Below are 110,958 nucleotides of genomic sequence, written 5' to 3' on the forward strand. Positions count from 1 at the left end.
CAGTAAGGGAAGCAATCACATTCTTCCCCTTCAGTCAAGGCATGTAAATGCTGTGGAAAGCATACAGAAGTGCTGCTCAAAAAGATATTTTCTGTCCCCATCTCAGTCCCTAAAGAAACTGGAGGAATAATTCAGTATAGGAAACAGGGCTTGAAAAAAGCAACCATTCTGATCAATCAAAAAAGTTGCAGTGTGCACAGGGCAAGATGGACCAGAGAAGCAAACAGGGTTTTCCATTTGTACAGAAAATAGATGATGTAAAAAAAGTGCTATGGTGCAGATTCTTGCTCTATTTTGAAATTACAGCAGTGAAAGGTTGGACAATTTGATTTAAATATGCCTACTATATGGCTAACAGCCTTTCCTTTTTTTCCTTATTTCCAAACAATCCTTCTTAAGACTGAAGAACATGACCTTTCACTCCTAACACATATTGCTCTAGCCTCTAAAGTATTTCAGACATGTCTAGGAACTCACCCTGTTGAACTGAGTATTCTAGTACACCTTCAAAACAAGGAAGGGCAAATCTTTCAAATCATTTTAATGAAGTCATACCAATGTTTCTCCTTTTACAATAGGCCTTTCCTTGAAATAATTTAAATTAATTCCGACAAATTTGAAAGTAGTAACTTAAACACAGTCTGAAATCATATTTGGAAAACATACAGACAGTAGGAGAGGAAGATAAAAAGCTATTCTACAGGTATTCTATAAGCTCAGAAAACGTGCAGGGAAAGAGAAAAAACAACCAAACAAAACCCCTGCAGGTAACTGCATTACCACATTCTTTTAAGAAAGATGTAAGGCATACATGAAACCCATACAGAAGCTTATAATCTCTTTCTTGCCCCACTTATTCTCCATGTTTAGGGAGACAGTTAAGCATTCTATCTCATGAAGTTCTTACAGAAATCTCCTTTTCCCTCTCACTGATCCTCTCCATCATAAACCCCATCAATGCTAGTCGTCCTCCTGGTCACTGTTACTATGAAAATTAAACAGACTTGCCAAGTTGAGGTTTATTTTGTGGAACTGGCTTTGGCATCAGCATCTCACATCTGACTGTTCTGTTTGACACAATTTGGATTATAGTGTCATCGGGAGATGGGAAATCAACAGATGAATTTCAAAGTTTTCATTAGCTTAGCAAATGGAAGCTTTGTCTATTTCCTTTTAATTTACACCATGTTTAGATGGGCAATTACTAAACCTAGAACTCCTGTCCATACCAAAGTAAACCTTCTCCATGTTACGTTCAAGACAGATGCAGACCTGCACTTACCTCCACACAGTCAAACTTGTCATTTACTTTTGATGTGTACTCAATGCGGAAGAGCGTTGACAGGTTTCCAGCAATGTAATACAAGAGGATCTTGAGTCCCTTGTAGCCAAAAGCAACTTCACTGAGAAAGGAGAAAATAAGCAGGAACTTGATATATAACTGAGCATTCATATCACAGTGGTTTCATTACATGTGACATTCACATAATCGGTCCCAGTAAGGTGAAATAAGCTTCCTAATAGGAAAAGGGAATCAAGCTGGATGTTCTCTAGCCAGACAGAAAATACCTTAACACTGCTTCTGTTATTTCGCTTCTCTAGTGGAAATATTCTGAACTCAGTAAGGCAGTGCCTGTGTCTTTACTGTGACTGCTCAGGAGAGAACACCCAAAACAGCCAATACTGTGTTTATGATTTTTCAACTGTTTTAATTCATTAACAGTCATTACATTAACTGATGGCTAACATTTATTAAAACTAATTCACAGTGTAGTATAATATTTTGGAATAAACTATTTCAATATACAGTGCACAAAGCACAGATAACCAGGTGTAGCAACTTGTGGAGTTTTTAGTTGACTGTTTCTGTTCAGTTATCCAATCTAACCTGAAATCAGTATGGGCAAAAGAACTATAGAATACAAAAGCCTTTTTTACATTTTGAAAATACGAGTTGCCTGAACACAAACTCTATACTTTTATGAAGAATAAAGAATTTCTTTACTGAAAAAAACATGCAGAAAAGAGTAATGTTCACAAAGAAACAGGCCACTGTTTTTTTTGTTAAAGCATAGCTAAAACTTTTTTTGCTGGGATTTTTATTTTATGGTAGCACAATTCATAATTTAAAATTTGAAATGTAAGTGCCAGAACAACTTACTTGTTAGCTGAACTAACAGATTGGAGAGAGTTCTTCAATTACTGAAATTGTAATTATTGTCAATGATAGCTGCAGTAAATGCCTAGTTGTGTAGCTAATTTATTACATTTAATATAGGTAGTTCATCCTAACTGGATTACTTCAAATGCTTTCAAAAGGAAGTTGAATTAAGAAACACAACTACTTAAAGAAGTCCAAAGAAACATGCCACTGGATTTTCCTTAGGGGTTTTTTGTATGTTTTTTTGGTTTGTTTGTTTTGTGGTGGTGTTTTTTTTTTTAATAATCTATGGCCAGATTGTTGAATATCACTCTACTAAAAATAATAAATGACACTTCAGCACTAATTAATTCAGCATATTCAAAATAAAAGAAACAATACTCTTCTACCTACACTTCAGGAAAGACTTTGATAGCAGCATTCTCCTGGAGAAACTGGCTGCTCCTGGCCTGAACAGGTGTACTCTTTACTGTCTGGATGGCCTTCCCCAAAGAGTGGTGGGGAATGGAGTTAATGCACCAGACAGAAATTCCCCTGTGGTATTCTCCAGGGCACTGGGGACAGTCCTATTTAATGTCTTGATTGGTGATCTGAATACTCCTTAGGTCAGACTGCAGTCAACACTAGGCTGGACAGAAGTGTTCATCTGCTGGATTTGGGTGGCAACAAGTGACAGACTTGAGGAAGAACAGATGGGAAAGGAGCTGGGGGTGCTGGCTGACAACTGACTGAACATGGGTGAGTCAGTATGTGCCCAGGTGGCCATGAAGGCCAGTGGCATCCTGGCCTGTACCAGCAAATGCAGCAGCAGCACCAGGGCAGCATTTCTTCCCCTGCACTCAGTATTAGCAAAACTCTTGTTTTTTAATGACTTGGAAACAACTTTGCCCTTTGGGATCTATTAATTTGATTCTGGAAACTTTAACTTACTCATCTCCAAACACTTGATGGCTGTACTCCGGATTAAATGTTGTGTTCTCATCTTCCAAATCCTCAGGAAAGCGAACTGAGAAAAAGAAGAGAGCATGACCAAGTCACCACCTTCCATTTGTTTATCCATAGGTGATCTGCTTGCTGTTCATGCACACTTTCACTAGAGTTAGATGACTTTAGTTAAGAAACTATGTGAGGGTGGCATACAAATGAAATAAAGGCATCCTATACAATTTAATTGCATGTCATTTGATCTGAGAATATCAAATCAGTACTCTGACTAGAACGGAGAAATTCACACAGATGTATACATGTACATGTTTCATAAGAAGGTACTAGAATACTTCAGTATCACTCGTACAGTATTTAAAAAGTGGTATTACCTAGCTTCAGCTGAATTGCTTCATTTGTATTACACTTGTATTCAGCCAGCTTCTTCTCCATAGCAGTAAGTCCTGAAAAAAATGGTTTAAGAGTTAAGAGGTGTCCCATCTGTCACTATTACTCAACAAATATATTAGAGAAAGGGTCATAAACCAAGAAAAAAAATACACAACACAAAACCACCAAACAAGAAAGATTAAAAAAGCTACAGTATGCCACAACACGTCAATACAGAGGCTAAAGAGATCCATCTCACACACTTTTCTGGAACTAGAAAACACACTAATATATCTTTTTAGTTTCTGAAAATTAAAGTCATTACTATAAAAATATTAAGTATTCTAAGTTACTACCAATTAAGTATGTATTTAGTTATGTCAAGAAGAATTCAGTATAACATGTTATTTAAGTAACATGTGTCAGGATATTTCAAGTGTTTACGTCATTTTCATAAACAGCTCTTAATGAACTACAGTGGCACGTACACCACCAGCAATTATTAAGCCAGCGCTACTCTTCCAAAGCGGATGTGGAAGAAAAATGCAAATAAACTATCTGCATTTAATCTGTTTTCCAAAGCCTAATCCAGAACAGATGACACGTTTCACTTCAGGTATATTCCAAATGCTTTACAAACATAGTCCCCCTCCATTTAAGAAGTACCATAAGAAAGTTCTTCCACATCCTACTAAAGGCAAAAAACTTTTAAGTAAAAACATTTTCGGGTTTTTAATTTCCTGCCCACTGCCAGCAAACTCGTGGCCACAGACACGGAGATACACTCTGGTTTAACACTACCAGGCCGTGGGGGCACGAAGCCCGAAGACACGCAGGAGCAGGACCATGGGAGCCGGGCGGCAGAGAGGCAGCCGCACTTCTCCCTCACACCACATTCCCCGTCCGCCCGCGCTCACCGCGGTCCGTCTTCACCCGCATCCACCGGCCCCGAGCTCACGCTCCCCTGCTCCGCAGCCCGGTCACGGCGCAACCCCCGGGGATCCCCTGCCCCTCACGGCGAGGCGCCGACGCGCCCGTCCCCCGAGCGGCCGGGCCGGGACTCACCCGCCATGTCCGAGTGCCCGCGCGCAGCGAATCAACCCGCGCGCCCGCCCGGCGGAAATGAGCGCGCGCTTCCGCTTCCGCCCGCCGAAACCCGGCGGGGAGCCAATGGCAGCTCCGTGCGGCGCGCGCAGCCCGCGCGCACGCCCAGTTCTACCTCGAGCCTCGCGCCGGCTTTGCGTGACCGGCCCCGTCTCCCAGGCCGCGGCCCGGCCGGCGCGCGTGCGCAGTGGCGCTAGCGCCTCTCACGTGCGGCCGCTCCGTGTGGGCTCGCGTCGCGCTCCCGGTGCCGCCGGCCTTGTGCGGCCCCGAGCGCGGGACGGACCGAGAGCGTTCCCCTGGTTCGGCAGCGACCCTCCCAGGGGCCGCCTCCGCTCCTTCACGCACGGACCTCTTTGCTTATTGCTGCAGTTACGTTTTGGCCGAGCAAACAACTGGAGCTTTGTCATTAGTTAAAAAAACAAAACCGGATTGTCTATGCTGAACCGCTTGCTGCCGCCAGTGCGGGAAGGTCCGTGGGGATTTCTGCCTTTTTCTTTCAAAGGCCTGACTTTTGATGCACATTGGTGCTCTCTATGCTGGTTTGGGCTGGGGTAGAATTACTTTTCACAGCGGGTTGTGTGGGGGTGGTGGGTTTGATCTTTCCGTGTCCCTTCCAATTCAGCTTGTTCTGTGATTCTGCGATTTGTGCTGAACACAGCACAGATCATATCCTGGATCATACCCTGTGAAACAGAGATGTTTTAGTTATTGCTGAGCAGGGCTTACATAGGGCCAAGGTATTTGCTGCTTTTTGTACTGCCATCCTGGTAAGGATGTTGGGGCTGGATGAGAAGTTGGGAAGAGACAGCTGGGACAGGTGTCCCCAAGTGACAAAGGTATATTTTTGACCAGATGGCATGACGCTCAGTATATAAAGTGGGGAGGAGAAGGAATAAGGGAGAGGATGTTTGGGGTGCTGATGTTTGTCTTCCCAAGTAACCAAGTGATGCTCCAAGTGATGAAGCCCTGCCCTCCTGCAGATGGCTGAACACCTTCCTATCCCTGGGAAGCAGTGAATTAATTCCTTATTTTTCTTTGCTTGTATGCGTGGCTTTTGCCTTTCCTATTAAACTGTATCTCAGCCCATGAGTTTTCTACTTTTTACCCTTCCAATTCTCTGACCAGTCCTACTGGTGGGGGAAAAACTAAGTGTCTGTGTGCGGCTTGGCTGCTGGCTAGGGTTAAACCATGACACTCTGCAGCTAGCATATATACATATATATACACAAATGTATATATATATGTATATGAATTTGCTGAACAAGATTCTTGGGTGGTGTCAGATGTTTACCAAACAGACAGATTTCTAGCAAAGCTGTTCCTGCTGTCAGCTGGGACACAGGCACGTATGTAGTGTGTGAACTCTTAAGTTATATGCAGAAAGTTTTTGTTGACATGCAAGTAAAAAAAAAGTTGTTTTCCAGGGAAGAGTTTTTTAAAATTTGAGTCATTGTTTTATGACCACAATTATAAACTACCAGTTACTGTATTGTAGTGTAATATCTCACTGTGTTATTTGAGGAGTGCCAGAGTTGCCCTTTTTATGTTTTCAGTGGCATCGAATAAAATACATTTCATTGGGCCCTTGAAATAGCACAGCAAGACAAAACCTGTAGAATTATTTAAGTCAGGTTTTATGAGCACTGTAATTGAACTTTGAAACAAAGTATAAACTTACTTTTTCTTAAGGCTGTGACCTCCATTTTGAAGTAAAAAGCATATGGATGCTCTGCTGATAAAGGATTATAAGACCCTGTCAGATGTTACTGAATTCCAACCAGATTTTGGGCCTCTGGTTCTACGTTTGAAATGCGCAGGTACAACCGATTTGCAGCCAAGCTGCCAGAACATCAGTCTACGAACAATAGGTACACCTCTGCTGACCCTTAGGGGCACGGCTGCATCTGTTACGCCAGAAATGAGATTGAGCAGCATTTTAAAAGGCTCAGTTTTGCACTGTAGAGGTGCCGTCAAGGACCCACACCCGCGCGGCCGCTGTCTAGGTAGGGCAGACGCAGTCCGGGCAGGGCTGGGCCGAGCTGGGCCGGGCCGGGCAGGGCAGGGCAGGGCGGGGCCGGGCCGAGCTGGGCAGGGCAGGGCCGGGCCGGGCCGGGTTGGGCAGGGCAGGGCAGGGCCGGGCCGAGCTGGGCAGGATCGGGTTGGGCAGAGCAGGGCAGGGCCGGGCCGAGCTGGGCCGGGCCGGGTTGGGCAGGGCAGGGCCGGGCTGGGCCGGGCTCTCTCTCCACAGCGCTGCGCTGAGGCGGTGGCTGCTGCGGCGGCGCGGCGGGCGGGCGGCTCCTCCTCCTCCTAGGCGGGCGCAGCATGGCGGTCAAGGTGACTCTCCCGCTTCGCCGCCGGTGGCAGGAGGAGCCGGGCGGATCCCTCGCAGGGCCGGGGAGAGGCGGGCGGCGGGGGGAGGCGGCCGCCGCCGCTGCGGGATTTCCGCGGGGGCCGGGGAACGGCGCCGACGGGGGCGGTGATGGCGGGGCGGCCCCGGGGGAGCGGCGGCGCCCCTCGCGCTGCCCCCGCCCGCCCAAGTGCCGCGGGGGGCGCGGGCCGGGGTCCCCTGGAGGCGGCGGTGGCGGTGGCGGCCGTCCTGTGGGGCCGGGGGGCCGCGCCGCCCGCAGGCAGCCCGGTGCTGACAGCTGTCACCGGCGCGGAGCCCTGTGCCGTCCCGCGGCTGCCCGGGCCGGTCATGGCTGAGGTTGGGCCTGTCGGTCTGGCGAGGGACCCCGCGTTGCCGCCTTCGGCCGGGTTTTACCTGCGCTCTCACGGTAGCCCGGCTAAGCGGAACATTAATTTGCTTGTGTTTACAGGCGCATTCAACCAAAAGAGCGGATCCTGCTGAACTGCGAAGTATTTTTTTGCAGGTAAAAGAGCTAACGTTGTTTGAGTGTCAGACTTGTGTGTTTAGCCCTTCTATCAGTTTGCCTTGGCATCAAACTCGTGTGGTGCTGGTGGGGCGCTTACAAGTTCTCTTTGCAGGCTCAGTGTATTCAAGGGGCTGTCAGGCATTGAGGAGAAACTGCTGCTGGCACAAACTGTGGTCACCATTTCCAGATTATAATATTAAATTAAGTTCCTGAACTATTTTCTAATTTTCTATGGAGCAAGTAATTGCAACAACGTACTGGGTTATTTTTTTAAATACACCTTTGCAGAATTCAAAAAAATTTTTCTTCCATGGTTGTATGTTTTGTCCTTGGGATTTATATGTGTTCTTACAAATGGTTGAACCACTGGTGGTGTTTTTAGAACTCAAAATTGATTTCTCAAGATTTATATATTTCATAATATTGTCCCTTGCAAGGCCTTAGAATTAACATGTATAAATAACAGTATGAAGCTTTCTCTACTCCCTTAGTTTCAGTAAAGCATGATCAGAAAGGAAAATCCAGTCAATCCTAAAACTTTTATGATAAGGTTTGAATCAGGCATATGGAATAAGAAGAGCAAGAAATGTGTTCTAGGTCCATAATAGGGACATTGATATTTCAAAGTGACCAAGATATCTTTTTTCCCCTAATGTTGAATTTTAGACAGTATATTCAAGAAGCTTTATTAAAAAAAACAAGAGTATAAAATTAGAGCTAATATTGTGAATAATAAAACCTACTATTGAAGTATTTATACCTATCTTCTGGTTCTACTATGCCACCTAACAATTTCCATATATGATGGGTAGTGAGAGAGACCTTTTTGCCTGACGGAGAGGAGTTATATCCCAACCATGATTTTGGTGGCCTGTTCTTTTGCATACTGGATTACACTGCAACATTGCTGGAGTGAAAACAGAATGCTGGCATCAAAATGTGGAAGCTCAACATTTATTTTCTAGTATAAAATACTCCTACACAGGTTTATTTTTGATTGACATGGCATTCAGCTTTTGTAGATAAAGATTACAGTAGAGTATGGTAATAAAATTAGCAACATGAAAATATAATTTTAAAAGTATTTATTAATACAGTATAAAAATGTGATTCTGCAACATTTTTTTCCAACTTTTGCACATTTGAATGAAAAAAAGTGAAATGAGGTGTCAAAACACTATTCAGTTGTTAATGTGAACTCTTTATGAATCTTGACATCCAGTAAGTAGAAGTTCTTGCTTCTGGAAATGAGCAATTGAAGTTCTTGATAGTGGTCATACATAGAACAGTGGGGAGGAAGAACATTTTACCACTGGATGTTGCCATTTTCTTTCTGATAGTACATGTTTTATTGACCTAAAAAGCGGACAGTCTTTTTTAAAAATGGATTTTATGTGCAATTGAAGTTGTGGATCGTTAGGTGCTCTGAGGAATGAAAAATACAAAAACTCTCCTTTTCTCCCTTTGAGTACCTGAGATTTTGCAGTAAAAAACAAAAACATAGAAAAAGAGCTTGTATTTCTTCTGTATTCTGTTGAGTTTGAAATTGTGTTTTTGTTTGATGCTTAGAAATCGAACTTAGTTGCAGGCTTTGAAACAAAAGAGAATCATTATTTTCAAGACTAAGTTGTAGAAAGTCTTGTTATGAAATATTGCAAGAGTTTAGGGGTCAGATATGTTATACTCTTTGCTGCAAGTGCTGCTGGCCTCTTGTGAACTTCAGCTAAAGGTCGTGCATTCCTTCCTAAATTTGGCTTCCCTTGGAAATGGTTAGAAGAGAAGATGTGAGCTCTAGGCCTCGTCACCATCCACCTTAATCATAGAGCGTCTACTTAAATTTCCTTCTCTTCATGCTTGTCTTCTAGTGTTATACATGCCCTCTTGCCATGCAGTTTATGTTGTATCTTAAAGGGTATTTAATTTATACCTTTCTCTTCAGAATTTCTGAAGTGTGCTACCTGCTTCTTCTAACCGTTTTAAACTGTTAAAAAGATAAAGTTCGATTTGCATTAAAAATCTGTGCTATTTCTCTTAATCCTGTAACTGTGAAATGCACGCATTGAAGTTTCATTTCTGTGTCTGTAATTATCAAATAAGTTACCTCCTAGGTGTTTGCTCACCACAGACTTCAGTAACAACCATAAAAGAACAAATTTTGTAACAAATTACCACACAAAGATAAAAGAGTTGGGTGGAAAAACAGTTACTGGATTTCTTAATGAACCTTCATTATTTTTCTTAGACAGGACACAGTCAGCCTTTGGAAAATATTGTTGAATTATTCCCTGCCTGTTGAATGCAAGTGTAACCTGTTCAAGTAAGGTGGAGAAGGAAACAAAAAGACATTTCCAAGGCATTGTTTCTGAAATCCTGGTGATACCTAGTGCCATCTTAAACTAGAGTAGGGGGTTTCTCTGCTTGTCTTTTGTGAAGATGTTTTAAAACAACTCTAATGGAAACTCATCAACTGGTTACCTGAGGCAATCTATAAATACGTACTAAGAATGTTGTGTTATAAAATAACAAGTGTTCAAGACTGAGAAAAACACAGATTTAATTGATGTGTTATGTTTTATGTTAAAATTGGGTCATAATGTAAAATTGCCTATTTTGGGCTGAAAGAATATTGACTTAAGTTGTATGGTGAAAACACAGGGCTAATGTATTTGCATGCCTAGCTACTTTGTCGGGTCTTAATTTGGTGACTTGCTGCCAAACTCTTCCAAAATGCCATGACCTTCTCATATGGAGCTCTGTGTATCTGTCAGTTAATTATTTTTGTCTCAAAATTTTGTTAAGAAAACTTACCCCAAACAGTTTTTATTGTGGAAGGTATTATTATAAATTATTATATATTATAAACCCAGAAAAATTGGCATCTGGAGAAACACCAGTGGTATTTATATTTTGACTGTCTTCGATATGCACTCTACTGTCATACAGCTGACATGATTTCAGTGATTCTTGAAGCTGTGCTCCATACTATGCATGTTTGATGGGCCTTCATACATAACATTTTCTTTGGTTTTCATGTCTTGCAGCAGAACTGTGCTTTGCAAGGCATTTTTCAGTCACTTGTGTGTATGGCTGAGAAGAGAACCTTTCAGAGGTGATTCAAGGAAGCCACAGTTTCTTTGTGCTGTGACATTGGCAGCAGTGCTGAATTAAGGGATTCCCGTCCACTGCTTTGTGTTTCTGTATTCATGGAAGTACTCTATTTTTATTCTCCATAAATTCAGTAATCTGGTTTACAGTGCAGTCTTGCAAACAGCTGCCATCACAGCTGTAGGGTGGAAGAGGAAGAGGTGATGAGGTGTTGTGAGGGGCTGTTATTGTGGAAGAGATACACGAGATGCTGAAGCAATCACTGTGTGTGTGAATTTTTTCTTCAAAACATTAGTTTCAGGATAAAAATTAGTGTGAACATTTATTTCTCACAAAACCAGAAAAGAAATAATTTATGTTTTCCAAAATAATTATAGTAAAGCTCAGGAACAATTATTCAGAAGATATCTGTCACTAGAAATTGTAAGAAAATTCATGTGCTAGGTTTGCAGTGTAGCTGCAAATGGAATGCTGTAGCTTGGTTGTAATTTTTATAATTTTTTGTAATTACCTGGCAGTTTCTGAAATACATAGTTGTCTTTTGATTAGAAGATACTGGTCATTATGTGGACACATCTATTGTACAGGGAAATCTGACTGTTGGTAGTGTAAAACTAGTACAGTAATACTGTTATTTTATTCCAGCCCCTTAGTTTCAGAGCAGTTATGTGCTGGCAGTTGTGCACCATTTTAAGTTATATTCAGTAAAGATACTAATTTGGTCATCACCAATAATTAGCATCTAAAGGGTTTAATTTTTGTTTGTGTGGCTTTGGTTTTTTATTTTTACTCTAGTATGCAAGCGTTGAGAAAGATGGTGAGCATTACATGACCCCAGAGGATTTTGTGCAGAAATACCTGGGACTTCATACAGATCCACATCACAATCCTAAAACTGTGCAGCTCTTGGCTGGAGTGGCAGATCAGACTAAGGATGGGTGAGAATTTTGCTTTCCATTTGAAACTTGTAGTGCATTGTTTAATGTGTGAATGCATGAGTTTGATAACTTCATCTTCTAAAATACATTATTGATTTTATAGACTTATGTAAATGAGAAGTTTTTTTTCACAAGTAAAATAGACGATACATTTGTGAAAACTGAGAAAAAATTATGGTGTTTAACATGGATTTTTTTTAAGCTAAGATATTTGATGGTATTTTGTTAAATTGTACAGAAGCTGAGGAAATTGAACAGTGGGTAATTTAAGGATAGTGTGGTTGCCTTGGGAAAGTTCTTTCCTGTATGTCTCTGTCCATCATCAGGTACTGTGTAGAGTCTTCATTACCTGTAATTAAACACAAAAATATGGAAGAGCTTTCTTATTTCTGTAGTGTGCAATTCAAATCCAACCACTGAGGTCTTGTTAAAAGTGCTGACTATTAGAAAAGAGAGACACTAGAGACTTTATGAAGGAAGAAGTTGTTTACCTAAAGAAGGTCAAGTCACACCACATAAAGCTTTTCCAACTCTGCTTACAGATGCTCCTGCTTGCTTTTAGACAGTTCCCTGAAACCAATTTACAAAATGTCTGCTCTGCTGAGGTAGTGCCCTCCAGCTCATTTGTCTTCCAAGGATCCTTTTCTTTTGCTGTATGTAGGCTTCTAGTTTTGGCCTTGGATTGTAGTAGGAGGCCTGAACATGTTTAAAGTAAAGTGAGAAGGTTAAGATGGATCAGAGAAGAGGTCAAGAATGCAGAAGTGAGTGGTTGTTTTGTTGAGAAGATAATTCTGTTAAAATAGTGTACAATACGTTTGTAAATATAACTTATTTTAAATTGAAAGCTCCTTAGCTTCCTAGGTTACTTAAATTTTGGTTTTGTTTTCCTGCATTCTGCTATAGCATGTTTTATTAATTTGCTTAGTATTCTGAGCAGCTTGCATAGTATCTGTGCTATGGAAATGGAATTGTGTGTGCTGTATACTTCTTACTCTAAAAGACAAATTTAGGATTTCCTATTTGATGTAATTCTATATGATTTTTCATAAGGCTGCAGCACTTTGATAATATATTTGATTATACATATATTTGATAAACCTTTGTAACCTGTCTGTTTCCAATACATGGCTGCAGTTTGTTGCTTAATTATGGATTGACAATGTAATTTTGTATGTATCTGTTCAGAATAATGTCATTGATAAATTAAACCAACATGCTTAGCATATTGTTTTTCTGAAAGCTGTTGGTTATCTCTTATGGTGTACATTTCTTTAGAAAATGTCTTATAAAAGGGTTTTAATCTTATAACAGAACTTCTAGGCATTGCTTTTTTCCCCTGTGAATAAGATTTTTGTTGGATTTGTTTATTGCTTTTTTAAAAAAAATCTGGATAATGTTTAAAGTGAGATAATCAAGTGTGGGTAAGTGTGCTTTACCACCTTCATTATGGGAGGAGTGGAACTTTTGTTTTACACTATATAGTGTGCCATATAGTTCAAAGTGTAAAATGTTTATCTGTTTGAATACTTGTCTGAAATTTTTTTCTAAATGTTTTAATCTGTATTTATATTTGATCTATATTTCATCTGAAGAATTTGTTGTAGCCCCATTATCAACATCAGGATTTTTTACGTTCACATTCTTTCATTTGTAGTGAGCTGTAATATATCAAAATCCAGACTGTAATAGCATGAATAACTATTGTAGTCGTTAACTGAATTCCAGGATCCATTGCATCTTTCCAAGGACTTACTATATGAAATCCAAAGAAGTATCACTAGGCCTATTATATACATGTACTTTTACATTAAATGGCAGCCCAGTGTCATGCAGTAAGTCCTTCAGAAGCTTTGGGTTCTGTTACAAAATTTCATTCCTGTATCTGCTATCATATTCTCTTGGCCTTGCTTGCCCTTGAATTAAATACTCAGAATGTTGATGGTTGCTTCCATTGTTAACATTTTTTTATTTCTTTTAGGTGTAAGTTTGGCACTTTACAGAAAAAGCACATTTTGGAACTGGCTCTCTGTAGGCATGTGTTTAAAAAAAAGTGGTTTTACTTTTTTCCTAATGGTAACTTGAACCTTACTTAACTGTTCCAGAGCACTATTGCCTTCTCCCATTACTGCTGTACAAGACTGGTTTGCTTTATTGGAACTCATTAAGGTAGTTCTTAAAACAGATGACTCTTCACTTCCAAAATGTTTATTCCTCATTGTTGTAAGTGCATGTTCTTGGAAATATATGTGATCACCTCTAAATTAGAATTTGGTTTAAACTTGCCTGTTAATTATTTAGTACAATAGGATTTCACTGATGCTGAAAGCACTCCTGTGTCTTCAGTCTGCCAGCACTGGTTTGGAAATCAGGATAAATGCCCTCTCTAAAGAATATACTTACATATATATGTGCCAAAACCAGCTAAAATATTTTTCCCCCTTCAAGCCTTCAGATTTTCACAGTAGTAATTCAAACTTCTTCATTTAACCACTTGTTTCTGGGTACTCTTTTTATCAGCATATCATTCTTAAATCTGGAAATGTGTTCTTAAGTTAAGTCCCCAAGAAAGAATTGATATTTCACCTAATGGAGAGTCACAACAGAGCTGTACATAATCTAAAATAGTCTAAAAAACTATGCTCTGTGGGGAAAAATTAGAAAAGACTTATAGTAGGAAAAAAGGAAAGACTGAGAAGAATTGCAAACACATGGGTTACTTTGTATGCTTTTGCATGGTAGTAGTACAGAAGAAGTCAGGAAAAGAAATTATTTTTAAATGTTACAGATAAAAGGAAAGGTGAGTGATTTGGTGTTGTGAACTCTGTAATGCAGTGGGTTCACTGCATGATACTTGAGTAGTGATTGGGTGGGAAGCTCCATCATTCTGTTTAATCCAGCTCCTGGTATCTCTGCCCTAGTGGCTAATGGAGGATCACAGAGGCTGTGCCTGCTCTTAGGCATTGCAAGTTGAATATGTGGAAAGGAAATTGAATTTGTCCATCTCCTTTTGCTGTAGGCACTCTTACAGTGAGACTGCTGAAGATGTCTTCTTTCAGGTTCAGGCTTCTATGAATACATTCTACAGAGATCAGCACTTGGTTTTGTCATTTGTAAAGCTTCCTGGTTAGGAGTTAATTTGTGTGTCAGCTTTATGCATGTATGTGAGATATATTTTGAAATTATAGTATTTACAATTATTATAAAGGAAATTTGTTTATTTGATACTAACACTTTATTTATCAAGATCATCCTTTGGATGAAATTGACTTTGCATGTGAAGACCCATTCTCATATCTCTGATTTTTCTGGCTAAAATGTGGTAAATATAACACTTTTGTATTTTCATTATCTTAATTATTTTCAAAGTCACTAGGTTTCTTCATGTCTTTCTTGTGCAGTGCATGTATAAAAGAATGCTAATGTATTTAACCTTTTTGAAGTATCTCAATTCTACTTCATGTGTACTTAGACAGAGAAAGACTAGATATAGTAATGAATAGTGTGAATAGTGTGATTTTTCTTCTTTTTTTTTTTTTTCCTGTGAGGAACGGACTTTATAATGGCTCTTTAACAGTAAGCAGTAATGTTTGAAGTAATCACTATGAGCTAATGATCTCATGATGAATAATAAGTTGAGATCAATTATGTGCATTTTCTAGGAAAATTTCTAGGAAAGAGTGATATTCTCTGCTTTAACAGCATTTACTGATATATAGTAAATTTTTTGTTTAATATAAAAGACGTAATTGAAATTCTTATTCCCATTGACCATTTAATGCTAAAATATATATCCCACGATTTATCCCATTATTTTCTTGTGCCAATGTTATCCTTTATCTATGCTTAGCTTCAGGTTTGTCTTCCCGCAGCTGTTCATACATACAGCTGAAGGAGATTTTTGTGTTAGTCAGAATAAGCAGAGTTCCTCTATAAAAGTTACTTATTATTATCCTAATAAGATATCTGTGCATACATTCAAGTCTGAGTTTGTATGTGGTGACCACAAGGACTTAGATTTACCTGTGCATCTTGAGTTGTGCACAGTGACTGACACAGCTCAGAATCTTGTCATCTGCTCTTACACTCAGATCCTTCCCTGCCTTGTCATGCCTGTCCTTGAGTCTAGGTGTTTTCTGTTTGGCCCTGAGTACATGGCTCACGTTATTTTTGGAGTGTAGTATCCTCTCCATATGCTCAGTGAAGTGTAACTTTTTCTGAACCTGTTTGTTTTTTATGAACATTGTGTATTATAAGAAAATGTGTGTTTTATAGTGTATTCCTGTACTTGCATTACAGTATAATTTCTCAATAGAAATACATCTATAATAATACAATGACAGACCTGTAAATTTCATGTTGTTAGAATTTTTATATCTTAATTTTCAGGTGCTGATTGCATTGTAATTAAAAAGTAATTTGTAGGTGTTCAATGAGAATTCAGTCCCTTCATAGAGGAAGAAACTTTGAGTTGCATAAATGTTAACTGCTTAAATGTAGCATATCTTTCAGTCTCCAGACTGTTAATTATTTTAAGTTAGAATTTTATTCAATATTTGCATCGCACTGTTTTCTAGAGTATCAAATGAAAATTATCACTGATATTATGAACAATTTAAAAAAATCTTTGTAACTTTTCTGTTTTCCTTTCTAGGTTAATTTCCTTCCAAGAATTTTTGGCATTTGAATCTGTTTTGTGTACTCCAGATGCAATATTCATTGTTGCTTTTCAGTTATTTGACAGGAATGGCAATGGAGAAGTAACATTTGGTAAGAATACCTAAAGAAAAACAGTTTTAAGAAAGTGATTATAATAGTATCTGTCATAATAATGGTTCATGACCACAGGTGCTTAGATATGCAGTTTGTGCAGTACTGTACTGTTTTCCTAAGACTCTGCATGAGTAGAACTTCTTTTTCTTTCAATTCAAGCTTAAGAAGTACACAGAGACAAAATAAGTTTTTCTCTGTCTTCTTGAATCAAGGTTTTTAATTTTCCTGAAGTAGCAAATACAGTGATGTTCAGTGTCATCCTGACTAAAATTCTATATCCTGGACTTCAAACTCCTTCAACCATAAGGGAGTTTTAAGATATGTTCTGGATCTTCACATATCTTTGAATACTTCTCATTTCATACAATGTAGTAAGAGCTCAATATGGAAATTAAGGATGTCTAATAATTTGACTTCCTGTCATAGTGTTCCTTTTCCTGAGGATCAAATCTTGCTTTGATGTTATGAGTGTAACTTACAACTAGATCATATATTTGCAAAATTAGGAAGAAAATCTGGCCTTTGGCTTTGTTACCTGATCACATAAGTTAGTAATTAAACCAAAGTCTTGAGTCTAACAATACTGCTTTGTGATATTGCTAAATAACTGTTACTAACATTGCAGTTTGAGGAGGACTAGGCTTTATTTTTTAAAGCTTCATGTTTATGAAAATTGGATAAATCAATGGTAAGAATTTTAATAAAATGGAACGAGAATTAAATGTTATTTCTATCCAAAAGAATAAAGCACTCAATAAAGAAAATACAAACTATGTTTGGATTTGTAACCACTTGCTGTTTGTACTATTTCATTATTATGAAAATGGCTGTAACTTGTTGGGAAAAAAAAAAGTGAAGGTCTTTTTATGGAAACAAATTGTTGGACTTATGATGCCTGTTAAATTACATCGTTAGCTGAAGAGTCAGATACCGAGCAGTTTGGAAGCACAACATCTTGAAAAGATAATCTTTTAGAATTTAAATAAAGGTGAAGTCAGTAAATACAGTCATAAGGAATTGGACAAACTGCTGCAATCACTTTGACCATGTTAAAGACGGTTTATTTAATAATCTTACAAAATGGGTGTTTGAACTTGGTAGCTCTCATGAACACGCTTGAAATAGCTGGTTCCATAATTGAACAATAAGCCATTTCAGATTGTATACAAATTCCTCTGTTAGACTGAGGATTATTATTTTTATATCATTAAAGTCTAAAAGAAAACACAAGAGAAATTGTAAACCAGAAAATCTCTGTTTTTTTCTGTATCTTCCTTGCTGAGTTTTTGGTAAGGCTGTTAAGTCTTGTAAAGGAAATTCTTGAGAGAATTTTAAATTTTCTATTGCTTTCTTGTATTTTTTTACAAAATTAATATATTGAGATTATTACTATGTTTAACATCATGTAATTAACATAACATGGTGCATATTTTTTGTGCTACAGTTCCCACATTTACTGCTGCTTTTTTGTCTTTGTTTGTTTGTTTGTAACATGGGCTACTTACTTTTACTTCATACGCATATCATACATATTAATACAAGTGTGAAAAATGTCAGTGATGACCTGTGACATCTTCAGAATATGGTAACCCTGCAGTCAATTTCCAAGTCAGTCTTATGGCTGTGTTATAAATGAGATCTTCACCCTTTGAGTTTCTTACCACATAAACAGAAAGGCACAGAGTTTAGTTTCGTGTAAAAACAGGACAGTATAGAAACGTAAGCGTTAAAGGTTTTAGCAAATTACTGGAAATATACTGAAGTGGAGTAAGTTTAGCCAATTGGTGTGAGAATCACTGTCAGACAAGTTGGGTCTTTTATAGACTGTAATGTATGCAGTCTGCAGGTAAACTGTGTTTGTTGTGAGAGCAAATGCAAGTCAAGATGTTCTAGCTCAGATGAAATGCTATGTGGATGTGATTGCATTGATGCCAAAGCTATCTCAAACCAGTAAGTCTTGCCAGAAGCAACATGGATTTACTGAGGTTTTTTTCTGCACTGTGCATCCGAAGCAAGAGACAGAATCAACTTGAGTCTGTTAGACCAGTAATTAGAACTAACACTGGCCTTGTATGAGATAAAACGTTCACAAAAAATGCTCTCATCTACTCAAATTTTCAGTTATCTGGGGGAAATTGTGTGCTCGTTGATTTTAGAACTATGTCTGTGTAAGCAAGCTGCTCTAGCTGGGTTAACTTCTGTTCAGGATTTATTTACTGACATGATTTTGAACCGTACTCAAGCACTTCGGCATTTTACAGTCCTCTTGAGCCTCAGTCTGCTACTTGTCTCTTAAAATACTTAGCTTCCAACTCTCCAGTGATGAAACTATTAATGGTGTCACAGAAGAACTGCCTTAGAAGAAGACTTTAGAAACTATTTTGTAGAAATTCTTGTGTGCTAAGTTAATCAGTGTCTTTTTCTGCCATATCATGTATTCAAACATGAAGCCTTCTGTGAAGCCTTCTATGACTTAAATGTTATCTACTGTTTTTTTTTACTGCTTTGGACACTTTTCCAGGAGCTTTGGACATCCAGAAATCTTGTATGAATAACTGCCATAAACGTGTAGTTCGTATTCTGCAACATTTGTAACGTAGGTCCATTGCAAGAACGTGAGACTGGACCTACTTTGCCTGAGCAAACTGCACAGCATGCTCAGCACTCTCTGCGTGGTTCAGCTGCACTGGACTTGCTGTCAGCTTGGTGAATAAAAAGCAGTAAAATTACTATTTTAGTAACCCATTGATACAAGTGACAGTGTAGTTTAAACAAGTTTTTAATCATGGAGAAATAGAGGAAAAAGCATGTATTCCTAACCAAGTGCTTCTACATCTTCATCAGTGCTTCCTAGGTGAATATTTTATGTGAAATGTATTGCTGCTGAGCCCTTACAATACTGCATTATCCATAAAATATTTAAATGCTAAGAGGTAAAGCTGATGAAGACAAGTGATTTTTTTTTCAGGTTATTGTCTGTAGCCAGAGAAGACTGACAAGCACTTTGCTCCTTTGATTATGGGATGTATTGACTGTGCTACTTAACATGAGTGAAATATTCAAAAACACTCCATAAAATTAATGGTATTGTACTAAGGAATATTTTTTTTATTTCTATATTCTTTGCAGATCTTCTGACCTGACTTCAGGTTAAAGCAAACCTGAATATTAAATCTGCTCAAACTACTTTTTTTTTTTCTGATATTGAAACAGATAATCTTTACTGTGTTTAAAAGGCAAAGTCCGTTATCTACAAAACCTCTCCATAAAAATAAGTTGTCTAACTGGAAATGAAAGGATTCTTTGTAATTTATCTCTCTGGCACACCATGCAGTGATCTGGACTGCATCACTTTTAATTGGAATATACAATTTCAAGGCATTTTTCAGCTGTTCTTCCTCGTAGTGTCAGAACGAAGAAAGACGTTCTTTGATAAACTGGCGAGTTTGAGAGATGCTTTTCCAGTTAAATACACATGCTAGTATGGATGGAAAGATAGAGCTAAAATATGTCTGTGATTCTTCTGTATTCAGAATTATTTTGGAGATAATTGGAAAATATTTATGGAACTGAATTTAAGGCTTTTAAAAACATCCTGCACTCAAAATCTAATTGCAGATATTTTGCAGAGTATAACAGCATCTTCTTCAAAGGCATTGGGGAGAGGAAGGTGATCAGATTCCTCATAATGTAACTATATGAAAATTGTACAATACTGATGAATTAAAACAATAACCATCAATTTAGTAGTTTCAGAATTTCAGTATGCAGGGATACTGAAGTTTTGGCCAATCTGTTTTCTTAGTCAAGTTTTAATCTGAGAGAGAAAGTTCAGGTTTCCCTTAATCAGGACATAGAGTTTGAGAACACTGGAAGAAGATGAGCAAGAACAAAAGATAGGAGTTGAATGCATGTTTGTGCTTTGCTTATGAGTATTATTTCTCAGGGAACAGGGTTCACTTCTAGTACTCAGTCCTTCACCATTTCTAAAAGGGCAGCTGGGTTGAAAATGCTAGAATTGGGATTTAATCTTAAAAGTTCTGCTTTCAAAACTATTACTGGACATAAATACTGGAAATATATTTTTAAAAATAAACAGAAAAACACTCAAAATCACATGACTACAGACACGAGGATGTGAGGGAAAAATCCATGTTTTCATCAAGAGCTGTAAACCAGAACTGCTATTGGGTTTTTTTTTGCCTCCTGTTAGTTCTGCATTAGTTGCCTGTTTTCAAAGTGTCTTTTGCTTAACACAGGCAGATAATGTAGGAAATGTCACTGTTAGGACTTTTATATTGTGTTGCATGATTTTTTTTTCAGACTTGAACTACAGTTTTTAATGCTTGTAAGCAATGCAGAATGAGAATGCCTCTTACTACTACTACTACTACTACTAATTTTTTTCCAAAATCACAGTTCAGCAGGAGGGAGCAGAAAAGCAGAACTTTGTGTTAAAATTATATGTATTGACAACTTTTTATTATGGCTGTCATTCATCTTTCAATAGACTCAGTAATCCTTTTAAAATAAGAGTAGAAACAAAATGTAACTATTTCTAGTTAAACTTTCTCACATAAAAGTAATTACTGTGTTACATTTGGATTACTTTTAATACATTTCTCCTGCATCACATAATGCAGAAATGTCTTTCTGCCTTTAACTGTGGTTTGTTATTTTATCCTTCAAAGTGAAAATATGCTGTTAGCAGAAATAGAGAACAATAGCAACATATAAATGTTAAAATTCATTGTGTACATTAGGCATGAAATATGCACAAATTGGACATTAGACTACTGAGTAGATAGATTTAAAGAAACCCAAAACAACCCTGTTAAACAACAAATCTTTAACATACTTATGCTGCTCCTTGAAACTTGCCACTTTTATGTTTTTGTGCCCCAAAGAAGTGTGATTGCTTTTTATCACTGGTGCGAGGGAATGACGAACTCTGTTAACAGGTTGATGGCACTAGAATTGTATGAGCTTTCCACTCTGCTGCTTGGGGAGCTGATAAGTCAAAATAAATAATAGGTACTGCTGCAAGGCTTACTTGGAGTATTGAGCTCATGCCCACAATGGGCCACCAACGAGACCTCATAGTGTTTATAATTTAAAGTATTCCTCCTCCTTACATGAAATTGATTATTGCCTAGAATCTTTGGGGGTTTGTGTAGTTTTTCTGAGCCTGATAGGTAACAGTGTTTGATAGAAGTTGAGCCAGCCATGTGTGTGCTGCCTGCAGATATCTGCTCCAAGCATCTATAATTTGTTTAAAATGATTGGGTGGGGAAATTCCGAAGCAATCTTGCGAGAATGCGTGTCGCCTTGGAGGTAATGTACAGTACACTAGAGTAGTAGGTTTATTCTTCCTGGGGCTGATGGTAAGTTGAGTATGTCATCAGACTGCTGACTTTTGTGCCTATCTGAGAAGAAAATGCATTACTATAAACCTGGAAAGAAAGTTATCAGCTCAGTAGGAAAGAATTCCACTACAGAAAGGTGAGCAAAGAGTAGAAGACATTAGTAAATGAGCAACATCTATTGACAGGGACAATGAATGCATTCTGTGAAATGTCCTACTAAAATGAAAGGCTTGAAAAATAATTTGCTGTTTGCCCCCTGCAGAATAGCTCTGTTGGAAATTTGAAACACTTGTAGTTTATCTTAATTTAGAAGCATTACTAGATTTTGACTGAGGAAAACTGGGGGGAAAAAAAAAGCAAAGCCAGCATCTGTACATTAATGTTGCTTTTCTTTGTTGTCAGTGCTTTGCTTCTACTGTGGAAACAAAAAAAAAAAAAAAGAATTGAACATTTGTTGATAATTCAGAGTGGTGAAAGTGTAGGAGATGATCACATGTATAATTTCTGCAATGTGGTTGGCTGTTTGCTGCTTCTCATACAAGTTAGCTGTGGTGGTGGCTGTTTCCATTAATGTAATAGAAGAACCAAGAGCACTGGATTATAAAGGTATTGTTGATATAATGTGAAGAAAGCACACTTGCTCTTGGGTAGATACAGTAAGTTTTAGCACCTGACAGGTGTTTGAGAATCTCAGGTGGGTTTGGTAAATTGTATTTAATGTTCCCGTGGGTTTAACTGGGTCAGTTACTTTGCTGTGGGGGTGCTGAGGCACTGGCATAGGTTTCTCAGAGAAGCTGTGGATGCTCCGTCTGTGGAAGTGCTCATGGTCAGGGTGGATGGAGCTCTGAGCAGCCTGGTTTAGTGGAAGGTGTCCCTGCCCACATCAGGGGGGCTGGAACTAAGGGACCTTTAAGGTTCCTTCCGTCTCAAACCATTCTGTGGCTCAGTGATTTTTCAGAACACATACACAGCTTTGCCTCTGTACCCCAAGTGTTTCATAAACCAAGCCAACCTGGAAGTAATTAAGCATATACAAAGTGTATCTTCAAACCCAAACCTTAAGTTAGACATGCAGAATATATTGGGTGCCTAGAGATTGCCTGGAAAGTAGACATGGGTAAAGCACCTCAGCTTTCAGAGAGGCAACAAGCTAGTTTGGATACTGTTTATTAAAGCTGGTTAGCTATTTCTGGAATTCATCAAGTACCAACACACTCAACTACTGAAAATAAATTAATTACTTAGTTTAACTATTATTTTTGTATGCTGAAGAATCTTGACTTGAGATGTTGATGAGTAATTGTAAATGTTTTTATTAAGAAAAAAATAAGTGTAGGATATTGATTCTTGTTTTTTTTTAAAGTAGTATACAGTTAATTGCTTGGGAGGTATGAAAACACCAGGGGCTTAAGTCTCACTAAAAACAAGTGAAAAATCTGTCTCAGTGAACATGGATGAATAAGAAAATAAAATTTGTAAAGAAAAAAGTGAGGCTTTTTTCACCTTTCTCTAAGGTTAAAGGAAACAGTTATTTGAGACAGTGAAAATAAGATTTAAATTTTCTGTCTGCTTCAATGTATTTTTTTCTAAGTTTTCATTTGGGGAGCTCAGTGTGAGTCAGAAGTCAGTTTTACATACACAAAGTAGTAGCCATTTGGCACCCTGTTTGTACATTAGTGGCCAAGCCAGTAGAGCTAATGAAGCCAGCCTGTACTCTGCTCTGTTCAGGGTTCATTCCCATTTTGCAGGCTCCATAATGAGCTGCACTGACCTGTTTATGTTTTCAGTACATGGAGACTCTAGCTTTGCCAGAAGCTGCAGTGAATTAGTGGTAAGTGGGGAATTTGAATGTGCATACCTTGATTCCTTGATCTGCAACAATGATGAATAAATCTGCTGCAAACTGAACTTCCAGAGGTACTATGGCAAAATAAAATAGCACTATGTATTTAGTGCTTCCTCTCTTTTTCTTAACCCTCACCTTGCACATTGATATTTGTGAGTAGGTATGAGTAGACGGTTACAAATAATCAGAATAGTTTTTTAGGTTTCTTGTTGACCCTAACAAGTCCTTCAGCCTGCTTTGTGGTGGAAACTGGTTTAAAGTGTAGGGTTTTGACTCTTGTGTTTAACCTTTACATAAGGGTTAATAACTAACGATAATCTGCCCTTTGAATATGTAGTCTCAGTCTAACTGTGAAAGAGGTGATCTAGCCAAGGAATCTGACTTTGCATACCCCTGTTTTGAGACATATTCAGGACATTTCCTTTCCTTTTCTCACTGAAAAGATAAAAACGTATACTGGAATTCCTAGATTTTCTCTAGAACTAATAGACTACAGAACTGAAACTTATGAATGAATCAAGTAGTCCTTTAGCATAAAGAAAGCAATATATTCAAGTAAATAGGTCTTGATAGAGTTATCAAATGATAATTAAGGTTCTTCTCATTGCATTTTGTCTTGCAAAACTGTTTAAATGTATAAAAGATCTGTTACCAGATAAAATATTTTTGTATTTTTTTAAATTTTAACTGTATGCCACATCTTATTTTGTTGTTAACAGATTCTAGGTTGATAAGCCATTTCAGGTACTGTGAGGGAAATTTTGAAAAGTGTTCATGTGGTCTTGGGTGGATGTCCTGTTAGACAGTTCATGTGTTTGACAATCTGCACAAAAAAGCAGGCTTGTTTTGCAGCAATGGCAATACTGTGTATGAATAATGCATGCTGTTTTTCAGATGAGGTTTTTGCCTGAAGTCAGATAATATGTTTAGCGTTGAGATTTCAGTTCCACAGTGTACATGTGGAGAATTCCATAATCTAAAATGGCAGGCTTTTTCTTTACTTCATTTAAAGGAGGACATCTCTATCTTCACTTATCTTAAAACATTTTAATAACTGAGACTACCAATTATGTTTTATAGGATTTGATTTTTGTTCTAAGGCCTTATCAAAAGCATCTAATAACGTGCTTTCTGCTGAGTTAATGATATGTTTTAGATGTAATTTCTTATACCTATCTTCAATAGCCATATTCAGACAGTGTGATTGTAATAATCAAGTTTCAATCAAACCATACTTAGTATGACAAATATTGCCTGAGATTGTAGTGCAGGTATTTGTGCTCTTGATAAAGGGCTTAATTTGACTCCTGGCAGAGACAGAGAACCACGATTGATTTTTATATCAGAATGCAAAATAGCTTTTATTTGTCATGTATGAGGGGAAATTGCATCTTAATTAAAACTAAATAAAACATTCACTCCATGGTTTTATGCAATAATACAAAAAGTATCATTTGTGTCTCAAATGTGTTCTTTTACAGGTCTTTAAAGGTTTGGTTGGCAATTATTCTTAATAAGCTAAAACACTCCTTAAACAGCTACTAAAATAATATTTTTTTTGTATTCCTCCTGAAATGTTTGTAGATACACTGTACCCAAGGCTCACCTGTTGTTTTTCCCTCCCCAAAGCAAATGTCAAAGAAATATTTGAACAAACTCTTATTCATCTTCAAATCCCATTCAACTGGGACTGTGAGTTTATTCGACTGCATTTTGGACATAACAGGAAGAAGCATCTTAACTATTCAGAATTCACTCAGTTTCTTCAGGTCAGTTATTAACCTTGTTCCAAAGTTGGAATTGGAATTCATTTAACTCTTAATATTTGAGCTTATTGTGGTGGTGGTAATCCTTATCTCATACTAATCCTGACAGCTAATAATGAACTGTTATTTCTCCATACCCGTTTTGTAAGGAGTGTATACTCATTGTGCTGTAACTTGAATGCCATCCTGTTTAAACATACTGTTTATGAAGTTAACCATTTTGCTGATTGTTGCTAAACTGGGTTGAAGGTCTGCTTTTTCTGTCATAGGAATTCAATAGCAAAGCTAATCTCTACCAGAGAAGGTTAACTTCCTTAGTATAGCCAGTTATATTGACCATAAAAACTCCCCTATTGAGGTTTTAGTTTCTGTAACATTTCTTTAGTTTTATAAACATTGTAATACCTATCACTTTGATTCTATTACTGGCATGCCTGCTACCACACACATACTGGGAGTTTGGTCTTAAATGCAGCCACCTTGCAGGAGGTAAATCTGATTTCCTGTGATGTTGCTGAACGACCCTTTAGGGATTGGGCTTTAAAGAATTTCACTTCTTGAAATGCACTCTGTGCTAAGCCAAAAAGTTATAGTTAAAACCTATGAATTGAACATTATACTAGAAGAATGGAAAGGAAAATGTCATCTTTAAAGGATGGAGAAAGAGTAAAGTAGGAAAAATTTACATTGTAATTCATAGAAAAGAAGTTTACAAAGTTGTTGGTAATTGCACAGAATTCCATAAATTAGCATACAATGACCACCTTGTGATATAATTGCCTGTCTAGTAGATGTGAGGAAAAATAGATTACGCACTTCTAGACCTGCCTTTGATGCAAGAAAAGTTTTGTATGCACTGTCTTAAAAGTCAGGTGTGATAGACGTGCTTTGACATAATCTGTAATTATTGTCCAAGATCAAAATACCTTTTTATCATCTAGTCCAGCCCTCCTACAATCTGCAGGTATGTCTTCAACTAGATCAGATTGCTCTGAGCTCTGTTCAGCTTGACCTTGAGTGTTTCTAGGGATGAAACATCTACCTCCTCTCTGGACAACCTGTTCCAGTGCTTTACCACCCTTATTTAGTTTAAAATCATTGTCCCTTGTCCTATCACAGCAGGCCCTACTAAAAAGTCTCTCACCATCTTTCTGATAAGCCCCCCATAAGTATTGAGAGGCTGCAGTAAGATCTCCCAGGAGCCTGCTGTTTTCTTTTCCTCTCCAGCTGAACATCCCCAACTCTGAGGCTTTTCTCATAGTGGAGGTGCTCCAGTCCTCTATCATTTTTATGACCCTTCTCTGCACCTGCTTCCAAAGTGGTTTGTTGGGAACTCAGAGCAGAGTGATAAATATCTATTCTGGTTTTATGTTTGTTTTTCCAAGATACTGCCATGTAGGATACAGCAACCTCTTAATGTCATCATATTATAAAAACCCTTAGTAGGGGAGGTTAGTATGAGTTGCAGTAATTTCTGTATCAATTTGGATATTTTTATCCCTCCTTTTATAGAAGGTTGTTTTTCTCTTTTGGTCTAACACCATCTTTTGGGGTTTGTGACTTGAATCAGAGCAGGTGTGTTGTACCCTGATCTAGAAAACGTTGTTCATGAGGTTATGAGAGTTGAGAAATTACTGTAAAGGTGATGTAAGATAGATGGTTTGCCCTCTTCTTACTGTCTGTCAGAACGTGGTTATTTTTTTTAGCGGCTTCTAGAGGTCTGAATGACAGCTGAATGGGCTTCATTGTTTGCTTGAATAGAAGGAAACAACTTTTTCTGGGTGTGGGATTTACAGCTATCATTATTATCTTGAGGTTAGGTTACCACAGTGATCTTTGTATGAAGGTTTTTGCAGTTTGTATAGGAGTTTTAAATTGTGTGAAATGAATGACCATTTGTGACATTATGGGAGATAGCTGTTTGGGGCAATCTAAATCCATATTATATAATTTTCACTGTCCTCCTGTTTATTTTCAAGTACTTTCCAATGAGTTAGTATATAATAGCCCAGTCATATTTCATCTTGGATACGTAAGAGATCAGCTCACTTTGTGTCTTTAAGAGCAGTATCAGAAGTTTATCCAGCACTTAAGTATTTGATTAAGGAATAGATAGCAGGCAGGACATGGGTATGTGAAATTAATTTTGTAAATCATTTAGTGAAAGTGCGTATTTCCTTACAGTTGAATTGAGGCTTTTCTTTGACAGTGGAATGAACTGTGGAAAAAATCAGTATGCAGACTTCTTATTTTATTTGAGCTGGCTTTGAAGTTTAAAGTGTAGTTATGCTACTGTCTATATGCACAGACTTTTGTAGCATAAGAATATGAAGTTAGTGAAAGTTTTGTGAACGGTGGGTTACAGAATTTCCTTCTAATCTGCTATTTCTGAATATTCATTCTAGGAGCTGCAGTCAGAACATGCAAGACAAGCCTTTGCACTGAAGGACAAAAATAAAAGTGGTGTGATAACTGGGCTGGACTTCAATGAGATCATGGTTACTATTCGCTCCCACATGCTAACTCCATTTGTGGAAGAAAATTTAGTTTCAGTAAGTGTTAACAAAAAGTGCCTGGAATTGAGTGTTTAATAGCTGTGATGTTTGAAGATGGCACTACTTCTCTCCCACTTTGTCTTCTAAGTGTTTATCACTCACTGCCTTGGTGCTAGAGATTGTCAACTTCAGAATAGAATGGGCAGGGTGAAAGATGGCAACATTCCTTGGCTGCAGCAGTGAAAAGGTTGGCGGTCTGGTTTACATGTTTAAGTTACCAGTGGAAGTAGTTTGAGTTAGTCTACTGTACTTACCACTAGAGCAGGGCAAACTGCTTGGTACAGAAAGAATCATAGAATTGTAGAACCATATAGGAAAAGACCCTTAAAATCATCAAATCCAATGGAAGTTATTTAGGACAAAAGCATCCAGTTTTTATATTTGAATATATGAATATATACATCTCAAGAGCTGGAGACTACTTACAGTTTTGTCCTTTTATACACTCTTGCATTCTTTTCTTTTTCAGATCAGAATTTGGAAAATCAGTATGTAGATTCTAGAGGTAGAATGATTACAGACCTGATAGTTTGGCAAGATCTGTAGGTAAAGTAATAACATACAAGTTATAATCTGAAAGCATGTAGTATGAAAATTACATAAGAATGACATTTATATAAAAGATAAAATAATAACTTTTATCCTAATATCTTACCTATAAATCTTGCCTTGCCTTACTCATAAGACATACTGTCTTTTATAAAAGGTAGAGTATCTACTAACTTTAGACTTCGAAGTAAATGGTGATTGATGTATGTGATGCAAGAAATCAGTTAGTGCCTTTATCTAAAGGCATTTACATGCATTTCTTTACAGAAGATTACTTGGTGGCACTTTTAATGTGTCTATCAGATAACTTGAAAAATAACCTACTTATATGATTATTTCCTAATTGTTTCCTACTGTTCAGTCTTTACCACAAAAATAGTAACTTGTCTAATAATTCTCCCCTCATGTTTCTATTAAAAATATCTTAAAATTACAGGAATAGAAAGAGATCTTTAATTCTTTCATAATTTGCTCAAATGAACGTTTCTGTAATTGTAATAAAATTGCACAAGTGCTTAAGGCACTTAACTGTTTTCATTTAATTTTCAAAGGTAGCTGGTGGAACTGTATCACATCAGGTCAGCTTCTCCTTTTTCAATGCATTTAATGCCCTTTTGAATAACATGGATCTTGTTAGGAAGATATACAGTAATATAGCAGGTACAAGAAGAGATATTGAAGTCACAAAAGGTAAGATATATTTCCTATAGTTTATTAATTTTTAAATTTTGACCGTTTTGTAATTGGTGATGCACGTAGGTTAAGGTGAGTCAGAAGTGAGTTTATGGCCTCTGGGAAAGTGGGAAAGTGGTTTTTTTAGCTGTGGGTGATTTTCAGCTAGCTCATTAAGGAGAAGATTCTGACAGGAGTTGTGTTGGCCTTGTTGCTTGAATGAGTAACTGCAAGTCAGTATAATACTGAGGATTTTACAGCTCTTTAAAAGAGATGCATTGTTGCTTAGACATAGGAAGTTCCTAGGGAATGTGGTGGAATGGGTTAAGTTTGAAAATCCAAGTGGTTTTATATATAGATTATGCCAGTTTAGTACATAACAAATCCCTGTGCATGTGAATGGTTGCTGTATTTCAGTCTTGCCACAGACATAAGCAGATTAATTTTGTAGCCATTTTATCACTAGTTTTACTACCTGTATGGATGGGATCATCTGAACCACTGTGTGGTAAAAAGCATGCCAAGTTCTTTTTATTCTCTTCCTTCTTTGTTTAGCTTATATGCATATGCTCTGCATATTTTTCCCTAGAGGAAAGCATGAAATGCCTGTTCTTATCCTCCAAATTGTCCTAACAAATTGCCTAGCAATGTTTTTTGGTACAGATGCATAAATGCATCTTGCTTGGGTTTGTACTGAGAAAAAAGTATGCTATGTTTCACTGCTCAGACTTGTTAACTGAAACTTGCCAGTTATGTCATAAACATCTTGTGTAATTTGGCCAGATGAATACCTAAGCTTGGAGTCATTCACAGCTATGAGAGGAAGAAGTCTGGACATGATGGGAATAGATGAGTCAGTTGCCCTTAAAGCTGTGAAATGGGCCATTGTTCTGTTCTGTTTTGCAGAACTTAAGAAGCAAGAATCACAAATTGTGATTTATTGTGTTGTTTTATTCAGCTTGCTAATTTGAAGGTTTTTGTTGTCTTAGGTGAATACTTACCGTAAGTCAGAGTTGTGGAATCAGACTTGGTCTGTATTTGGGAAGGCCTTTTTCAGGATAGATGTTCTCCTAAAGATACCTTTTCCCTCTGCATTATGGATTTTGCTTCTTGGTGATAGACTTAATTTTTGTTATATTAAAGTTCTTTGAAAGGATTAAAAGAGAAAATTTGACAAATAACACATATGTTGTATTTCTCTTTCCCTTTTAAATCCAGAGGAATTTACACACTCTGCAATCCACTTTGGCCAAATTACACCACTGGAAATAGATATTCTCTACCAACTTACAGACTTATACAGCGTTACTGGGTAACACAATCATGAATTTTATCATTTTGCAATCTTAATTTTTGTGTTTCCTGTGTGACCTCTTATTTTTGTCCTAATTTTAAGAGGTTTTGTTTTGCTTTCTATTTTGCTACAGTAATTTCTTCAATGTAAATTGATTTTGTTGTGTGCATGGATTTTGTAAGTGAATTGTGTATGCCAAGCACAATTATTAATTGTATTGTAGGTATACATATTAAGTAGCAAAATATAATGCTTCCAAAAGGCTACAATGCACTGGTTGATATTTTGCATAGATCTTTAATGCATGCAAAATCTTATATAGAAATAGCTAGAAATGGTTTCATTTGTGTATTATATTCCTTCCTACTAGTAGGGAAGAACTTGCTTCTGAATAATCTGTGTTCCCTTCATCTCTAAGCATTCTTAAATCCAGTGTAGCAGACTTCTTAGGTCTGCATTCAGATATGACAAGTGTCTTTTTTTAAACTCAGATGTGTTTTGTGGGGTGTGGCCAGGAATACTGTGCTGAATATGTTTGTTGTTTTATCTGACCATAATTTGCTTTTCTCTGCCTTGTGTAAAGGCGCTTGACTTTGGCAGATATTGAGAGAATAGCACCACTGGCTGAGGGTGCATTACCTTACAACCTGGCTGAGCTCCAGAGGCAGGTGGGTAGAAGAAAAAAAAATTGAAATTGAGTGAATGTTAACATGTTCTTGCAAATGAGAAATAAGAATAATGCACTGTAAACAGATTCCTGACAGGTTGAACATGCTGTGTGTATTGCTGTGCAGGATAGAAATGGGGCAGGCTGTTAGATACTGTATGTGTTTAGACAAGGTAGGAGATGTCAGAATGGCCTGTTTAGATATGAGCATATATGGATACTTGGATTCCTTACAATGAATACATTTGTTCACTCCTGGAAAGGCTTTTCACAGGATACAGCCCTCCATGAACTTCTCCAGTGTGAGTCCTTCCATGGAGCCCAGTTGTTACAGCTCCTATGTCCTTGGTTGTCCTTACACATATCTGAGCCAATACTTGTCCAAAACCTACTTAGTGGTGAAGGTCTTCCTGTGGATTCCTGATGACCAGAATGATGGAATGGAATGCCTCAGAAATGTAGATGCACTATTTATCCAGGCTAATAAGTATTTTTGTAAAAGTTTTGTAATGACATTCCAGTGCCAGCTTTAATCAGTGTCTTCATACTCACCTCTCTGTTCAAAATACTGACTTACTTCAGTTTTTCAGAACTACCCTTGTAGCTTGGCACTCTTAAAACAAGCTCACTGGTAGAAGTTTCCCTCATGACTAGAAAAGAATATACTCATTTCACACTCCTGAAGTAGTACATTATATTTTTGTCTTATTCTACATTCTATGTTAAAACCAGACACCAGAAAGCAAAATAATTTAATTGTATTTAGTTTATAGGGGACAGCCTTTTATTCAACTTTATCCTAAGTGAACAGTAAGTGTATTGACAAAATGAAAGATAGCAGTTCATGAAGAGCAAATATCATCTCAGTGTGGTCCAGCTGTCCCTGAGAAGTGAAACCAATTCTGTAATCAGTTTTATATGATTTAAAAGTCTCTTTGTAAAGAAAAATCTAAATTTTTACATAAAATCACTCTATATAGATTTGGTAGAAATGAAAATTAGCCTGCTTTCAACCATGTTTAATTTATTGTCAATTTTTTTCATTGTGTAAGATTTTTTTAAAGCTTAGCAGCTGAATATCCTATGGGGATGACAGCTACAGTAATTTTCTCTTTATAAATATTCATGATTTGAAAGCTATAGCATTAATTACATTCATTTACATATCCATCTGAACACACAAGTAAACTGAAAACTTTGTGAGCACTTATTTAATAATATAAAAGTGACATTTCCTTCAGAAAGAATTTGATTTTTAACATTCAGTGATGCATTCACTAAGATTAATGTCTAAATGCAATGATTGGATTTTGATGAGAACCGTGTAAAGCTTCAGAAAAAAAAAAAATCTTAAACCAGCTGAAAGGCAGCAGGTGTGCTAAACTAGGAGAAAATTTCAGTGGAATGAAGAACTAGTTCTGCTTCTAAGGCTTTTTGGGGTATATCATTGCATATGTCTTTTAATTACATGAATCAAAAGAAATATATCTGAATTTTGTAATTTATTTTCGTGGTTATTTTGGTTTTATTATCCTTTGGGGGATTTTGTGTGTGGATTTTTTTTTCTTTATAAGAGGAAATCATACTGGTTTTACCATAATGAGGATATTCTTTGGATTTATTGTTTCTATTGCTTTTAAAGGCAGAACATTTGATTTAGGCTTTTTTTGTTATGCTGGTCTGCATGTGCAGTGTGTAATTTTGGTGCTACCTAGAATTTCTCTATTCTTCTCTGTTAAGCGTTATTGTGGGAAAGGAGAATGTCTTGTGGAGGGAAGTGCTTTTAGCTGTACCTTTTTATTCTGTGGAAAAATGGTATAAAACATAATCCACGTTTTTTTTTACAGGTAATGATCTCATCTTGACCTCGTGGGCTTTTGTCCTGTATTGTGTATAAACTGTGTAACACCTTATGCAATGCAGGCAGGTTTTTGCACATCCAGTATAACACCAGCCCAAACAGAGGAACTTGTGTTGAGGCAGCTCTGTCTGTCTGTGCTGCCTCGGGGAGCTGAGGGTACCTTGGCTGGGTAGCCTTGGAGAGGGAACTGAGAAGTGTCTGTGTGGTAATCTGGGTGGAAGTTCCTAATCTGCATCAGTCTGGAGTCTGCGGACATTCCAGCTGTGCTAGCAGGAGCACAATATTGCTAACAATACAGGGTACTTTTAGGAAAAACAGATTTGTGTTTGGAAGCTGGACTGTAGTATCTGCTTTACTATGGAATTTAACAGTTCATACCTTGGCCCATTAGATAGCCTGAACAAGTTAAACTGCATAATATCAATTCTTCTCTAATTGTTTTATTTCTGTTTGAACTAACATTTGGCCCATCTTACATACTTTATAATGCAAGTTTGTGAACATGTCTTGTTAATCAGTTGCCTTGTTTCTAATAGCCATTTAATAACAATTACAAGTCTCTGCAGATATTTTCTGTTTAGAGTATTATTTTAAAAACAAATTTATAATACTGTATGTAATTGAAAGGATTGAGGTCAGCATTGCTTTGTAAATTAGAAACTACATTAAAAAGCCTTGTGGAGAATACTTTTAGGAATAATTGACGTTTTGCTTGTTTTGAAGACATGAAATCTCTTATTTGTGCTATGCATTAATGGCTATGCAATCTTAAAATCTGTCCTATGCTGATAGAGACAGTCTATGAGATTCTGTGAATTCCTTTTGAAATACTGAATTTCGTTTGAATCAAAAGGGAGTTCCATGCCTTAGGAATTCAAAGGCAATAGACTAGAAAACAGCAAAGTTGTTTAGAGATTTTGTCTGGTTTTTCTTGAGCATCATTGTTTTGGTTATACTGTGTACTGGTTTGGCACAACCAGGAATATGTAAGGAATATTTTCTAAAAGGACTATTTGGAAAATGTACTTCATCCATCAGGCACAATAGACATTATCTAGTAATTATTTTTTCTTCTTCCTCCTGGACATAAAGCTGCTAATTTTTATCAGATTCTTTCTGTGCTATTGTGAAAGCAATTCACAGATGCCTTTGCTTTCCTGTGCAAATTTTCAAGCTTGTTTTCATCTCTTTTTCCCTCACGCAGCAATCTTTTGGAGAATTAGGCAGACCTATTTGGCTCCAGATAGCTGAGTCAGCTTACAGGTTCACTTTGGGCTCAATTGCTGGAGGTGAGTAATATTTCTGCTGTTTCCAAGCTTGGGTTAATTTAACACTGTTTTGCCAGACTACTTGGATCTCATCTAAGGTGGATGTTTTGGTTACATGTGTGTAAAATCAGACGTTGGAACCATTTTGTTTGTGCTAGTTCCTTTCTTTCCTTACCACTTGGATTCTAGAATCCCTCCACAGTCCTTTGAAACTACACCAGTAACAAATTTCTTTAGTGGTAATGCTGATAGGTGTTCTTCATTCTACACACCTAGTTTTATGTAACAATGTAATCCATTCTCCTTGAGACTTTTCCTAGACCTTCATTATTGTTCTTTCTTTCTTTCTTTCCTCCAACATACCAATACATCAGCTTGTATATTCTTTGTGTTTAAATAAATGCTGTAGAAAACCATCACAATAATTATATACTACACCAACAATGATGCTGTAGAAATAATACCCCAGATGCTTTCTTACAGCTGTTGGTGCTACTGCAGTATATCCCATAGACCTGGTGAAAACTCGTATGCAGAATCAGCGCACCACAGGCTCAGTCGTAGGAGAGTTGATGTATAAAAACAGCTTTGACTGCTTTAAAAAGGTTTTGCGTTTTGAAGGCTTTTTTGGTCTTTACAGAGGTAAGTGAATTTTAAAATATATATATATATATATACAAAGTCAGTAATTTTCTGTCCCCCTTCTTTTTAATTTTAATGCCTCTACAGCTAGTTTCCTGTGGAAAATCAGAATACTTGATATCATATCTAATTTTGCTTTTATTTCTGAGCTCAGTATTTCCCTTCCATTGCCCATGCCTCATCATAGCCAATTGCTGGAAAAACTGGGCATTTTTTAGTTGTTGTTAGTGATTTGCTCCTTGCTGCTTAAGTAATTTAAAGAACTAATTTTTGGAGTGTAAGTGTTGAGGCTATAATTGTTATTTCACAAATTGAGGATTGCACGTTTTGGCTGGGGTCAGGCAACAGGAGTAGATTAGCATCTGAGGAATAAATATGGGGTTTACAGCAAATATTTTGTGTTAAGAGAAAAAGACAGTAACTTGGAAATGTATCTGTAAACTGATGTTACAGATTATTTAAAGATGTAAGATCTTAAGCCTCATACTTTTGGAGGTAGTGGGACCTTTTTTATAATTTTATCTGGTGAACAGAGGTTGCATTCTGCTGTTGAATTATGTTGATCTGTTTTACTTTAAAATATCACCAGCAAAACTTAGAAAATTGTTCTTTTGAAAAAGAATAAAATTGTAAGATACAGGTTAAGAATTCAGATTTTTATAAGTTTTAGGCCAAGTGTTAATCACATTGGTAAAGTGACTTACATAGAGGGTACATGCTGGCCAGCCCTCTGAATAGATACTTAGTTGAATTATCTATTTTAATTGTAATTTCCCATAACTTTATGAAGTTCACAATATTCATAAGGATCAGCAAGGTATTTATTAATTGGCACACTTGTTTCTTTAGCTACAGCAAAATCACATGGTGGCTACAGCATTTTGTTCTGCTTTGTGATGTGTTCTGGCAGTGAAGACATTGGACAGTGTCCTTTATGGACAGTATCTAAGAAGTTTTTGTATGTGAAAGTCTGTGTGTTCTGGCTAAGGAGTGTTTTGTGGTCTTTCAGGATTTTGCTATGCAAGTAAGTAAGGGAAGGAATATGTTGATGCAAAGTCAATGAAATAGCTGAAGTCTGTGTAAGTTATGTCCTGCTGGTAAATTGTTTTCTTTTTTTCATGCTAAATCTTTCATAAAATCAAATACCTGAGCTACATCTGTGAAGCTGATTCTTCAGTGCTGTTCTACAGTACTTTTTTCTTTCTCTTGCCCCCACACCCTATTTTTGCACAGCAGCATCTAAAATAACTTTATTAAATTTTATATTTAAATTTTAAATACTTTATTATTAATAACTTTAATTTTATTTTTGTTTTCTGACCCTACTCAAACACTTTGAAATCAAGGATGATTCCATTGATGAGTTAAAAGCAGTGTTTTACACTTGAAAAAAATGTCCTTGTTTGAAGGAATGTCAGTTTGCTAAACTTATTAATAGCCTGTTTAATAATTGTCTATAAAATTGTTTAAGATAAGAAGTTAATGTAGTTGTTTTGAAACCATTACAGTTAATGGTCAACATGTTGCTAAGATTTGGACCCCAAGATTTAGATGGTCTGTTGGAAGTATGTTAAACTAAACAGCAGAAACACTTAGGGAGTTGACTGTGGGTCTGTTACTGGGTTCTTATATTCCTGAGGTGGATTATCCTAATTGTATTGTAATATAACAGTACATCTATACCATAATATCATGGTACAATGTAGTTGTTTTCTGCAGTTTAAAAAATAGAACTGAACTCAAACGGGAAATGTTACAGTTCTAAATAGAGAATTAGAGTTTTTTGGTCAAGAAAATAAAGACAATTTTGAGTCTTGGCATCTAACTTCAGAACTAATAAAGTTTTTTCTCAGGTCCCTCACTAAACCATGCAGTGTCCCAGGTTCTCTGGCAGACCAAATGTGTGTGCCCAATGAGTTCTGCTCCATTAAAAAAGGGGAGCCAGGGGGGTTGTCTTGTGGTGTTTTGTCTGGTGGTTTTGGTTTTTTGCAGTATAGTCATTGCAGAACTGGATTGTCTTTTCATGGTAGATCAGAAATTCAGGCTGGGAGGGCACCATTTCTTTTTGTTCCTGTCAACCTTTCTTTGTGTTTAATAACTACCTTTCCTCAGCATAGTAAGTCTGTAAATTGCACAGAAAGTACTATGTTGGAAGAAAACACTACACTGCATATATTAACTGCCACACTTTCTACTAAGGCACCTTTGTTCTGAGCTTCCTTTTAAGGAAGTAGTTTAAAAATTCTGCAGAATGAATACTACTGGGAATTTTGAACATTTAATATTTTTAACTATGGTTTCTCTGTACTTAACAAATAGTGGAAAGTGGCATTGATACAGTTTTGTTGCTGTGGGATTTTTTTGTTAGTTAACTGGCAAACACTTCTGACAAAATGATATTCTGTAATCATGGAATAACATTAGGAAGTGACCATATGTAACAAAAACAACTTTATTTTAAGTTTTGTATCTATACCTATGCCAAAACAACCGTGGAGAAAATGGATTTAAAAATAACAGATGCTATTATAATGTGTTATGTTAGGAAGTTAAGACTGCCATCTACTGATTTTTTTCTTAAACCTATTAGTTCTTAGAAAAGTGTATGTGTGTTTTTCAAGTGACAGTTCATTTTGATAGTAGCTACTTTCCAGGACCTAGGGCCTTGCCAAAATCAGTTTCTGTCCACTAATAGCTCTTCTTAGTAAGATAAAATATGCTTATTAGTAATAGGGTTTAAAGAAGTTCATGCTACCATGTTGAACTGAACAAGAGAAAATCCTTTATAGCCTTAGTTGATTCGAGTATTCAGAAAAAGCAGGTTACTGAGTCAAGTAGAAGTGAGTTGATAATTTGTCACAGTCCTGTGTATATCTCACAATTACTGTCCCATTTTAAAAAGTGATTGCAAGCTTTATGGGAGAATGATGCTAAGGGGCTAAAAAAGTCAAACTTTTATGCAGTAGACATATCCAAGGTATATGTTTGGTCCTTAAACTTTTTTCCTTCTGTACAGCAACAGCATCAGGCTCGACTTGGTCGAGGAAGGCAGATCTGGTCACATATTTCATAATCATTTTCAACAGAAATCGTAATATAAAATTATACTGGTATGAATATGCAGTGCTCTAGCAGCATCCCATACTTAAAATGCCATCCACCTCAAAGGATATTCCCTGTGCAGAAAGGCATTTCTGTACAGCACTGATAAAATTCTATTTTCTCTATTAGGAAGATAATGTTGCCTTATGATGTCTTTGTTTCTATAGGCTTGTTACCACAGCTGATAGGTGTTGCTCCAGAAAAGGCTATTAAGCTAACTGTACGTATCTTTTCTTTTTTCCTTTCCTCCCTGGCATCCTTTTATTTGTTAACATGCACAGGATTTATTTTCTAAAATGTGTGAAAGATGACCACTTACAAGCATTCTAATACATATGGCTACAGATGTACTTGATATATATTAATAAGAAAAATAACTTAAAATAGTGTGTAATATATTGTGTCTTTATTAGGTTAATGACTTTGTCAGAGACAAATTTACTAAGAAAGATGGTTCCATTCCATTCCCTGCAGAGGTCCTTGCTGGAGGCTGTGTAAGTATCTGTCCTGTATTCCTGGGAAAAATTGATTCTCAGTCATGTCCAGAATAGCTGGAATGACAGTTAATGGGTGTGCTTTGTCAATTTGAGCAGGAGTGCTCTTCTTTTCTCCCAGTCACAAGAACTAAAAAAAGGACTTTCTCTGTTTGGAAAATATAGCTTAATTCTGAATTAAGTTCTCTTGGAATGATGTGCTTAAACAAATTGTTTTGGCCCAGTTTGTAACTTTCAGATTCAGCAGTGGTTTTGTTCACAAAGTCCAAAGAAGAGGGTGCCCTATTCTCCCTTTCCTTATGTTCTACTGGGTTGCCATTCATCATTAGTTTGGGAAGATACAGGTACTCCTTGAGAATGGATTATAGGCATAATTAAGTTTCCTTTAGGCGAGGGATGGGGATGTCTAGAATGGTTTAAGAAAATCTAATTCTTACTGAAGATTTTAAGAAGTAAAGGAAATACACTCTCCAACTTGCTGTATGTGAAATTTTTTACTGTTGTGAAAATAGGGGGAAAATGAACAATATAGCCTTACCTTTCAGGTAAAGTGTATGAGTGAATTGTCTGTTTAAATGACTTTGTATAAAATGCAGCTGTGTTACTCCAGGTGCTAATTACATCCCTCATCCAAATGCAGTTAAAAAACAAACCATGTTTTTGTTGGAATTTGAGGGCTGTAATTCAGTGGATGTTCTGGCAATCTGTAGGTGGTTTGAATTGATATTGATGATAGATTTCTTTTGGTTTTGCATATTGGCTGATTTCATTTGTGGGATTCCCTGACAGTTGTTAACCCTATAAAACATTTAAGGCTTGAGCTGAGTTTCTTTTGTAGCAGAGAACACTAATGACTTCCAGTTGAGTAGGCTGACAGGCTGGTATAAAACCTCCTTGGCTTACAACAAAACCTGGGGCAGAAAGGTTGTTGACCTCTGCAAACTTTTAATTCAAAGAAACAGCCCTGAAGGGAGGCTGCTTATAGTTCTGCCTGATTGAATTTGGCAGCCTGGTACATGCTTGAGCCTTCACCTGTCAGTGTACAAAGTTTATTTTGTGAGAAATGTGAGAAAGCAGCTCTAATGTGTAGCTAGCAGAAGATTAACCTTTTTCTAGAAAGCTCAGTAACACAGAAAGCAAATACAGGTCATCTCTAATGGCAGAGAATATAATTCATTGTGTTTGTGCTGTGCTTAAATTCATAATTAAAATCAAACATCTGATAATGAATTTTATTATTTTACAATATTTTGTACTGAAATATGTAATACTAAATTCACTCTACGTTAGAACCTTTTTCACTTCCTAGGAACTCCTTTTTCAAAATAACTTCATTGTCTTACTGTAGTGAACATGCAGAAATTGAGTTTCAGATAAGCTTTCATAGACTTGGTTGTTTTTTCAAAGATGAGCGGATTTGTATTCTATCCAAACACAACACCTTCTAGCTGACTGTCTGAGCTGATATTTTCATCTCCTTTTTCAAGATAATATTAATCTTAGTCAATCTGGGAGAATTTTAAACAAAATTTTAGAAGCAGGGTTGGTCACAGTTTAGCAACCTGAGGGATGTTTCTTTGTAGCTTCCTCTGGATCATCTGATACCTTACCAGTGGAAGATTTTTTTGTCTCTGCTGTTGCTTGGTTCAATTTTAGCAATTCCACTTCTTCCTAAGTAGCAGGATATTTGTTAGCAAGCCTGTGAGGTTAAGAGTCTGAAAGTATCAGTTGGCTAAAGCAGGGGCAATCAGATATTAGTCTTTCTTTTTTTTGTCCTCAGACCTTTTTGTTCTCATCTTGACAGCTCTTTTCTGTGTTGACTTGCTTGGAAATAGTGTTGGTCTTCACACTTCTGTTGTTATTGTGTTCTGTTTTTCTACAAACTATTATGGGGTGAAACCAACAGTTACATCCAAGGAAGGGCCACCAGTAAGCTTAGTCCATTTCCTTGCAGGGACACAAAAGGCTTTATGTTTGGGTGATGCTGCCTTTCAGTTTTCCTTTATTCTTTACCTTCTCTCTCTGTACAAAATGATGGGTTCATGTGGGAATGTTTGGATTTTATATATGCCAAAATAATTTTCAGCATTTGAATTTGGGTAACTCGGGTTTTTGTGGCTCTTTGTTACTGTTCAACACTTAAATATTTTGCTAATAGTATACTATAAATATAGGCTAAAATTAAAACATACTTTTTTACCTTATCATAATATCAGAAGAAATAGCATTTTGCCCACATGTAGTTCTGGGAGGTGGACTTCATACTGTCTCTCACCCTCACTTACCTGTGTTTAGTGTTGAACTATCTCCTCTTTAACAGGAATAATGCAGTTTTTGATCATTTCTGGTATGGAGCTACTGGTGGATGAACAAGATGAGCAAGGCATATTTTCAGCCATTTTCCAGAGTTTACACCAGATACCTTTCATACTTTTAAAAGCCTTCTCTCTTGCAAGGTATACGAAAGCACATTGTGCATGCCACAGTCCTCAAACAGCAAACAAAAGAATTCTTGTGAGGAAGTGGAGGCAGCTGGAGAAAGGTTCCAGCAGACATGGCAAATTCTCCTCTCTGGATGGCAGTGCTATATCAACGCTTACCCATGGTGTTACAGTCTTCTAATAGCCACAAATAAGGACAGGTGGAACCTTTGACATCTAGAGAGTGATGTTCAGCAGACCCTGTGTAGGCTGGTTGTTATCCTTGGCTCTGGAATATCTGGAAGCAGTTCTGTACTGTCCAGGAAGAGGCCACTCACAGGCATGTCCCTCCTCCAGAAATGCTGACACTGAGAGACTGAATTGCTTTGGCCAAAATCTTACTTCTCAGGCTCCAATCATTCTCAGCTTCCATAAGCTTATGGAGTAGATTCATGTTCCCAGTAAGAAGAAACATCTTCATTCTCACAGCAGTTACCAAAGACTTTTGTTCAGGCAGTGCCTGTTTGTATGGTCAGCTGTCTGTTGTTTTTCCTTCCTTACTGCAGGGCAGGGACCTCCCGCAGGCAGCCCCTGCCCTGTGCTCCTTTAAACCTACCTGCAGGCTGCTGGGCAGTGTACATGTCACTGGGAAGTGCAGGGTCTGCTCTGTCAGAGCCCAAATATTCCCAGCTGCTCTCAAGCTGTAGCTGTATTTGAAAACTGCAGAGCAGCTACGTGGGGCAGCTCGGTTACAGCAGTCAGGTCATACCTGTCAATGAAAGGGCTCTTGTCCCTAATGGATGAAACTGATATCCCATCTTCCTACCTGCCTGAAGTATGCTGGTTTGTTAATAATTAACAGCACTATCCATATTTACACTGAGCAAACAATTTATTTCCCTACTGTTACTGTAATTAATTGAATTACATTTCATTGTAATTCAGTGATTAACCTGAGTTCCTGCGCCTTTGAAGTTTTCAGCTACCATTAGCTTTGAGTTGCAGGAAGACTTGACTGAGGCTTTGGCAGTGCTTTCCTCTGTCCCAGAAGAGCCCTGGGAAGCAGAGAGCACGTGCCTGATATGGACAGTGCTTCCCAGAGGAGCTTACACACATGACACATGAGTACATCGGGAAGGGCAAGGTGCTGTAGGGAACTGCTCATCCTCAGTTGGGAAACAGTGTTGAAGTAGACATCTAAAGCTGTGTAAATGATTCATGATTACTGTGACAGTAAACAAAGATACTGTGACTTTAGGCTGTAATTCCTGTGAGTTACACAGGAAGAAATGGATTCTTCCCATCCTGTGTGTGGTGCTTAGCATTTTGAATGGATGGATTGTGTTTCATCAGAAAGATGTTTTTGCTTTATGCTGTAGGAAGAAAGATGATGTGGGGTGCCTGGCAGAAAGGGTCTTGAGAACCTTTGGAGATATAGGCAATGCATCTGTTGATCATTAGAGGTTGGGATGTGTGTTATGTGTGCTTGTGTTTGCACATACATACATAGAGAGGTTCAAATTTACCACTGATTTATAAGTTTTCATAAACATTTAATCTAGGAATCAGTCTAAATATTTTTGGTAGACTTGTAAGAAATAATTTTCATACATATTTATGCATATACATACATACACACAAAAATGCATATAGGTTTATCAGATGAATAAGGTTGTGTCAAATATTTAGTTTGGAAAAAATAATGTAAAATGTTGATGGTTTTGTTTAACAAGCACACAAATATAGAATTACAGCTGTTAGATGGCTTTTCCTTCAAAACCCTGAAGATATGTTGCTTCTTTTATTATACTTTTAAAAAATAAAGTTAGAAGCAGAATTAAACTTTACTACTTTACCTTGATTTCTGTTGTGAACATTTAAAATCAGGGAGAAAATGATTGTTTAATAAAAGAGACACTAAGCTCACTCTAGGTTCATGAATAATATCAGCTTTGCCTAGAGAAAGAAATGCAAGTTCATTTGATGTTTTTGAACAAGGCAGTTTTAAGTAACATCTTATTTTAGCTGCTTCTGTGGGACATAGTTGGGGTCCAGGATGTGGTGGTTTCTAAAAGGAAGGAAGGAAGGGCTTGAAGTAGGCCTCTCCCCTTTGGAGCATATGCCTCTCGGGTGGAATTGGAAAGGGCAAGAGGTCTCATGTTGCAGGGTCATTGTGTATTTCCTTCAGCCTTTGGCATGTCATGGGGTGTTTGCTGTGGGATCTCAAACTAAATCTTTTCTCTCATAACCTTTGCTGTCAGATTTAGTTCCTTTATTTGCTCCTTGTAGAGTTATTTTACATGACATTAAGGTTAAGTAGAAGCTTTTATTACTGGTATTTTTGATGTGTATGAATAACCTCCATTCAGAAACAAATTTGTCAACCTTTTTTAAAGTGTCTGTTGCAATTTATGTGTGAAGCGAGGATTTATGAGAGAGCAATCTAGATTTACTGCACCATCTCCAAAAGCAATTCAGGCACTGTAGTGTATACCTCTGTGTGCATATATGGGTGCACAAGTATTTAACATACATAGCTGACAGCTGAAGTAAGAGACTTTGAAAAAGAATGATGCTGATTGCTAATGATTTGCACGGGAGTGTGGAGATTTGTACTGCAAACCTACATACTTCCAGTTCATTTTTATTTGGAGATCCTTTGTGTCATTCTCCTCTGCATCCTTTTCTACAGAGTGCTCTTCTGCTCCCCAAGGCAGCACTCTCCTCTGCCTCACACATTCTTTGTCACATAGATAGCCACCTTTTACTTAAATAGAAAACACAGGCAAACTAAAAAACCACCCTTGCCTTCATTGTTTAAAAAATACACAGTGAAAAAGTGAGTTTTCTTGTGTCACATGTTCTGTATGAGGTTGTCCTGTCTGTACTTGTGATCCATTGAGGGACGTAACTCATTTGTGCCACTCCACTGAATGCAGCGCTCCTCTCCGTGTGAATCAAATCACTGCTGGGCAGAAAAGTTTGCCAAGCTCCAAGTAAAACAGCATAAGTCAAGACTTGGATAGAAGGACATCCTTCTAATAGGGAGTATTTAACTGGGTGTCTAGGTAGTTACAGCTCTTTTTGAGAACGCTGCCTGTTGAGAAGTCTGTCAGCACTGTAAAGACTCAATGTTCAAAGTGTAGATGTAATTAAAGAGCTTTTCAATCGGTTTTCTACTGATAATATAAGCGTAGGGTTTTCCTTGTGTCTTTTTTTGCTTAATAACCTGACCAACAAATCATCTTCTAATACTGTTGGAATGCATAATTCCATATTAACTATATAGAATTTGTAACATTGTATTTCTAATTAGTGTTGCCACCACATTATTAAAATGTGTTGTGTTCAGCATCTTTTGCTTTCTGTATCAGAAGAGGGCTGTGGCTGAGACAGGCAGCTGTGCACCTAGGAGAGGAAAATGTTAATTGCAGGAAGATTGAATTCAAGGTAGAAAATAGAAATGTTTACAAATTGGCCTATTTGTGTTTCTTTGATGGGTGTTAGGCAAATAGGAAGAGTTATTTTGGCTGCTCTGCAGGGTGTGCTAATTTTTAGCATTAAAAATAAAAAATGGAATAAACAAATAATACATATTTAATAGGCAGGTAGCTGGTAATTGTCTAGAAGGAGTGAATTTCTAGCTTAGTGTTGCAATCTAAAGTTATTAGAATTTTTTTGTGTGGTCGATTGTATTATTTAGCCAGAACATGCTGCTTAACATTTTATCTACCAAATTATTTTTTTGAAAGATACAGGGAAATGCGAAACATTTGAAATTGGTTTTATGCTTAATGCACTACAAACAAAAAAGCTCTTAACAGAATTTGCCAGATGCAAATTTTCTAAATTTTATTTAGATTGTAACTTTGCCTAGCAAGACAGCCATTTCATCTTGCATGCATAGGTGTGTATGAGCAGGAAAAGGTGAGATGAGAAGTAAGGAGAGGCTAAAGAAGGCCCTTGGACATATGAGTGGTGTCAGATAACTGAGTTAACACGGTGCAGTAAGTCCAAGGAACAGAGAAGATGGGAATCACTTTGGCTGGTCTGAGAGTTCTTGTGATCTTCCTGATGGTTGCAACAAATGTCCACAAAAACATAGGCTTTTTAGCTTTCAAAGGGGTGAAGAAGTGAGAGAATAAAATTAAGATTGACCGTATAGACTGATTATTTGAGTGGGAAGTGTTAAAGACAGTAATTACCACAATGGAGATAATTAATCAAAAGCAGCGGTTATCTCCCACCGTTTGGGTCAAGGTGCTTCAGTAAAGCTGTTGCAGTGATGATTTTAAATGTCAATATTGAGTGAAGTAATAAACAGGGCTTGCAACAAAAGGTTATCAGTGCTCAGTGAAGGCTCAGTGAAGTACGGGATGCTTGGTCAGTGAAGGTGTTGGTGCTCCTTGCCTCCAGCCCATAGATACTGCTGAAGTGCTGGGTCATTCTCAGTAAGAGCTAATGAGAGTTGCAATGCTCTTTTGTCTCTAGGCTAGAATAATTCAGATTGCCAACTTATAAACTGTGCATCAGGGCTAATCTCAAATTTATTCTGCCTGCTGCTGGAAGAGAGGAAGATTGTGCTGTGTGCAGAAAGGATTAGTGTTCATTAGTTGTCAGTCAGTTTGCAGAGAACATCATGCAGGCTGTCCAGGAGATGCTGGATCAGACTATTGGTTTTACTTCACCACACCCCTGTGTGCACACCCCCCTCCCACCCCCCCAGCATCACAAAAAGAATTAATTGCTTGGGCAACTTAGAAGTGGTAAAAAGTTTTAACTGCAGATGTTCTGCATCTGTTTACTAAAATTTGATGGGTTGGAGAACTTGATCAGAATTAAGAGGAGCTTTTATATTGTGCAAGAAATGCTTTCTAAAGTTGGCTGTATTCAAATGGTTATATGCCATAATTTTTAAGGCAGTGGTTTTAATTTTTTGAATGAAAAAAGGTATCTTAAGAAGAGGGGAGGATAAAAAGCTTAGTAATATATAGCTGGATTGTGATGAACCACAAACTTCTTCAGAAGTGAATGGGAGTACCTACAGCAAACCAGGGAGAAATCTAAACATGTCATTTTAAACAGGTTTAAAAACTCTGAAACCGAACTGTCAGATTGAATCTCTCTCAAACCTGGGACACAGTTCTTTGAAGGTCTTTGGCTAAAGTGCAGAATCAGAAGCAGCTTTAAAACACTACTGCTAGGAAGTTTGCAAGACACTCCTTCAACACTGCCAGCAGAATATTTCCTGCAAGTAAAATCCGTCATGCTCAGGTCAAAGATATGACTCCTGTTTCTATCAAGTATCATATTTTGAAATGCTAGTCTTCCTATTTAAATTTTATATTTTGTTTCCACTTCAGAGCATTACAGGCTGCTAAACAAAACTCCAAACACCTTCTCTAATAATTTAAAATTACACTGTTAAATGCAAATTTACCTTTTAAACATCATCACTTCTAAATGCAAATAGCATGTCTACACATTGGTGATGGATTATTATTGAATAAACATAAGGTCTTCTTTATGTGTATTTGATGCCTTAGTAGCACAAGTTTAATGATTATATTAGTTTAGTATTTCCTCTAATATCTGATAGACTTTTAAACACAGCCATGACTTCTAGAAAGTGATTTCAAAGAGAAAAGCAGAGACAAACTGAATTAATTTACCTCAGGGGGGTTATAAAAATATAAATGTAAAATCTGTTTTTACAAACACATGATTTCTGATCTGGGGCTTTTGACTCCACACAGGTGCTTTGTTAAATCTCTCTCATGTATTTTTACGTGAGAATATCAGCCAATGCAGTGAGAAGTGAAGGCACTCCTCACCTTGCAAAAGTCAGTATGTTACCACATGCTCTAGTAAGGCAATTTACCTTCTTTTTCCTTGGGTTTGCAGGCAGGAGGTTCCCAGGTCATCTTCACTAATCCTCTGGAGATTGTAAAGATTCGGTTGCAGGTAGCAGGAGAAATTACTACAGGACCCAGAGTCAGTGCCCTCTCTGTTATAAAAGATTTGGGCTTTCTTGGTCTTTATAAGGTATGTACTTCTGCTTTCAGTGCCTTCATCATTTTATGCTAAGCTTCTATATTGTCAAAACAAAAACTGTTAAAAACAAAGACATCTTATGAATTTAAAACCAATCTCTTCCTGCAGGGCAGCCCCACAGTGGAAAACTGAAGAAAACTCGCTTCTATATTAATGGCAGTGGGATACAAAAAAATACTCCCCCATTCTATCCTTTGGGCTTTTATGCCAAGCTACAGGGAGTCCTGTATTGCAGACCTGCTGGCTTCTGGCACTGCTCATTTCATTTGGTGGGGTTTTGTGAAAAGTTTCTTTAGCTTTCCCTGTGCGTTTTTCTTACATTTATTTTGAATCTCTGTATCTCTATTGTTACATTTGCAGCAGGATATTCTCTTTGTCTTAATAATTTGATGGTAGTGAAACAGTAGTGAAGTTTAGTAGGATTCAGATTTTTAAGAAGTTAAGTGGTGGGATTTGTCAATAAATTCCACTGGAAAAAGCCTGTTCTGTATGGTACTTCAGCAGAATGCCAGTCAAGAATTCCTTCCCTGCAGGTATACTTACTGCCATCATTACAGATGAGGTGTAATGGAGCAGAAGCTATTAGTTTCCTTAAACAAGGAAGAGTGTTTCTTCCTGTATCTTCTGCCAGTGCAAGGGGTAATACGTAAATTCAGCAGTTATATTAGCTTTGCACTTACAAAACATTGCTTTATGTGATTTGCCCATAGACCTGCAATAATGCTATAAAAATGTGCACATTTACTTTTAGAGCTGAAGCTTTTGTTTTGAATTTGGTAGATGAGATTTGTGACCATTGTGTTTCCTTATTAAACTGCAGCCAGTCTGCAGCATTTTTTGCCCTTTTTGCTGATCTTCCAGCACAGCTTCTTTGGTCAAACAGATGATGATCAGTGTGAGGTCCTATAGTGCTCACTGGTATTTTAGTAGTGCCTTTGTGTTTGGTGGAAAAAAGGCTGGCAGGGACTTGGTTGTCCCTGACCTGGTTGTCAGAAAGACGTAAGGACTGATCTTTGTTGCTTCTTCTGTTGCCTTTGGACATACAGTGTGTAAAAACTATTTATCCTAAGTGCTGATGTCAGGATTGATGTCATGTATGACTCACCAAAATTATACATGAACCTTGAATCTACCTCATTCCTGACACTTAGTTTAGATATGCTTTATTCTTATTTTCAAGTTCCCTGTATCATCTATTTCCTGAAACACTTTACTTTCTGTGTTACTTATGCAGTAGATCAAATGAGTTTGTACTTTCAGGGCTCGGGCTGCTTGCTGGATATCAGTTTTAGCCTTATTTACAGAATTTATTTGCATTGTGTCTCTTTTCTTTGTGTCAGGGTGCCAAAGCATGTTTCCTCAGAGACATTCCCTTTTCTGCAATCTACTTTCCGGTTTATGCTCATAGTAAAATGATGTTTGCTGATGAAAGTGGCCATGTGGGAGGGCTTAATCTCCTTGCAGCTGGAGCCATTGCAGGTAATTTTGTAGAATGTTCCCTAAAAGTAATTTTTTTTCTTTCAGGGAGTAATATTTAATATTCATTCAGTAGCCCCATATAAAGGAAGGGTACTGTACCATTGTATCTGATTTAATCTAAATTTGATCACTGTTATCCTTAGTGGGAGGCGATGTAATTCTGATGAGAGCTAATTACATTTGCATAATGTGGATAAACAGCGTAATGCAGCTCAGCAACTTGTAGTCAAATTTGATCTGTCTGTCTCAATGGGGTTTTACTTGTTACTGAGCTCTCAGAGTTGAAGGCTAATTTGAATCTTTGATGAACACAAAATGAGAGATCATAAGAGCTAAGAAGAAAATTACTTACCCAGGTTTGGATTCTAGAATAACTGAAAAGAAACTTTGTTCAAATGTAATTGCTGAAAATGGGGCATTAGTTTGTAAAGAAGCTGAAGTACCATACACTGAAATTTAAAACATTTTACAGTATCTCAAGTTTAATACAAAGACAATATGCAGCTATGATAAAAAGTTGTTTTTACTAAAGGCAAGGGGTATAAAAATACTAGATGTAGGAACTATAGTGGTGGATACTTAAACATGCAGATGGAGATGGCCAGATTGTGCACTGCCAAGGATGAGTTCAGCAAACAAAAACCAGGTATCTGCGTGCAGATTATGAATGATTCAGAAATATCACTGGGCTGAGCAAGGCCCTTTGCTACTTGTTACAGTAGTAAGGAATCACTGTATAGATATACACATCAATTGTGAGTACCTGTGTGAGAATAGCAGTTTCCCATATCAGACTTGACACATAGCTTGGCTGCACTTTCTCTTTGCCAGTTGGTGTGTTCCTCGTGCCAGAGGGGAGGCCACCTAGGAAATACCTAGCAGATTTGTAGCCCTGTTTGGTCTATAGTATATGCAGAGCTGCCAGAAATGGAAAATTATTTAGCTTACTATACACACACAGAGATATATATATCACACAATATTAATATATTACTAATTTGTATCTCCTGTAAGACTTTTTAGATTGCAAACTTAACAGTTTCTCTTTGTTTCATTAGTGTTTCTGTGTTGCTGATATAAGGGATGAACCCTATTAAAAATGTATGTAAATCTCATAGGTGTAGTTTCATAGCATGTACAGGAATCTGCCTCTCTGCATTGCAAATTTCACATTCTCAATTGTTCACTCATTCCCAGTTACACGTGCGCAGCAGGCAAAAAATACAGCCTGAAGGGATCTGCCTGTAAGGAAAATCTGCATATGATTGCTGTCTGTGTAAGCTTGCAGGTTTAACTGCAGTGCTTCTGTTTTCCTTTAAAACCTCCTGAATTGGTCAGTGACACTTCTGAGTTTATCATCACCTATGCAATCAGTGACTTGTTAATATTTTTTTATTCAGTATTAAGCAGATGTAAAAGTTTAGCAGAAGTCAAATTTAATTTCATGATTTTAAGTCAGAAGATGGTTCCTCTTTTTAGGGGGAGGAAGTTTTTATAGTACTTAGAAGTATTCAGAAATATCTCAGATAACACAGTTACATACTGTGGAGTACATTTCTGAAAACTTTCTCCTTTCCTTTGACTAGAAAGCTGAGAGTGGTGCCTTGGAAGTGGAGATTTGTTCTTCCATCACTGTTGGCTAATATCGTGCTATTGGTACTAAGCAGACTTGTTAAACACCTTCATTGTCCTCAATCTTTTTATGGCTTGCCTACTGAATTAAGCAGCATCTATTCTCCTACAGAACAGTCCAAACAGCAGTTTAGACATGTTTCTGTAGAACAGGGGTTTTAAGCAGTAGTTTTTCTCATCAACACCTTTAACAAATGGATGCATAGGATTCAATTTCCAAATCAATCATATGTGTAATTTGCAAAATACGTTGTAAAGTATAAACAAGTACAGTAAATTTGCACAAATAATTTTTATATGCTTCATATATAGCCAATTTTATCTTGTTGCAAACTACTGCTACAGCCAGACCACTAGAAGATGCTGAGAATGGGTTTTCATGGTTTATTTTCTTTACTACCAGTTTCAGCCTTTAAATTTAGAAGAAAGTCAGAACTACTGTCTCAGGCACGACCATTTTTATGAGCATCAAGAATAAGAGTAATGTCTAGCCCTTGTAAAAAAATATGAAAGTTTGCACTTGTATTTTTCAGTTGTGTTTCATCTTTTACAAGATCCTTTGTGCAAATTAAATGTGGTTTTCTTCTAAAAGGTGTGCCTGCTGCTTCTTTGGTAACCCCTGCTGATGTCATCAAGACAAGACTGCAAGTGGCAGCTCGCGCTGGTCAGACAACATACAGTGGAGTTATTGACTGCTTCAGAAAGATTCTCAGGGAAGAAGGCCCTTCAGCTTTGTGGAAGGGAGCTGGAGGTGAGAAAAAAATTATTAAGGCTGACCCCAAATCTGCAAATTAGTACTTGCTTTGTTAAGGAGTCAAATCAGAGCAGTATTTACAAGGTCTGATTGTGAAAATCGTGACACCTGGTTAAAAATGTTTAGCTTCTCTCCTGAGGAACTGTTTTATTTGTTTAACACTATGATTTGTAATACTTAACAGCTCGTGTGTTCAGATCTTCGCCCCAGTTTGGTGTTACTTTGGTCACTTATGAGCTTCTGCAGAGATGGTTATATGTTGATTTTGGAGGCCTGTAAGTCAAGTTATTTGCTATTTAGCTTGCACAAAAGAACCACCAAATTTAAAGAAAAAACACAAACTTTTTTCATGCATGGGACCCATTACAACTTGCTGACTTTGAGCACCTGTACTTAAAGCTGCAGCATGTAAAAAATCCCCATCCTTATATAATTGAGGGAAACTTGCATGCCACTTCTAAACAGATGAGGAGATAAAGAGCCACTTCATATTTATTTTAGTACACTAATTTGTATTTCCATTGTAGCAAGATAGTTTTGTCCATTTTCCTCATGACACTGGAATCTAAAAGAATTTACAAAAGTATGAGTAAAAATGTAACTACAGTTTTGGGTTTGATTTAAAATTAAGTAGTGGTCTGACCTCATTCACTTCACCATAGGAGTCAATTAATTAAGGTCAGCTTTAACTGTCTTCCATATTCAGAAAAAAAGACTTAAGTATTTAAGCCTGAATAAGTTTATTTAAAGAGCTTTCTTATGAAATCTAGACTAACAAAATGACCTTTTTTGTTTTTTCAAACAGCAAACCTGCTGGATCAGAATCTACCCCAAAAACACGAATTTCAGATCTTCCTCCTGTTAACCCTGCACATATAGGAGGATACAGACTTGCTACAGCTACATTTGCTGGTATAGAAAATAAATTTGGTTTATATCTTCCAAAGTTTCGAGCTCCTGCTACCACTTCAGCTCAAGCACACAGTAGCAGCTGAGACCTGAAAAGATGCTTCAAATGAACAAAGTTGATGCGGTGGAAAGAGTTCACAAGAGTACTGCTGTATTTTTTTCCAGTCAGCTGCATGTGTTCTAGCTGAACTGAGCTTGCAAATATAATTGTTCCTTTCAAATATTCATATATACCTGCATTTATTTATTTACACACAAGGAACTGATTGAAGCTGTGGTTCTCTGCCTTGTTTTAACCAGTGGCATGAAGCTGTAACCTATACTTTGCCTTGCACAGCTTGCATTTAATGTTACTGTACATATTGTACATCTTTGTACAGAGACATCAGGGCATCTATACACGTACATTTATATAATGGGTATTGCAGTTCAAAATAGTTTGAAATGTACAGATGTTTTGAAGGTGTTTTGTTAACAATCGTGACAATAAAAGGTTTAAAAACGCTTGTGTCAGTTTGCTTCATTGAATTTATATGAAATTGTCCAGTATGATTGTTTTTCCCTCCACAGAGGAAGTGTGAAAAGCAGATGCACCCATTTAATGATCGGACAGGACAGGACAGAGCCTCTGCAGGAATGCCCTTCACTGCTAGTTACAGCAAAGGAGTTGAAATGCAATGTGCTGGCTTGTAAGTGTTAAGAGAACACAGAATTAGATGAGCACATCCAATATTTTATTTTGCAGCACTATTTTTGACAAGGAATTCTCTCAAAGTACATGCCAATACTAAATGTGTAATAAATATTACTCCTAGGGTAGCATATTCAAAACACAATGAGAGCTTTGCCAGTTACTAACACACTCAAGAATTTTTATAGGGTTTATTACTCAGAATGGCTTTTTTCCTGAATAGAAAACTTGTTATAAAAAAATTGAAAGCATTCTCTTAATTTCTAAATAGTTTTACCATGAGATTTGGTTATTCTGTGGGGGGAAAAAACCTACTTACTTTTGTATTACGTTTATATGCAAAAACGATTGTTTATATTTACACGTGAGTGGAAGTAAGAGAAGAGAAAGTGAAAGCTTGAACTATTTTTAGCTCAGTTGTCTGCCAGAAGTTTCTCTGGTATAATATTTAAATGCAAAAATGTCAGAGGAAATGGGGGAGTTTAGATTTCTGGCAGTGTGGAAGAAAATTAGTCACACCTTCCTTGCAGCCAGAGATGAGAGGGGGGGGGTTCCAGCCTTGCTTACTGAAGTTCTGCATGTTTCTTACAGGGTTAAACATCCTGGAATAGAGCACATCCAAGTGGTATAAACTGATTTCAGGTTCTTCAGGTTCTGCTTTCTCAGTTAAGTGACAGCAGGCCCATCAGAGATTAAATCAGTTTATGAAGAAATGGCTTAAGAACTGAACACTACACAGAGCAGCCATTCTCCAGCTCTAGCCTCTAGGAAAGATAAAAATTTTGCTGCTGAATAGTATTTAGTGAGCCAGAGGTTACAATACACTGCAATATGAACATAGATAACCCCATTAGAAAGCTTCCTTCTTTATTTGTTATATTGTGTTTAAAGAATCTCTTGTTCTCTACTGTTTCTGGATAGATACAGGCTTCTGGGAACTCTCTCCTGCATCTGTGAATTGTCTTGCGTTTTTCTAGAGACAAAAGTGGTGGGGACCCACAGGCATTTAACCTTAGTCACAGCTTGCTGACTGCCTTGATCAAGGCCTTGGGAAACTTGACAATGCACAACAGCATTTGTATTTCTTGCAGCTCCAAAACTGGACAGTTTGGCTCCCAGAATCCTCATTTACAGCATCTAGCATCACTTTTGGTCTCAACGTTGCAGGTATGGCTTTTACAACATTTTTAATCTGTACTCAGCTATTTTGTGCGGGAGAACCACAAGCAGGAATAAAGATGGGGTAGTATTAAATTTAATAATTGAAAATTATTACACGGTTGAAACTACACAAAACTAATGCCACATGACCTGCATGTATGAGAAAGAAAGCCTTACCTACTGGATTTCTGAAAACAAAAGCGTGAGGGAAATGTATCATTCAATGAAAAGTAATCTCAATAAAAAAAAAAAAAAACCACAAGACCAACCACCCAAAAACCCAAGCATCCCCTCATCAAACCAAGACACCTTCTGCTTGTTAAGAATTCTTCTGCCTAAAGGTACAAACGATGTCATGATGTGCCTGCTCTCACACAGTTCACATGCTTCTCAGCTGAGGAGAGCTGTAACAGTTTAAGAACAAATGTAGAGTCCTAAATTAAAGGCTATGAACTGGTTTAGTGCCTAATTAGTAAAAACTCACAATATTTATTACAAAAATCAACCCGAAAGAAACGACCCCCCCCTGCAACCTGTCTTGATAGAAAACTTCTTAATGTGGTAAGAAAGAAAAGTAACCTTTAGAAGAAATTCCAACCGTTCTGTTTCAAGCCAGTAAGAAGTTTTGTTTCAATAAAAATATTAAAAATCAGTAACAATAAAAATCTTCAACTTAGTACAGAAAACCAGTAGCAAGTCTAGTTAACGGAATGAAAATCATGCTATAGAAATTAAGATAAAGTCTAGTTTCTTACCCTTTGGAAAAGAAAAATTTTATAACAAGGAGCCTTTTTGCTATTGGCCAATTGCCATGGCAGTAAGGGGTGGTTGGGGGTAGAAAACAAGCCTGTGATGTGTGTAGTAAAACAAAATGACCAGCTTGAACTACTGCAGGGACACAGATTTGAGGTCAGGGCAGCTGATAAGTGCTCGTACAGTATTTATTTATGAATCAGTCTCACCTTTTAATGCACCAATTCAAACAAAAGGAAATTGGTATTAAATATGTATTTCATTAATTCAGGTCTGATTATCACGTAAGTTTGTAACTACAGACAAATTTTTCTTCACATATATTACCCACTACCAGAATCTGAGGCTTATCTATATATAAACAATGAAACTTGGAACATATGCATGCATATCATGTGTAATTTGAAGAATTCATATTACAGAATGCTTCAGAGATTTACTACCTAGTGAAGGTTAGTCTGTAATACAGAAAGTCGTAGGAACAGAACTTTTCAGAAAGATAACCGGTTCAGATTGGACTTTACAGAAGCCAAGTAGCAAATTTATACCAGGTTAGTGTTTCAGCAAAAGATCCTTGCAAAGTCAAAACTAACTGTATTAAAAGTTACACAAATCCAAGAATGTGCTTGTAATTTATATATAAAACATAACAACGCAGGATCTGATTTTCAGTGATCTTAATACATTTCAAAGTCCATTGCTGAATCCATGTATTTGTCCCCTAAGCTATGATTAGAACTGACACTCCAGGACTTGCATCCAGTCACTCCCAGGTGCAGCCTGCAGGCTGCTGGAGGGCTCTATGCCGGGATGCGGGTCGCAGCCTCCTCCTCTGCGTCAGCTCTGTTGGCGTTGATTTCTGCCAGCGTTCGGCCAAACCGAGTCCACTCGTCACCACGAGGAACGGCGATTTGCTGTGACACAGAGAGTGTTACTGGAACCTCCTGATAACCAATCTGAGCTCGCTCTGAACGGCAGAGCACTTAAATAATGTCCAGAAGAGCTTCCAGTTCCAGGTAAGCTTACCTTTATTTTAGTGTAAGCGTCAAAAGCTCTAACCAATAAAAGAAGCAGAATTTGAGACTCCCGCAATGAAGTATAAAATTATATTATTGTAAGCCTGTGCTATGTATCTCCACCTGAGAGACTGCCTTCAAAGGGAACACTAATGCTATATCCTCATCCCATCATTCAGTCATTTACTACTGCAGTACACATGCAAGAGAAACTGCTTCCCTGTAAGAAGAAAATCTAGGCTGCTGCACTGCAAAATTTTTTATTCGGTACTTCTCAAGCTAGGATCAGAACTTCCATGTGCCACAGTTACAAAGAAGATAAAATTTCTATGAAAATACCCATTGATTCTTATTTCACCAGCCTTAAAGCTTTTTCTTTTTGACTGGATGACAGCATTCCAAAAGGTTATGCTGGAACACCTTAAATAAAATACTAGGAAATATTAATTCAAAAATACAAATTAAACCTAATTATTATTCCTCTAATGACAGGAGAAAAAAAAATGAAAGGCAAGCTGCTAAATAAAGAAACCCAAGTGTTTTGCAATATACTTTGCACAATACATGACATACATACCTCTCCCACGTCATATATAACAATTTGTCCCTCTGAGTCACCTACAGCAATCTCTCTCCCAGAATGTGTCCATCTTACACGGTTCAGAGCAGGATTGCCCTCCACGGTGATGCTTGCAGTGGGCACCTGTACCAATTTGAAACACATTGCTGAAAATGCATCGGGTTTCCATAAGCTAGGGATTACAGAACACACCTAGGCCATCTGTGCTGCATCAAAAAACGTGTCCAGCACCTCAACCGGCGCATGGTACGCAGATCAAAGAGTCTTGACAATACAAAGACTTCAGGGGCCTTAAGCTATCACCAGTGACATGACCAAAACAACATCTGTCTCTTGGCCAAAGTACAAACATCTGCTATCAAAAGGCAGATCTGCACTCTTCTTGTGGGACAGGAGGCACAGACACAGCTTCAGGCACCCTGGGATCTCAGGAAGATTATGACAGAGGGCAGGGATGAAATCAGCTCTTTTGGCAGGTCGAGCCCTGTCCAAAAGGCTAGAACAGGTAATTCCAATTCAAAGCCACAGGCTGGCATATGGTCCTACGACTTTCTTCTGTGTGTAGTTTTCAGATAGTGAAATCTAAGTACTAAGTACCTGTCAGGTTTCTTCTCTGATTTACCTCCAGCAAATCTTGGAAAAGGTTTCTACTATAATAAAGTTTATAACCCTCACCAGCAAACCAAACATTCTGTTCACTAAGTTAGACACAAATGGTACTTTCACTGCAGTATTACTGTGGCAATAGGAACAGTGGTGGTGTGTGGTAACAGGTTTGGTCACAGTGCTGAGCTGTAGGCTGACAAGGCCTCAGGGTGGTAGGTTGGTCTATAATCACTTTCACAACATGGATCAGTGTTACACCAACAAATGTTTTGCTCTCTTGTTAAAGATAAATCAATTCAATTACTGTTCTTATTCATTAAGAGGAGTAATTTCTAACCCTGTAATCAAACAATGCTATCTACTACACAAAAACTACTGAACTACAGAACATTTAAAAACAATGATAAAACAATTATGGCAACCCTCCCCTCCGAATTAAGAGTACAAACAATTTTCCAGCTGCATTTGACTGTTAACCTGACTTCTCACCTCAGTATCATTGTTGAGATTCCACAGGTCAAGCCTGCCCATCCCATCCACACAGGCAAACAAGGCAGGGTGAGTTGGAGACCACATCACATCATAAACATAATCCGAATTGTCTTCAAAGGAGTAGAGAGGTTTGTTATTCTGAAAAGAAGCAAAGATAACAATGCAATAGCCAAATACCACATTTCAAAACTATAAAACTAACCAGTAAAGCAAAATACAGAACGTCAACAGTATTACCAGCAATAAGTAAAAAGTGATTTGCATTTTGACTTGCTTTAGAAAAACACCACTGCAAAAATCAGCTAAAACCTAATGCTTTTTTTATTGTTAAAGGTATGCTTTCCAAAGCATGCAGCCATTTTGCTGGCTGCTGCTATAAAACAATCAATAGCAAGCCAATTGTAAATTGTAAATTTAATGCTTTAAAAATCTTGTAAATCAAGCCAATGATAATTCAGTGACTATTAGTCTGAGATTTTAACTCTGCTTCTTCTGTTTTGCATTCCTCAGGGCATCAGACTAATAGAGAAATAAGTCATTCCTGCACTGGAAATGACAGGTATCTCAGTTGCGAGCCTCATGAAGTTTAACTGACATTAGTTTTGGTGCTGTCCCTTAGTCCTCCACAAAATTGTAGCAAAACATTTGCCTTATGAATATATGAGGTAACTGACTTTATAATACGATTTGCATTTGATTACATTGTAATCATTGCTGATAACAAAAGGCAAAAGGTTGAAAAGAATGGATCAGAAATACACAAATGATGTACAAGCTGAAAGCGAAGTTTTATGCTGTTAATCTTAGTTCTGCTCCTCAGCTGTCTCCTCTTTGCAGGACTGCAGCTAAGACCCTCAGAACTTCACACCATTTGACTTCAGGTTCGTGAACTTCCTTAAGTAGCTTACATTATAGCACCACCTTGTGTCAAGGGCTATGAAGAAAACCACTGAACTATCTAAGTTACCTTCGTTGTCCAAAGCTTTACTGTCCAGTCAAAAGAAGAGGTGACAAAAAGATGTGAGAAGTCTACAGGTCCAACTGCTGCATGGCAGTTGATACCTGTGATTGGTCCCTGGTGTCCTTCAAACATCTCACTGATTCCAGCTTTGCTGTTTCAGAATATACAACCAAGGTTAATTGATTTGGAAACCAAACATCTGCAGACAGAGATAGCACTGAAATGCAATTTAAATACAGCCACAAGAAGATTTTGCTGCCTTATACAGATGTTATTCCACTGCAAAAGGCTTCACCACAGCAGGATCACAGAAGACCAGGCTTAAAAACAGACCTTCAGTTCAACATGTATTTTCTACTAATTGTAAGTGCCAAAATATATTGTAGGGACAGGAGATTCATTCAGGTATCAGTCCACACATTTAACTACATTGTCCTTCAAGCAATTGCTACAACTTCAATTCATACAAAGAACAAAATCCAGTCTCAGGAATAAGCATGAAACTCCCATTAAATTAAGGGAAGTTGCATATATTTTAAGGGCAGGAGGTTCAGAAATAAACCAGTAAGAATATATCCCTAATAGCCTCCTATCAGGGGTGATGAAAAAGGAGGGAAACAGATGGGAAGGATGTTACACAAAAGTGATACAATTTTGGGTATTTTGGAACCAAAAAAGCTGTGCAGCAAGGTGATGTGTATTTGAGATGAAACCTGGACACTCAATTGTATTTAAGAAAGCAATTGGTAAGATACAGTCAGACAATTTCAAAATAGGTTGAACAGCAGGAGAACAGCTAGCCAATTTAAGATTTGTGTGTGATGTTACTGTACAGTTATCTACAAAACTGATACGAAGTTTGGAATGTTCTGCTACAATTCAAATTAATAAAACCACGGTGACTATGCTGTCTGTCCTCATCAACACAACTCATAATATCAATTCACTATTCCAACCATTTCTTTTTTTCAGTTAAACTCTTACTCTGGAGAAAGTGCACTGGAATTCGGACAGAGCTACTCTGAACTCCTTCAGTGCAAAGAAGAAAGTATGAACTTTAAAAAATTTTGAGTGTAAAGCATGCAGGAACTCATCCTTTCACTGTTTTAATTTCCTTTGAAGAATTAAAGTTTGTATTCACCTGCCATGACGGCATGCAGTGTACACTGAGCCTTCTTCACTGCCAACAACAAAGTTGTTGACATCTCCAACAGGGAAAGACATGCAGGTAACAGCCACAGCCTTGGACTGTTTGTGAACCAGCTCCATGCTATCCTGTAGTGAAAATATCAGCAACTTACTTCATAAAAAAAAAAAATAACACCTACAAAACCTTTTTGATTTCACAAAAGAAGTGTTTTTTTAATTTTACTTGGAAAGATTGGACAGGAATAAGAAAGTTTTCTTACTACATTTGTATCCATCACTAACACAAATACATCAAAACTATACAAAAGAAACAAGAGAAAATATTTTGATTCCACTGGTGGGGAAATACTTTATCAAATATCAAGCTACCTTAATTCTATGTGTTGGGAAAGTGTTGATTAATGTTTATTAGATCAGCTGAATTTTTAATAAAATACTAATCTAGAATAGATACTATATATATATTTATCAAACGTTATCATACCTGTGGTTGGGAAAGCATATCCAGACTCCAAGAGCATATTTTCCCATCAGTTGAGATACTAATCAAATTATGAGCATTCTGGGTCCCAACAACATTTACACAGTACACTGGGTGCTAAAAACCAAAATATTATCAGAAAAGAATTTAGAAGTAATAACCAGTTCTGACATAATTAATGTACAGTAAAATATACAACTTCACCATTTGACAAAGCTCCAAAGATTGATCCCAATCCAAAGTACAGATGAGACTCCCCTATAAAACTGATACTTGTTTTTTTTCTGACACTTTGATTTTTATGAATAACTTGATCCCTAACTATCAAAATATGGACACAAACATTTAAGCATTGCCAGTCAAATGCACTGGACAGAATTCCCTAGACATTACACACATCTCAGCAGGGCACAGTCCTGGAAGATATTTCAGCTCCTACCGTGTGCGCAGCAGCTGAAAGTGGTGTTCTCTGCACTGGGGTTCTCTTATTGCTGCGATTATCCCACAGCACTATCTGGCCCGAGTACGTGCCACCAACCACCAGGTTGGGATGAAATTTTGCAAATGTAGCTGACATCACTGCAGACTGAAAGGAAGAAAAACAGCAAAATACACAAACTGTCATTTGGTGACACTATGTCTAAAGGAAATGAGGCCAAATATCAACAACTTCTTTGCCTAAATTTATTCAGCACATTATTTCACTTCCCAATTACTTAAGGATTCACCCCAACTTTTGTAACCCCTCAACAGACTTTTTGTTTCAATTCATAATTATGAAATGAAGTTTTCCTCTTTTCTTTCACGTGCATACGTCTGTATTCCTCCTAGCACAGTTTATTAGCAAAGGAAGGCCCAGTAACACAGAAGATTTTAATACTGTTTTGCCACATTCTGTAGTCATTACCTCTTAGAGAATGTAGAAATACATTTTGATATAATAGAGTTACTTTTGCAATCTGGGGTTTGACAGTAATGTGACAACGTGAGGTTAAATTTTGATTCAACTGTGTAATTTTCCAAAATGATGGGAAAAATGTGGATATCTTTGGCTTGGCATAATAGAAGAGATTTGCATGTTTTTTATCTTTCAGAAAACTACTAGAAAACCTCCATCTGCCTTTTTCTTCATGCATATGTTTCTAGTTTTCATCTGCATTCCTTTTCTTCAGGCTGTCTTCACTTTATTCAGTAAACAAAGCTGTAGTATACAGTCCCACTCAAGCCCCTTACATAAAAACCTTTGTGGTTCAGCCATTACACAAGAAAGTTTTCCTGGTTTTTTGAATTAAAAAAAAAAGAGTTCTCAAACAAGACTGAATTCTGAATGATATCAGAAATTCTGAAACAGAATAATATTTCTCAGCTTAAGTCTCTAGCTATCAACACCTGTTGGCAAATATATGTGATTAAAACAAATGCCAGCCCAATGAAATTATTATACTGACAAACATAAAGAAGGTACTTGTCCAAATTCATCAGCATAAAATCCCTCCCAAGACAGAATCATACCTGGCAGTGAAAGACATACTCTGGGGTAGTTTTCTTGTACTTCATATTCCATACAAGGGCCACCCCATCGGGCTCGTGAGGCGCATCCTCATTGTTGTTGTAAGAGGCTACAAGTAATTCTGGATACTGCATGGTAAGTGAAAAAGACTCAAAGTAAGCAAGATGACTGGCTAATGGTCCAGATAATACTAGAATTCTTGTTTTCTTTTCCCAAAATAGGGTTAAAAAACCACCTTGCATGATAAAGGCAGGAAAAATTGTCAGTTAAAACTGCAGTTGTTGCTAATTTAGCTCCTAAACCAGCATTAACGTGCACATTAGTCTTGTTCTCTCATCATAACTTTCTTTTAACTCTAAAACACATTACTTTTAAGGGAGCTTGCTTTTTAGTGAAGCTGAGTTACCTCTACAAAGCAGCCCATAAACCAAAACCAACTTTCTTCACAAGACAAATCTTTTGCTACAGCTCTGTCTACTTCATGCAAACCATGGAGCATGTAAGGAACACGCTTAGAAATAAAGCCTGTATCAACTGTGCTTTTATGGGAATCAAATGCACAGAACTACAACAATTTACAAACTCAACTGTTTATTTTAAGCATTATTTTTTACCTGAGATGACCAGTCCAGACAACTGACAACACGATGCTTTGACCAACGTTCATCAAAAAACTGCCTATTTAAGGACAGTTTTGCTCCTGCTTGAATCTCTCTATAAAGACAATTAGGAGATATTAACCTTAGATCACTTTTCCAATTAAAAGTATTGGAAATTCACAGCAAAGTATTTAACATTCACATTACCCTTCTTTGTCCTCTAAGTCTCTTCCACTGTAGTCAAAGAAAATGTTGATTTGTTCAGAAAGGGCTCTTTCAACAATCCTTGTGGAGTGGTCAAAAAAACTTAAAAATTCTTCAGAATGCAAAATCTGTTGCTTTTCCTCCTCTGTGAGTTCATGAGGGGCAGCTGAAAAAAATGTATACAGACATTTTCTAGACTGCATGCTTTCACCAATTCTTTTCAACAAAGAAAAACAGTATTTATAATGATTTTAAATAATTTTTGCATTTTATGTTTTGTTGGCTAACCAGCATTTAACAATTAAATTAATTTTAAATTAATGGAACAAAAAGATTAAAAATGTATTGTTGGCTTTCTTTACAGCACACATTTAGAATGTCTTGAGGTGAGCTGTACCTTCTTCCTCTTCCTCTTTTTTTAATGTTTTTTCTTCCTCAGGTTCAACTAATGGTTTTGGTGCAACCACATCATCTTCCTCCTCCTCATCTAAAGAGAAACATTATGGTGAGACCATCAGTGTTTTTAAAAGGGAACAGTAACATTCTATATGAATCTCAAATAAGCTGATGCAAAATGATATCATGTAGCTTAAAATGCTTGCATTTGTAAAATGCAGTCCCAAGGATAACATTATCACAAACCAAAATATCATATCATTGGAACACTGTCTCCACCTGGGTATCAGCTGCACAGAGCTATGGAGTTGCATAAACTGAAATAAGACACACAGGAGATTGTAAAGAATCCAAAGTGGAAATCTGTCTCACAGGCATTTATGATTCTACACAGAACCATGCGGTGGATGCACGTTCTGTGTAACACACTGACACATTAATGCTGTGGAATAAAGAAAAATCAAATGTCTAAAATAGTCTACAGAGCAGCTGCTTACTTATGATCTGAAAGCATCAGTCTAATGGCTCTGCACATGGCACGAAGATGGCTTACATTAGCTTTCAGGTTGCTATTCTGAGAGGCAAATTTTGCTAAAGATAATAGCAGAGAGATTACATTTTTTCTGTCATTCTAGATGCAAGTCTCATTCTCTGTATCATGTTTGGCAATGAGAACTTTACAGGAAAACCTGTTTTCCCTAATTGCAATGAATAACAAAATCTTAATGTTCAGGAATACTGACAAGGCTTACAGCACTTTCTGCATTTCTACATTTTAGTCTATAAATACTGTAAACCAGAAAATACCTTTAAATTACTTAGAATTGTGGGATATGCTGGCTTTTCTTCACCCACTTTCTACAACAGGCTTCTGAAAAGACTTGTTTTTATTGGTTAAACAGCTATGTCATCTGCTTATAAGGGAATGGCAGCAGGAGACTGCTGCACGCCTCATCACAAGTAATGAGACAGTATTCAACAGGGACTAGGCTTGTTTGTTGCAGCCATCTCCCTGACCCACGTTCAAAGTTATCTAACACAAAAAGTAAAAAAAAAAAAGAACCCAAAATCCACATGCATGCACACAAAAAGAGTAAAAAAGGGGGTGGTCAAGGGATGGGAACCAGCTGCCAAGCCATGGTCCCAGCAGCCAGGCCAGCTGACTAGATAGCAACAACCAGATGGTACTGCAAGGATTGTCTCTCTGCTATGAGGTGGCAATGGGATGGCACAACATTTTTCTGCCTGACTGCCTCCAATCATGTCTTTCCCCAATGGCAAGCCTGTGCAATTACCAGCACTCCAGGAGGTCTACAGACAAGCCTTTACCCTGCAAACAAAATACAGCTTGTAGGCCATACCAGCTGCCAAACCACACACATAGTGATAGGTTTAAAGAGGGCTGAAAATCTTTCTAACTCCATAGTATAGGCAATAAAAATATAACTGTACCTGCAGGAAAGAAAGCTTTAAATGACACTGTATAATGCACACAATAATACAAACTCCAACTTAATCAAAATGATAATGACGTATGCCAATCCTACATTACTTGAAATTGAGCGATTTTTATGTTCTGACAAGTTTACAGAACTAGGATAAATGGCATGAATGATTTCAATATATGCTCATACTTTTGAACCAAATGGTGAAGGTTAAAATCTTTCCTTTCAAGGGCCTCAATCAGCCACAAAGGAAAACAGTAATCACTGTCTTTTCAGCCAGCCCAACCGCATTTGTCAGCCCTTTCTCCGTCAATGCAGCCAGAGCAATCAACCTGCCAAACATTCAGAATGGAAAAACAATCTGAAAATACAGGGTATAATGCACCTGCCAGTGAAAATGGCCATTTCAAGAAAAGCTAGTGATCTCAGTGACCCTGCTGAGGAGGCGGTGGTGCAAAGGGGAAAGTACCCGTAAAAGAATTCTTAGTGATCTCCACTCTCTTGCACATTGACACTTCCTTACAAAGCATGCCAATTACAGCTTTTGTGCTACTTAAAAAAAAATGAAAGCTTTTTTGGGCAAAATAATCACGCAAAGAAACAGAAAGACACTGCTGCTCCTTTCTCGATGGATTCGCATGCACAGCGGACTCGTAACCTGAAAACTGTACAACTTGTGGCCATTTTAAAGAAGGGAATTCTTAATGTCAAATAACTACAGGTGTGAATAATGATTAATTAAAAAATGTAATGTGAGATAACACACATGACTTTGAGAACAACACATACAGGATCACATACTCAAATTACGCCACTTGGCTAAAAATCCCCCTCTTTATTGCCTTGCCAATCAATCTTACAGAATTAAATGATGCCTTCAAATTTAGAAATTTGGTTTTGGGTCACCCTGGATACATTATTCTAGCTTTGAAAGTCCCAAATTAGAAATTTCAGCCCAAGCCCCCATTAGTCATACTACACTGATTCTAAGTACCATTTTCAGTGACAGGAGTCAAATTCTTGTCAAATGTAGATGGTCAACCCCTTAGTGCTATATGACCTTCTAATCTACATATTTTATTCAGAAGATCATATAGTTGATTGCTCCTGCCTTTTAATGTTTGAAACATAAATGGCATATATTATACAGAGCTCTAAATTCCTTCATAGTACTTCCACTGCATATAGCCAGCTGATATTACTGCATTTAAATGCAGGATACAGCACTTATTTTAATATTCTCAAAGTATCAGACTTGAAATTGAACATGTCATCTCATTGATTTATGTGCAACTGCATAAATCTAAAACCTTCCCTCTAAAGAAGAATCACATGCAAACTTTCTTATTAAGGGATCTGGAGGAAAAAAAACCCAAAATTAAAAAAAAAAAATCCCCATATATACAAGTTGACCTCATTATCCAAAACTTAGGATGCTTTCTATTCCAAACCCAGGAAGCTTTCTCACAGTTCACAAAAAAGGTACCATTAAGCTGCTGGACTGAAAAATGAGGTAAGAAATGTTTATTTTGATTACTTTACCTATCTCTCCTGCATCTCAAATTTATTTAATAGCAGGCCAGATGCCAGAATTCATGAGGAATTAGCATAACAATAATACAGCACCCACCAAATGCTGAAACATTGGACATACTATTTCTGAAAAAGTTCCAGTCTAGTACAAGAACCCACAATACCATCATGCACTGCATTTATCTCAAGTCAGCTACCTAAATTTGAAACCTTAAGGGTTTCAACCCCCTAACTGCATCCACCTTATTCATTATTGACTGTATTTACTAGCATTTTGAGCCACTTCGATTGCCAGTGTACCAAATACAATTTCAGATTAAAAAAAAGGCTGCAAAGACTTGGAAAAGTCACAGGGCCAGGAAGACAGGAAATGGGACTCTATGTCACATCAACATGTCGATGAATATTCATTATAACATGCTAAGGGATTAGCTCCATGTTGTTTCTGACAGGCAATCAGGGGATCTAAGGTTACAAACTCAGCAGTAAAGTAGCTGCTATTTTTATGCAATCTTTAATAGCAACAAATGTCTCGCCAGTGAATGCTAAAAAGGGATTTAATGAACCACTGAATTTTTACTTTGAGTTAACATCAAAATTGTGATGTATTTTGGCAAGAGAGAAAGAAAAGCAGTGCTGTAAATTAGGCTGCACCTAGCAATAACACTGTAGAGTGTAGTTCCAGTTGTCTGAGTAATCTGTTGCTGCAGAGTAGGTTAATCAAAGTTAAATCATCTGTGAAATGGGTGGCTTTTGTTAAGCTGAATGACTTCACATCAAGTTCTCCTGTGTATTTCTGTACATTTAACGCATGTACTAGATAATATAGAATTACAGAATATTCTGAGTTGGAAGGGATCCACAGGCATCATACATGAATATACAATGGTCTGTTATTTTTTAAAAAATATGAAAATGCATAAATCCTGCATTCGTTGAAGCAGCATCCAAGAAGAAAATCCTACACACCATATTTTTTTATTACTCTACTTAATATTTTAATTCTGTGTCCTGGAGATGTTAGCAGACCATTATTCCTCAAAGAGTGGAGTTAATGCAATAATACTGTCTGCAGTCAGCTGTGACTGCATACACACAGTATTGTACAGCAGCACTAAGCAGCAAGCACCCAGTCAGTCCTGGAAAGCCTTAATTCTGACAGCTGAGAAAAGTCACATTCCCCAATACATCCATCTTTCTTTGGATTAACTGATTTCTAGGAGAGATCCCAATTTTATTGTTTTATAATAACTAAGAAACAGTTTTCCTAAGGCAGTTTTTCAAATATTTCGAGGTCATAATAAATCAACATATTAGTACTGCAACAAAATAATGGAAGTTGTGAGAACTGTTAGAACACTAAATGCCTTCATCTCCTAAAGGAAGATGCCATAGTTTCAAAACTAATTTAACTATTACAGTAATCAAAAAACAGGCATTCCCAAATGCCAAATTTTATCTGAGGACATGAAGTCTCTCCTATTTAACTCGCTGGGTATGTGCTGCCACAAATATTTCCGTAACAACTAGAAATTATTTTACTCTCAAACTAGTTTACTTCTACTTCCTATCTGTTCCATCAGGCAGACTGGTTGTAGTGTGAATGTTGCCTAATTCAGCTTACAGTGTAACTACATAACCACTGTAGCACACAGAACTGGAACAGAGAGAACTATTTAGTGTGGTGTTTTGCTGTGGCTTTGTTGGTTTTATTTCATGTGCTGTCCTCCCCTACCCAATCAAGTGTTAGCACAAGTGGACCTAAACAAGCAGAATGACTGCAGAGTATATCTAATAAAACTGCTTCTATTTTCCTTATTCAAAAACACAGGTGCTCCATCAGCATTTTAAAATCTCAAAGCGCATTATGAAGGGTCCAGTTCACTTCACTTTTAAAGAAGCTGTGAACACTGAGCTAACCTAGCTGAGATGCTACTGGATAAGGGACCTACTGCAGGTGTAAGTTCAGTTGCAAGCTCCACTTTCAAGTGTACTTCACAAGGTTATTTCTGTTTACAGTATATGCACTCAGGTAAGCACAACTCAGAATGTGAGAAGAAATAAGAATCAATATTTTACAGAATTTAAATCTAATTGCACTCTGTAAATTCATCATATTGCTTTTGTTAATTGTTTGAAATAGTTAAAAATTCTCTTTTACCAAGAAAAATCTCTTACCTAGTGACTCTCCTTTTTCGTAAGCAGCATGATTTATTCTTTTTTTTTTAAACCTACGTTCTATTTCAGGTATCATTGTAAAATGGGAACATAGCTTTGTTATTAATGTATTCAGGTGGTCTTAAGATAAACCTTTAAAAAGATCTTCAACACTAAAATGATGAAAAGACACCTGTGAATTCTGTGAAGCACATGAAATAAATATATTAAAAAAAATTATGATGCCCCTCAAGAAATCAGTATTTGTAAGGTGGAATGGACCAGGAGACAATATACACATTGAGACTGCCTTCTGGTAAATGCAGAAATAGAGATAACCACTGTTCCACTCCACTACAGCAAACCTCAGCTACAGCCTATCTTCTGTGAAACTCAGATCATACAATCCCAAGCAATTTCCACTATCAGCAGGCAGCAGAAGTAGAACTCTTCAAGTGCATAAACTTTGACCTAAGTCTTCAGATTCCATGAACCTGACAGAAGGGAGGAAAAAAGACCTGAGGGATTAGAGAACTGTTGGGGGCATGAGAGATATGAAAGCAGGAAAACCCCAAACACTTACCTGTGCAGGGATACAGATAAAATGAAGAATAGAAAAGCAACACAGTTAGAGAAAAATCTTATCCTCTGACCCACTGGAAGTGAAAGTTTGAAAGATATATGACAGATATATGAAGTTTGAAAGAAATATCCTTGCATAAACATCCAAAAGTTTGCATACCAAAGAGCAGGAAAACATGAAATTATGAATGTAGAAGAACATCCTAAAATTGCCAACATAGACACATATTCAAAGTCAGTCTCAACTGAGATTTTGTTATAGAGCTATACACAAACTAGGTCAAGACTAATACTTTCATTTGCAGATAAATTCAAGTGTTTCAGCATTGAAAAGCAAATCTGCTAGCCAAACATATTTTCTTCAGAAAAGTTTATTTTTTGAAAAGCAAACATGTCATGACTGAAAGAAAGCCTGTGTTCAATTGCTGAAAACAGAAACTACGTAAGTTATAAATAAATTAGTTCCTTCTTTTAAAACTCAAAGTAAAAGCTTCGGGTATAAAAATTTAAATTCTTAAGAAGTAGGGGGGGTAATTACTAAGTTTGTTGTGGGATACTTGAATGCTGTGTAAGTTCATAGGTGGAAGGGATTTTAAAGATGATTTAGTTCCAACCCCCCTCCCATGGGCAGGGGTACCTTCCCAAAGATCAGACTGCTCAAAGCCCTATCCAACCTGGCCTTGAACACATGCAGGGATGGGGCAACCACAGCTTCTCTGAACAGGCAACCTGTTCCAGTGCCTCACCACCCACAAGGAATGTCCTCATGACATCTAAGCTAATCTCTTCCAGTTTAAAGCCATTGTCCTTTGTCCAGTCCTCACATGCCTGTGTACAAGGTCCCTCTCCAGAGCTGGATGCAGCACTCCAGGAGCAGAGAAGAGGGGCAGGGTCACATCGCTTGACCTGTTGGTCATACTGCTGAGGATGCAGTCCAAGATATGTTTAGCTTTCTTTTGGGCCACTTCTTGAGCTTGTCCAGGTCCCTCTGGGTGGCATCCCATCCTTCAGGCATGTTCACTCCCTCACTCAGCTTGGTGTCACCTGCAGGTGTGCTGAGGGTGCACTCCACCCTTCTATCAGTGATGTACATCATAAATAACACAGGTCCCAGTATGGACCCCTGAGGGACAACACTTGTCACTGATGTACATCAGGACTCTGAGCTGTTGACCTCTGGATTCAACCATTCAACCAATTCCTTATCCAGCTAACAGTCCACCCATCAAATCCATCTCTGTCCAATTCAGAGAGAAGGCTGTTGGGGGGTAATTGTGTCAAAGGCCTTAGAGAAATCCAAACAGATGCTGTGTACACTTCCCTTTCCACTGGTGTAATCACCCCATTGTAGAAGGCCACTAGGCTGGCCAGGCAGGAGCTGCCCTCGTTAAAGCCATGTCAATTGTCTCAGGTCCTCCGTATGCCAAGTTATGTGTGGATTCTTAAATGTCACAAATGCAAAATATATCCCATTTGTTCATCAGCTGTCAGCTAATTAAGCAACTTGGTGTGTAATCTGAACACACACTAGGAGTGTGAATGTACCACGTATTTGTAGCAAGAGTGATGTTAAAGGAGATGAAGAATGACAGTAACAGTTAAGCAAAACCTATAAAAATTTAGTAATAGAATTCATATAAATTATCTCACATATCAACCTTCATTTACCTGATTAAGTTTCAAGATCACAAGTGCTAGTTCTAATTCAGCCAGTCATCATTATTACATTAAAAGAAACAAAAAATAACTTAATAGTAATAAATGAACTATTCACCTTCCTTGGGCTGAGTCATAACAGGTGTTTGTGTCTCCTTTGTGTAGGTAACAATTTCTCGAGGAGGAAAGTCAACTTGGGTAATTTTGGCCATTCCAAGTTTAACAGGTCCACGTCTAAATAAAATTATTTTAAAAATCAGGAAAAAAAACATTTAATTTTATTATTTCACATTCTCTATAGAATAATACCCAAGTCATTATGCCACAGCACTGCTTAGTCAAACTTAAATCCAGGGGAACTTTGAACAAGTCACATGATTATGACTACTATTTTATCATTATTATTTTAAATCAAATTATAATAATTATATATATATATACACACATGCACATATTATATATAATAAAATATTTATACATCTGTGACAAAAAGGAAGATGTGCACATATAAATATCTGGACATTAGGATATAATTTTACATTTTTGCTCTTTGTGCTTGACCAGAATGCTGCCACATATGACACATCTGTACTGTCAGGGGTACAGATCTACCCACAAAAGCCATGCTTGTACAGCAACCGTTCTAGGATTACAAAGCTTGAAAACTAACTTAGTTATACTGAAGGAAAAAGCATTCCCTAGTCTTTTAACTTTGCTGGCCTTTTTTTGTCCACCTCTAAGATACTATTTAGAATGCAGAACTGCTAGACTGACCTGGAACTCACACTGACAAATAATTTATCCATAATACACTGTTTCACAGCCCAGTTCTGAAAATCTCTGAGCTTACTGACTTTAATGTAGGTAGCTATAGTTAGCATCATACAACACATAATATATTCCAAAACCTGCACAACATTAATTAAGTCATTGTAGCCTTCTGTAAAACCTAATTGCAGTATGTAATAGTACTGTAATAATACTGCAATGATCCAACAATTTACCTATATCAGATTTAGTTTCTTATTATCCCCTCCTCTCCCAAGATAAAAGAAGAGTAACTCCTTTTGAAAGGTTTTGGTGGGCAGAATCATAATTCTTAGCACACAGTACAGGTTTTAGTTAGTGCTTATAATGAGCTACAGCTTTTATAAACATATTTGTAAGAAAAGATGGCAGTTGCTCTGTTTTTAAATACAGTCATGCTAACCTTTTAATTTTAAATAAATGACTTTCTTAAAGTTTACATTTTGTCAAAGAAAGATTCAAAGAAAACAACTTATTTGTGTTTATTAGAAATAAGCATCTAATTTATATTAAATGATATAAAAATTTCCCATTGAAAGCAAACCTTGCTAAGTCCAGGGACAGCGAATTTCTATGACTTACAAAACAACAATAACTTCACAACAACTACAAGTCTTAAAGGAAAAAATGCTCATACTTATTAACCATAAGCACAAGAAAGAGGGAAAATAAGAAATCTATGCAATACCCCAGATCGGAATCAGAGTGGAGCTGAAGAACTGATGGATCAGTATCCCAATGCAGCGTCCTGGTACCCCAGGTTGAGCAATCATGCAGCATTAGCAAAAAAGGCCAGAGATTAGTGAAGCAAATATACACTATGAAATTCTAGAGTTACAGCAAGCTTACAGTTATTTCATTGTTCACAAGAAACAAGGCAATGTAACATCAGTTAAGGGAAATTCAGCAAACATTCAGTGCAATAACACATGCAGTAAATATAAAAGTTAAGAAGCAAACAGAATTCAGAGCTATTAGCAAAGAATTAAATTATTTAAAAGGTTGAAAATTAAAGGTCTGCAAACAAATGTTGCCTTAATGAAAGGCAAATAAATGTATTTCAAATACTGATAAGCACCACTAAACAATTGAAATCCCTTTCAAAATATGTTCAGATTTGTTCAAGTTATATGAAGACAGATTTGTTAACATAACATAAACTTGCCCGAGCAGTAAATATGTGGAGGAAACTGTCATATTGGTAAAGGAAATGAGTCAACACCTAAGCCTTTTGGTAGTGGGGCAAAAAGCACTTCCACTGGGAGCTAGAGTTTCCAAGATGTGACATTGCAGTAATTATGGGTTAAGCACTGCCTTGGGCTTGTAAGTGTCATCTGAGTTAGAGCCAACTCCATCTAAGACACTTAAAATCTCTTATAAATTGTGGGGTTTATATTAATAACATGTTTCAAAGTCATGTGGAATAACAAACAGAATGGATCCATTTCAAGTTGTACTGGAAGATATGGAAGGGGGAAATCAATATTCCCTCTACCTTCATTTTTAGCCTTCATCCCTTCTTCAGAAATTTTTATGTAGTCTACTGGCTATTAGGCTTAGGCAGAATTTTAGAAACACACTTGTAATAGATTAACCTGCATATTATTTTTCTGACATTCTCATGTGTTATCTGCATTTTTAAAAATAATATTTCTGAATAAAAAAATTAAGGATATGCAATATTTTAATATGACAAGTCAATAAAAGACAATTTTACATTTTCATCCCATACATGGTAACTTTTCTATTAACTAGACGCAGAATTCCCAAAGTTAAAGTTGATCTGAAAAGTATACACACAATGCCATAAAAGCTCATAAATATAGGTGTGCCATGCACTACCTTGTCCAGTGCAAAGTATGCATTAGGACTATTAATCATAATTTAATTAGGAATTGCAAATCCACTGTCTTCATATACAGCCAATCAACTGTATCCACAGCAATAGCTTAAGACACAAATCTCAAAAATCTTTTCATATCTTTTGTGCATTAGAGAACACATCATTTCAGCCTAAAGTTAATTATTTTGAGCAGACTTATTTGTTAGATCTCTGCTATCTTTCTTGACCAAAACGATTTAAGGTTAAGAGTTTAATTTGGTCCCTGAGACTTGAAGCTGGGTATTGCTTATTTGTTGTTCAATCATAAGCAAAACTAAACCACCACCCCAACCATCATGTTGCAAAGAATACCTTAGCTTCAGATATGTATGTTGCATCACCACAATACCTGTCAAATATTTTCTCAACTTTTTCAATTGTGTTTGAGAGGAATTTGGGGAAAAGGCTATAAAAGCATAAAGCTCTCCAACTTCTGCACCTGTTTAAGATCTAGCCCTTAATGAGGTAGCTTTCCTGCTTTCAAAGTGTTATTTTCACTTTCAAAAGTTGCTTCAGTGAGACCAGGAACAATTTGTCTTTTAAAACAGTTGAAGCTAACAAGTAGTACAGGAGATACAGTTAAATATTTCTCAGAGATATTATCTTAAAATAAAGGTAATAGTCTAAGATAAAATTCACCTAATATGTATGCACCAAAACCATGCAAAATACTGTTTCTTTTGTTTTCCAGTTTGTTTTGCCTTCAGTTAAATGAATTTACCTACACGCTTCAGTGAACAAATTTCCCGTTCTTCCAAAAGTCCAGATTTCTCTGCATTCAGGCACTTTCCTAACACTTCCTATTTCTCTAAAAATACTTTCTGTTTTTAAACTAATTCTATAAAGCATCCACCAGCCTAAAAGTAAACTGGCTGCATTCTTTTCTATTGTAGGACTTACACTCTTGACTGAGGAAAAAAAATAGAAAGAACCAGGATCAAACTAAGAAACAAAACTCTTTACTAATGAAAATAAAGCCAGACAGATGGAAGTAACAGCAGGAGCACAGTCTGAACACTGCTCTACTACTTAATAAGAGAGTTAAGAGTTACTGACAAAATTCAGCACCACAGAGGAGGCTTTATAATACATCTCATATTGGTAGGAATCACCTATGAAATGCCACGTGTAACAAGGGATATCATACAGTCCAACTTTCATGTTCAAAATGTATGAACTTGTACTAATAAACCAGGATATAGACACCCATTCAGTGGGGGAAGAGAGGAATCCACTGGTGGGAGAACAAGCAAGGGAACTCCAAGAGGAACTCCATAATGCCTTCAATTTAGCTGTATATTCATACCTCCATGCCTTAAAGATGACAATCCTGAGACAGATTTAGTTTTAAAGTTTGAAAATGCATAAAGCTTTTGAGACTCATGATATGGGTTTTCTCAAGGCCCCATAAGAAAATGCATGCATATAACATGGCACTACAATGTCTGAGAACACACAGAGTGCAGTGCACTGAGGAGGTGGAAATAAATTTAGTACACAACGTGGCATTGCATTACAGGCATGTGGCCAATACATACTGCTTCATACTGAATTTAAATTAGGTGTGAATGGAAAGAACATATTTTCTTTTAAAAAGTCATCATCATCATCAAATACTTCTTTTTTTCCTTCTAGTGAACATAAGTACATATGTAAATATATATTTTAAATGGACACTTAATAAGCAATAAACAACAGTTGGAAATAATTAAAATTTGCTTGCTACTCAATTAAGGAACAATTATATTGGTTAATTAACATGACAGGCAAACAAGATTACACCTGAGCACTGTTAAAAAAAAGTCTTGGTTCACATCGGTTTTAGCTTAATGATTTCTACTTACAAATAGGCACCACAACCTTTGTTCAGGTCATTAGTATCTTGAATATTTTCAGATAAAGATGCATATAGTTACGCATGCATAATCCACATGCATACAGGATGTTACTGCAGTCTTTTAAAAAGATGTTCCAAAGTGGTCTAACCTTTGACTCCTTTTCCAAAACAACTACTCATACAACAACAGTAACTGATAACTGCTGCAGTTACTGTGCTTTAACTAAACTCCATCCACAATGTATGCTCACTAAATTTAAAGTACACAAACTTCACCTGCTGAGAGTGTCCCACCAATATTACCAGGCAGCTACTGCTCCTATTTGCAGACTATGCATGGGAAAGAGTAGAAATACCCTTTGGAAGTAGTGTTTCCCTGCCTTATTACCCATATATCACAGCTTGAAATATTTATCTGGGTCTTGTTTAGAGCAGCATGTCTCAAACCATCACACTCAAAGAAGAGGTCAAACAGATGTGACAAGCACTGGCACTGAAAAAAAAGGCCAAAACAACTGTGGCTGTACTAAGATGGAGTTATGTTTTGCCAAAATAAGAGAAGACAAGTGCTGTAATTGTCTACACAGATGAAGTAAAATAATGAGAAATATGGTTCCAAGTAAGGAAAAAATAAAATCAGAAGTAATGCGAAGTTTGTAGACAGTATCTTTTATCAGATCAATGAGGTATGGGAAAAAACAAATAGCCTATCATCTGCACCCATCCTCCTTTAGAAAAAGGGAAGAATGTAGAAGTTAGACTTTTTGAGTTTGTTATTGTTCCAGACATTAATTTTACTTCCAACTTGCAACTTCAAATCAGGAGGTATAGCTGCATTTCAAATTTCAAAGTAAAGCATTTCTCCAAAACAGTCACTTTTGACAGATTCAACACTGTAACCTCACATTACTATAATCAAGTAATTAACCTTGATCTCTTCTAAAGCTTAATTATTCAGAACGCAAGTACTGAGCGAAGGAACATGACAAGTGACATACCTAGATCCAACAGCACCATCCCCGGAGTCCTGGCTCCCAGCCTCGCTTGGCGTACTCACGGATTTGGAAGACGGAGAGGTAGGAGGAGGGACTAAATAGTGAAACAGACAGGTATCCGCTGTTACTACTCGCAGAGGTTGCACAGCTTAGGATGTTTTCAAATTAATTAAAAATGAAGTATTTAAAAAAAAAAAAAAGTGATGGCAAACAAAAAAAAGACATGGATGAAAATGAACAGTAGAAAGAGAGGGGAAAAGACAATGTTAACAATTCATGCTGGACTTTCATGCAATTGTTTGGCATTTATGCAGCTGGAGTATACAAGAAGACATGGAGAGGAAGACATTTAAGAGCAAATGAATTGAAAAGGTATTTTTAAACTGAACTTCTGACAAATGATGATACTGATTTTCAAAGGGTAATTTCCACTGACTCATGTTCCTTAAACATAGAAAAGATAGTTGCTAACACAGCTCTGACATTAGTCTTTCTTAGAGATTAGACAATGAATGTGTTTAACTGGCAATGTCATTTCAAAATATATAATTGCCAAACTGTGGGCCAAAAAAAGTGGCTGTGTCGTACAGCACGCCGTTATTTTTGTCCTAGTTTGAATCAAATCAACATAAATCTTGTGTATTACAAAGTTTCTAGTATTAAGTCTTGAGAATTACTTATTTTTTTCTGATTGACAGTTAACAGTTGAGTACCACTGTATTTAAACTTCTTAAGTGTCAGTTCATTTTCTGCTTGTAGATGAAGACTGCATTTACCATTTCAAAAGCAGCATGCTTTCTGGAAGTGATACACAGTGAATGACAACATGCAATCTGATACAAATATAAAGCTACTTTGGTACTTCTTTCAACTTTTCTTTTTCAAAATGGTCATTTTGAAATGAAACTTATGGGTTTAAACACAAGAATCAAGGGGTGTTTTGAAGGTCCTTATAGGCTTCGTTTTTAAGCAATATGTAAAGCATTCACTAGTTAGCAACCCTTAAAAAAAACCCTTTAATCAACTGAACATAAATTACTTATAAAAACTACTGTCTACTCTATCAGTGGTTAAGCATGGGAGAACTCTTAGGTCTTAGGTCTGCAAGATTTCTACAGAACTTCTTGAAATCACAAGTATATTGTGAATTTTAAAGTGTTTTTCCACCCCATCTCAAAACAGACACATGATTCTGACTGACAAAAATTCTCCCTTAATTTTACCGAAGTATCAGTGAATTCTTCAATGTATTAAAATTTCTTTCCTTCTAGAAGAGAGACCTTTTTTTAATAGGTCTTGAGTTGTTTCATAAATCCATACATACACACATTTAGACCTTACATAACTGGGGGCATGTAAGAATATATCAATTCTTCAACTCATCCTCGCCACGTACAGGTTAATCTAGAGCAGGGGAGCTGCCCGCAGGCCTTTGCTTCGCCATCTGCGTCCATCTTCGGGATACGGGGACATCGCGGTCCCAGCGCTGGAGCTGCAGCGCTCTCTTGTGGGGAAAGCGATTCTCGGCAAAACCTTCCCAAAATTCAGGTGAGTCCCACGGAAAGACCAGATGGAATTTCACCGACCCCAGAGGATTAAACTATAAAATCGTGTTGAAAATAATCCTGGTTCACTAACTTAAGGTTTCTTATGTATTAAGTATGGTAGACATCAAAAACACACTAACACTGATACGGTCCCCCGTAAGAGAGCTCTGTCTCTCTAGCAGTTAACAGCACAGGAACTGCCTTAGGAATTAGCACAATTTTCTAGGAAAGAATCTAATGTCAAACACCCCCGTCTCCACTGACAGTGCAAGCACAAGCTACCTCAGCTGAACACCAAGCAGCTCGGCCACGAGTTAGCATCAGGTCAGGCATACAATCACTGCCTTTGCCAGCATCCAGTCAGCAGAAAAGGAGCTTGTGCCTCTTGTGCCTTAGGAATGCTAACTGCAGGCAGCAAGGACATTTTAACTTGATTAAGGATCCATATCAGACCTGGTCATCTCGAAAGGACACAGAATCAACTCCCTGCATGCACTGGAGGGTGTCATTAAGTAGCAGCTCAGTGAAGTCAAACACAACGTGCAGGGGTGTGCCCCGCTCTTTCATGTCAGCAGTTTTTCAGGAACACCTACTCTGAGCATACACATTAACTTGCTTTGACGACTGGCTGTTCTGTGGCTTTCAGATTCTCTGCCAGATGTGAAAAAAAGCAACAACCACATACATTCATACAAAAATTCCAACTGCCTTAGCACAATATCATGTAAGGGAAGTGTTCAACTATGAGTCTAGCAAGGAAAAACTGTAGCAGGTCAGAACTGATAATTTAAATAGCAGCACACTGGTGCTAACACAGCCAAATGGAGTCTCTTTACTATTAAAACAATTTGAATTACCAAAAATGACTGCTGGGGCTGTTGGAATGTGAGCAGCTATAATGGTGTTCACTTTTGAACGCTTGAGAATTACACAAAAGCAATTATGAAAATATAATCACAAATACATCTGTAAGAAATTATCACTTTCTTATTTACAAACCCAGTTGAATAGAGTCCCACTAAGAAGGCAAACTGATAAGCTTTAAACCCCTCTGACTTCAGAGTTGGAGACAAAAAGCAGAGTTGCATTATCATGTTTCTTGCTTTCCTCTCCCAAAGGGATGTGCCTAAGTAAGGGCAAAAAGCAAGAGCCAATATGCTAACACATCCAAGAGCTGCAGAGATACCAATCACCCTTGGAAGCTAATTTTTATACTTAGTGTTGCTACTGCTCCATCAAAGTCAGGTATTTGAGATAAGAAAAAACAGAGTGCAAAAGATGCATAAAAGACACAAGCCAACTCCATACAAAAATATCAGCATTAAAGTTTGGCATTTTGGAAAAGAGTAGGAAAAAGAAGCAGAGGAGAATAATGAGCATGAAAAGGAGGGGGGGAACTAAAATGCATACGTGATACTTACATATTTTTACAACTAATATACTTCAAATAGTCCACTAAGTGTAAATAGTGTTATTTTATTAAATAATGTTATATAATGTGTACTGAAGTACATAATTTGACATTTATAGCAGATCATGGAGGGCAAAAGAGTATAAAACCCAGACACGTATAATGCCCAAAAAAGTGGCCAGAGAATTATTATGTTAGTTATATAAATACTTCAATCCTAACAAAAACAAGAAACCACCACCACAAAAAAACAAAACAAAAAACAAAAAGAAAACAAACCAACACAAAGCCCCAAAAAACACTTCATAAAAAAAAAGAAGACTAAACAAAAAACTCCCAATTTATTTCAAACAAATAGTAACATTCCTACCAACAGGAGACTCAGGGGTCAACCCCATGCTCTGAAGTAACGCTTCAGCTTCTCTTCTCTTCTTTTCAAGATCAGATTCTTCTTGTACTGGAAGAACTTCTTTCTTCTGGTCAGTCTAAAAATTATTTAATAATTAACTCATAGCCTTTAACCTTTCATTTATTTTGATACCCCCACAGGGCTTTTTGTAATACTGAAACCTATAATCAAGTAGATTAGATATCCAATTTCAATAATTCTGATGGTTCTTTTTTGCAGATAAAGTAAACAGACAGGAATAACAATGTTCCAAAGCTTTGGTACCATCTTTAAAAGACATAAACATGCAAAATGTGTCTGTGAATTTAGCAGAATTAGTAACACTTCATAAGATTTAGAGTACCTTTTTATTACACTAATCCTAAGCACTGTAAAATGCAGAGTGAAAAAAACATCCTGTACCTGGGTATAAAAGTATTTTAGAGACAGTCATATGGTTCCTATTTTTAAATGACAATAATTGTGTCAAAGCAAAGTAGTTTTCTTTAAGTAGTTTTATCTGCTGGATATATATAAAAAAAGTACACCTCCACCCTCTTTCATTTAGAAACAGTGCAAGCCCTACTGCAAAAGGTGCTGTATCATTCTACACTTAGCTGCTTTTTAAAAAAGCAATTCTGGCCATATACTGCTACAAGATCATTAGGACATAATTTGAGCTATTTATTTTTCCTTTTTGTCTGAATCATGTAGTTGGCAGCTACCCAGTCTTCAGTCATATGCTGATTTAGAACACCAACTAGATCATAACAAAAACACAGAGAAGTAATGAAAGAGTACCCTAAAACATACCAGCAAAAGTTTCTTTTATGAGATACAATTTGCATTCAGGAGAAACAGTAATCTATCACTGATTGTCACATTCTTAAGCAGCAAGAAAACTAGAAGACTGTTAACAACTCAAGTGTAACACACAAGTACCACATACATTCTGACTGTTGCTCTGATTTTAAAATTCAGCCTATAGAAAGGTAAAAGAGTAGAAAAACATAGCACATTGTTTGTACAATGATAATATTGACAGTCATAATTCCTACAGACACCCTCAGACCGTACTTCAGAAAGGAGTTCTTTAAACAACACCAATCACAACTCATTAAGCACAGCTTTCTTTCATGCACTATATCAGAGTGATTTGATTAGTGATGTCACATGCACGCAGTTCTAGAAATCTGAACTTTATGCTTGTGTAAGATACTAATTTTAATTTTTCTTTTAAATCCAGCTTATCATATGGACAGCTGAAAAGACAACAGCAGGTGTTTATATGATAAGAAAAATGAAAGTGTTACATTTACATTAGCACCAACCATTAAATAGGCACTCCCTGAACAGGACACAGGAAATGATTATGTGAACCTACTCCTAAATTTTAGGCAAGTTACATGTGCAAGTCAATTTTCAAAGTGAGAATTATTTCTTACTTCTTTCTTCTTTCTTTCTTCCTCCTTTCTCTTCTTCTCCTCTCGGATTTGAGCTAATCTTTGCTTCTTGCGCTCCAACTCTGCCTTCAGCTCACTTTTGTCAGACATGGCTGAAATACTAATCAACAGAAATCATGTCACTGTTTGGCTTTTGTTTGGTTTGGTTGTTTTTGTTTGTTTTTTTTAAGACAGCAGCTTTTCTTTCCAGAAGCTATCTGCAAAGAAATTACACTAGCTTACCAAAAACACATTCTCAATACTAGAGTGATTGATTTAAAACAAACAAACAGAACCATGGTATGATGACAGCATCCCTTTCTAAGGCAGGTCTGCTCTAAGGGAACTACTTTGAAAGAAACCTTAGGCACTGAAGATGGATATGATCTTGCCATAGGATCTTTGCAGCTCTAAAACCACCTGCAAGACTGAAAAAACAGCAAGAAAAGCAGCAAGACAATATTTCTCTTTCATTTTCCACTTCAACAGCTAAATATTGGCATGCTATAACTTAACAATATGTAAACTATATATCCTTCTACAGCCCATTATATGATTCAAAGTAAAGACTTATTAAAATATTTAGTAGGATTATTATAAATTATAAGGCAATGTAAGTACAAGTGTGGTGGTCAAGGAAAACTGTAAAACGCATTGTAATTTTTTTTCTCAAAACTGTTACACAGCTAATAAATTGGTAGATCATTTAAAGACAGAAATGCTACAAAAAGTTTTGCTATATAACTAACTCAAATACAAACAAGAAGATCAACAACACAAGGAGGAAACCCTGTAAGTTTAGAACTTCACAAAGATTTAGAAAACAGGAGAGAAAAACTCTGTGAAAGGGCTAGGTGAAGAAGAACTTAATTTTACTGTTTTTAAGTCAGCAGAGAGAATGCACAAGTGGTCCTACAACAAATGAGGCAACTACAAAAGCGTGAATAAAGTAAGCTTGACAATAAGATACAAGATTAAGCCTTCGTAATACAACTATTTGCTAATTCAAAATAAAGAATACTGGCAAGTGTTTGCATAGCACAGCTAAGCACAGAAAGGGATACAAAATGCTGCAAGTCTCACATGTCTAACCCTACATCTTTCTAATGCATATACCAGATTAAACGTATGTATTCCTTTATGTCGTCTGTTAGCACTAAAGCGCTAATAAATAAATAAACTACAGCCAGCATTTTAAAAATAGCATTCCCGTGTCCCTCTAAAACAGCACTGTGCAAAGCGCGTTGTCACACCATGGACTACTGCCCGTGCAGGGCCGGCGCGGGGAGGCGAAGCAGCACAAACCGAGCGAACCCGAGGGGAGGGGAGGGGAGCCCAGCCCACCCCGCCTGGACGTAGGACCGCAGTACCGCCAGAACCAAAATCCCCACGTAAATCCCACAGGGACCGTCCCGGGAAGAGCTCCCGGCAGCCCGGACAGGGGCGCCCCGCGGCCCGAGAGAAGGCAGCACTCCCAGCCTCCGCCACCCAGTGAGCCCCCGTCCCCGACCCCACCCTGCTGCCGCAGCCCTCGCTGCACAGGACGAGGCCGCGGGAAGGAGCGCTCCCACCGGCGGCAGCAGCGCTGGGCGCGGCCCAGACCCCTGCGCACCTGTCCGCGGCTCCTGCCCGCCGCTCCCGTCCTGCGCCCGCCGCCCTCGGCCCCGCGCCCCTTCCGCCGCCGCACAAAGGCGCCGGCAGCTGGCAGGCGGCTGCCGACGGCAGACGCCGAGGGCCAAACCAGCTCCGAAGGCGTTGCGGGATGCGAAGAAGTCTACGGGAGATGCGGAAGAACACGGAGATCTGTGCAGTAAAACAACCAATGCCCCTCTCGTCCGCACCGTCAGGGCCGGCAATCAAAAAATAATTAACACGGAGAACGAGCGCGACGCGACACGGAGACAGGGCAGTTCTCGAGGCCTGGCACCACACCCACACGCGGGGCGCCGGCTGGCCAAGCCGCTAGGAGAACAACGACACCCAGCATGCAGCGCGCACCGTTGGATGGGTCTCATCGCCGGCGCCCCCCGGGCATGGGCGCGGCGCGGGCCGCGTGTTGCATGATGGGAGTCGTAGTCCTCCGGGGTGGGGACACTCCTGGGGCCTGTGCTCGGCGCCCGCCAGGCGCGAGGAGCGAGCGCTGCTGCGGAATGCGCGCGCGCGCATGCGCGCTTGCCCAGGTTCGCTGGCGGTGAACGGGCGGCGAGCTCCCCTCACGGCGAGCTGGGCTGCGGCCGCGGGCAGGGCGGGATCCCTGTGCGGGACAGCGCCTTCGCCTTTGCTTTGGCTTCCGGGCAGTGAGGGACGATCCACATAAGGCCCCTCCCGCAGCCGAGTGTGAAAACCAGTCGTGTCGAGGCTGATGGAACTGTATGGTTTTAACCGCGGGGCCCATGTGCGGCCGGTAGCCATAATCCCCGCAGTGACGTGGGGATAACGAGTATAAAAGCCCGATTCGGTGAGAGCGTCAGGCCAGCGACAAAATGGCCACGGCAGGGGGTGCTCAGTGCGTGTCGGCGGGGGGTGTTGGGCTGCCCTGGCGGCTCCCATCTTGAGCGTCGTGTGGGAGTGAAGTTTCGCAGCTCATTTCGATAACAGCTCCAAACTGCTGCCAAGTGGCTTTGCTGTTTCCGACCCGTCTTGAATAAATAAGTGCATTGCCATTTGTATCCCGTGGAAAGCTATATCAAAGTCCTGTAGCTGTTTTTAGTAACTGCTGGGCTAGTGCTACTGACTTCTATCTCAGTGAAGTGCTGGGTCCCGCAGCCTGCTGATCTGCCGGAACTGTGCTTGCCAAAACAGAATTATAGGGAAGATTGCTGTAGTTCCAGTGGATCGTGTGTTCACAACACTCTATGAAATGAAGCTTTTGGAGGCAATAGCTATCAACTCCAGAGCAGGTTAATTTTTCTGCTATTACAGAATTGGAATAATTTATTTGCAATGACTGGATCTACAAATGATGCCTGGTGAGTGTATTTTTGAAACTTGTCCTGACAAGCACTGGAAAAAGGCTTCATTTTGCAGTCTGGCTTTGTTGCAGTCCTGTTTGGTATCATAAACTGAACAGGTTGGTTGGTACTTTGCTGGGATAGCTGCTAGGGAAACTTCAATTGTTGCAGGAATCAGTGTTGATTATTTACTCTACTATAGCATTCCATGTGAGTCAGGGTTCATACTGTACCTTAAAAAAAAAAATCAGAAAAACTCTGTGTTGTTTAGATGGCTTCTTATCATTTAATAACCTTCATACATTTTGTAAGAGTTTCTCCCATCTTTCCTGTTCATGCTAGATGGACATATTTTTTTGCTGTCGTGTCAAAAAAAGGTGAGGATGAATGATGGGTCTTCTGAGATGAGAACCCTTTTGCAGTCTGGTAACCTTTGGCACAAAACATACACTAATGAATGGTCCATCACTTGAGAGTGATTCCCTGCCAAGCACTATAGAAAATAGGCTTACCAGCTGAAAAATTCCAAGTTCTCCTTCCTCAGTGTGGTCTGCACATGGTACTCTCAATTTTTTCTGTTACATGGTTAAGACAGGATATAATGAGAGCTTCTTAAGGGATACAGTAATTCACCAAAACGTGCACTAGTTCAAGTGATTTTATGAGAGAGTATGAGAACTGCCAAGAGATCAGCCCAGAGGAACTATTTTCAGATGTGTTGTATGCTAGGCTATACTCTTCCCTCAGGTTGTGCACCTGTTTCCCACTGACCTTTCTGGAAGTTTGTGTGCTTTTCAAAAGAGGAGAATACGTTTGAATATTTGTTAAGATGATAACAGATTCCTGTTGTATGGATCATGTTAGCATAACTAGCCAAAAATATCAGAGGGTAAATAAGAAGACAGAAAGTGTGCACTTTTTTTCTGCTGTAACTGTTCTAACAGTTAGTTTTTAGTACTTTCACATTGTTATCAGCTTAGTTGAGTCACTGACTCACAGCATCAGTCAGATCTATTCAATAAACTGAGGCCATGGAGTAAAATTCCTGAAAACAGAAGTAGAATTTGTTCTTTTTCTGGTTCTTTTGTAAGAAATTTGCTAATGTGTTGGAGGAAGCCCTGAAAAATGACATGCATTCAGAGTGCACTTAAACTATAAAGCAAACACATAAGCGTCAGTTTTTCTTACAATTTTTTTATCAGTTTTTTTATCAGTTTATCTCCTACTTCTTAGCATAAATCTTTACTTTTAACATAAATTGCAAGACAGTAGATAGTTGAAAATGCATTTATTACTAGCAGAAGCCAAGCTCCATATTTACAAAACACTTGAGCAGAAAGGTGATCTCAAGATTTGACTCAATGGAAAGGTGAACAGTAACATCTGTCAAGACCTTTGGTGATGATTAAAAGCACTTAATGGAGAAAAATTTGGATTTCTTGAGTCTCAAAACCATTTGTCATGGGAAACATGGACACTTACTCAGGTCTATACAAGTTCACACACACACATAAATATATATATGTATATTCTTCTGGAACAAATCTGCACGTATAATTTGGTTGTCTTTGTTCTGTGTTACATATACAAGGCATGGTCTAATCTGTTACATTTATTTTTATAGCAATATGGCAAGAAATAAACAGCAGTATTTTTGTTACTATTGTGTATGTCTCTAATGCTAGCAAGCTCCAACACATTTACAGACGTGTTTGTAGAAGGAAAACGTATTTACAGTTGGTTTTGAAGTCAGTGGATGTGTGTAATATTCAAGCAATACTGTCATTAATCAGGAAAAATATTTTTAATTTCACTATAGTTACAGATAATACTATTTGTTATACTAAAGATGGCTGCAATTCAGGAGTGATGTAAAACATCTGTTCTATATGCTTAATTCATCATATATTTCCACAGGCAGGTACTGATCAGCTGCTGTGATATATTTATGGCAACAATGAAGAGTTCAAGAGGAAGTAAAAATTCAGACCCATGAGATTTTGTAATTTTCTGGGTTTAATTTTTATGCTTAGTAGTAAATCTAGCATTTTGTAGCATTTCTTTCTCTGATCCTAAAAGGCTTGTTGCTAGTACATTAAAAAAATTAATCTTAAAAGGAGCATTTCTCCAGCTCTTGTCCTTGCTCTGGAATTGTGGGGTCAAGTGACTTAAGTTATGTCTTTTTCACCTTAATATCACAGGAGAAAAAGAAAAAGTGGTGTTTTGTCCTGGGTGGTTTGTGTCACTGGTTACCAGGATACAAATGTATCTTTATTTTCTCAGTCTCAGTTGCTTAATGTGTCAAACTAACTGTCCTGATTTCAGTACCAATATTCCTTACTGCTAAAGCTATGTGATTTGATATTTTTGAAAGGAAGCCTTTTGAGTAGAAGGCACCATATATAATTTGTAGTGTTATTAAAACCACACCTGCATGGAATAGTTCATAACTTTCTTCCTAACAAGGATATCAACAATTGAATCTTATCAGTGTGGTTTCTGAGCTTTTCTTCCTGCCACATTTCAGAAGCTGACAGAGTTACCCTTATGATACAGGTGTGAAGTGAAGGTGACAAATACTATACAGAATTTTACAGGAGTTAACTCAAAATCAGTCACAGATATTTAATTGATGGTTAAAAATTCCATCTCAGTCCCATAATCAATTCAGAAGAACATACAAATTTTCTTAAATATCAAACAGTATTTAGAAGTAAGCATTTTAAATGAAGGCAAGCTCTAAATCTGTGAAGTTAAAACATGACCTCCACTGAGAGGAAATTTTTATGGGCTCTTGTTGGAATTCCTGATACGCACTAAAGCAAATTTCATATTTATTTCCATTGGGAAGGCAAGTTACTTTTCATAGAAAAGGATCAAAAGCATCAGAGTGGATATGGTATTTAAATAATAGGAAGTGGGACAGTGAGGGTAGAAGAACTGATGGACACTTATGGTTTAAAGAATTCAGCACTTTTCATTTATGCTGGAAAAAATGTAAATTATGTCACCCTCGCCTCCTAGTGCAAAGTTATCAGACAGACAATCACTAAGTGATACTGCTGACTTTAGAATGGCTGGAATGTTATTGACTTCTATTTATTTCTTTTGGAAACCTTACAATATTGTATTGCAAATGAAACAAAAGTCCACATATAATGGTGTAAGAAACAAAGGTTTGTCTATAGTTTCAATGCTGGATTATTGTTCTGTCTCAGAGCTAACTGGAATCCAAGATGTTTGTATCAAAGCTGTAATGAGACCCTGACAAATACCTTTCTGCCCCAGTGGAAATGTAATCTTTCTATTGAACATTTTGTCCTGGTAAATTCCATCTGCAATAGGCACAGGCATTTTGCATTTGAATCAAGCAGGTCACTCCTTTGGATCAGATGGTACGGTGTACACTCCACTTGCCTTTGGATGAAATTGATCCTTTACTGCACTGAACATAGGGCTGCATTTTTTACACCTAATTATCTTATTGTTTCATCTAAATGATTTTGGAATGCTAGCACTACCAACCCTTTTTTATTTTTGCACATATCAGTGAGACATTTCTCTGGAAAGCCTTATTCCTTAGACAGGAATACTTCAAAAATATTCAGTTGCATTTCTTTGCTAAATAAACCAGAATAAAATCAGTATTTCATTTATTGATAGAGTTGAATCTTTAAGAACATTTTCCTCACTTTTGCAGCAGTAACACAATAGTTCTTGTTTGAGTAATCTTCTTAGAATCTAGTGACTAAACTACATATTCAACATTTTGGTTGCTTTACTCTTAAATAATGCCATTGACTTCAGTGTAGAGAGGTATCATAAAACTGAATGGCAGTTGCACTTTGTTTGCTCTCCAGTTTAAAAACTTTAAAAACTTTTTTGCCTTTGGAAAGATGACTTTTTATTTTTAATATAAAGTCAGTTTTACTGAGTGTCTGTGCAAAAGTGCATGGATTGTACAAAAACAAAGGGAAGAAATCTCTAGCTATGGAAGGGCTACTGTGAAATGCATAAATAGAAGCTAGATCTCTGCAGGTATGAACCTGTTCTTATTTAAATCAATGGAAATTTCACTGCTGCCTGCAGTAAATGCTGCATCAAGACCCCAGCTCTTTCCAAAAATCAATTAGATGTGTTCTTAATAGGTTTTCATGCCTTTGAAAATCTTTCTCTAAATTATGGATGGAAACCAATCAATTAGACCTTAGAGTTCATTTTGTTAAAATAAATCCCACAGTATTGTGCAAAATGAATTATAATGCTTAAATTTACTGGCTTTTATTCATCCACAAAGATTAAGCAATATCTGTGATTGTCAAACCACCTTGTTTTATTTGCTAGAACATGTAGAACTCAACAGAATGCTGATGTGATTCTGTGTGTTTTGAATTGTTTCTGTACTGTGAAGAACAGTGCTGGTACTAGGAAGTTGAGCAATGAGAAATTGCTCTATCAGGACGTGGACCAAAATTAATTTTAAATAGACTTTTTATGTGATACTGTAGCAATTGGAAATTCTGATTCAGTGTCTGCTAAGAAAATGTTGGAAATGCTTTTAGAATTTTCTCAACCAACCAAAGTTCAGTAATAGAGGATACCAAAAATATAATTATTAAGGAAGATTAAACAGTATTTAGTGTAAAAAGACTGTGGCTTGTTCTGATTTGTGTTTATTTTGAGTCTTTCATTGTTCACAGGAGATCCAGTGATGGCTGAAGAGTACATGACACAAGCTGGCAGGTGGTACAGCAAAAGGTTTGCATAAAGCTAATTTTTCCACTTCTCTCGTCTTCCTCTGCTGTCATTCAGGGACCATAACCTGTTTCCTTAAACTGCATTATTGTAAAATGTATATATATCCATATCACCATGAGGTCATAACATGTGCTTCACTGTGCAATATTTACCTAGAACATATTATTTTGAAATCTTAGCTAGTTACACTGCTTTAATAGATTTAAAATTACAACTTTAGCTTCTATTTTGTGTTTTGTAATTTAGCTGTATTTTACCTAGATATGAGACAGCCCATTTATTATTACAATTTTTAGGTAACATAGCAATACATGCATATAGTGTGCATGTTACCTTATGCATAGTTCTTATAGTAAGGATATTGAGGTTATTATTATTTAATAAATTCAGACACAAAGTCAAGTCAAAAGATGCTCTAAATACCTTAGAGCTGTTACAAAACCAGAGAGAAGATAAACTTCAGAGGGAATTTCAAAACAAAAAAAAAATAAAAGTGGTGTTTGGGGCACTATTATATCTTATTTATTTATAATTATGGGAGAAAAGATTTTTAAAAGAATAAAATTAAGGGACTACTGCATTTGATAAGTATTTAATTAAACCAACTGTATCTGCATATACTTGAAAGTCTGATCCTCACAAACTACTGAGTGGTTCTCTTCAAACTAAAAATGGAAAAAATGTGTCTGTTAAGACTGTTAGCCTGAGAACAAGCATGATGAGTATTGGTCTAGAGATTATTGCTTTGAAAAGTTATTGTAAGCTAATGAGAAGTTCATAAAAGAGAAGTGCCATTTCAACCAAGTAAGTGTAATAGTATCAGCTAATGCAGAAACACATTCTGGGAAGAAAAAATAAGCATTGCAAAACCTGGAATGGCCAGTATGGAGGACAGAAATGTATCCAAGTGAGTAAGCATCAAATGAAGGATTATCCCTACTTGAGGAGAATCCATTCCAGCAAGAAATTGAACCATGGACTACTGCATCTGAAATTTGTAGGACTCCCTGGAGAGCTGAAAGGGACTCTGCAAATTCTGTCATCAGTATGCCAAAGATCTCTGCTCTGCACTGTAGTGCTCAAAAGTAAGTGTTCCCCAGATTTCCATTTTTAAAGGACTTCTTTCAGAATACTGATCAAACCTTGGTGTTCTGAGTTTTTAAAGGTACAGTGAGGGTTTTTTTGCTGTTGTTTTGCACGTGAATGCAAGAAATTCTGATTAAGGTTCTAAAATTAGAACAAAAATGTTATCATGTTCTGAAATAGCTTGAAAGGTAAATAGAATACTACCAAATATGTAGGCTAACCACAGAGAAAGAGAGAGGATAAGTGTTTAAAGAGAAATATTTTATTCTGTATTTAGCTTGAAGTGAAAGAGACTGTGCCAAGCAAATAACAGAAAGACAGCCAGATATGCAAAACTAGTTGACAGGAGACTGGGGAAGTGTGCAGGATGAAGCTTCTGAGGCTGCTGAATATCATCAGGAAACCTGTAGCACATTTTAAAATTTATTTTAGAAACACAGTGACTCAGTTCTCTCTTCAACACCATTCACTGATTCATTCTGCAAGCTTTTTTAACTTGATTTTTATTTGATCCTGTGTACAGCTGCATAAAGACAGTGGGTTAGGGTTTGTCATACACAAAACTATTCTGAAGAATCAAGAGATTCTAGCAGAATCTGCCAGCAACCAGAACTGTGCAGCCAAATCCAGTTAAGATATGGTTAAATACTTTTTGCCAACCTTAGATAAAAATACTGTTGTAAAACTGACAACAGCTAAGAAACATAAGCATATATTTAAGTCAATGAAAACTAATTGGATGAGCTCTCTGACATCAAATTCAATGTGATTTGGTTGTCTATCCACAAAGGAAACTTAATGTTTATGAAAGACAGATTTTAAGTGATGTTGTAATGAATTGAAGCACATCTCTGCCAGTGGTTCTTGACCTAGTGAAACATAAAAAAAATTTCATTTTGTTTATTCTATAATAAATGGCTTCATGTGTATGATAACACCGTATAAACATATATTTCTTTTGCATGCAATTATGGTATTTAATTTTATTTATTGGGTGTATATTATTCAATCTAAAAATTACTGAAATAAATTCAATTACATGTTAATAATTACATTTGGAAGCCTATACCCTCTCAGTGCCAAAATCCCTCTAACTGCCTTCTGCCCTCAGTATTTATTGCGTGCTTACTATGGAGTCTTGCCTTGCTTGGGAAGTTCCCTGCATTTTGATGCCAACTTTTTCTAGTATCTCAAAAAATTGCATTTTCCATGGGCACTGTAGATTTACAGAAGACAACTGTCTGCCAGCTGGCTGTAAATGATTTCAAGTTGCACAAATCTTTCTTATAAGTAACAATCTTTGCATGTTTAAATGTCCAAAACATGTAATTAAAAACTGAAGAATATGCAAAGACTATACAGACAATGAATTGCTAAAATAATTGTAATGATGCAGAGTTCTACAGTCACCCTTTTCTCTCTGCTGAAGGACCCTGTGTAGAAGGCAAATCTCTGCCTGATAGATTCTGATGGGAGTTTTTGTTAATTGCATTTACATTACAAGGGGCACTATGTCAGATCTATATAAAAACAGTACATTGCTTCCATTATAGTTGGACATTTGCATGAAACCACAAATAGTTTCCTTGATTATCTGTGTTCCTGGCTTGAGACCAGTAGCTTTCTTGTCTTTTATTAGTTGCAGCATAATCTAAAATAGAGGATGAATAAAATAATTGACCAAGAATATAGCTTCAGGTATTATTGTCTATGTGCACCACTCTGTCTTTCCCTTTTCTGCCTCTCCCTAGGGGAAAAGCAGTTATCTTCCTTATGCTAAATCCAGTTCCTATCCACAGCAATCATGTAAATCTTGGCATCAGTCTCACAGCAGAATAAAAAGTCAAATCAGCATGAAGCTTCCACATAAGAGCAACAGGCAGCTCCAGGAGGAAGAAAAAAAACCTAAAAGAAAAAAATCTTTTCAAACTCTTCCATTTATTTCCTTTCAAAAATAAAGGGTTCTACTCTTTAGAAACCCTCAGGTTTTCTTGTATTTTTAAAGATAATATACCTTCAAAGAATAACAACTCATTATTCAGCCAGACTTTCAAAGTCTTTTATTTCAAAGCTTCTTTCTGAATAAACAAATCTATAAAGAGAACAAATTTCTGTTTCAAAACAAATTGAAGTTTCTGCTTTTCCTAGTGTTTTACATAGAGGCTACACAAGCTGTCTTCTCTCAAAATGAGTCAGACCTGAAATTACAAAGTAACCAAAAATTGTTGGATGTGGCTGGTGGATTAATTTTATGTAATTTACCTACAGACTGTCTCTAAAGCTACAAAAATATTTTTAATTGAATCCAAAATGTTAGATCAAACCCCCAAGGTATTTTTATGATTGTTATTATTTGCTTAGGGATGCTTTAAATGTTTAGAGATACACAAAGGAAGACTAAGTATAATACAAATAACTATCATGAACATGGCAGCAACGTTAGAAAACTGAAAGTAGGGTTTGTGATATAATTTGAATTTGTACTTATTGGACTGGTGTACAAAATGTCTTTGTGACCAGTTATTACATTCCACAAGAACTTAACTTCAGAGTCAATTAGTCCTCTAAGGCATTAGGAGGAAGTGTCTTACTCAGATTAAACTGAGTTACCCTCCCCAGGATGAGAGATTAATTAGGTTTTAAACCAGAGAAAACATACTGAGAAATACAAAGATTTTGTTGCTAGAGCAGAGATTCATGGAATGCAAAGATAGGAGTAAAATGTGCTCAGAAGAACTGGAGAAAGGAGTTTGGAATAAGAAGTAAATGTTAATTAGCGATCGGAGCAGATGTAACTCAGTGGCTTGGAAAGCATAATGTTAGTAAGTGCAAAAGAATACAGTTTGTAGGAAAATGTGGAGAAATGTCTGAATGCTCACAGGACTGTAGTCACCAGTTAGGAAGACCAAGGCATTGTTGTGACAAGTTCAAACCATGTAATTCCTTGATACGGTTTCGTATGGTTAGTACCTGAATTACAACTGAAGCTAAAAGAAGAGGTTTAAACACGGTACACAAGACTCCATGATGGCTGACACAGGCTTATGAAGGAAGAAATCAGAAGAAGCACTCTGTGTGATTCTGGGCCAGAATATTTGACTTCTTATTAAAAGCAGGTAGGAATGGAGTACAGGTGCAGTGAGAGTCTGCAGTAACAGGGAACTCCCCTGTGCCTGAAGCCAGCTAAAAACTCTGGAAGCAATTCTTACTTAAAGATACCTTTCTTCAGAGTGAAGTAAGTCTGTGTTCTGATTTTAACAGCTGTTGAATGCGGGAATTGCTGACCACCTGTATTGCCTGTGAATTTTTAATTTATTTGAGGAGAGAAGAGCAGTGCTTAGGTCCACAGGCAAATCACTCAAATAGTGCTTGTGGTTATACTGTTGCTGTCTCATGGATAGGCAAATTCTTCCCAGGATTTTGCAGTGCCATCATCAGGTTTTCACTGCTTGATAGCAGAGAAGAGTTCATCTAAACCCATGTATAACAGTGCCTTCTTTTCAGAGCTGCAGACTTTTTTTTCCAGTCACCAGCTGCATAATTGTCAGTACAGACCAAAGAGCTAGGAAAACTTCTACTGCAGCATTTTGAGATCTGCTGCAGTTGTGTTTCACTAGGCTCTTCTTGCAACTCCTGCTTACAGTATGCAGTAAAGTGAGGACAAGATTTATCCCTGATTTCACATTAATGCAGGTTTTCACAAAAGCAGACTTTTCTACATGGAAATGGACATTTTGTGCTGCTACTCTTGTTAGGTATGGAGACCTGTGAAATGATGATATCATTCAGTATAATTGGAAATGCAGAGAAAAAAGGCATTCTATTGTTGTTGAGTAACTGTCTGGCAAACATGTTTGTTCACTCCATGCACCTCATCCATTATTTGTAGATTATAACTAAAATATAATTTTAAGGCTTTTTTAGCAAAGTATTTCCATAAAACAATATGAAGAGAAGAAATAGTTATAAATGGGGAAGCCACTGTCTGTCTACAGCAAATAACTTTGGACTGATTTACTCAGTTCGGAGTACAAGGCTGAACATGCAAGAAGATTGCTGGCAGGGTGCAGTGAGGAATGGCTGGCAGCAGGGCAGGCACGAATTGCAGGAAATGGCAGCCAGGTTCAGCTGCTGAAGCAGGTTGACACTTCTGCTGGAAAGTCAATCCACAGGTCATAACCCAACCTATTGAGGGTCAGAGTCCTGTGGTCACTAGGGAGGTCCAGGGTGATGGGACCAGGCACAAATCAGGCCAGAAGTCAGGTCTAAGGGGATACAGGCAAGCACTGAAACACCCAGGAGGAGTGGGATTTAAGGCCCTGGGCTCATAAGCAGGTGTGGGGGTTGAGGCCCCCAGGTGAGGGCTTAATAGGTAATTAAGACCTATTATTGTGTTCAGGGTCATTATTATTCATTGGCAGTCTTGCATTTGAAACAGACTAAAATGATTAAAGGAGGCTGTGCCTTACTGGACTTCTGTTCTAATTCCTCATTACAGGTGCAGTAATCACAGCAATGAACAGTCATGCAAATTTTTTTGTAATTTTAGTCTTGTTCTCTACATCTCATCAGAAAAAGGAGCCAGACAGTATTAGTGCTCCCACTGCCACGGTGATGTATGAGCTATTCCTTAATTGCAGCAGCAGTTGCTGTTTTTAACAAAAAGATCAAGCACCTAAGCTGAATTTCTAGGGTATTTTAAACTAATATTTCTACTAGATCCAGTAGTCATAACAATAGTGAGAGCAATGTCCTGGAGAATCAGAATTACATGAATTTTGCCACTTCATTGACCTAAACATGAATAGCAAGCTTTGTAAAAAACTACAGTGCCTTATCTACATCAGTGCCAGTTAGCTGTAGGAGACAAAATAACTTCCAGTGTAGACTGAGAGATTGGGAAGCAAGTAAGATCAAGCAACAGCACTTGCATACCATGTAAAAAGTAGCTTTCAGTAGTACTGAAACGAGTCTGTTCAGTGGAATAGATCAGAAAACATCATCAAAAAACAAGCCAGGATCCACAAAGAGATTAAATTAAGAATAGAAGCTGTTAGCAGGTATTAGATGGCAGAAGTGTACTTCTTCATTATTTGAAATTGGCATTCATACTTACTTTTTCAGGATTAATTTTTTTTAACTGCAAGGTCAAATGGTTAAAGTACTGGAAGTTCCTGGGTTTTTTTCCTAATTCTTGCTGCTTTAATATCTTGTATGTGAGCGTATCCCTAAACTTCAGTGCTTTTCTGTTCTTGTTGTTGTGTCTTTTTATCAAGCTTGTATTTGCACAGAAGTTACAAACAGAAGTTTAAAAGCTCTGAGGTGGAGCACAATAAAGAACAGTTTCCAACATCAGGGATGAAGAAATACTATATTCTGAGTGAGTCCTTTAAAAGTAAAGAGAAGTGAATATATAAATTTTGGCATGACTGTGTGTTTTAAGACTACCAACTTCGTGATCTTGTTTTGAGGCAGAGGACTCACCACTTTGTATCAGCTAAAAGTAAGGCTGGTCTAGCATCTGCCAAAGGCCGTTTTGGTTGTGTTTGCCACCTAGTGGATTACTGCTTGTATACACATATGAGCAGGATCATCTGCCACAAAAAATATTTGACCATCCCACTATTAATCACGCTAATATTTAATTATGTCCTGAAGAATTTAAGCACTACCCAATGGATTTTTACTTTGTTGGTATGAAATTCTTGTGAAATTTGACCTACAAATTGTAAACATTTTCAAAACTTTTCTCCATTTTCTTACAGCTGTACTTGTAACTATAGTATGATGTGGTATCCAGCAAAATATGGAATTTGAGAGCCAATGAGCAGTCAGTGTACGTGGCCATGGACTCAGCTGTAAACTCAAGCCCCATGCTAACAAATCTTGACTGAGGCTCCATGATGAGTACATTTAGTGAACATAACTGAACTTGTTGAAATTTATACCCATTGTTTCTGCTTCTTCTGTAAGAGTTAGCTGGGGCCCTGTCATTTTTTTAGATTTCTGGTTTGTAATTGTATACAGTTACTTCTTTCAGTTGCTTCAACATTACCTCTTCTCTTAGCTGAATTGCCTGGAATGGTTGTCATCTGTTTTTGTTGACCTGGTCTTCACTTTCTACCTAACTAATAGTTTACCCCTCATTACAGCCCACTAGTCTTACAGAGATCACAAGTGTTGCTCATATCATAACACAACACAAATATCTGTATGGTAAGTTACAAGGGTTCTGTCAACTACCTACAAAAACCATTTTTCCACACAAATGTAGTCCTCCTGCCAAAATTTGAGTCCTTTCTTTCAATTTTGAATACAATTTAGCTTTCAGTGATTTTTTTTTAATAATCAACATATTTCAAAAGCATGGAGTATTTTGCCAGAATTTTCCCCAACACATCCAGCCTACAGGCAACATTTAAGGGAAGTTATCAAGAATTGTCAGGTTTGAATGCAACAGGTTTTCTGCTACATTGATGTTTGTAATAGTTTTTTTTATTATTCCATTATGATGAAAATGGAAAATTTTAGCCAGCAGCTATATGGTATTCACAAATAACCAATTTATGCTGTTCACTTTCAGGAGAATTTCCAATTAAACTTACTAAACTCAAGAACACCTTAATTCTTAGCTGTTACTGATACATTCATATAGGTGATTTTACTTTTATAGTATTTTATGATCATTAACCTACTTATGAGTAACTTGAATTGGGTCAGAAGATTCCATGGAGTCTGTTCTTAGTCTGCCTGTTACTTATCTGAGGATATTTCAATGTTACCATGCATTATGATACCATTATATATCAGAATTCGTGATCTTCCCATATTTGCTATCGTATTCTCATGACAGGATAGTTTTGGTTTGGTTTTTTCCTCCCTCTATCAACTGCTATGAGGAGTTTCTGTTACAAACAGAAGGTGAAATATGAATTGCTTATACAATGAATTCTTTCACTTTCCTTTATATACTGATTATATTCCTAAAGTACATATGTATATATTTACAAAGTACGTAAATTTAATCATAAAGATCATCTTAAATAGTTTAAATTAAGGCATATTTAAGAATCTTCATACAACTCTCCTCCTGTTTTCAAAATGTAATTTAGGAGTAATTTGATCATTATCCAAATTTAGAAAGTTATATTTTAGTACCATAATAAAAATCTGTACTCGGTAGTATCACAAGCTCAAAAATAATTTTTATTAATATATAAAAAAATAAGAAAAACAAGGCGTTGTAATTAAATATTTTCTCTCATCTACAAAGAAGTACTTTGGATGATAAAATAATTTTTTAAGTTCTTGTGAACAGTTAAAAACAGAGGAAGGAGTTTTCTGAAACAAAAGCAAAAGAAAGAGACTTTTGAAATAGAAAATATTTGGCAATATCTCTTAGTCACTAATAAAATGTCCATGTAAACAAGTAATCCATATTTACATTATCATATGCAATATTCTTGGTAACATGCAGGAAGAAGTACAGATGTAATTACATTCAATTTTAGAATCTAATTTGTACCATCATTTCTCAGTTTCATTAATGTTGGAAAAAACACTCTTCTACTTCTGTCCATAGTACTGCATGACAAAATAGAGTACATATTTTTCCAGGCATCTTAAAAAGATAGTACTTTCAATGTTAGGTTTTGTAACTTCCTGCTTTTATTGGAATCCAAACCTGGAATGTAAGCTCTGCAATCATGTTCCTGTAAAAACAATCATGTAGATGATTTCCAAACATGCAGAAAAATCTTGATGAAAAAATTAGAGTTCTACCTTCCATTTGTATCTTTGAAAATACATTTTCTTCACTTCCTATGTTGCTACTGTATTTATGTTACTCATAAATACAGGTAAGAAAATTTGCATAAAAGGAAAGTTAATGGAAGGCCACTCTGAGGAGTAGCTTTAGGACTATTACTCTCCAAACACCTATGTATTTTTATTTAGCATTGAACTAATCTTATCTTTTTGAAAAGATGCTTAGAGATACTTTTTAATCAGTTTAGAAGTAAGCCAAATGTCTATCCTATGTTTTGTCTGTTTTAAATTGCACACACCAAGGTTGATCAAGGTTTAGGAGCTTACATCTACTGCATCTCATGGGGACCTTCCAAAGATCAGCAGCCAGAGCCCCACAGTTCATGCACATGAGATATCACTGATTCTTAATTCCCCAAATGGAATCTTTAAGCTTCTGCTGAGTTTCTGCTATCATGTTTACCCTCTCAACTGAAAACCAAAATTATGTTCTGGGAGGCTCCCCTCAAAAGGTTGCTAATCCTTGATTTTCAGTTAGTTTTATATCACATAATCACAGGGATTAGAAGGGACCCAGAAGGATTGAGTCCAACCCTCAAGCAAAAGGCCCAGATGGGGTTTGAACCCACAACCTTGGTGTTACTTGTACCTTGCTCTTCATGAGAATAGAGAAGTAAATGCCACCATTCTTTTTTCAAGTATCATTCCCCTTGGACAGTACATAGAATACAATGGAAACCAGAAAGCAAACTGGTTATTACAGCTTAACTCTAACAGCATATAGAACCAATCACCTAAAAGCTGTTCATTTCAATACATTCAACTCCGTGCTGTAACAAAAGAAGTCATAGATTTTGTGTTTTTTCCAGTACGCTGTACAGTTAGTTTCTTCCAGAACAATCCCTAGGCAACTGACTACTTTCCATACAAACATGTGATTTTATTACGTGACCTAGTACTATACAAGGATTGAGTGAGCTCATTTTCACAGGTGGATGACACATGGTAACAAGCCAGTACATAACAATTTAAAATGTTGTTGCCTGTGTGAGTGCAGTATAGAAAGCTGCATAGCAAATTACTGCAAGTGAGCTCATTTATTCACTTCCCCAGTCATGCTTCACTGTTTGATTCATTGCACACAGTGGGACTGGAGGAGTGCTCACACAATAGTTTAGTGGTTTAGGTTAGTGTTCCTTCTGTCATATCTGAATTGTACATTAAAAGCAGGTATTTTCTACAGTGGAAAAATACACCAGTGTGAGGTTGGTCACAAACCTATAAGGGAAGATATAGAACTCTTGGATGAAGTCCTTGAGTACCAAATGGTATAGCAGAAAAGTTTTAAAAATATTTTATTATGCTAGCTTCCTGTACTACATTCACCAAATAATTAAATATTATTACAAATCAAATAACAGGAGCTGTGGTGCTTCTTGTCAGAGAAGACCCAAAATAACTCATGTCCAAAATACTTTGTACTAGCACACAGTGAACTACAAAACTGGCTCACTTGTTGAAGGGTAATGTAGTAAAAGGTTTTTAAAAGCTGAAGTAGATAAAAACTTACGTAGTATTTTAAAAGTAGGAAATTATATACTGACTGAAACTATCGATATTCCAACATGAACAGTGGTAAATTCATATTTCTAGTGGGCTCTGCAGCTTTTACAAGAGATAATTGAAAGGTTCATTATTTTGGACTTGTGCAGTCCAAATAATATACTATAATTATTCTTCTGTCGTAGTAAAAGTGTAACTATTGTTTGTATCTGTGAAATTAATGAATGAGCATAATACATTAATACTTCAATTGCTAGAAAGAGCTATAAAAGTAAAGTGCCAGTATGGATGCTTGATTATTTAGAGAAAATTGCATTATTTAAAACTGTAATTTCAAATTAAAAAGTCATAAAGTTTGTATAGATTGCATATAGACTAAAGCATGTCTTCATGCCTATGATAATAATGCTTTTGATGTCAGTATGGAGATACCCAAACTGGCTTTCAGTCAACAGGTAGCATTTTATTAAAACAGCAAAGCTCACCTGTGTCTTGGAGAAAGCATTTCTTACTTGTACATAATTTTTTTCTGTGAGACTGATAGCAGATTTTTCTGCTTTCTAACCTCCTAATATCTAGTCTAGTACCATAAATTAACAGAACTGTGCAATCAAATAAAGATGCTAAATTGCTGCCTTCTGGGATAAAAGGAAGTCTTAGTTTAAGTGATACATTTTTCTTAGTGTGTTTCTATAGCTTTTCAAATAAGATAAATTATGCATTTGGATGTCTTAAAATTTCCTTAGATTTCAGTAATAATTGCACGTGATTCAAAGCCAAATATAGTCTGTATACAATGTATTTGGTAGAATTTGTTAGAAAGTCAACAGATACATTCTGATTTTAAAAAAACAAGACCAAAACTCCCCAGAAGTTTCTAAAGGAAATGTAACATTTTATAAAGATATTAAACAAACTTTTACTTTCTTTTTTCTAATTAAAAATTTTAGAATAAACATTTTTATGAAGTAACTCATAAAGTGCAGAATGACCTCAAATCCCTTAGAACATAGCAGCTGATGGGGGGTTAATCAGCTAGAGAAATCAGAACTTTAAAAAAGTGAATATTACCAGAAAATTTATGTGTGACAAACTAAATTTTCTGTCTGGTGTATTTAATTAATATATTTCAACCTGTACAATCACTCAAAATTTAGTCTCAATCTTGTTAAACTTTTCATGACTATAAGAGATATATGCATTAAATTAAAAAGTGATAAGGAAGACAGTTTCCAACTATGTGATTTTCCCATGATGTGATGTCATTCATGCTCGTTTTTTTTTTAAACAAGGCATGGACTAATAATGGACCAATAAAATAGGTTTGGGACTTACAGGAATTTAAATCCATATGCAGAAAACTTGAGTATCTTTCAACAAGCCATACTAAAAATGAACCCCCAACCTACTTACATATGAATGTAACTACATTAGAAGGACCCTCACCAGAGGGAATTTGGAGATATAATAATACTTTTTTTCAGTGTATTTTCTTTACATAGTTGATCTTTGTCCTGCTTCATCAAATTTGATGTTTTGTTTTCTGGCTGCTTCAGTATTGCCCCTCAGATCAGATTTATCTGCATTACTGCTGTTTGTCATTGTGGATTCTACTTCTGTGCCTTCAGGAGTTGCTCCAATGGGCCTCAGAATTTTAGCATTCTCTGCTGGGGGCCGCTTCCAGTGGGGCCTGCTTGCCATCCACAAAATAAGTGAACCAAATATGACAAGCAAAAGACCAAGACAGTTGACCAAAGTTGCTTCTGGTGGGGATGCACTGTATGCAGGATTTTTCCTTTGAGAGGGGAAAAAGAAAGAAGAGGTCAGAAATGATTGTATTAAAGATAATCCTGGTCTAAAAACAGCAGTGTCCTGCTAGGTAGGTCTTTTTAATACAAACAAAACAAAATAGTGTCCCAATATTGGATGATTATTATTCTGGGCAAATGGAAGTTGTATTTGCAATGAATAACCTTAATAAACAAGTGGAAACAAATACTTACAATGCAAATATAAGCTTTTCTGTGATTCCCATGAGAGCTGTTGCAATCACTGTTGCAAAGATGGTAAGACCCGAATAAACATGTATTGGCATGAGAGCTACGCGGAGGTGAACTGGAGCAAGTGGGAGCAGAAAGACAGCAAAACCCAAGAAAAGCTAAAACCAAAACAGAATCATGATTGAGGCTAGATGGAAAACCAGCTGTACTTCTCAAGAAGAATAATCATAAAAATTCCATTCTGAGATATCTTAAGGTTAAAAAATTTAAAAGAATTGGCATTTCTACTTCTGAATGTGTTTCCTGTCAAAACCAAAGCAAAATTCTGGACTAGCACTTGGGAAGCAGGCATTAAAATATTTTATAAATCATCCTACCTAATAGCAGTGTCCAAACATACTGATAGTGCTAATACTCCAACCAAACTAAGTACTGGAAGCACAAGTTTTCAGTGTCACTAATTCACTAAGATAGTAAAGGTGTGAAGAGCCACACTTTTTACAGTCTCATCGAGTCCTGTTCTCTGCTACTGGTGCAGATTTGCACATAAAGGAATATCAGAAGACAGTCTAACCTTCTGACTTGAGTGGATTAAATAATTTTATCTTGTTAGAATTTCAGTTAAACATAAGTGCCTATATTTAGAAGGAGAATGGTCTCTCAATATATTGATCACATGGCTTTTACAGAGTGAAGACATGCATGGGTGGCATCAGTTATTCAAGGGACCTTAGTCCTCCTATTAGCATTAATTTTGTGATGGAAAGTAACCCATAATGTCCTATGCTTGCATCCACAGGCTTGCCCAATCATACTGAGATTGCATTCCTTCTTCAGTTTGTTCTACCATTACTCACCCCTGCTGCTAAATTAGACACAGTGCATGAATTTGTATTTCATCCTGCTTTAACTCAGTCTTAGTCCTTGTTTTAACTTTCCATAATAGATTAGAGAGCCTGGTATTTTCTCCCTGGGAAGCTTTTTAGTACATCATAATCAAATAATCTCTTAATCTTAGCTCTGATAAACAGCTGGAGTTTTTTAAGTCTTGCACTGGAAGATAGCTTTTCCAGCTCTCAAATTACTTCCAGAATTTCTTTGGGTTTGTTGCTTTTTAGTTTTCTGATCATTATTTTATATTTTAAAAATCCTTAATATTTCATATTAGTTTCACTAATGCCATCTTTTTCTCGTTGTCACAGCATTGTGAGAACTCATTTAGAGCTTCATGTCATTTTTGAGTACTTTCCAGAGACATTATTTTCCAGGAGACAGTCTCATTTTATATTTTTGCCCTATTCTTAAATTTATGTCAGTGTGCTATACTGTATTAACCTATATTTGGCTTAATTACAATATAGTTACAATATTGCAGGCAGAGTATTATGTGAGCATATGACTGGCATGCCCCTTCTGCTAAGTGCCCAGTGACTTCTCTGTTAACAAAGATACTACTTTATGCCTATTTTTTATAAAGCTCAGTCACTTAACAAACATCAGTCTCTGACTGGAGACTTACATCCCAGATTGGAGGACACCAAGGGTCTTTTGATGTGACAAGCAAGGCATTAAGAGCCATTGATCATGTTTATAGTAGCAAAATGAAAAGTAGAACTAAGATTTTAGTCACAATTTTTCATTTAACTATTAGGAAAAAATACTGATACTCAGAGTAGTGGCAGCACAGACTTCCTTGAAATAGCTGCATTATTAGGACAAACTTAATTTTAACATTGTTCTGTCTTACTCATTCATAGTCGTTCTTGTTAATTTGTTCCACTCTAGAGATTATACTCAACAACACTGCAATGTGCTTTCTTTTTTCTTCTAAATGTTAAAAAAACGATTTCAACACTCTTTCCTGTACCTCTTGACCTGAGCAGTGAAGGATAAAGTCCAGAACTGGAATCCCTTAGCTGAGGCTTTTCTGTGCTCGATCATAGATAATTTTTTTCTTTTTAGTGTTTTGGGAAAAAAAAAATTTGAAGGAACAAAATAAATTTCCGTAGTGTAATAGCACAATATAGGGAGTTCGGAATGTATTTGCAGAAGCATCTGTATGTGTTCTGTAAATTTCAGGGCATGGTTGCTCTTCTTTGCCAAATGCAAAATTCACTAAGTTAGCTCTTTTTACATTACAATAATGCTAATTCTCTGCCAAGAGGAGCAGTTAAAAGCGTGCCCACGAACATCTGTCAAAGTTCTGTTGATTCAGGAAAACTGGTTAGGCAGTGGTAGCTCATTCAGATGTCAGATCCTTTACATCTCTACTGCTCCCTGATGCACTTGTTCTGCTGATTAACAAAAGTCTTGAGGTCAAGAAGTGACTACTTAAATTTATGATAGCTAGAAAAAAAAAATAGAAAAGCTGTTACTTCATTTGAAACTTCCTTAATAAATGCTCTAACTGTATTTAAATATTCTGCCAACAAACCAAATAACTTGCTGTAAGTTCAGGAGTTAATAAGGTTTAGAAACACACTACTGTGTAACTGTATTGTAAGTTAATGGCTGTTATGCCAGCAAATAAGCAAAATATGCTTAAGAGTGCATTTTTCTTCAAACTCATTGATCCACTATTAGTACATTTAGATGATGATTTGGCAAATCAGAGTGTAAAATGGCTATCCCAGAAGTCACAATGTACTACTAGCAAGAGCCTATTGTGCCTGAATTACTCAAAACATTATTCAAATTTACAACCTGTTTATAAATACAGTTGGATTCTGACCTGGAGAGAATAAAATATAACAGCAGTTAGCCCAATCCAGCTGTGCAGACTGTACATGTTAGGAATGTTCTTGGCATTGTGGAAATCAAACACGGCTACCATAGAAACAATTGCAAGAACCATAGCTATGGTATTTAATCCAGCATGTATGAACTTCATTAGGAGTTTGCTGCACTTCCAGGTCCAGGGCAATCTGTACACAATAATAGCTGAAAAAAGAAGAGAATCAAGATTTTAGGCCTTATAGGATAATTTCTTTCAGATATTAATAATTATGCATAATTCACATAGTTACATTGTAAATTTCAGCAAAATCCAACCGTAAGTCTTTTAAAAAGTCTATTCAAAAGCTTTTCCTCATATGCATAGCATAGCATACTCTGAAAATACAACTGAGGCTTAAATGCAGCTTTTAAGGGATTTTTTCCCTCAATATAAAATACTAAAAAAAAAACCCAACAAAACAAAACAGTAAATAACTTGGTGTCATTTTTTCCTCAGTCATTAAATTGATCTAACAGGGATTTGGCATAGGATTGTGATTTTTCTGCTACTAGGTAGATTGGAATGATACAGCCTGATTCTTATGTTGAGAAAGTATATGGGATTATTTTATATTTATTCTCTTTGCCAACTTTGGATAATGTTGTTCTCTAATTGCACAGATACTTATATGACTGTCTATTACATTGATATCAGTAAGACTACTTTGAATGGGAAAATGCTCTTCAGCATAAGAGAATCATAATCTGACTTCAGGAACAAAAGCATTTAACAAATACAGGTCTTCCACCACTCTTAGATGAATGTAGGGAAGTTTTGCCTATATTTGAATTAATAACTCTAGTAGACAATGTTTTGTCCAGTCTGAACCAAACCATAATATCCATTGATCTGACTCCAGATGGTCCATAAGAATAACTTAACCTAGAGCTGCTTCTTGCAAGTGTTCTCCAAGAAATAAAAGTTTTATTTCCCCATCACCACTTCTCCCTGCCTTTCTCATAGCTTTTCAGATGTACAGGAGGAAAGACAATCTGGGAAACAAAGGGGAGAGAAGGAATTCACCTTTCAGTGAGTACAAGCTCTTAAAAATTTACTCAGAAGTGATGTGTAATTTCACATTAAAATTAAAACAGCCTAGGTTAAAAGCACATACACAATTAGAATGTTTGGTGGTGACATGTTAAAGCAGCCTTGTGAAAAGCTTTCTCAAGGCAGAATATCTCTACTACTGTTAGGAAATTTGACAGCCTAGGCACCCTGGACTGAGCTTTGTGACTCAGCTCTTACTCCTGTTTTGAACTATGATTTTAAAGCACATCACACAGGGCAGAGTTATCTTGCAATATTTTTATATGGGACATCTGTCCTTTTACAAATGTACAGGGCAAAATTCTAGAGTTACTGACCAACAATACAAGATTTCCATCCTTTGTATAGAGTAATAAACCCAAGGAAAAATTGGTTTAGTTATTATTTAAAATTCTCTACTCAAATTTACTCAAGTTTATTTTAGCTACACCTTTCTACTCTCAACTACTTAAAGACTTCTTTTTCTTGTATGTATTCAAAGAGGTATCTGATTTCCCACTCTCATCCAAATTGCTTTGAATTCAGTGGCAGACTGTTGATATTTCACCTGATTTACTACAACACCCCTTCAGTCTCCAGGTTTGCTTTTCCTATTATGTAATAGGACTTCCTCCCTAAATTATGCTGTATTATTAGTGAATTCCTTGTATGCATGTCGTTTCTTAGCTATGCTAAACTTCCACTTACTTTACATATATCCTCACTTATACAGGGCTTGGGGCAACCCTCTTTCTCTGTGACACAGAGAAAAAACTGATCTTCAGAGAGAAAAAAGTAGCAAATACGTAGGAAAAAGCTGCAGAAAGCCTCTCCCTATTTTCTTCAAAAGTTCTATGCTTATATAAAAAAATAGGTTGAGCACATTCAGTAGTACAAATCTTAGTGAAGTCAGCAGGTGGTTTTCACTGCTTATTTATAGCCTGAAATTACACTTCCTATTGAGCAATATTGTGTAAAACAGCTTCAAAATATGGTTTATTGCTCAATAGTAGTTTGCAGCTTGAAGCCACACGAAGGTTGCGAACAGCCCCACTCCCACTAAAAACCAAAAATTTACAGCGTATGTTCAAATTACAACATTCTCTTCATAGCCAACGCTAGGTGGCCTTCAGCATCTTCGAGCCTTTTGACTGGTTGGAAGTGTAATGGGAAAATGTTAGTCCACGACTGAACTCCATGAAATCCAAAGTTCGTACACTCTTAGAGAAACTGGGGGGAAAAAGTGCGACCCTGTATCTTAATAATTATATGATATTTAAGCAACAGAATCAATGATTAATTTAAGAGATATACTTTACAAAACAATTCATCCTAAGTCTAGCCTGGAGAATTTTCTACATTTTAATAGTCCTCGTGATGCTACATTTTCTCTGGTAAAAACCCTGCTCCTGGATCAAGCTTCTGTGGTACTGAACTTTCCTTTCTCTTCTTGGGACATGGATGAGTGCCAAAAGAGAAACTTTCCTAGGGCAGCATTTCTGGCATTTCGATTTTCAACTTGCATAAATTCCAGCTGCCTAGGAAAAACACACCTCGCAAGCATTACTCGAAGTGCACGGCAATCCCCGGGCCAGGATAAACAAGTGCTTGCAGAAAAAAAAACCAAAACAAAACAAACCCCGTATGTAGCAATTTTGGCTTATTACAAGGGGCTCTTTGTGCCTTCTGCGGGAGTGCTGGCTTCCCTAAACTGCGGACGGACTGCGGCGCTCCCGCTGTCACCCGCTACCAGCCGGGGCCGCCCCAGCGGCTCCGCCCGGAGCCTCCCGCGCCCCGCGGCCCCGGCCCCGGCCCCGGCCCCGGCCCCAGGCAGGCCCGGCTCCCCCGCAGCTCCGCGCCGGCCCGGCCCCCGACGCACCGATGCCCTGGATGAAGACGAAGCCCGTGATGATGAGGACGGGGTGCCAGTTGAATTCCCCCGGGCTGCCGTCCCAGCTCAGCCCCTCGCGGTAGTGGAAGACCCAGACGAGGGAGAGGATGACCGACAAGAAGCCGACCAGCAGCGTAGAGGCCAGCAGCGCCAAGAATCGCCCGTAGTCCTCCATCTTTCGAGCCCCGTGCGGGGCAGCGAGCGCCGCGAAGGAGGGGAGAACCGGCGGCCGGGCGGGGTCGGGCTCGTGTGCGGGCTCGGGCCCGGCGGGGACGGGACGGGACGGGGCAGGACGGGATGGGACGGACGCAGCAGGGGCGGGAGCAGGAGCAGGGCGGCACTCTGCGCTCCTCCGCGCCCCCTCCACCCTGCCCTCTCCGAGCGTCCCCGTCGTATTCAGAACTCCGCCTTGGAAAAGAATTTTCTGTGTTAGCCTGTCCCCTGCCAGGGTGGCAGCCCGACTGCGCTCCCCACGGCAGCCAAGGACTGGTGGTCACGGGTCTTGTGCCGAGAGGCTGTTGTGGAGGTTGGGGAGTTCACAGACCCGCCATAAAGATAAGCCACCACAGTCACAAACACTTAGAGATAAAGCAGGAGCGCTGTTACGAGGAAGAGACAGCAATACAGAAAACGCAGAGGAGGAGCGCACTTAAAGACACTGATGTACTTACCTGGAGCGCAGTCTTGCCGTCATGATCACCCCCTTCTCACTGTATTAATTGAGTGCTGCAAATATAGAACAGATACTAACCAGTTTCATATGCGGAGTCTGGCCTAAGTTTGCAGGAGGATGCGGACATTGTTCTGTTGGATAGCACAAATATATCAAATGTTCACTAGCAAAGAAAAGGAATGCATAAAACTTAGACAATTCCAATAGGTATGGAAAGGCCCATTGCAGGAAAGTTAAGAGAGGAAAACGGAATTGCAAAAGAGACAATTAGACCAGTTTGGTCAAATCATTAGTCACTGGTTACTTTTTGTTTTGGTGTAGAACATTCAGTTAGCTCTGAAGCCTGTCAAATTAGTAGAAGGATATGCCCAAATATATATTCAACACTAATTTTCTGGTATTTGATTAGCTTACTTTTAAAATATATATGGTATTGAACTACATATGAAATAGAAGTTCATTAACTGATTGAGAGAAAAAATACTATTTACTCTGGCTAGCATTTGAGCTCTCTGGTATCTCACACTTAAACTGAGGTCTAGAAAATGAAAGGAAACAGTTTTATGAAACTTAAAATAGTTTCAGTAGAATATTGCCAATTCAAACACTGTACTTACTAAAGTGTTGGAAATATCTATATAGAGACTTGAAGACCAAGCCACATTGGAGGCAGATGCAAATGCATTTCTTCATTATTATCTTTAATCTCCTAAAAATAGACGCTGACATTTAAAAGAAAAGTTTGACTTGAGCAGCACTTGTATAAAGATACTTAGCTTTAGTTTGCATGGGTTTGGTGTGACGAGCCCTCAGGATTTAACTGGTTGCTCATTCTACTCACAATGGTAAGTAGAACACTTGTATTGTTAAATTTCACAAGTCACAGCATCTAAGAGAAGATCTAAGCCTTAAATCTTCTGATGAATGCACTCATGCAAAATCTTGCAAGGGTGCTAGATTGTCATTATCCTATGAGGCACACAGGTCATCTCAATATTATGGTTAGGAAAAAAATACTTTTGGCTCTGTAAAGCCTAAAAACTGACATAAAGGTTTATTTTAATTTCCCTCCTTGGAACCTAAATCTCCCAATTGCAAAATGCTTCCAGTTCCCACTGATTTCAACAAGCTTTGATTACATCCAGTATTCCAATAGTCCCATTTAGGAATCTTCTACTCAAGTGGATTTTACTTAAGCTAAAACTGTATCTCTCAGAAGACTTTAATGAATTCCTGTGGCTCAAACTGGTTTACCCTGTTAAGGAAGCAAATAACAAGAGCAGCAACAAAATTCTATTGAACTGAATTGAAGCCTATTTTACCAAGTAATGATGAATAATTTGTTTTTAAAGTAGAATTGAAGAAGTTCTAAAGCTTAGAGATTGTTAAATAAACCAAACCAGAACAAAGTGCAAAATAAATTTTTAGACAAAGTGAAATGTTCTTTATTGAACATCTGTAATGCAGAAGAGATTTCAGGCAGCACCATTAGCAACTCTGGCCTGTATTTCTCTGCATTTCCTGTTCTTCCACCTCTTCTTGCCCACCTGGTGCAAATATCAGATTGGTAGAGAATCACAAGCAATCCTTAGCACAGCTACAATGTCCAAGTGGATTTCATGTTTACTTGGGGGAGGGAACTCAACACGATACAGTTGACTGCTGAGGGCTGAATGACGCACATCATAATCTGTTTGGAAAATACCTCCCCACTGGCATAAAAAGTGAGTGTCCTGTATGGGGCTTTCAAGTCTCTTGGATCAATGAACACCTGCTTTTGTTAACCATTACTGTGAATAGGTTCTACAGCAGTTCATAATCTCTATTCTTTTCCAGAGCTTCTGTGTCCTAGAGAGAATGATATTTTCCCAGTAAATTACTAATTCCATCAGTGTGTATTTCCTCTTAGCAGTTCTGTTGGGACATGATCTAACATGCACTTCTTTCTTTGGGCTGCATTGTCAGATGTAGAACAACTGTGACTTCAGACCCAGAACAACTTCAAAGTAGGCAGACAAAGTAAGAGTGATGAAGCAGACAAAGATTCACAGATTATTCTGAAGAGGTAACAATGGATTCCTGCCAGTATTACATGTGTGGTGCTTGGCAGCTGCTGCCATCATTGCTATACCATTCATACATTTTGAGAGTAGCAGCCTAGACATAAGTGTACATAAATGCCTATCTAAACAACACACCTTATCACCATAGACCATTATTTTGTGCTTCTGCTGTAACTTTCTTAATACAGGAAATATTTCTAGTTTCAAGTGACCAATAACTGACTTGTCAGAGCAGTACTTAGAGTAAGAGTACAGTCTCTTTTACCAGCTACAACTTTATCTCTTTTTCCATGCTGGACAAGTCATTTAAGATCTAAGCCTTAGACCTGGATATTCCAGACAAGTTACCATATCCCTTAAAGCATTTGGATGAGTTTTTCAGAAACCTGATGGCTGTTCATTTTGTAAACAAACAAACGTGCTGAGCTTGTCCAGTCAGCTTTGTTCTGGCAGCTAATTTAACTGACTTGTGGAAGCTTTAGAAATACCTCTGTGGAAGTTATCTTGCCAGAAGCAATATAGACAAAGGAGTTCAAGTAATTAGTGTTTTAATGACACAAACAAACCACAATGATCCTTTTCCTCTTTTTGGTACTGAGTTCCATGCCTAAGCAACAGAACCATTTGACCTTTGCTAATGACAACATCACTAGTTTGTCTTTTCAAATTTCAAATTGTGACTATGGAACAAGACTCTTCCAGTAAATGATTTTTACTTATTCTCCACCCTGGAAAGAGCTTTTGCTGAGATAAAATAAGGCACCTTTTGTCCAAAATGTTGTACTGGTCATAGGCCAGTCATTGTTACCTGTGCAATGAAACTCTTTATTTATCTTCAATCTATTAACATTTTGCTTCTGTGAGTTGTAGGATATTTTCCTAATAATTATTTCATAGAAGCTTTTTGAAGTTGTGGAACTGTGGGACAATAGTTGGAATTGTCAAAGCAGGATTATAAAGTTTTACTGCTTTCAGTTATTATTTGGCTCATGCTTTCTTATTTTCTTCCCTGCCACTCACTCACCAGCCTTGCCAGTGAGTATGTACTCAAATGACAAGAGAAAGGCAGGATGTGCACTCTTTTTATGCTCAAAGCAGATCTTAACAAGAGAAGTCAGCCCTTCATATTTTTTAAGTTTCTAGGCTGAGAAATTCCACCTGGGTCTCTAAACAGCTATATTTATCAAATACAAATAAAGGGCTAGCCCTTTTTGAATCCCATTTTTGTTTCTCTGTCCTGAGCCAACCATGGAAAATAAAAAGTGATTTTGTTGAAATAGAAATGCTGCGAGTATGTTGCTTTGGTCCACAAAACAAAAGAATCCTAAGACAGCCATAAAATCAAGCCAGCTTTCAGGCAGTACAAACAAGAGCCAGCAGTATTACAAAGGGCTAAAATAAGAAGAGTGTAGTGTCAACATTCAGGAGTTTCCTAGATTTCCATTGCCCCAGAGCATGGAAGTGTGTGCAACCATGCTGCTAATTGCATGTTAGAGGCAGGCAACAGCCTAACTTGAGACTAACTGCAGATACAGAAGATAATAGGGACAATTGCCAATGTATGAGTCCAAATACAGAACACCCAATTATGGAACACAATTAACAGAATAATTTTCCTGTCTGTCTTCTGTCTTTCCTCCCCTTTAAACACAAGTTTATTTTTGGAATTTTCTGGGTTTCTGCATAGGTACAGAAGGCAACTCAGCTTGAAACGCACAAGCCATAAGCATTTAGTGATTGTGCTTCTTTATTGTGTTCCAGACTGCAAGTAGGGTACCAAGACACTAAGAAGTGTTCAGGGGCAGTTGTCTGGGATTCTCTATTCCTAAATAGCTTTCAAGGTGTTTTAAAGGAAATGGAAATCTCTTCTGTTTCTGAATGAAAATGTCTCTGTGGGACCTGCCAGGATGGAACATCTGCCATTATCTGTAGTGTAGCAACACAGTGTGCATTTGGAGCGATAGGACTTCTTACACAAGACCCAGTCTTCATCAAAGTCTGGGCTGCTTTTGGTCATTACAAATTGCTGCATTAAAAACAAACAAGCAAGCAAACAAAAACCCCCGATGTACATTTATAGATTTAGCACACTATCACTTGGTAAGTCTGTCATAGCTTAAAAATTAGCCACTAGGACAGATAGCAAACTTCTGAAAGCTACAGCTTGTCTTCGTGAACAGTACTTGCACTGTTTAATAAATTATGAAGTTTCAGTGTCTTTCTCAGGGAGGAACTGCTTCAAAATCCAAACAGCAGTGAGCATAAAATTTAAGTATCTGCTTAAAAGTTGGGTCTTCTGCCCTAAGAGTACAGCTTCATGTTAGTTTCTCCTTCATATATTACTCACATACTTATAAAAGAGCAGGTAATGGACAGGTGTTCTTTCCTGGACCCAGAGTGAAAACTTACGAAAGTTGGGTGTTGCTGCTCTCCTTTACTGTTGCTTCATTATCTTTTTAAATGTCCTTTTTGTATTGTTTTTTCTTTCCACAATTTAAATTCACTTTTTCTTTTGTATTACATTT

General features: G+C 37.4%; 4 protein-coding genes across 6 annotated transcripts in view; 1 reads left to right on the forward strand and 3 right to left on the reverse strand.

Annotated features, from left to right (window-relative positions):
- The window catches only part of HAT1 (histone acetyltransferase 1), an 18,239-nt gene extending 13,685 nt beyond the window's left edge, over positions 1-4,554 (reverse strand). For both annotated transcript variants that reach the window (XR_009933427.1, XM_062498305.1), the window contains exons 1-4: positions 4,541-4,554; positions 3,478-3,549; positions 3,092-3,167; positions 1,283-1,403 (exon numbers count right to left, since the gene is read on the reverse strand). Coding sequence is in view for 1 of the 2 variants with exons in the window: in XM_062498305.1 (XP_062354289.1) it covers positions 1,283-1,403; positions 3,092-3,167; positions 3,478-3,549; positions 4,541-4,547 (276 nt within the window). In the remaining variant the exon portion in view is untranslated. The remainder of the gene's footprint in view (positions 1-1,282; positions 1,404-3,091; positions 3,168-3,477; positions 3,550-4,540) is intronic.
- Positions 4,555-7,274: 2,720 nt separating this feature from the next.
- Positions 7,275-51,681, forward strand: SLC25A12 (solute carrier family 25 member 12). The gene is made up of 18 exons (XM_062498576.1): positions 7,275-7,296; positions 7,358-7,449; positions 11,353-11,495; positions 16,147-16,262; positions 25,107-25,246; positions 27,649-27,795; positions 28,899-29,037; positions 30,238-30,331; positions 30,897-30,981; positions 34,046-34,130; positions 34,593-34,751; positions 38,021-38,073; positions 38,267-38,347; positions 46,672-46,812; positions 48,162-48,300; positions 50,525-50,683; positions 50,871-50,961; positions 51,492-51,681. Exons 1-18 carry the CDS (start codon positions 7,275-7,277, stop codon positions 51,679-51,681), a joined length of 2,076 nt encoding a protein of 691 aa, XP_062354560.1.
- Positions 51,682-54,157: 2,476 nt separating this feature from the next.
- DYNC1I2 (dynein cytoplasmic 1 intermediate chain 2) lies at positions 54,158-81,577 on the reverse strand. Of its 2 annotated transcripts, XM_062498214.1 has the most exons (17): positions 81,489-81,577; positions 79,880-79,997; positions 78,417-78,531; positions 75,092-75,182; positions 71,063-71,122; positions 69,686-69,801; positions 62,196-62,285; positions 61,802-61,964; positions 61,610-61,709; positions 60,998-61,123; positions 59,925-60,071; positions 59,489-59,602; positions 58,997-59,130; positions 57,862-58,006; positions 56,892-57,032; positions 55,794-55,919; positions 54,158-55,114 (listed from the first exon to the last, which is right to left on the reverse strand). In XM_062498214.1, the coding sequence occupies exons 2-17, from the start codon at positions 79,985-79,987 to the stop codon at positions 55,001-55,003; spliced, it is 1,890 nt and encodes a 629-aa protein (XP_062354198.1). In that variant the 5' UTR covers positions 79,988-79,997; positions 81,489-81,577; the 3' UTR covers positions 54,158-55,000. The 2 variants fall into 2 exon arrangements, with proteins under 2 accessions (XP_062354198.1, XP_062354200.1); XM_062498216.1 differs by lacking the exon at positions 71,063-71,122.
- A 14,291-nt stretch (positions 81,578-95,868) lies between these two features.
- On the reverse strand, positions 95,869-106,158 carry LOC134047200 (plasma membrane ascorbate-dependent reductase CYBRD1). Its single transcript, XM_062498196.1, has 4 exons — positions 105,686-106,158; positions 102,733-102,941; positions 100,005-100,159; positions 95,869-99,796 (listed from the first exon to the last, which is right to left on the reverse strand). Exons 1-4 carry the CDS (start codon positions 105,870-105,872, stop codon positions 99,496-99,498), a joined length of 852 nt encoding a protein of 283 aa, XP_062354180.1. The 5' UTR covers positions 105,873-106,158; the 3' UTR covers positions 95,869-99,495.
- Between the last annotated feature and the right edge of the window lie 4,800 nt (positions 106,159-110,958).

This window comes from Cinclus cinclus, chromosome 9 (genome assembly GCF_963662255.1).
Source record: "Cinclus cinclus chromosome 9, bCinCin1.1, whole genome shotgun sequence".
Classification (NCBI taxonomy): Eukaryota; Metazoa; Chordata; class Aves; order Passeriformes; family Cinclidae; genus Cinclus; species Cinclus cinclus.

Bases quoted from the DNA above. Each gene is read 5' to 3' on its own strand.
- SLC25A12 (XM_062498576.1), top strand. From the start codon at position 7,275: ATGGCTGAGGTTGGGCCTGTCG. The intron at 7,297-7,357 runs GTCTGGCGAGGG...CTCTCACGGTAG, and splicing joins GGCTGAGGTTGGGCCTGTCG to CCCGGCTAAGCGGAACATTA. The intron at 34,752-38,020 runs GTAAGTGAATTT...TTGTTTCTATAG, and splicing joins CTTTTTTGGTCTTTACAGAG to GCTTGTTACCACAGCTGATA.
- DYNC1I2 (XM_062498214.1), bottom strand. From the start codon at position 79,987: ATGTCTGACAAAAGTGAGCTGAAGGCAGAGTTGGAGCGCAAGAAGCAA. The intron at 71,123-75,091 runs GTATGTCACTTG...CTGGGGTACCAG, and splicing joins GATGGTGCTGTTGGATCTAG to GACGCTGCATTGGGATACTG. The intron at 55,920-56,891 runs GTGAGAAGTCAG...AAATTGGTACAG, and splicing joins ATCTCAACAATGATACTGAG to GTGCCCACTGCAAGCATCAC.
- LOC134047200 (XM_062498196.1), bottom strand. From the start codon at position 105,872: ATGGAGGACTACGGGCGATTCTTGGCGCTGCTGGCCTCTACGCTGCTG. The intron at 102,942-105,685 runs GTGCGTCGGGGG...TTCTTTTTTCAG, and splicing joins CGTCTTCATCCAGGGCATCG to CTATTATTGTGTACAGATTG. The intron at 100,160-102,732 runs GTCAGAATCCAA...TTTTGGTTTTAG, and splicing joins TTATATTTTATTCTCTCCAG to CTTTTCTTGGGTTTTGCTGT.